Source organism: Pan troglodytes, chromosome 8 (genome assembly GCF_028858775.2).
Source record: "Pan troglodytes isolate AG18354 chromosome 8, NHGRI_mPanTro3-v2.0_pri, whole genome shotgun sequence".
Lineage (NCBI taxonomy): Eukaryota > Metazoa > Chordata > Mammalia > Primates > Hominidae > Pan > Pan troglodytes.
The window spans coordinates 134,630,881-134,775,059 of record NC_072406.2 but is presented as its reverse complement, the minus strand read 5'-3'; the positions used below and the strand labels follow the sequence as shown (position 1 = coordinate 134,775,059).

At 47.8% G+C, this 144,179-nt stretch overlaps 2 protein-coding genes across 3 annotated transcripts; both read right to left on the bottom strand.

Annotated features, from left to right (window-relative positions):
• Positions 1-6,323: 6,323 nt before the first annotated feature.
• Positions 6,324-12,477, bottom strand: SPADH (spermadhesin family member). The gene is given in 5 exon segments (XM_054660604.1): positions 6,324-6,525; positions 8,477-8,597; positions 8,600-8,611; positions 9,696-9,725; positions 12,432-12,477. Coding segments are annotated over 5 exon segments (411 nt in total).
• A 29,089-nt stretch (positions 12,478-41,566) lies between these two features.
• Positions 41,567-112,641, bottom strand: DMBT1 (deleted in malignant brain tumors 1). Of its 2 annotated transcripts, none has more exons than XM_024346655.3 (47): positions 112,480-112,641; positions 107,223-107,252; positions 103,010-103,057; positions 102,286-102,333; positions 100,862-100,909; positions 99,458-99,505; positions 96,498-96,821; positions 95,381-95,410; positions 94,462-94,503; positions 93,320-93,643; positions 92,326-92,355; positions 91,394-91,426; positions 90,296-90,619; positions 88,844-88,891; positions 87,897-87,935; positions 86,820-87,143; positions 83,950-84,273; positions 82,523-82,552; positions 81,700-81,738; positions 80,620-80,943; positions 79,615-79,644; positions 78,681-78,713; positions 77,583-77,906; positions 76,138-76,185; positions 75,189-75,227; positions 74,103-74,426; positions 73,106-73,135; positions 72,176-72,208; positions 71,080-71,403; positions 70,071-70,100; positions 68,122-68,154; positions 67,042-67,365; positions 66,045-66,074; positions 65,090-65,128; positions 63,997-64,320; positions 60,061-60,087; positions 59,400-59,432; positions 55,367-55,520; positions 54,870-55,072; positions 54,079-54,399; positions 53,485-53,505; positions 52,470-52,499; positions 52,019-52,166; positions 49,218-49,426; positions 48,105-48,289; positions 44,979-45,367; positions 41,567-42,306 (listed from the first exon to the last, which is right to left on the bottom strand). In XM_024346655.3, the coding sequence occupies exons 1-47, from the start codon at positions 112,538-112,540 to the stop codon at positions 42,030-42,032; spliced, it is 6,480 nt and encodes a 2,159-aa protein (XP_024202423.3). In that variant the 5' UTR covers positions 112,541-112,641; the 3' UTR covers positions 41,567-42,029. The 2 variants fall into 2 exon arrangements, with proteins under 2 accessions (XP_024202423.3, XP_024202422.3); XM_024346654.3 differs by having other exon boundaries at positions 41,568-42,306; positions 52,019-52,169.
• Between the last annotated feature and the right edge of the window lie 31,538 nt (positions 112,642-144,179).

The following is a 144,179-nucleotide window of genomic DNA, read 5'->3' as shown; positions in this document are numbered from 1 at the left end:
CAGTAGAAAATGGTTCCAGGAGCCTTCAAAGATGTCAAGTTAACCCAACAGCAATTGGAGAAGGGCACCAGCCTATAAGTGAGGAGTGAAAAGGTTAGATCCCACCTCAAACATCCAAGATAGCATTTGAAGTCAACTTTCCACTCAAAGCAAAGAGCATTTAACTGATTCTCATCCATAAATATTATTGAAAGTTTCATTTTATACATAGCAGGAACTTAAGCATCATTTGTAGGCCAACTACTATCACGAGCAAGACAGAACTACTGGTTTTATGGCGAGTTGACTATACATATGGTCATGCACATTTGAACTATGATTGAAGAGGTTTCTATTCCTTAATCTCTACATTTCACAGAAAAACCTTAGCTGGGTATATTCATAGAGATACCAACGTCTGTTCAAAATGTTATGTGACAGCTGAAAACAACATAGGTAACTGGAGTGTGATGATCACACAAACAAGGTGGGCTTTTTGTTTTACTCCATGCAGAGGTTTTTAAGGGACCCAGTTCCATATGTAGTCTAATGTGTTTTTGACCAGTGGGAGATAGTAGAACTTTAACACCATCATCATAGCATACTGCATCACCACATTGGCAGAATGGTGATCAGAAAGCCGGCACCTTCTCAATTGTGTGTCCCTACAGGTCTTTTCCCAGTACAGGGGAGAGAAATAGCAAATAGGCTGTTCTCCTGCCTCAAGAGAGAACTCAGACAAACAAGAATCCATCTTATTTTAAAGACAGGTCAGAAGAGGCTGCATGATCATGCTCAGTGATGCCCAGGTCCCCAAAGTGTGATAGGAAGATTGTCAAATAATAAACCAAATCCCAACGTAGCTTTAAATAGATTGATACGGTTTGGCTGTGTCTCCACCCAAATCTCATCTTGAATTGTAGCTCCCATAACTCCCATGTGTTGTAGGAGGGACCCAGTGGGAGGTAATTGAATCATGAGGGTGGGTCTTTCCCATGCTGTTCTCATGATAGCAAATGAGTCTCATGAGATCTGATGGCTTATAAATGGGAGTTTCCCTGCACAAGCTCTCTTTTTGCCTGCCACCATCCATGTACAATGTGACTTGCTCCTCCTTGCCTTCTGCCATGATTGTGGCTGCTCCCCAGCCATGTGGAACTGTGAGTCCATTAAACTTCTTTTTTTTGTAAATTACCCAGTCTCATGTATGTCTTTATGAGCAGTGTAGAAATGGACTAATACAAAGACTTTATTCAAAATGCTTATAGCAGTACTGAGAATGCTCCAACCAGAGGATTGGCAAGGATCTCAGAGGTCAGAGAGAAAGGAATTTGGTTTCTAGGGAGGATGACAGAAACTGGAAGGACTGAGGGTGGGAGATGGGATGAGCAGGTAGTGTGACAGGTGACCAGGAATGTGTGTCTCGTGGTCAGCTCATTTCCAGAAGGGTCTTTGGGAGGCTTATTCTGCTTTGCAGTGCTTGTTTATCTTGAGGGATGAATCAAAGGTGGGGAAGCTGTGGTGGGAGACCAGCTTAACTAAAGTTTGGTTAGGTCAATTTGGCAAGAATTTCATTTCAATTGATAAGGAAGGTAAATAGTTCAGCTAATCATTGAAGAGAAAATGAGTGAGAATTTGGGGTGTCCAGGTTGCCTAAGGAAAATGTGGGATTATATGAGTCTTATCTAAGTCATACAGGTGAGGGTGGTCTTTCTAGTAAGCCATTCTCCAGAACAAAAATGGTGGAGAACTTTCCTTAACCTTGTTGTTTTCCATTATCACAGATAAGGAGGATTAGTCTCAGATAAGTTTAAATTGTCACGATAATTGTACCTATCACAGTGGGTGATCTAGGATCAATTGTGTTCTTATTTGTAAAGCACTTAGCCCATAATTGAGCCCATAATTTCTGCCTTTTAAGCACTAGGTGGATAAACACTTTGGAAGTCCCCTATATCCTGAGAAAAACTCTCCTCCCTCCAACCAGCACCCTCCATGCTGCAGTTCTTCGCTCTTCCTTCAATGCTCTCATCTCTGACACTGAGGATGGAGCCATTCCTCAGCTCTCCAGACTTCAGGGGTTTACAGGAGTCTCCTCTCCTGGGAACAGGCTCTGGAGGAGGTGGCCACTTTCTCTGCCCAGGAAGCTGCCCAGAAGGGAGGGCAGAGGAAGGTCCCTAGGACTTGGAGTTGCAGAGGGAGAGGGGAGGAGGAACAGGGAGGAAATAGTGGTGAGCACCTGGTAGAGAGGGTGATCTAGGGATTGTGAAGTGCTTAAGCAGATAGTCAGTTACTTATTCCACTTTTCTTTGGCCAAGAACATGTCTCAGAACATGATTTTTAGGGGTGAGCTGTTTGGATTCCAACCTGAAAATGCATAGCCTCCTTGTGAGAAGAATGAAAGCATGAAATTAGATTGCCCACATTTACCTCATATCCTTCTTGGCTAATTGATTTTCCATAAAAGGACACAAAACAAAAAACAAAATGCCAAGCTGGGAGTTAGCTGTAGGTCAAGGCAGGAGAATCAATAATGACCACACTGTGAAGAGGGACTTGAGTGCAAAGAGATGGAGCTGAGCAGGGAGAGGAGGTGGCATTGCTGTCCCCATCCCTGGGAGCAACGCTGGGTCCCTCAGGGTGAAGGGAGGAAAGAAGGACTGGCTCTCAGCATTTACAGACCAGCTCACTCACTGCTTTCTTCTTGTTTCTTTGATTCCACTCAAAGTACAATATCCCCACTCTGGAGCCACAGACAGAAAAGTCAGCCCTGACCAAGGCAACCTTCACGTCCTAGTTTTTGACAACGTTTTTTGTTTAGCACTGAAGTTCTCCTGTCCCTGAAACCTCTTATTCAGGGCAAACCAGAAAAGTCAGCCAATCTAACGCTCACCTGAATATTTCTTGTTTTAAATTCTGTAATGAGACCAATAATCAACCTAATGTTGAAGTAAACCTATTGAATACGATTTTTTTTTGGAGTTAGGAGAAATAAGCCATCTTAATTTATGAAATTTTCACCATTTCAGGGACCTGTCATGGACTTGAATGCAGGAGCCCTGAGTGCAGTCACAGGGCCTCCCTCTGGGACATGACTCTGTGGCTCGCACTCATGATGGACGTGTTGGTAGGAGCCCAGCCTCTGCATCAGATGGCCCTCATCACAGTCGTAGCTGGCATGACAGTGTGTGCCTCTGGAGAAGTTATTTTCAACTAACTTTCTCAAATCCTAGGCCAGACACAGTGGCTCACACCTGTAATCCCAGCACTTTGGGGGGCTGAGGTGGGTGGATCACCTGAGGTCAGGAGTTCAAGACCAGCCTGGCCAACATGGTGAAACCCTGTCTGTACTAAAAATACAAAAATTAGCCAGGCAAGGTGGAGCGCACCTGTAATCCCAGCTACTAGGAAGGCTGAGGCAGGAGAATTGCTTGAACCCGGGAGGCGGGGTTTTTGGTGACCCAAGATCGCAACACTGCACTCCAGCCCGGGTGACAGAGTGAGACTCCATCTCAGAAACAAACAAACAAACCTACAGAAAACAAAACAAAACAAAACCTTCTCAAATCCTAAGTAAACTAGGGATAGTAATACTACCCCAAAAGACTTCATGTCATGATGAAATTAGACAACGTGTATGACATTATTAAGGTAGTACCTACAGAATGTTGTGTTGAATAAACATTTAATGGTTTTCACTATTATTATTCCTTTGTCATCTGTTTCTATCTCCAGTTCACACATGAGAAAACCATGGTTGACAGAGGTAAAAGGTCTGATGTTTCTATCTCCAGTTCACACATGAGAAAACCATGGTTGACAGAGGTAAAAGGTCTGATGTTTCTATCTCCAGTTCACACATGAGAAAACCATGGTTGACAGAGGTAAAAGGTCTGATGTTTCTGTCTCCAGTTCACACATGAGAAAACCATGGTTGACAGAGGTAAAAGGTCTGATGTTTCTATCTCCAGTTCACACATGAGAAAACCATGGTTGACAGAGGTAAAAGGTCTGATGTTTCTATCTCCAGTTCACACATGAGAAAACCATGGTTGACAGAGGTAAAAGGTCTGATGTTTCTATCTATCTCCAGTTCACACATGAGGAAACCATGGTTGACAGAGGTAAAAGGTCTGATGTTTCTATCTCCAGTTCACACATGAGAAAACCATGGTTGACAGAGGTAAAAGGTCTGATGTTTCTATCTCCAGTTCACACATGAGGAAACCATGGTTGACAGAGGTAAAAGGTCTGATGTTTCTATCTCCAGTTCACACATGAGAAAACTATGTTTGACAGAGGTAAAAGGTCTGATGTTTCTATCTCCAGTTCACACATGAGAAAACCATGGTTGACAGAGGTAAAAGGTCTGATGTTTCTATCTCCAGTTCACACATGAGGAAACCATGGTTGACAGAGGTAAAAGGTCTGATGTTTCTATCTCCAGTTCACACATGAGGAAACCATGGTTGACAGAGGTAAAAGGTCTGATGTTTCTATCTCCAGTTCACACATGAGAAAACCATGGTTGACAGAGGTAAAAGGTCTGATGTTTCTATCTATCTCCAGTTCACACATGAGGAAACCATGGTTGACAGAGGTAAAAAGTCTGATGTTTCTATCTCCAGTTCACACATGAGAAAAACATGGTTGACAGAAGTAAAAAGTCTGACCTGGAGCCGCATGTCAGTCAGCGACAGAATGGACACAGGTAGCTTGTTATTTTTCTTTGACTCTGCTTTCTGTCCAGGGTTTCCCTGGACCTTTTCCAGTCAAAGACATCAGCGCGCTAAGCAGAAGTCATGTTCAGCTGGTCACATTGTATTATTCTACTCCAAGATGCTCTTGGAACATTAAAGACCTGACCTGCTCACACAAAGTCCCAGGCTACCGTGTGCTGTGCACCAGAGCTAGAGGACAAGTCCTACCTGCTGTGTCTCCATATCTGTACATTTAGAAAAACCAGAAAAGCCAACCAAAACTAGGATTTGTTTTTTTTTTTCTTCAAACATGTGAGTTTCAGGTGATCCTTCAAGCTCCAAGACAAACATTCTGGAACAACTTAGATGACAGACAGAGATGCTTGCTTCATGTGAGGTTTACAGGATCCAGATGCTCCTTCCAGCTTCAAGGGTGGAGGGAAACTCCGCAAGGTCAGCTCTGGAAGGTCCCTGACCCTGTGTTCTCCTCTCCCCTGGTCACATTCAGGGAGGACTGTGGGCCTCCTGGGGACTGACCAAGTATCCCGGGGAAAACAAAACAAAACAAAACAAAAAAAACTGGACTCATCCAGAACCAAGACCAGGAGCCAAGCCTTCTTCTGTCCCCAGATAGACCTCACCCATGGTGAAGGAAGAAGTAGCCACTTCAGCAATGTGCCTGAAATGCACTCAAATATGCCCAACACAGGCCCTACTGGGAGCTCTGCCCTTTCTGAAACACTCAGAAAGATGGAGGGAGCACCTTTCTCTGTGTTCTCTTTGTTCCTAAATTCACCCCATTCGGGTGACTCCACCTCTGCTCACGGCACCTGCTCAGCACGTCCTATTCCGGCCTTTCCAGACCTCCCCATGCTGGAGGCCAGACCTGAGCTCCACCTCACTGGGAAGCCTGGTGTGAACAGCATAGCTGGGTGAACCCCAGACCTCACAGTGTCTGCAGCTGTCACCCACTGCCTGATGGGGGTGTCAGGGGCCATTGCTTCTTGTGCTGCTGTTTGACTCTATGCAAGCTGGTTTCAGTCCTCAACTGAATCCCTAAGTCTCTTAGGGATGGGGAGCGTGTGCTGCGTATTTCAGTGTGTCCAGAGACTCATAGGGCACCAAGTATAATCTCAGTCCAGGAGGCACAAGTTTCTTATTTATATATATTTTATGTATATATAATATATATTTCTTGTTTATATATTTTTTCTAGGATTATATATTCATATAGAATATGTATACTATACATTCCTTATAGTATATAGTTCATATACTACTCACTTTGCAGAAATACACTAGAAAATGCTACAGGGCATATAATAAGATCAATAGAGAGAAAGATGGCTTCTCAGAGATACACACTTCTATATCAAGAAGACAGGAAAGATAAAGAAAGTTTTCACATATGATCTTCTAACACTAAAGATGTGGGTGTACAGAAATGCTGAGACAGAACCCGTACCTTTTTCTGGAAAGGTCACAGGGTCACACTCCCTCTCCCTCACCCAATGCTGGTCCAGGAGAACTATGACTCAATCTTATTTCTGCAGTCCCAGGTATAGCCTCTGTCCAACATATGCAGAACCAGGCTCAGGCAGAGCAGGGGAGCATCAGCAGGTGCCTCTTCCCCCGACCTTCCTATTAATATGTTGACCAAGCATCAACAAAGTAATATATTTCAAAGAAGGTGGGTGGATGACTGGGTTCTCTGGAGTACTTGATGGTGATGATGTTGGAAGAAGAGTAATAGAATGTACTGAAGCCTTTACAAATCCTGCCCAAGGACTCAGACCCTGGAGGTCCATCCAGCACTTCCACGTATTCTTTGCCACATGAGAATCCTCTGGGTCAGAAGAAAAGGCAACCATCAGCATTTGGATTTGTCCTCCAGCCAGGCTGCCACCTCCCTCCACCAATGAATCCACACTAGATCCCAACAGCTTTGCTCATGAGAAGTGCAAGGACAGATGAGAACGAAAGAAGGAAAGTTCGTCAGTTCTTCAATAACGCAAGCAGGGGCCCGAGCACCCCCTCCATCTTCCCAGAAACCTTCACCTCCACCAGGGCAGCAGGTGGCTTCCCAGTCTCATGGTTTCCATGTCTTCCAGGGAGCCCAGCCCATGGCCCTAGGATTCCAACCCAGGAATTTTAGTCAAAACATCAGCTGTGTTTCAAGTTCCCCAAACAGGGAATGCAGCCAGCAGAGTGGTGTGTTTCCTTAAACCACAACCTCTGTGTCAGGACAAAAATCACCAGAAATGAGTGTGTGGACACCACTCCCTGGTTCCTGCCTTCCTTTCCCCTGGCAGATGGGACAGGAAGAGGTGAAGCATGACCCTCCACTAGCATAAGCTTGGCCTTGCTTACTCACTGCAGAGGAGAGAGGGGTCTCTATCTCCATCCTGTGAGAGACAAGCTGCACATGGAAGTTCTCAGTCCTAGGAGACCTCCCTACTTCCCTCTCCTCCCTGTGCTTTTCCAGTACTAATCTCCACCCCTCATCCTCAGGCCCCAGCAGGTCTCAGTTCACAAGGAGGGGCTGGAGCCTCTCTGGGGTATAATAAGACAACAAGGGGACACCCCACCAGGACACACACGGGGCTGACTTTATACTAGTTTTGCTCTTGGCCCAGCCTGTGTCCCTCCTTGGTGCCAAGGACAATCAGATTCAAAATCAACTTTGAAAAGGACAAAGGGACAATATGGGAAAATGTCCACAGCCGCCCATCCCGCTGGCCTTGGGGAAATTATGACACAGGAAGTGCACGACTCTTTCATTCCAGGTCCCTCCTCAAGCTCCTTCTCTCCTTGTTTCCCCATCTGGGTCTTCATGGCCACACATCCTTTTTGAATCCCTGGGCCTCAGGTTGGGTAGACAGTTTAAGCCCCGTATTTGGGGCAGGTGTCTCGAAGTGTCCTTGATCCCATAGAACTCCTGCATAATGTAGTGGGATTCTGAGCCCATAGGCTGTCTGGAGGGGACAGGACCTCTGGGTCACACAGTTCCACCATCTGTCTCATCCACCATTGTGGGCTGTGTTTGGCTTGGTCTGGAATTGATGGAAATGTGGTTTCCATGCTGAAATCTGTGAACACTGCCCTGGGATATCAATGCAGTAACTTAGGCTGCATTGGAAATGCCTTCTGTGGCTTTATCACTTCATTCATTCATTTAAGAAAAATACCTGCAATCCAAAGACAGACTCCTAGTAGACACAAACGAAGTCATAGGCAAGAGTAATATTACACTATAAATTCAGTGTAGAGCTTTCCAGGGGTATTATGTAAACCCCTGTGAGAAAAAGATCTCTCCTCCTCTGCAGAGAGTCAGGAAAGTGGTTTTATTGTTATGGAGGTTGTTGTCCTTGAGCTAACTCATGAAATACAACATGAAAACCCTTTGCAGAGGGCAGATGAGTCTGGCAGGGATTGAAGGATGCATTCCAGGCAGAGGGCAGGTGTGAGCAAAGGCAAGGAGCTGCTGGACTCTGGTGTGTCCAGGAAACTCAGCGTAATGGCACAGCCCACAGCAGGGTCCAGAGAGGAGAAGTGATCAGAAGTGAGCAGAGAAGAGAAACCAGTTGTGAGGAATGAGAAAGGCATGACAAGAAGATCAACTTTATTTGGAGAAAACGAGCCAGTGAAAAGCTTTCAACAGGAAGTGAAAATGTAGTCAAATTATGTGTCAAATGGCTGTCATGGATAGGGTGGAAGGTGAACCATATGAGGTCAAGATGGGATCTTTCCTAGAAATACCAACAACATCAAAGAAAACTCACAACCCCAGTACTCACTTGAGGTCTGGAATGGCCACTGTGACTATCTCCCCGGGGTTCAACTCGATGATGCAGACGCATTCAGTTTTCGGCCTAGCGTAGTTGAAGATCCTGCCATATTCATCCGTGTAGTGGCCCCACAGTCACTGGGTGCTACAAGAGGAGAAACGGGGCCCAGGCACTGCAGGGATGCTCTAGGTCTGGGATTGGCTTGTGTCATTCCAGGGGCCCCTGTTATTACTGATTCTCCCAACTTCCCATCCTTGGGAAGAAAATTCAACCTTAATGGCCAGTCTGATGGCTCCACAAACAAGGTGGGATTTTTGGTTTCAGACTTTATTAGGTGACCCACACTTATTTTAAATTACAATTTGTTTATGACCAGTGGGAAATAGAGGAACTTAACTCCCCTTACTAAAACTTTCTCACCAATCGTATTGCCCGATTAGTGAACAGAAAATCAGCACAAACACTATCTTTCCATTTCCCTACAGATCTTTTCTTAGGGCAGGCTGGACAAATAACAAATAGGCAGTGCTCCTGCCCCAATAGTAGCCCAATCCCTGAACAAATGAGAATCCATCTCCTTGAGGTTCAGTGATGCCTCAGGCTCTGAAAGTGTGACTGAGGATGAAAAGAGCACTTTCCTTGAGTGGTCAAATGTGTTCCAGTTTCTAAAGCACTTAGCTTGTGCCCAGCAACTGGTTAAGCACTAGGTGAATCCACCAATCAATCAACAAGCCACCCTGCATCGCAAGAAACTGCTCCTCCCTCTAGCCTGCATCCTCACGGAGAAGCTCATAGGAAGAGGGAAGAACTGCACCCTGGAGGAAGCAGGTTAGAGGGAGGAGCAGTTTTCTGACACCGAGGATGGAGCAGCTCCTCAGATCTCCAGACTCCAGGTGTTTAGAAGAGGCTCCCAACCTCCAGGAACACAGGCTCTGTGGAGTGGTGGCTCCTTTCCCTGCCCAGCAGGCTGGTCAGACAGGAGGGCAGAGGAGACTTCGGGGGGGCTTGGAGGTGTTGGAGAAGTTGGGAGGAAGCTCATGGAGGGGAGCACTGAGAGGGTGGGAGGGGGAATTAGCGATTATGAAGGCTGAATCCAATTACCAAGTCCTTTTGGACAAGAATTATCCCTGGTACGTGCCCTTCTCATTGATCCATTTGGATTTCAACCCCAAAACAGTGTCTCTGTGTGAGGCAAGGGAAAGAGGGTAACAGTCTTGTCTGCATTTACCTGTGGCAAATTGAGCTTTAACAGTTGTGGTTGAAAGACAAAACAAAACAAAAAAAACCACGAAAATCTGAACTTACCAATGGGTGAAAGCAGAAGAAAGGAAAATGACTACACTGTGAAGAGGAGCTTGAGTGCAAAGGGACAGAGCTGAGCACAAAGGGACAGAGCTAAGCAGAAGAAGAGATGGCGTCACTGTCCCCATTTATGGGAACAGCCCTGGGTTACCCAGAGAGAAGGATGGAAGGAAGCATCGGCTCTCAGCACTCACAAATTCACAAACCAGCTCACTCACAGCATTCTTGTTTTTCCCATTCCACTCAATTAAAGTTTGTCTCACTCTGGAGCCATGGTCAGAAATGACTGCTCTGATAGAGTAGTCAGCTTGTCTTGAATTATCCGAGACATTCCTGATTTTTTAGCTAAAGGTCTCATGTCCCACTTTCCTGGGAAAAAATAAAAGTCAGCTACCTTAACTCTGATATAAACACTTCTCCTCGTAAATTCTATAACAAAACCAGTGATTAATTTGAATTTGAAATAAATCTGTTGACTAAAATTTTTAAGTGAGTAGAAGTGAGCCATGTTTATTTATGGAAATTTCACTGTTCAGGGACTGGAGTTAAATAACGGGATCCAAGCCAGCCCTACATGCAATCTCATACGTCCCACGGTGCACGTGACACTGGGATCATTGTCAGGCTATGATCTAGCGGGCAGGCACACGGGTTCAGAATCAGATGTCCCTGGTTAACTGTCCCAGCAGCCTAGAGCTGAACGGCTTTGGACAAAGTTTTTAACTCTCCGTAAGCCTCAGTCACTCATCTATACAATAGGCATCTTGATTTTAACTACCTTACAGGATGAAGCTGGGTGCACGAGCCCATGGCCCAATGCCCAGCACAGGGTAGCCTGGCATACACCTGATCTGTCACTCTAACGCTTTCAAGACAGTTGCTTCGTTTTCCAAATTAGATGATGTTTCTTTACTAAGTAAATTAGCAATCCTTATAATGCTACACAACCTATTCTGACAAGAAAGTCAACCAGGACATCTTAGCTGTCCTTCCTGAGTCTGAGACTATATTGGTCCTTTGTGGGTGCAAAGAAGAGTCTCCCCACAGCTGGGGCCTCTATCAAGTTGGCTCTGGAAGAAATAAATCACGATTCCCCAGAAAGCAGACCTCAAGTGCAAATCCTGAACATGCCTGTCATATTGAGTGATATTTCTGTACTGTAACCACATCTACCTTAAATTCCTTTCATCTAGATTCTTAGGCAAAGGCCTTGAGGCATGGGGAAGAAGCTGCTACTTAACAATCACTAACTACACAAGCTTTCAGGCTGTGAGGCTAGTGATCACTCCAGGGAGCTTTAGTAATGAACTTTTCTAAATTTGCTTGAATGGAACCTTTTGCTTCACTAACTCCTCACAACAGCCCTGTCGAGGCACCCCGATTCTACAGCTGAGGTGAAGAGAGGTTGGGTGACTTGGCCAAGGCTATGCAGCACTCATTAGTTTCTGCATTTAAGCTTGGCACCTCTGCCTCTTTTTCATCAAGTTGTCTTTGTGTCTCTTGATTTCACCAAGGATGAGGAAACCAAATGTCAAGCATATTAAGTTTTTCCACCAAGCTCTTAGGGTTCCTATGACCAGTTGCCCTAAGGCCTCACTGTAGCCCTAATTTAGACAGAAGCTGTAAGCTGTTATCTGAGTTGGAAATGTAGATGGGCATCTGAAGCTTTAGCCAGAGGCAGCCACGTGGAGCTGGGGCCTACAGTGAGGCTGAAATCCTGGCAGGGGAGGAGAGCACCCGGTGATGGGGCAGCCCCTGACGTGAGTGTGCAGTCAGCAAAGTGGAGCAGCGCAGGAGAAATGGGCAAGGTTGGAAAGGACCCGGCAAGGGCAAGAGAGGAGAAAGAAGTGACGAGAGTAGGAAACAAGGAGCTCAGGAAGGAAAGGGGAGAGAGAGGAGGATACAAAGAAAGAAGGTGGGGAGAATGAGGGAAACAGGAAGCCAGGGCAAGAGAGACATAGAGACGAAGACATCTCCCTGAGGAAATCTATACCCTCTTCCTTTCCTGCCTGCATTCAAAATCAGTTGGCCAGTCCTCACGCAGTTGACACAATTCCCAGGGTCCAGCCCTCTAGAGGGCAAGTGACTCCCCCTCTTCCAGGCATTCCCAGCCAGCGGTGGGAGCTGCTGGTTATTGCTCCTCCCGAAGTTGCTGCAGCAGCCATGTGACAACCCGCTGGGCAGATGCAGAGCTCCCTCCTGCTGTGGGCTCCCCCAAGGGCCACAGTTACCCCCTCAGAAGTCCCCAGACACATTCCATGCAGGGCACCCTCACCAAGACACTGCCTGCTGTCAGACCACCTGGAAAGCCTCGAAAGCAAGACCATGTCTGATTTTCTCAGCCACTTCTGGGTGAGCCCTGCAGAATCTCAGCATACATTGCTTAAGGCAGGAAGGAGGGTCACAGAACACATCAAGACCGGGAACTCAGGAACCCAGAAATGTTTAAAAATCACGATGGCATCAGCACAATGACATAGATATTTTCCTATTTGTCTCTTCCTCCACCAGCACTAAGTGAAACATTTTGTATGGAAGAGAGTATCTTTCAGCTAATCAGCCATGGGCTTCTTCCTTGGCAATAAGCAAATTTAAAAATCTCTGCAGTTGAAAAGGAAAACAGTGCGAGGCCCAGGAGAAAGGGCCTGGGGCCATGCGTTACCTATACTGCACAGCAGCAGCCAAGCGAAGGCTCTGGACAGCCTCATCCTCAGCAGGGCCTGGCACCAAACTCAGGAGTGAGCTCAGCTCTGGTGGCTTGGGGTTATATAGAAACACCCATGAAATTTGATCTTCTCCCTCCCATCTGGAGCCAAGATTGGCCAAGCTGTAGGATCTGAGGGTGCTGCAGGATGACCTGGGTGGTCTAGAGAGGGAGGGGTGAGGTGTGGCTAGATGCTAATCAACACTGATCTTTCTCAGCCAGGTTCCAGGTTTCACCTAGACAGAGATATAATGGCCAGGTGCTCCTTCTCCTTTCCGCCCAGGCAGACTCAAGGGAAGTATCACAAGCTGGCCTCAATCCGTGATCTCCTACTGGGGCAGCCCTCTTTCTTCGGGTTAACTTGTAGCATCTGCAGCTGTATTATGTTGCAGAAGCCTCACGACACCCCAGAGGTGAGGCAGGCCAGGAGTCCTTGGAAAGCTGAAGATCCGAGACCCAGAGAGAACCAGGAGACTTTCCCAAAGTCACATGGCATCAGGGGCAGAACCAGGGTGAGGTCCCAAACTCCTGACTGCCCATCTCTCCCACAGCCCTCTCTGTGTCACAGGAGAGCAAAGGCATGAAATCAGGCCCTTGAGCAGATCAAGGTGTGAGTGGGTCACAGTGGGGCCACTGCAGGGATAGGCCCACCCATGTGAGAATGTCCAGGTAGATGGCATGAGTATCTGTGTCTGCCTGTATTACACATGTGTCATGCCAGGATCCACATGGCTCAGTCCCAGGGCAGGGTCATGGTTAAAAGAGGCTTTGGTGGAGAACAGGCTGGAAATTTCTTAGAAGGTTACACAGAGAGTTCCTTTATGATCTAGCAATTCCACCAGCTGTATGCTAAAGAGAATTAACAGCATATGTCTAGACATAAATTTGTACATGAATGTTCATAGTAGCATTGCTTATACTAGCCAAAGAGGGGAAACTATCTAATATCAACTGAGAAACAGATGAAGAAAACTTGGTATAGCCATAATGGGAATTTATTCAGCCATATGAAGGAATGCAAGCCAATTTGCCAACCAAAGACTGGGACCAATTTATACAACAACCAGGACTTCATGAGGACCCATTTTCCTAAACTCTAACCAACTCCTGATTTTGTCACATCTTTTAATATGTCTTGTAATCAAATATGATGGAAATAATACCTAATGTTATAAAAGGCATTTCCCCAAAGTCCAGTGGGGCTGGCACCTTTTCAATGCCTCCACTCCCACTGCAGCTCTTTCAGAAATGCCTGTTCATATCTTCAGGACAATCTTGTATTGCATCACTCGTCTTCTTATGGATCAAAGAAGCCACCCTCGGCCTTTATTTCCCACAACTTTGTTTGCACAGGCCGTGATGGGTTCACAGTGTGAAGGGGCTTTCCAACTCAAGTAGAACAGACCGACACTGCTGGGCTGGGAGCCCAATCGACACTGCTGGGCTGGGAGCCCAGTTGTTTCTCCCTACTCAGAAGTCACTGAAAAAGGCTGTTTTAGTGTTAAGCCCCCATGTATTACTAAAGTAAACTGCAATACTTCCTCACAATTCTCCTTCCTCCTCTTACTCCAGACACCCTGTCCCATTAGCCCTCATTCACCCTACCCGTGGCCCTGGGCTGGGAAGAGGTCAAAGCTCCCCACAATTGGATGTGAATGCCCAGATGGAGCAAATGCTGGAGCCCATGGAGAGGATGCATCCTTCCTCTTATACCCCAGCCCAAGGATCCTGCCATGGGCTCCAATGTGTCAGGATGGCTACATGTCTTCCAGCATCGTCCCCACATGGCTGTGGCTGCCTGAAGGAACAAAGACCTAGTATCTTTTCTGGAGGACCCTGGAAACCAAAGTCTTAGGTGCCCCAAGTCACGATGTCAGCTTGGAGGAAAGATTTGGGTTAGCACCAGCTTACGAGGATTTGTGTCCCTCAGATCTTTACCCTCCCAGGTCGTCCCTTGCTCCTATGTAGCCCTAAGTGGATTTGTTTATTTCTCTTTGTATGTTCTTCTCTCATAGCCTGCTGCACTCAGACCTGTCCTCTGCTTCTCCAGGAGAGGTTAGTAATTCTCTGCACCTTGTTCAAAGACCCCTGTGACTGACGCCATCCACAGTGTCAGAACTGTCCAACTGGTCTCCTCTGTTCCAGGTCTGCCATTATCTGCCTCCCTACCACCCTTACTTTTACTTTACCAGGAAGAATTTTAGGGTCTGATGGGCATTTTTTGTGTTGTCTCCCTAGCATGATTTCCCAGTTGGAAACAAAAAACCCCAACTTTTTCCAGGTATCTATTCTCACCCAGCATACCCAATGTGTCCTAGGAGCAACTGGCTCCAAGCCTAGCTCCAAACGCTGGCCTGAGTAGAGTAGGAAGGTGGCATGGATGGTGACAGAAGGCTCACCCTCTGCATCAGTGATGGATGCAGACTTGAGTATGTGACCCAGATTGGTCCAATGGCATCAAAGGAAGGTGTGACTCAGAGGGAGGCAGACATGGCTGCTCCCCCTTGCTACCAGGATGAGGATGAAGCCAACTGGCAGAGCTGCAGAGCAAGGCAATGGTGGGAAGGCCACGCCAGAGCTGCTGCTGATGTCAGCCCCAAAGCCTCTGCATTGTCCAGACACAGGCGTCAATCCCTGTCCTCATTGTTTAAGTCAATTTGAGATGAGGTTTTTGTGCATGTAGCTGAAAATATCCTAAGCTCTACAAGGCCCCTTGAATACCAGAAATTAAAGTGCTTGCTCTTTAGAGAGTCTTAGAAGAATGAGAACCATCCATCACCTGCTAAAATCCCCCAGGCTGAGCAGACCTGCCACGGCACCTCATTTGGGAGATTCCAAACAGCTTGGGCAGGTGGCGCCACAGAAACCTCCAAGGTCCCTTTGACAAAATGCTGACTATGTCAACTTCTCAGAGGCCCTGAGGCACATGTGCATGTGGGTCCTTCTATTTACTGCCTCACCAAAGTCTCCAGAAGCCAGCCACAGCCATCAGAAAATACAGCCATCTAAATTACAAGAATAAGCAGAGGGAAATATGCAAAACATTATGCTTGGGAAACACTCATCCTGAAGATTTACATAAAATGGTAGTTATTGAGTAAAGTAACCGTAATCTATTGACTGGGCTTCCGAAAATCCAATCATGGAAAGCCAGGCTATGGCTAAACTTCAAGCCCTTACGCTGGTAACTACAACAAAAATTCCATCTTCATTTGGCAGTATCTTTTCCTATGCTTATTTGTTATCTATCTTCTGTGAAAACTCCAAACTCCAATTTCCTATGCCAAAAGGAAAAAGGAAACTAAGCTGAAAGCTGAGGCATGCAAGAAGCTGCCTTTCCTTTTGTTCCTAAGCAGAGAGCTACAGATAAAAGGTTAAATATCTCCACAGGTAGTTACTCTATGTTCACCTTATCTTATGTAAATGCCTATTTACTGAGTGTGAGACAAACTCATGATTGACTATCCCCTACCTGCTCCTTTTCTTAAGACTTAGAAACATTTTTAAAGTAATTGAATTAAGATTATTGATTGGGAAGGGAAAAAATTAACACAATGAAATGTAGGAACAGAAATGCAAGAGAAGTTGCTTAATCCTATGCCTTCCAGCCAGAATTATTGATTGGGAAGGAAAAAAATTAACACAATGAAATGTAGGAACAGAGATGCAAGAGAAGTTGCTTAATCCTACGCCTTCCAGCCCAAGCGGCACAGCGTAGACATGTGGATGACCATACCCTCCCTCTTTCCCTTCCAGCCATCTTTTCCCCTTTAAGTATTGAAGCCCACAAAATCATCTTGGGACCACAAGCTTTTTCTGTTTGTGTGTGTGCATGTGTGTGTTTTTTTTTCAATTTCTAGTCATGTCCTTAACCTTGGCAAAATAAACTTTTAAATCAATTGAGACCTGTCTCAGATACCTTTTGGTTTACAAATTGGTGACCAACTGAAGAGACTCTGAGTGGAGGTGCCCCTGACCTTTGATGAATCTCCTGTGGGTGCTTGGTACTGGCTTGGGCTATCTTTATTGCTCAAACCAATGGGACAATTTGCTGAGGCCTGGGAGCTTCCCCACTCCAGAGAATCCCTGATCTCCCCCAAACTTGGGTGAGATCTCAGGTGTATTTCACCATACAACTGCTTTTCTGGAGTTTTACTCACTTCTAACAAGGAAGGCAAGTTTTCCTGCTTTCCATGACATTGGAAACAGGAGAGCAAGTCCTTCCTGGAATCTCTGCTTACTTGCAACAGGGAAGGTGAGTTTGAGTTTCTTTCCTGCTTCTAAGATGGTAGAGAGCAATCTTCGGCCTGGGCCCCATTCCTAGGTACGTAGCTGAATTGGGATATTGTGTTGAAAAGTCTCCTTAATGACTAAAAGTTAAGACTGATAACCAGCTGGTCTTAATTTCTCCTTACCATTAGAGCGTTCAGTGGGGCAGGTGGTGACACAGAAACCTTCAAGGTCCCTTTGACTAAATGCTGACTATGTCAACTTCTCAGAGGCCCTGAGGAACATGTACATATTGGCTCCTTCAGTTTACTACCTCACCAAAATCTCCAAATAGCCATCCTCAGCCATCCAAAAAATACAACTATATGAATAATAAGAATAAGCATATTGTTTGGCTTTTCGCTGTTTTTTTTTTTTTTCAGTCTTTCTCCCATTGGATTTGACCAACTGTACTGGACTTGGTCAAATCCGGATAAGAATTCCAAATTATGGAGGCCTCTGAATTGGCTAAAATCCCCCACAGCTGCAAAAAGAAAAACAAAAAGGTGCTTGGCTTCTCAGTTCACTTCCTTTCTTAAAAATTGTTGTTTCACTTACTTCCACCCTGTTGCCATCTTCAGTACCAAGTGAAAAAAATATCTAGAAAGGCTTCTAATAATTTGAGTCCCTTAAAGAGCTCAGGATAAAGGCACCGCTCACTCCTTTTAGGGGTGTTCTTTCTTTGTGGAGTTTCAACAGTCGTGGGCAGATTGTTCTCAAGTCTAAAGCTCTTCTGTCTTGTATTGCATTGCCTGGTTTCTTTGGCTTTGGGGGGTACCAGAGATTACCTTGGACTGTGAGAGGATCTGACTTTAGTGTGTGTAATGGCAGAAGATAGCTACAATTTTAGGGGTGGCTGAGGACAGTTGGCAGGAAATGGTCATTACTACAGGGAGATACTCCTTTCTTCACACATTTGGATAAGAACATTGTGGTTTAGTCCTTAAAAAATGCATGCATTCTTGGCCCCATTCCCCAAAGAGCTTTACCCTAAAGCCGGTGATCTAATCAAGCTAAGTTAAAAGACCACCTATCATTAGCTGGGCGTGGTGGCGGACCCCTGTACTCCCAGCTACTCAGGAGGCTGAGACAGGAGAATGGCATGAACCCAGGAGGCGGAGGTTGCAGTGAGCCGAGATTGCGCCACTGCACTCTAGCCTGGGCAACAGAAGGACTCTGTCTCAAAAACAAACAAACAAACAAATAAAAACACCTATCAAATTAAGTCACTTTAATAAAAACATTTTGTAAAGAAAATTTACATCATTAAAGGAAATCTCCGTTTTGTAAGAGCATCTCTGTCTCTGCATCTGTACCACTAGGAACCTTAACTAGGGGGAAGACAGTGGCTTAAAGTTTACATAACAGACCTTGACTTTGTTTAGGTCTAAGTCTGTGCCTTTGAGATGTACATTTTCTACCCTGTTTCACCAAAGTCATGTCTTTGGAGTTGTACATTTAGAGTTGCTTAGTTAACAATTATTTTGGACATGGAACAGATCATCAGGAGACTAATAATCTGAAGTAGGGGACAGAAAAATTTTGAAAACACACAAATGAAAAATCTAAAGTGTTTAAGATGTGCCTCTGTCCGTGTTCATCTATAGAACTGTATGTGTCATGTGGAAGTGATATTTCACGACCAAGTTATATGAAACAGCGCTAATTGTCTTAAAGAAAAGTCTAAAGAACTCTAATTAATTGTCTTAAAGAAAAGGCTAAGTGTTTATCGGACTAACAGAAACTAGTTCAGAGGCTTTTCAGTTCACATGACTTTGGTCATCTTTGGTAAGTTTAATTTGGTAAATTTAATTTTCTCTATTGATTTGAAATCTTAAAGTCATGTTATGTTAAATTAAGTAATCCTAGAATTTTCACTGGGAATTACAGTTACTAGGAGTTAGATAAGTAGGAGAATAAGATGTGTGTTTGGTGAAACAAAAACATAAGGATATGGTTTTTGCTTAAGAAAATGTATTTTTTCTAGTTTAGAGGACCATTCTACTGGTATTAAGATAAAAACAACTGCTTATATCCAACCATTTTTTAATAAGCTGGTGAGTTTGTGTTGATATCTCTCGGCTAGAGTTCCAAAGTAAAAGCTATAGGATCTTCGTATGAGTGTGCATGTGTGCTCAGATGTATTTATGTGTGCATACATCTGTTTTGTTATGTGTTGTGGCCAGAAGGTACTAAATTGGCTTAAAAATAAAGGAGTACTCATAAATTCAGGAAATATGCCCAAACGTGTGAGAAGGCCCCATGCACTGGAGCCCTTTCAGCACTTTCTTGAAGAAAACTACAAAACAAAATAGAGGACCAGTGACTTAGAAGCCCACCTGAGCAGATAACACCAACCCCTCACCCATGGCCACAGTTACGGGAGAGCAAGTTGTCGTTAGGGCAGCTCCACAGGAGCAGCCCTGTTCTGAGCAAAGCGTGTCCTCCAGGAAGAAGGCCTGCAGCCCTGGCCAGACCAGGCACTTTTCAAGGCCAACGCTTCAGCCTGATCCACCACCCCTCGTCTTCACTTAGTCCCCAGTGTATCTCCTGCTCCCAGGCGGGAGCCCAGAGGCTCTGTAGGATAAGAAGATAAGAGGGGCACATCCCAGAACAGCAGAAATACGGGGACCTTCTGTATGAGTTTTCCTACTGGCTGAACCTTGAGCCTCTTGGTGACAGGGACAGTCAGAACCAAAAAACCTTTGAAAAAGGAAAGGGTCCTTAGGAAAATGTTCCAAACATCTCACTCTTCTGACCCCTGGAGAAATAGCGACACAAGAAATGCCTGGCTCATTCAGCCCTGTCCTCCTCTCAAGCTCCTTCTCTCTGTTCCCTGAATCATGACCTTCGTGAACATACCATTATTTGCTGCCTTATGAAAACAAAGTTTTGTAGAGGGTTGTAGCACTGCTCGTGTCAGAGCCATTTCCCAGGTGTCCTTCATCCTAGAAAGCCCCGAGAAACTTAGTGGGGGTCCTGACACCACTCCACCTCTGGAGCGGGAGGAGCCCTTAGTCACTCAGATTTCATCACGTGTCTCATCCATTACTGCGGCCTGCCCTTGGCTTTGTCTGGAGTTGATGGAAATGTGACTCCCACGTTAAAATCCATGATGATGGCCCTGGGATAGCAGGGCAGTAACTTACTGCTACGTTGCTAATGCCTTCCGTGATCTTATCACACTAGTCACAAATTCATTCATTTAGGAAATATGGCTTGAACCCAAAGTTAGAGTTTCCATAGTGGCAGACAAAAATAAAAATGCAAATAACATTTTATGCTAAAATCCACTATAGATTTTCATGGGGTGACTGATGAGGCAAAAGGAGAGAGAGACGCAGTCACCTGAGGAGTTAAAAAAGAAGTGGCATGGAAGAGGTGTTCTAGGATCCAATATGTTCCTATTTTAAAAGGTTTGTTCTGTACCTGGCAAGTCCTCTGTCCTTGGTAAAAAATAAATTAATAAGCTGCCTGCATCACAAGGAAACTGCTCCTGCCCCCAGCCCGCATCCTCCATGCTGCGGTTCTTCCCTTTTCCTTCACAGCTCTCACTTTTGACTCTGAAGTTGGAGCAGCCCGTCCGCTCTCCAGACTCTGGGTGATTAGAGGAGGCTCTGTTCCCCCTGGGACACAGGCTCTGTGGAGAGGCAGCTCCTTTCCCTGCCCAGTGAGGCTTCCCAGATGGGAGGGCAGAGGGGCCCCCCATGCTGGAGAGGAGTTGACAGAGCTGGGGGGATGTTCTAGGAAGGAGACCCCTAAGAGGTCCAGCCTCATGTCTGAGCCTCTCTAATGCTCCACCCAGCCGTCCTGCCCCAACCCACCCCAGTACACACATCTCTGCACCAGCAATGCCCACAGGGCCCATGAGGAAGTGCCTCTCTCTCCTTGTCCTTCAGTTCGCCCCACTCAGATGACTCCACTCCTGGTCATGGAACCTGCCCAGCACGTCCTTTGCAGTCTTCCCAGACCTCCCCATGCCGGAGACCAGGCCTGAGCTCCACCTCACTGGGAAGCCTGGTGTGATCAGCGCAGGTGGGGCTGACCTCAGACCTCACAGTGTCTGCAGCTTCCACCCATTGCCTGGTGGACGTGTCGGGGGCCATTGCTTCTTGTGCTGCCACTTGACTCTCTGTGAGCTGGTTTCAGTCCTCAACTGAATACAAGCCTCTGGGGATACAGACTGGGCATTATTCTACTCGTGTGTCAACATGAGTTGCTCCAGGCTATAATCGTATGTCCCAGTGCATTTTTTGTACTACCTGTACTCAATACTTGGCCACTGGAAGGCGGTCTCACCCTTTTTTCTGGCAGTCACAGAAACATCTGTATATGCAGCATGTCACTCAGCTGGCTTCCACAGAGAAGGGGAGAATCAGCAGGTTTTCCCCTTCCCCACCTACCTTCTGAGTCACTATGGTAATATGCATCCCACAAAGAATGTGGATGGTTGGCTGAAAGTTCTGTTATATGTGATGGTCATAATATTGGAGGAGGATTGGTAGGTCAGGGACGTACCTTTACACATTTTGCTCAGGGATCTGGACCCCAGAGATCCATCCAAGACTTCTACCTGTTCACTCCCATAGGCGAAGCTGTGGGGCAGAGAACTGACAGGTGTCAGCATTTGGAATCACCCTAACTCCAGCAGGCAGCTTCCTCCCCAGTGAGTGGCACCAGCTCTCATTAGCTTCACTTCTTACAAGTGCAAGGCCCGGGGCGAGCAAGGAATGGAAAGTGTAACAGCTCTTCTGCACACAGATTAGTCTCTTTCCATAACCCCTGAATAAAATAAATGTTTTCTTCACCAGGACTGCAGGCGTCTTCCGAGTCCCCTTGGAAGCCCTGCCTGTGGATGGGAATACCACTCAGGAATTTTAATTCCAGCCACCAGCTGTGTTTCAGGCCCCACAAGCTACAAAATCTGCATCTCAGGGACATGTGTTTTCAGCCACAGCCTCTGTGTCGGGATGAGATGCTCCAGACATGAGTGTGTGGATGCCACTCTGTGATTCCTGCCCTTGGCAAATAGAGGGGCAACAAGGGTCCCCAGCCCAAGCTTGGCTTCCCTGACTCAAGGCAGGGAGGGGCCTCCATTTCTTACCTACAGTGAGATATTGTGGACATGGAATATCGCCCTCCTGAGGGGTCTCCCCATTCCTCTCACCCCCTTCAGTCTTCAAACCTGACCTCTCATCCTCAATTAGCCCCCAGCAAGCTTTATGTACATGGGAGAGTGTTTACAGCTTATTTGAAGTATGAGAAGACAGTTAAGACATATCTCATTAGGACACACACAGGGTTGACTTTATACTAGTTTTGCTTTTGGTCCAGCCTGAGTGCTTCCTTGATGCCAAGGACAGTGAGATCTAAAACCAATCTTTGAAAAGGGCAAAAGGACAATACAGGAAAATGTTCAGAGCTGCCAATCCTTCTGAGCCCGGAAAAATGGTGGCACAGGGAATTCCCAACTCCAACCTCCTTCTCTCCTTGTTTCTCCATCTTGGTCTCCTGTGCTGCAAGTCCTTTTTCAGAATCACTGGAGCCCGTGTTGGGCAAATGGTCTAAGTTCTGTATCTGAGGCAGCCATCCAAAAGATGTCCTTCATCACACAGAGCACCTGCATAACCTTGAGGTCCCAGCCCAAAAGCCAGTATGGAGGGAAAGGGGGACCTTAGTCACATATATTCCATCATCTTTCTCATCCACATCCTGGGTTGTGTTTGGCTTTGTCTGGAATTGATGGAAATGTGGCTGCCATGCTCAGTCAAAACAGACTGTCTTGGGTATAAATGCTACAGGGTTTTCTGCCTTCCGGGATCTTATCACTGCTTTCATTCATTCAATCATTCATTCATGTATTCATTCATTAACAATTTTGCCTTGAACCCCAAAAGAGAGCTTTCATTGCAGTGGCGTCAAAGAATGAAACAAGTGTCGGTGTACATTGAAAAGACAACTCAGTCTTTTCTGAAGGTATCTAGTAGTGTGCAAAAGAAAGAGCTCTGCCCGTCTGGGAAGGAGTCACGCAGACACTATGGAAGAGCTGAGCCTCCAGCTGAATCATGAAATCCTCGTAGAGGACCCTAAGGATAGGGCAGATGAGTCTGACAGGGGTAGAAGGAGACGTTCTCATCAGAGCCCAGTGTGAGCAATGGCATGGAGCTGCTTCACAGGCGGTGCCAGGAACCCCAGCATGGAGGGGGCCGAGGGCAGGAGTGGGTGGAGGGGAGGAGAGGTCCAGGAGCCACATTGGGAAGTATTTTGCAATGCAGGCTAAGGAGAGAGCACCTGACCTGGAAGACAGGGAGGCACTAAATGCATTTGCAGCAGGAGTGGAAGCCTCCAATTCTATTTAGAGGCCTCTGGGTTGGGTGGGGGTAAACTGGCAAGATGCCATGTGGATTTCATCCCAGCAAACTATACCATCAACAAAGGAAATCACATCCTGAGCACTCACTTGAGGAGAGGAAATAACAGATAGATTTTCTTTTAGTTTCACCTGGATGGCCCAGACAGATTCTGTTTTGTTCCTGAGTTGAAAACCTTCCCAGAGAATGCATGAGGACACCCCCCACACTGAGGACACCCCCCACACTGAGGACACCCCCCACACCAAGGACACCCCCCACACCGAGGACACCCCGCACACCAAGGACGCCCCCACACCGAGGACACCCCCACACTGAGGACACCCCTACACTGAGGACACCCCTACACTAAGGACACTCCTACACTGAGCGGGTCCTACAACCAGAGAATCAGGAACCACCGTGGCTCCAGGGCATCTCCTGAGCTGAGGGACTTTGCTATTTCTGGGGCAAATGGTTGTTGATACTCACAACTTTCAGGTGTTCTCAGAAAAACTGGTGATCAGGCCAGGTGCGGTGGCTCACGCTTGCAATCCCAGAACTTTGAGAGGCCGAGGCGGGCGGATCACTTGAGATCAGAAGTTTGAGACCAGTGTAGCCAACGTGGCGAAACCCCGTCTCTACTAAAAAGTACAAAAATTAGCTGGGTGTGGTTGTGCACGTCTGTAATCCCAGCTACTCAGGAGGCTGAGGCACAAGAATCACTTGAATCCAGGAGGTGGAGGTTGTAGTGAGCCAAGATAGCGCCACTGCCCTCCAGCCTGGGTGACAGAGCCAGACTTGGTCTCAAAAAAACAAACAACAACAACAAACAAAACAAAACAAAAACAAAAAAGAAAATTGGTGACCAGATAGCCATTCCCCCAAAACTAATGTGGCTTCTGTTTCATACACTCAGAGATTTTGAGTTCTCACACCCATTTGTAGTATAATTTCTTTTAGATCACTGGGAAATAGAAGAAATTTAGCACCCCTCACCAAATCTTCTTTATCATCTACCCCACTGCCACAGTGGAAAACAGAAAGTCAGCACGAACACCTCCTTTCTACCACTCTGATTGTCCTTTCCTAAGGAGGCCAGAAAAAATAGCAAATAGGCAATGTTCCTGCCCCCAGAGAGGCCTAACCCCGCCCCATACATGAGAATCCATGTCACTGTAAGACCTGAGGGTGAGGTTCCAGAACACTGTTCAGTGAGGATGAAAGTAGCACCTCGCATAAGGGGGCAAATGTGTTCGGGTGTGTAAAGTGCCCAGCAGGTACCCAGCAACTGGCTAAGCACTAAGTAAATGAATCCATCCATCAACAGGCTGCCTGCAGCAGGAGGAAACCTCTCCTCCCTCCGACCCACCCTCTCCACGCTGCAGTTCTTCCCTGTTCCTTCAAGGCTTTCATCTCTGACTCCGAGGATGGAGCAGCCCCTCAGCTCTCCAGGACTCCAGGTGTTTAGAAGAGGCTCCCATTCTCCTGGGACACAGCTCTGTGGAGAGGTGGCTCCTTTCTCTGCACAGTGAGGCTACAGAGAAGGCAGGAAAAGAGAGGGGCTCCATGGGGCTGGAAGGAGTTGAGGGACACACAGAGGAAGACCATGTGTGGAGAGAGAAGTTTCAGGATTGAGCTGAAGTTGTATCAGCGCTGAAGCTGATATTCAGATACATGTACCACATTCTTTTGGCCCAGAAAAAGGCTCAGGTCCTACACTTCCTGTCGAGACAGATGGTGTCCAACTCAGAAATACATAGTCCTTGTGTGAGGAGAGGGAAAGGGTGAATATATATTGCTCATGTTTACTTCTTGTCATTGTTGGTAAATGGATTATTCCTGAATAATCATGAAAACAGAAAAGCAAAATGAAAAGCCGAAGTTACCAATGGGTCAAGGGAGAAGAATGGAAAATGACCACACTATGAAGAGGAGCTTGCGTGCAAAGGGACAGAGCTGGGCAGGGAGAGGAGGGGACATCGCTGTCCCCATCCCTGGAGCAGCCCTGCGTCCCAAGGAAAGAAGGAATGGCTCTCAGCACTCACGGCCCAGCTCACTCACTGCTGCTTTCTCCTTGCTCGGTTCGACTCAAAGTCCACATTCTGACACCACAGTCTGAAAAACTGCTCTGATCAAGGGGACTGTCTTGTCCTAGTTTTGATGATTTTTGTTGCTTTAGCGTGGAAGATCACTTGTCCATGAAACCTTTCATCCTGGGCAAAACTGGAGAGTTTTTCACACTAAACCTTTTCTAAACATTTCTTATTGTAAATTTCATAATAAAATCAATAATCAACTTGAATAACATTGTTAAGTGAAGGGAAATGACACGTTTATTTATGGAAGGCTCACCATTTCAGGGACGTGTCACGGACTTGGATGCAGGAGCTCTGGGTGCAGTCGCAGGGCCTCCCTCAGGAGACGTGGCTCTGTGGTTCACACTCGTGACAGACATGGCGGCAGGAGCCCAGCCTCTGCATCAGAACGGCCCTCATCACAGTCCTAGCTAGCATGACAGCATGTGCCTCTAGGGAAGCTGTTTGCAACTTATTTACTTTCTCAAACCCTAAAAATTTTGGGAAAATTATTACTATTCAAAAAGTTCCAATCATGGTGAAATTAGACAACCTGTATGAAATTATTGATGTAGTTCCTACAGAATGTTGAGTGTTGAATAAGTGTTTGATGGTCTTCACCATTATTATTTCTTTGTTACCTGTTTCTATCTCCAATTCATAAATGAGAAAATCGTGGTTGACAGAGGTGAAAGGTCTGACCTGGAGCCGCATGTCAGTCAGCAGGAGAATGGACATAGGCGCCTTGTTATTTTTATTTCTTTGGCTCCTTTTTGGCCAGGGTTTCCCTAGACCCTTTCCATCCAAAGACATCAGCGTGCTAAGCAGAAGCTAGGACTCAGCTGGTCCCATCGTATTATTCTACTCCAGGGTTCTCTGGGACCATCAAAGACCTGGATCTGCTCTCACTAAATCCCAGGGGACCGTGTGCTGCATGCCAGAGCTAGAGGACAAGGCCTTGCTGCAGCACCTCTGTATCTGTTAATTTAGAAAAACCAGAAAGGGCAAATAAAAGTAGGATTTGTTTTTCCTCTCCAAACGTGTCAGTGAGTTTCAGGCAATCCTTCAAGCTCCAGGACAAACATTCAGAACAACTTAGATGACACGACAGAGATGCTCGCTTCATGTGAGGTTTACAGGATCCAAACGCTCCTTCCAGCTTCATGAGTGGAGGGAAACTCTGCAAGGTCAGTTCTGGAAGATCCCTGACCCTGTGTCTTCCTCTCCCCAAATCACATTCATGGAGGACTGTGGGCCTCCCCAAGGCCCACCAAGTGTCTTGGAAAAAGCCCAGACCTATCTAGAACCAAGACCAGGAGCCAAGCCCTCTTCTGTCCCCAGACAGACCTCACGCATGGTGAAGCAAGAAGCGGCCACTTCAGCAATGTGCCTGAAATGCACTTGAACAAGCTCAAATGTGCCTAACCCAGGCCCCAGGGTGAGCTTTGCCCTTCCTGAAACACTCGGACTAAGGAGGGAGCACCTTTCTCTGTGTTCTCTTTGTCCCCAAATTCACCCCACTCGGGTGACTCCACCTCTGCTCACGGCACCTGCTCAGCACATCCTACTCTGGTCTCATCAGACCTCCCCATGCTGGAGGCCAGGCCTGAGCTCCACCTCACTGGGAAGCCTGGTTTGATCAGCACAACTGGGTGAACCCCAGACCTCACAGGGTCTGCAGCTGCCACGGCTGCCTGGTGGGGGTGTCGGGGGCCATTGCTTCTTATGCTGCTATTTGACTCTGTGTGAGCTGGTTTCAGTCCTCAATTGAATACAAGCCTTTTAGGGATGGGGAATGTGTGCTGTGTGTTTCAGTACAGACAGTAATTCGTAGGGCACCAACTGTCATCACATTCCATGAGTAATGAGTTTCTTTATTTTATATATTTTTTCCAGGATTATATATCTTATATAGACATTGGGTATTATACATCCTTGATATTATAAAGTTCATATGCTACTCATTTCGCATAAATACATTGGGAAATGCCATAGGGCTTATAATAAGATCAACAAAGAGGAAGAAGATAGAGTCTAACAGACACATGCTCCAATATCAAAAGGATGGGAACGATAGAATAGTTTTCACATCTGACCTACTGACCCCAAAGAAGTAGGTGTACAGAAATGCTGGAACAGAATCCATGTATGTTTCTGGAAGAGTTACTGGGTCATACTCCTTCTCCCTCACCCAAGGCTGATGCAGGAAAACTGTGGCTCAATCTTATTTCTGCAGTCACAGGTGCAGCCTCTGCCCAACATGTGCAGAGCCAGGCTTGCATGGACCAGGGGAGCATTGGCAGATGCTCACACCACCTGGAACGCCTCCAAAGCAAGACCATGTCTCATTCTCTCAGCCACTTCTGGCTGGCCCCCCATAGAATCTCAGCATAAGTTGCTTAAGGCAAGGAAGAGGCCCATAGATCCAAGAGCTGAGAAATGTTAAAAATCATGCTGGCATCAGCCTAGTGACCAGAACAATCCCTGTCTGTCCCTTCCTCCTCCAGTACTAAGGGGAAAGTGACACATTTTGTATGGAGGAGAGTATCTCACAGCCAATCAGCCATGAGCTTCTTCCTATGCAAAAAGCAAACTACAACACCCTCAGAGTGGAACAGGAAAGCAAAGAGAAGCCCAGGACAGAGGGCTCAGGGGCCACACATTACCTGTACTGCACAGCAGTGCCCAAGCGAAGGCTCTGGACAGCTTCATCCGGAGCAGAGCCTGGCACCAGCCTCAGGAGTGAGCACAGCTCTGGTGGCTTGGAGCTATATAGAGCCGCTCCTGAAATCTGATCTCCTCCCTCTCACCTGGAGCCAAGGCTGTCCAAGCTGCAGGATCTGAGTGTGCTGCAGGATCACCTGCAGCACTGGGTGGTCTAGAGAGGGAGGCGTGAGCTGTGGCTAGCTGCTAATGAACACTGTTCCTTCTCAGTCTGGTTCAGAGTCCTCTGTCACCTAGAATGAGATATAATGATCAGGTTCTCCTCTTTTCCTCTCTAGGTGGTCTCAGAGGAAGAATCACAAGTTGACCACAGACCATCATGACCTCCTGATTGGGCAGCCCACCTGCCTTAGGTTTAGCTCATAGCACTTTCACCTGTGTTACATTGACAAAGCCTCATAACACCCGAGAGGTGAGGCAGGCCAGGAGTCCTTGGACAAGCAAGGAACCAAGACCCACAAAGAGCAGGAGACTTACCCAAAGTCACAGGGCATCAGGGGTGGAACTATGGCGAGGTCCCAACCTCCTGACTGCTTGTGGGTCCCACGGCCCTCTCTGTGTCTGTGGAGGACAAAGGCACAGAATCAGGCCCTTGAGCTGCTCGAGGTGTGAGTGGGTCATGGTGGGGCCACTGCAGGGGCAGGTCCACCTGTGTGCGAATGTCCAGGTGGATGGCATGAGTACCTGCGTCTGTATTTATTATACATGGGTCACGCTAGGACCTACACGGCTCAGTCCCAGGGCAGAGTTGTGATTAAAATAATACAGCACAAGCCTCTGTGGAAACAGGTTGGCAGTTTTCCTTAAGTTACACAGAGAGTTCCCTTATGGCCCATAAATTCCATCAGATATATACTTCAGAGAAATGAAAACATAAGCCCACACAAAAATTGGTACATGAATTTCCATAGCAGCATTGCTCATAATAGCCAGCATGTGGAAGCAACCCAAGTGTCCATCAGCTGATGAGTAAGTAAAACGTGGTATGGACTTACGATGGACTCTTCCTCTACCATGAATAGGAATGTGAGCTGCAGTGCCTACCAAGGACTGTTGCCAATTTATACAACAACCAAGACAACAGGAGTATCCACTTTTCTGAACTATTTACCAAATCTTTTAATGTGTCTTGCTGATCAAATATGCTAGAAACAATACCTAACTTTATTAAATGTGTGTTTTCCCGAATTCCAGTGGGACTGGCATCTTTTCAGTGTCTCTGCTCCAGCTGAGGCCCTTTTGGAAATGCCAGTCCATGCCTTCAGAACAGTTTTCTCTTGCATTGTTCTTCTTCTTCTTATGAATCATAGAGGCCACACTTGTCCTTTCCTTCCCATAATTATTTGCACAGGCCCTGATGGGTTCACAGTGTGAAGGAGCTTTCCAACTCAAGTAGAACAGGCCGACACTTCTGGGCTAGGAGCCATCTAGCCACTCATAGCATCCCAACTGAGGAAGGGAGGCAGAAGCAAAGCTGGTAAGTTTCCTCTCTGCTCAGAATTCAGTGCTAAGGCCGTTTTAGTGTTAAGCTCCCAGGTATTACCAAAGTAAACTGCAATGCTTCCTCACAATTCTCCTTCCTCCTCTTACTCCAGATACCCTGTCCCATTACCCCTCATTCATCTTTCTTCTGGCCCTGGGCTGGGGGAAGACAAAGCTCCTCACCATTGGATGTGAATACCCACATGGAACAAGTGTGGGAGCCCATGGGGAGGATACGTCCTTCCTCTTGTAGTCTATGCTGAGGATGCTACCATGGGCTCCAATGTGTCAGGGCAGCTGTGCTCCCCCGCAGCAGCATCCCAGCATGGCTGCGGCTGCCTGGGAAGAAGAAGCAGTTAATCTCTTACTATCTAACTTGTTTTCTGGGGGACCCCAGATATCAATGTCTTAGGTACCCCAAGCAGTGTCCTCTTGGAGGAAAGATCTGGGTTCACACCAGCTTTTGAGGAGTTATGTCCCTTGGATCTTTGTTCCTTCAGGTAATTCCTAGTTTCCAAATGGTCCTAGGCAGACCGGCATTTCTCCCCTTTGTATGTTCCTTCCTCATGGCCTTCTGCACTGCAGTTTTTCTCTCTGCTTCTCCAGGAGAGTTTAGTAATTCTCCACATCTTGTTCAAAGACCCCCTCTGACTGTCTGTCCCCCACAGATTCAGAACTGTCGCACTGGTCTCACCACTGCCCCAGCGTCTGTCATCATTCACCTCCCTAGCACCCTTGCTTTTATTTTACCAGGAAGAGTTTAAGGATCTGGTGGGCATTTCATACGTTTCTTCTCCAGCATAGTTTCCCTCCTTTTTTATAGAACCCCAATTTTGTCCACGTATCTATTCTCACCCCATGCACCCAATGTGCCCAGGGGGCAACTGACCTCATACTCAGGTCTGAGAACTGGCCTGAGTTGCCACTTCCCACCTGCCCATTATTCACTTAGGAGCCATCTGGGTTACCAGATTGAGTGTGTTGGATAGCAATGCTTGCATCCAAATAACCTTTATTTTATTTAAAATTGGCCTTAAGGTGCAGGACATGGAATCATGGCAATCCGGATATGCCATAGGGAAGTCATGAAGTGGTTTCTTTAAGTGAAAATGTGAATCTTCTCGGCTTAATAAGGAAAACAGATGTGTATGTGAAGTTGCTAAGATCTACAGTACAATAAGATGTTTTGAGAGACAAAGGCAGACCACATTTACGTAACTTTTATTATAGCATATTTTTATAATTGTTCTATTTTATTATCATTGTTGTTAATTTCTTACCTTCTAATTTATGAAATAAAGTTTGTCATAGGTATGTATGAATAGGAAAAAACACTATCTGCAATTTCAGATATTCATTAGGGTCTTGAAATGTATACTTTGTGGATAAGGGGGAACTACTGTATTTGTCCTTGTTGTTTAAGCCAACTTGAGTGGGTTTCTTTTATATGAAGCTGAAAATATCCTAACCCCTACCATGTCCCATGAATACCAGAAAATAAAACACTTGCCCCTTAAGAAAATCTTTCAACAATAAGAACAACACTCCATCACCTGTTAGTCACGCCCCTTCCAAAACTAACCAGACATGCTCTGCCTGTTCACTTTTAGAGATACCAAACTCCTTGGACAGGTGGTTACAAAGAAATCTTCCAGGTCCCTCTGACAAATGTTAACTTCACCTTCTTAGAGGGATACGTGCATATCTGTGACTTTGGTTCAGTGCTTCACCCCAATCTCCAAAAGCCTGTCAAAGCTGTTCTAGAATACAACCAAATAAATATCAAAAATAATCAAATAGAAATATGAAAAATACTATGCTTGGAAAACACCTATCCTGACAGCTTACACAAAATGATTCTTAATGACTTTCCTAATCTTAAAATATATTGACAGGGCTTGCAAAAATTAAACCGTGGAAAACCAGGACATAGCTAGAACCAGTGGACTATATATTGCTAACTACCACTACAATTCCATATTCACAATGCAACAGATAAGCCCAGTACCCTTGTGAGCAATTATTGCTCATCTTTGGTACAGACTCAGAATGCTTTAAATTAAACAGACCCAGAAATTTCAAAAGACTTCATTTTCAATGAAAATATCCAAATTCCTATATAGATTAATTGATGCTTTCGTTTAACCTCTCTCTCTCTTTTTTAATTCTGTGGTAATAGCCATCAGAGAGATGAAGCACTTAAGACTTAAAGTCTACAAAAATACCAAATGCATCACTGAATTTCACTCCATTCCAAATTGGCCTATCACTTGTCATTCGGTAACTGCTCTTATTAAAGAGTTGTATAGCTTTTAGCTTTCAAGTCAGCCATTATCTTGAAATCCTTTTCATTCACTGCTTTTGACCATCCAATTCATCTCACATATCAGAGGTTGTTTCAGCCATTTTTGACACGGAGAGCATAAAATATTCTTTCCTGCTTATAGGGGAGTTTTTTCTATTTAAGCATGAAATGCTTTCAAAGAGAAATACCATGGCTTTTAAGGAGTTAAAAAGCATTCCTGTCACGGTAGTATTTATTGCTTGTAAGGTGGGGGTTAAATGTTAGCCAGTTATATTTACATCCTAATGAGTAACTGGTTCATAGCTACCAAACGATAAACATTATGACCTTAGTAACTATGTCTCCAATAGAAAAAAGAAAGAAAAAAGAAAGAAAGAAAGAAAGAAAGGAAAAGAAAAAGAAAAGAAAAGAAAGAAAAGAAAGGAAGAAAGGAAGGAAAGAAGGAAGGATCAACATCAACCTACTTTCACCTTGCTCCTTATATCGAAGGTGATTGTGTACACCCACAAATGTAGGCCTAAGAAACTTTTATTACAATTATCCAGGCTTATACAGTTCAAGGCTATATGCCAACTGATGAATTTATTTGGTTAAAGAAAAAATGTCCAAGGCAGAGGGAAGGGTGATGTGAGCAAGAGGGCAGAATAGGAATCCCCAGCTCTCACTTCTCCACAAAACAACAATTTGGCAACCATCCACAGACACATATACCTTTATGGAAGCTTCAGGACCCAGGTAGGAGGTTGTGACACACCATTGAAACATAAGAGCATAGAAATCTGCTTCTAGAAGGTATGCCTGTGTCCCAGGAACAGGTCAACTACCATAAACTCAGCCCCAGACTGAAAACCAGCCTGCATAGTCAACTCTAGCCCTGCTTTCTGTAGTGTTAAAGGCAGTCTCTTTTCTCTGGGGACCCCACAGAAACTATACTCACCCACACCCAGGATAACAGGACTGCCAACCATGGACCCAACTGAAGACATGAAAGAAGCCCCATGACCAAGGGCCATCCCAGCTTGACTGCAGTCCCAGAGGCAGCATATCTGTCTTGAGACCCAGTAGATCTTTTCCTACCAAATCCAGTCTTTAAAGATCAGAAGAGGCGACTGCTCCTTCAGATGCACAGACACCATTGCAAGATTACAAGAACCACGAAGAATCAGGCAAACATGATTCCATCAAAGGAAACTAATAAGGCTCCAGTAACCAGCTCTAAAGAAGTGGAAATCCATTAACTACTTGACAAATAATTCAAATAATTGTCTTGAAGTTCACTGAAAAGAACAGATTTAGTACTACATGAAATCTATGAAACAACAATGAAAAAAAATTATAAGTTCATTTAAAAAATAGAAACCATAAAAAAGAAACAAGCAGAAATCCTACAGCTGAAGAATACAATGACTGAGCTGAAAAAACTCAAGAGATCTTCAATAGTAAGCTTGATTAGCAGAAGAAAGAATCAGTGAACTCAAACAGGTTATTTGAAATCATCTGGTTAGATAAACAAAAAGAAGAAAGATGAAAAAGAGGGGGAAAAGACTGTGGGATTTATGTGATACCATCAAGTAAACCAATGTACATATTCTGAGAATTCCAGATGCAGAAAAGAGACAGAAAAGGGAGAAAAACATATTTAAGAAAATCATAATTGAAAATTTCTGATATCTAGGCAGAGAAATGGACATCCAGATTCATGAAGATCAAAGGTTCCCAATAGATTGAATCCTAAAAGGTTTACACTGAGACACAATATAATTAAATTTTCAGTAGTCGAAGAGAGAATTTTGAGAGCAACAAGAAAAGCAACTTATCATATACAAAGGAGCTCCCCTTAAGTCTATGAGTTAACTTCTCAGTGGAAACTTTGCAGGCCAGGAGAGACTGGGATAATGATATATCCAAAATACTAAAAGACAAAAAGTCAGTCAACCAATAATACTTTAGACAGGAAAACTGTCCTTTGTAAACGAAGGAAATATAAAGACTTTCCCAGACTAACCATAACCAAGGGAGTTCATCAGTTCATCACCACTAGACCTTCCCTACGAGAAATGCTAAAAGGAATTATTCAAATTGAATTGAAAAGAGACTAAAAAAGCGAAAGTCTAAATTTCATTGCTAAAGGTTTTCCAATCTTCTGTGTTTGATGATTGTTATAGCTTCTGGACCTCCTCTTCCCTATAGTCTTGTCCAGAGGCTCTAGAGTGACCAGCCATTCTGGCTTGTCTGGGATTGAAGGGTTCCAGAATTTGAGATTTTCAGTGCCAAAACTGGAAAAGTCCCAGGAAAATAGTACTGAATTGGTTCCCCTACCAAAGTTCTGGGTGTAATTTAAAGGAAAATCCAGTGATCAGAGGAAGGGAGAAGAGACAGAGATTTTATTAACCAAAGTCCCAGGAAAATAGTACTGAATTGTTTCCCCTACCAAAATTCTGCATGTAATTTAAAGGAAAATCTGGTGATCAGAGAAAGGAAGAAGAGACAGCAATTTTATTAGCTAGGCAGCCATCCTGACACAATGGGAGCCAACCACATCCTGACCAAACTTAACCAGTGAGGCTTCCACTAAGATTTAAGAGTTCCAGTAGCTTCCTGATACCCCCTCCCCAACTCTTCTGCTCTCCTCACAGCACACAGAAGGCATCCCTCTGGGAGAAGGTGACAAGCTGGGACAGTCACTGTGGGTCTCTATCCTGAGAAGTTACTGATCCTGAGTCCCCTGTGAGTTTCTTCATAATCTTCCACCCCCACCCACCCCTCCAATACAAAAGTCTGAGCTTGGCACTATGCCTAGGCACCCCAGGCCAACACTCAACCCTCCAGTATTTACATACTTGGGAGAAGACAGGTATCAAGAAGCAGACTCCCCATCTTTGCCACCTGTAGTCCCATATGTAGAAATCTGCAGTGGTGCATGGGGTGGAGGTGGATTGGTTGAGGAGAGATTCTAACTCATCAGAACACAGGAAAGCCTGGGTGGCGGTGCACCCATTCCAAGCCTCCTTGACCATAGAGAGCTCCCCAGCAGGCTGTGAATGAGGATGGAGCAGATTTTGAAAGCGTTCACTCCTCTATGTTCCCTGCTAGCTCTGTACAAATCTTAGATCTCAATCAGATGAGTCATAACCCAGCATGGTGGCCTCACTCTGCCTTGGCTTCTGCTTTGTCCTGAGCAGTTGTCCCAGGCCAAGCCCTTGGAGTCATCAGTGCCCCCACATGACTCCATCACTTAATCTTGGAGCTTAAGCCTCTTGGAAGATGCTGTTGCAGAAACAAATCTTTGTCTCTGATTCAGCAGGGATGCTGTTCCTCATTTCGAAGCTTGGACAAACCATATGGGCTCCCAGGCACTTATAGGTATAGAGTTCCAGGGAAAACAGAACTGTCACCTGAAGGTTGGCTCAGGCCAGATATCCAAAGATGGAGCTGAGGGATATCAGACGTCCTCATGGCTAAGAGGAGCAGGAGAGAGAATTTGGTGCTGGACTCAGGCAGAGGGAGATGAGGCAGGACTCTGACGTGTGCCATCCCATAGCCTCCACCACCTGGCTTCCCGTCTTTGGCCTGCCCCTAACCTGCACCTGGACAACTTTCCCTTCCCCAGGGGCCAAGAGTAGGCCAGGTGCCACAATCACTGCTTTCATCAGAGCCTGTGGGAGCTTCCCAAGGCATCTCCCTGCCGAGGTAGCTTTGGATTCCACACTTGCTAAAATACAGATGCTTTCCAAAAAAATGTAATGCCAATGAAGGAAACTTGAACATGGTGGCAGGCCGATGAAGCCTTTTTCCAAGCTCTCCTAGTGTATTTGCCCCTTTCTGGGTGAGCTGTAGGCTGTGGGGCGTTGTGAAATCTTTAACAACAGGCTCTGGGAAGGTGGAAGCTTCCTTTGTAGCGTGATTTCCATGGTGTGAATCCTCCCCCCATGGCCATTTTATGCCAGCAATAAGACGCCACTGCATGTGGAGCTGCGAGAGCTGGGCAGTCACTCTGCGGGGGACAGTATTTCCAGCAGACAGACACAATGTGATGTAAATATCCTTGGGCACAGGTAATAGTAAAATGGAGTCAAATAACCAGAAAGTGCTGAGTTTTGGTATTTAATATTTTTATTTTTAATATAATATTTATTTAATTGTAAGACTCTACAATTTAATTTTTAATAATGGCCACATAACATCCAGCTTGTATGATTTCTGAAAATGCAGCATTTCACAGACACAGGTTTCCCAAAAGGACCTTCTCCCTCCAGTCAGTGCACACCTGAGTGGCCTTGCCAAGCACTCGGGACACTAAGTACTCCAGCCAACATAGGCATTGGGGAGAGATGCTGAGGTCAAAGTTTCATCCCCTACAGGAAACGACCATTGGCTGGGGCTGTCCCTGATTCCCACACACCAGAAGCCATTCAGGTGCCATCAAACCTGCAGAGGATAGAGCCCCTGCCCAGGGCAGAACCCCTTACTAGCCACTGCAGGGATTTGGATGCCAGGAACAGGGCTGGAGGGGACAAGATCTCAAGGGGCTGCTGGATGCCACCTTCAGCCTGTGGTAGGGACCAGGCAGAAAGGGGAGCTACCATCCACTCTGTTGTCAGACAGTAGATCGGATTCTGTCCCCTTAAAGTAATAGAAAGGAGCCAGGACAGACTTTCACAAGAGTCCTTTATTAGAGCTGAAAACTGTGGAACCCCTTCCTGTAATGGACAACCACTGGCACTCATAGTAAACACAGTAACAAGTTCTTCAGGAATAAAATAGCTCCAAGGTTGTTCTGCAGCACCCTCTGGCACTGGCAGGTGGGATAACAGGAGGGTGGTGAGATGCTGTGGTTCGAAGGGGCTGGAGGGCAGCCTCTGTCCCTACAAGGTCACAGGAGACAGCTCAAAACAGGTGCCATGTGGCCCGGCCTTGTGTTCTCTTGGCCCCTGGTTGTCAGTCACTCTGCTGAAGGTGGAGCCTGGAGCAGGCTCACCGGGCTATGAGCAGGTACTGGAGGTGCGGAGAACTTGGAGGAGCCACCACAGGTCAAGTGAGTAGTCCCGTGGGGCCAGCTGGGGTGTGGGTGTGGTGTAGACATCACAACCCTCCTTTAAGCCCTCCTTTTGCACCTGGTACCACATCTTACACCGGAGCTGCAGACAGGAGTGTGTCTGATGCAGTTCTCTGTGCAAACTCAATGTGAGGCCAGGCCTCCTGGGCTCCTGGGCTCCTGGTGCCTTGGGAATGATGGAACAGGGAGGAGGGAACCTAGGACCAGAAGTCAGTGACCCTGACTCAGACCCCAGCTCTGCCACTCGCTACCTGAATCCTATGCAGTTCTGTGCTGACTTGCCTCTCTCAGCCTCAGTTTCCATCCCTGCCAGGTGAGAATAATATCTGGCCACACAGAGGATTAGAGGATTATGTCCAAGGTGCCAGGCTGGCAGAAGATGCTTAATCAGTGTTTCCTCCATGGCATGTTCTTATGGATGGCAGAGGCTGGGGCAAATATGAATCAGCAGAAATGAGGCACTTTAGGTCAGTGGGATTGTGATATGGTCTTTTGGGACTTGGAAAGTAGATCTTTCAGGAACACTCAGGGCAAGCCTGCTGAGAACCCGGCACCAGGGTCCCCCTCATCCTCACAGCAGGGACCCATAGTCTCCACTGCTCCTTCTTAAGCACAGGGCACAACCTGGACTCTCTCAGAGGGATTTAAGGAGTCCTAAACCAGCAGCTCTCAATCTTGGAACAACCTGAGTCTGGTGGGTCACCAATGTCCAGGCCTACCCTCTGATTAGATTCTGATCTAACTGGCTTGGGTGCAGCCTGGCAGCAGCAGGTTCAAAAGCCCCTGGGCCATTCTCACGTGCAGTAGAGTTGAGCACCCTTGCCTCAAACCACAGTCTCAGTTGCTGGGAATCACAGCCACTTGGTGTCAGCCCAATCCTCCCTGAGTGTGGAGATGTGGTGTGGATGGGGAGGATGGGTCCCTGCTCCCAAGCAAGCCCACTTCTCTGTGTCCCCTGTGACTGGACCTTCAGTCACACTCTGACAGCTTTAGTCCAGAGCCCCTGTCACCAGTGGCCCTGTCTTCTGCTCTACCTTTCACCTGGACCTCACTGCCTCTTGCTACCAAACTCATCTGTCCCTGCTAGCCACTCTCCTGGCTGGGCCCTGCTGATAAAGGGGCCATTACCTCCTTCCTTGAGAGGCTGCCAAGTGGCTAACACTGTGGTGGTTATCTGTGAAGAAGCACTGGCTACTGGGGCTATTTTTAAGGAGAGGGGACACTTCAGGAGGTGGAAATGTTTCCTGTGGAAATAAATTTCCCCTTATAATGGTGGCCCCTGCATGACCCCTCTTTGTATCCACAGGTTCAAGTACAGAGCCTGGCTTGGGGCTGGCACTCATGGGGACCACTCAGGGCAAGCCTGCTGAGCCCCCAGCCCCAGGGTCCCCCTCATCCTCACAGCAGGGACCCACAGCCTCCACTGCTCCTTCTCAAGCACAGGGTACAACTTAGACATTCATGAATGAGTGAATGAATGAATGAATGAATGAATGGAGTTGGGATTCCATGTTGGGTTCCCAGCCTCTGAACTTTTTTGAATTCTCAGATGTCTGACTTGCCACTTTGTTACTCTGATTGATGTGTACCTCAAACCCGCACACCACTCCAGCTTCCTGCTGCTTCTGCATCTGCTCAGATCCAGTCCTGGGCTGGTGCCTGCATTCCACTGCATTGACATTGCTTTTCAGGGCAGACTCATGGTCACAGGGGAACCCTTAAGGCTTTCCTTAACTGCCCCAGCCTGGGAGGTTAAGGGTGAGTGTTGGGGGTGATGGCAAGGAGAATGGAAACCAACAAGAGACAGTCCCTGGGGCCCCCTAGCTCCTCTGACTCCTGGTAGGGCTCAGGACGCACTCTGCATCCCACGGAGGCTCACGGCCTCTCACCACAGCTGCCGGTGGTGGGCAGCTCTTGGGCAGCCCTAGTCAGAGCTGGCAGCTATGGCCAAGTCTCTGCTGGAATTCTCTGTCCCCTTGTCCTGGGGTTTCCCCTGTAGCCATTGCCCTGCTGGGGTCTCATGCAGCTCAACTCACACATCCAGAGTTAGGCTGTCTTAGCTGTCCCCTCTTGGGACAGGGGTCCTGAGATTGGCTTCATGGGGCAAACACTGGCATTGCCAGGGCAGTACAAAAAAGCTCCCATTCCTGCCAAGCCTGACCTAGGAGCCCTGAGCCTGATTTCTCTCTGATTTTCTAGGCAAATTTACTGCTTCCTTGGAACCCAGCTCATCCCTTTGTTTCTTCTGAGCTCCTTGGGTCACCTGTCAATCTCCTTCTCTCTGGAGACCTCATGCAAACAGGACTCCCTTCCTAAGGGCCCTAAGGAGTTTGCTTCTTTCCCTGAACCACCCCAGCCCATAGTTCTGGAGATGAAGTGTCAAAAACCAAAAGAGGCAGATCCCTAGAGAAATGGAGGCAATCATCTTTAATTTTCAATCACAGCCACTGAAACTTACAATGCATTTAGCATTCTTGTCTTTCTCCAGGCTGCATCCTGCATATCCTGCTTTGGGAAGAACCAACACTCCAAGGACACTGGGAAGACACACGAGCTGCCCCTTCTCATTCTGTATGACAACCACCCCACCTGTCTGCTTAATTTGAAAGGATCTAGTTCTTAGGGGAAACAAAGGCAACAGTGGCCAAACTGACACTTACTCTGAAAAAGGTTCTTTATTCAGCTGGCTCTACCCTAAGGAAAGGCTGAGATTTATGCTACAGGCCTAAGAAGCGAGCTTATAAAAGGTCAGAAAAGAGGCCGGGTGCAGTGGCTCACACCTGTAATCCCGGCACTTTGGGAGGCCTAGGCAGGCAGATCACTTGAAGTCAGGAGTTTGAGACCAGCCTGGCCAACATGATGAAACCCCGTCTCTACTAAAAATACAAAACTTAGCTGGGCATGGTCTAGCCTGTCTGTAATCCTAGCTACTAGGGAGGCTGAGGCAGAAGAATCGCTTGAACCCGGGAGACAGAGGTTGCAGTGAGTTGAGATTGTGCCACTGCACTCAAGCCTGGGCGACAAAGCAAGACTCTGTCTCAAAAAAAAAAAAAAAAAAAGGCTCAGAAATTCCACCTAGAGAAAGCTCTGCTGTTACTAATGTTTGACTTAGACTTGCAGGTGAGGCTTTAGACGTTAGCACCTGTTTACCTTTGACATTTTGACCCAGCACTGAGCTTTTGGATCTGGGGAAAACCTCGCTCCACCTTTCTTCACCCCACCTCTACCCACCCCATCTTTCTTCACCCCACCTCCACCCACCCCACCATACACCTGTGCCAAGCTAAATGGAGTTCAGGTGCTGCTGGGCGCCAAGCTCTGCACCCTTGTTTCTTCCATCCTCTCTCGGGTGCCTGGGCTGGCAGAGCCAATATCTAAACACCTTCTCTGGGCTTCATATCTTGGAGCTCAGAGGCCGGCCACTGGTGCTGTGTGCCTTCCTCCCCAGGGTGAAGGCTGCCACAGCCAGGACCACAGCCAGGAAGACCCCAGCAGAGATGGCAGTGCTGTGATACCTCCCCTGGGAGCTGGCTGTCTCCTCCACATCAGCCACCAACACGTCTGGGAAGGAGAGGAGACCACAATAACAGACAGGGCACCAGGACAGAGCCTGGCAGAGGAGGAGAGGAAGACAAGTAAAGGCCGTGGCCCCCTGGGCATAGTAAAGGCAATCAGAACTGTTTGGTGGGAAAGGATAAAAAACTTGGAGAAGGAAGTGCTGAATGGGAAACTGAGGCCAGACCCCAATGGGCAGCTGACTGTCAGACTAGAGAGATTTCACGTTTATCAGCCAAGGAGAGTCAGGGAAGTTTTTCTTAGCAGGAACTGGGAACTGGGCTTTGGGAGAACAAATCTGGCCTGAGGCTCCAGATGAATGGGAGGGGAGAGAGTTGGGCATTTTAGACCAGCTGGGAAATGATTACAAGAGTCCCAGGTAAGAGGCCCCCAGGACGTGAGCTACTACGGCAGCTGCAGGGAACAGGAGGGAGAGGAGGGAAGTGAGCCTGTGCCCGCAGGCACCTTCGCCCTGCCCTGATGTCCTTTGCTCCTCACTCTGACCCCATTGCATGCACCATTCATGAGACTTATTCTGAATTGCATCTTTTCCTCCAAGACTTTATCTGCCTCCTGGTGCATAACAGTCCTTCATTAAACATGCATTGAATGAATGAACAAGTGAGGAAAGAGTCTGGAATCAGGTGGACATAAAGACGGCCTGAATAGGAATCAAGAGGAAAGAGCTGTCAAAGATGCCCCATGGGCAGCGCCCTGACCAAGGAGAGGGCTTGTGACAACTACTGCTGCCCCACCCACCCCCAACACCATGGCCACATCTGTTGACCTAGCCCCAGACTGGGCCAGAAATCCTGGGCATCACTCTGCAAACATTCATTCCCTCGTCCATGCCCACAACACAGAAGCACAGCCGCACAGCAACACAGCAGCACAGCCGCACAGCAACACAGCAACACAGCAGCACAGCCGCACAGCAACACAGCCGCACAGCCGCACAGCAACACAGCAGCACAGCCGTACAGCAGCACAGCCGCACAGCAACACAGCAGCACAGCCGAACAGCAACACAGCAGCACAGCCGCACAGCCGCACAGCATCACAGCAGCACAGCCGCACCGCACAGCAGCACAGCAGCGCAGCATCACAGCCGCACAGCAACAGAGCAGCACAGCAGCACAGCAGCAGATGCACTCCCTGTTCTGGAGAAGAAAAGTGACATAGCTTGTGCCCAGTAGAGCCTGCCAGCGATCAGGACAAATCCATGCAGTTGGTGTCCCCATGGCCCTGTCTAGACCCTGATGTCAACACGTCTGCTGTTACAGTTATTATCGTTGTGAGGAATACTGTCATCATTGGTGTTGTTAACATGGGTGACAACAACAGGAGTAACAAAAACTACCATTTACCAAGCACTCAATGACTTGCACCAGGAACAGGCTGAGGCAGTTTCACCAAAATTCCTTTATGTAAACCTCTCAACAGTGCTAAGAAGTAAGTATTGACATTTTCATTTTGCAGATGAGAAGCATGGATTCTGGGACGTCAGGTCTATGGGCCATCCAGGTCAGAACTCTCTTGACCTCGCCCTGCAACGGGTCCTCCAAGGACCATGAGCCTTGGGGGAGGCGGGAACCTGGTCTGATTCAACTCCGTATGACCAGGTGCAGCACAATGTAGGGTTCAATTTGAGTTGGAATATGACACCAAGAGGAACATCCCAAGTCCCCGAGTCAGGGGTCTGTGCCCCGGTGGACAGTGGGGTCTGAGAGCGACCACCTACCGAGGCTCCTCTTCTCGGCGTGGGGGGTTCTGCAGCTGGATGGGACCCAGGACGACGTCCACCTTTTCCAGGTAGGAGCCCACATCCCTCTTGGACCTCAACACACAGCCTCGGTAGCAGCGGGAAGAGGGGTCATACGCTCTGCACACCACCATTTTACAACGCAGGTACACGGAGGGGAAGCGGTTCAGGAAGTGGAAGGCCCTGAACCGGAAGCGGGCAATGCGAAGAGACGGCGAGGAGTAGGGTCCGTAGGTGTCATCCCTCACGCATCTGGAAGAGAACAGTAGCCCCTTAGCTCTCACCAAGGCCCGATTCTTCCTTCATGGCTCAGTTGTGCCAGGTGAGGAACTCCACAGCCTGTCCTCACTGCCCCTGCCTCCTGCACACCTCACCTTCCTTCTGTCAGAACGTGTGGATCAGACACTCACTGAGGGGCCTGCAGACAAATCCTGGCAGCTCCGGTACCTCACTGCCATCCTTAGGCAGCAAAGCCTGCGAGGGCTTTCCCGATAGACAAGCAGGTCCCATACTGCACAGTGGGTTGAGGCCTAATCCCACAATGACCACATGCTCCATGCACCCAGGTAAACCAGATGAGTCAGGGAAGTAGCTGGAGTTTGGAGCCCAGGAGCGGGACCCAGAGACAGGGCAGAAAAGTAAATGACCTTGCCTTCTCTCTCCTGGTGTCAGGGCCAGGCAAGGTCTCATTCGGCTGCACTCTGAGTACAGTGCCCTGGCCCTCCCTCTCCCAGGGCCTCTCTCTCCTGAGCCTCCTCAGCCTGCCCTGAGCCCCATGCAGCTGTACGTTCCACACTGGCCTGCGAACACTCCAGGAGCCCCTATACCGATATAAACCCCCTCCTCATTCCCTGGGGCACCTCCTCTCAGCAGGGGTCAGAGGGAAAATAACCTAAGGATATGCTTACAGGAATTTTCCTAAGATGGAAGAAGCAGCTCACACTAACCCAGTTATTATAGATTGGTGGGATTTTGAAGGGCATGGCAAAGAGAAAAGCCAGGAAAACTGGCCCACTGGCCTAGGATGGGCATTTCTTATGGGTGGTGGATGTGGTCTCCAGGGCAGTCTGGCTCAGCCTGGGAACCTGGCCAGGATCTGCTCCCCTCCTTCTGTCTTCTAGAGCCTCCTTCCTTCCTCCATAGGCAACCCAGATTCTCTCAAATACCAAGTTTTGTTTTTTGTTTTTGTTTTTGTTTTCACAGTAGCTCCCTTAGTGGCAAAGGAGGAAGCAAAAATAGCCAGAGGCTTGTTCAGAGGTGGGACACTTGGGAAAAAGGTCAGGGTCACTTAGAAGCCCCCGGGCAGTCATTGCATTTGCCGTAAAACCCTGCCATTCAGGGCTCCATGCAGACCAGAATGCCACAGTGAAGCCACAGCCATGACTCCACCTCAGAATCACTCAAGATTTTTTAAATGTAACATGCCCAAGCCCCACCAGGCCAAACAGAGAATGTATGGGTAGGGCCTGGGCAGGGTGTGTTTGGAGCCCCAGGTCATTCTAATGGACTTCCAGGTGGATGATCTTGTTGATGGCCAGGTGTAGCCAATAAGTCCCTGTGCTCCAGGTATAGCCAGGGTACATCTACCCCTGCACACACATCCCCGTCTTCCCAGCAAATTGCATTGTCATATAGAAATGGCAGGATTTGACCAGAAAGAATCCTTTGGCAAGGAAGAACTAAGGTCACCCACTCATTTTCATTAATGTCAATCAATTCACACAAATTCAAAAGTCACCTTATGACTATTTGTACAAAGGGAATCTGGTTAAGCTTTCTCCCCTCCTCTCAGCCACCAAGGGGGCTGCTGTGAATTGAGCAAGCTGCATAGACTGTAAACAAGGTGAGCCTCAACACCTGCCTACTGAACTGACATATGTTCACACTGTGCCTGGAAAGAGGTGCTATGTTTAGCATATCAAGAGGGTGTCGAATTGAATCTGCCCACCTCTAATTCCTAGTAGAACTCTTTATCCTATTGGTATAAATTCTCTTGGAAGGCAATGGCTACTGAAGTGTCCAGGTCTATATTGTAAGCCAAGAAGTGTGGTACACACCCATCAACAGAGACTTCAGAGGGGGCTGGAGTTGCACATCATGGTGTCGTCATGAGTGCAGAAGAGTCAAACCCCACTTCACCCACATGCGGTCATCCAGGGAAGCTGGGCTATGGTAGAGCAGCCCAGCCTGCACACCCTCTGGCCCCAGCCTGACATCTCTGGCCTGACCTCTGCACCTCCTGAGCTTGACTGGAACCCGTGGACTCCCAGAGCTTCTATTCCCAGGCTGAAGGAGGGCAGCAGGGCTCCTGCCATCTTCAGTGCACATTCCTGGTGGACCACCTGCCGCACACTCTCTGTGCTCAGTGCCACATCCACTCTCTCTCATCCCATCCTCCCAACAGCCTTATGATGTGCGTGTCATTATCCCCACTTGACAGGCGAGCAACTGGTCCATACAGGTGCTTTCACTGGCCCAGAATCATGCAACTGGCACGTGGCAGAGCTGGCATTTCAACCTTGGTCTGCTCCAAATCAATGCTTTTCCCACTATACGCAGGTCTTTTTAACCGTATGGCTGGAGTTCAGTCACCTAGAGTCTGATCACAGTTTACAGCTAACCTGCTGAGTGAACACTGCTGAGCTGTTCTATTCTCCAGACACCCATCTCCCCAGATGTTAACTGGAGATGATACATGGTCATCCTACCTGATGAGAAATCAGGGATGTGATACAGAACACAGAGTAAAAGCACCTCAAAGGTAAAAGCTACAGGACATCACTACATGTAGAAAGGGATCCAGTTAAGCTGGAAGTACTGGGAACTGCAGTTCATCAAAATTTGCATTCTTCAAGCCTTTGGGGCTACTCATGTTTGAGTTATCAAGTAAAGGTTTAAGGCCATCGCATAAAGACACTCCTTACCCACTCCGGATTAGATCATAAGTCAAAGACGTGAAGTCATTGGAGTATGGTGATGCCACGCAGGTGTCCACAAACAAGGTCAGTACAGCATCAGAATGGAGGATTTCAGCCTGAACATACAAGTCCTGGTTCAGGTCCACGTAGTAAGGGCGGCTGGTCACAGGATACAAGAAAGATGAGGAAGTATAAAAGGAAATGTTCACGTCAAAATTGCCATACTGGACTTCCTCGACCTGGATGGTGTCATTAGCAATGTACATGGTGTCGACCCAGGTGTTCTGAAGCATTCTGCAGCTGACGTGAATACGGAGGTCTGTCCTCCTCTTGATGATGCCACCTGAGACAGCTGCTGTGAGGAAGTTGGAATAGTCGATGGTGTCATTGTCTGCCTAGGAGAGGCAGGCAAGAGAGCAGAGTCAGGCACATGTCACCTGCTAAGGGAATTCCATAGCTGATTTGGGTGTGAATGAGAGGGACATGACTCAACAAGACTTCCACCCCTCCCAGAACCACTCAGAGATGGCCATGGCACGTGCCTATCCTTTGGCTATGAGCCAGCACAGGGTGCCAGAGCTTACACTCTGGGTCCAGGTCTGGGGAAGACCCACAGGAAGGGGTTCTACCTTGTCCACCTGCTCTTAGCGTACATTTTCTGACTTTAAACTGTCTTAAAAATTTTTTTTTGCTTTATATTTCAGTGCCAACAGTTGTCACAATAAACCGTATGACTTAAACCATACGACCGCAATAAACCCTTTTGTCAGGCCTCTGAGCCCAAGCCTGCACATATACATCCAGATGGCCTGAAGTAACTGAAGAATCACAAAACAAGTAAAAATGGCTGGTTCCTGCCTTAACTGATGACGTTACCTTGTGAAATTCCTTCTCCTGGCTCAGAAGCTCCCCCACTGAGCACCTTGTGACCCCCGCCCCTGCCCGCCAGAGAACAACTCCCTTTGACTGTAATTTTCCACTACCTACCCAAATCCTATAAAACGGCCCCACCCCTATCTCTCTTCGCTGACTCTCTTTTTGGACTCAGCCCACCTGCACCCAGGTAATTAAAAAGCTTTGTTGCTCACACAAAGCTTGTTTGGTGGTCTTTTCACACGGACGCACATGACAGTATGACCCTTCTTACTCTTTCAAAGATGGTCTCAAGTGCTTTCCATTGAACCCTGTACATTAACATGATCATTTGCATGGATGTCACATTTGCCTGTGGTGCCTACGATGGAGGTAAATTCTGAATCCACTCCAAATAATGAACATGGAGTGCAGATTTATTTCTTGGTCAGAAGAAGCAGTTCTAATTTTAGATAAAAATTCACTATCGCAGGCCAGCCTGGTGGAGCTGTGGGAAGCTCCAGCCATGGATGGCACAGCCCTACTTCTGTGTCTTAGACCCGCAGCTCATGGCCATATGGTTCTGGGCAAGTGGCTTACCTTCTGCAAGCCTCCGTTGCCTCATAATTAAGTGGGAATAAAGTTGTCCTGAGAATTTTAAAAGTTATATAGCACACTTAGTTCAGTGTCTGATATCTGTATGAGCTGTTAATAATACTATATCAACTCTTAGGCTCAGGACCAGGGGCACTGGGGGTTGCAAAGATGAACAAAACATTGGCCCTGCCCCTGAGGCACTCAGTGTGATAGGCAATATGGTTATTTAAAGAAATAGAGGAGGCCAGGAGCAGTGGTTCATGCCCGTAATCCCAGCGTTTGGGAGGCCAAGGCAGGAGGATCACTTGAGCTCAGGAGTTCGAGATCAGCCTGGGACACATAGCAAGATCCCACCTCTACAAAAAAAATTTTTTTAATTAGCTGGGTGTGGTGGTGCATGCCTATAGTCCCAGCTACTCTGGAGGCTGAGGCTGGAAGATCGCTTAAGCCCAGGAGTTCAAGTCTGCTGTGAGCTATGATGCACCCCTGCCTGGGCATCCAGCCTGGGCAACAGAATGAGAACCTGTCATTAAAAAATTAAAATAAAATAAAAATAAATAAATGAGTGGAGGAATAAGAATGTGGCGTGTGCTGTGCATGATCAGCCAAGTTAGAAGAAACAGGGCTGACAGAGTTGTCTGGCCGCTCCAAACGGGTGTGAATGGGTGTGAACGAGTGTGAATGGGTGTGAACGGGTGTGAATGGGTGTGAAGGGCCCTCAGCGGGGCCGCTCAGGCAGTCTCCAGGCTGCGCACTTGGCATAGGAACAATGGTCACCTTCAGTGGACTGACTTCCACTGACCAAACTCACAGCAAGCCAGAACCCAACACAATTAAGGCCAGGCCTTCAATGGGGGAGTATGACAAGGACCAATCACAGCATCTGCCACTTGTAGGGTGACTAACTGTCCTCATTTGCCTGGGAGTGAGGGGTTTCCTGGAACGTGGGACTTTCTATGCTAAAATCTGCAAAGTCCCAGGCAAACCACAGAAATCTGTGGTAGGGGCTGTTGAAAACTTCAGTATAATCATAGTTGCAGCCACCTTCAAGCCTGTAGAGAAGGGACACACCATATTGGCTTCACTTTCACCCAAAATTGGATGCAGGGGGCCATCTTAGATGGTGATAGCTCAACAAATGGTAGCTGCAGAGGCCAGCTGACTGTGGAGCTAATGAAGCTGAAGCTTTTGGGCCCCCTCTTCCCCGCCTACTGCAATGTGCAGGCCTCCTCCAAGGCCTAGCAATGTGTTTGCACAGCCATACGTTTTTGCAAAGTTTATAAAAGTTCATAGATATTGCATTCTTTGACTTAATGAGGCCCCTGCCCATCTCAACACCTGCCCCTCACCCCCAACCCTAACTGTATAAGCTTCAGGCCCTGCAAAATCTGGAGCTGCTCCAGGAGCTGCTGTTGTTATTGCTGATGGGAGTGGCGGTCTGCCAGAAGCCCTCTCTGCTGGACACAGCTGGAGATACTCTGCCTGCTCAGCTTCCTTCTTCCTATTTGGAAGTAGCTGCAGCCATATCATAGCACCAAAGGTTTTTTATCTTCCTTTATTCCAATTATGTCCTGATTATGCCAAAATCATAATTTCTTCATCCCCAGAATTCAAGAAGCACAGGACATACCGCTCTAAGAAAGCTTGTGCACTGGGAAATGGAATGGGAAGCCCCAGGCTTACCTGCTTGAAGGTGCCGCAGCCTGAGTAGGGAATTGTGAATATCACCAGGTTCGGCGTTATCTGGGGCCGACACTCGTAGTATCCATTCCAGGTGGAAATGACAAGGTCACTGGCAGAAAAGCCCAAGGATTGGAGATAGCTCCTGCTCACACTGGCTTGCATGTGATTTGGCAGACAGAGCAGGTCTGATAGACAAGGACAGATAAGGCACTCAGTCACTGCCCCAGACTCCACAAGTCCTACGGGGCCAGAGGCTGTTTCCACTTAAAAAGTGCACAGACCAGGGTGGCTGACAGGGAGGGTCAGCACTTAGGATGTGGGCATAGACCTCACTGCAATCCCCCAAGGACCCAAGGGTCAAGTCAGCCCCATCCTTATGAAAGCCCAAGGAGAGCATGTGGACTCAGGATTTCTCTGATGGAGAATTGGAGGCAGGATTTTTAAATAAGTGGTATGTTTGGCCAAGTTACCATTTATCTATAAAGTAAAGTAACTGTATGATCAAATTGTGGGAATGTCATGAAACAAGGTCGTTTAGCCATGAAGCAAGTCAGTCTTTAATTCTGACTGCATAAGAGACCCTGGATGTCACCTTGCCTGGCCCTTGGCCAATCTACATATCAGTCCATACAGCAACTCAAATCATGGCCATACAGGCTCTGCTGGAAGTGTCTGAGTGACCTTATCTCAGCCACTTCCAGCCACCCAGCTCAGTCCGTCTTCAGATAGAAACCAAATGTGTTAGGTCTCAGGCCATGGCCACAGTGTCCCACACTCTGAGAAGGTCACAAGGTTTCAAGCCAAGAGGTCACCTCTGCCTTTGGCACTGACTCATCACTCTCCGCTAAGAGCATCATCTGGGACCCTCTACTTAGTCTCTGCTGACCACAGTAAGACCAATCATCACCCATCAGCCAGTTCTAGCCCTGACTTTATTTCTGGGCAGCCAGAGTCCCGAGTCCCACTGCTCCTGGTCCCTTTCAGCTGAAAATCAAGCCCTGGTGACCTGAAAGGGTTCCTTCATTTCTTGTTTCACAGCGACAGGACAGTTGAGCCACAGATGCTCTCAGGATGTCCCCAGTCCCAACAGAGCATTTCCACAAGGGGACTTACTGGTGCTGTCATTGGAGGGACTGGAGTAGTACTCAGCCCGGAACCCTCTCCTTGTGATGCTGTGGTCACTGATGAAGCGAATGGACATGAAGTTGGAGGAAGAAGTGAAGGAGCCTCTGGCCCCATCACAAACTCGAGCAATGAGAGGGGAACTGCGGTAGGGGCCATCGAAAACTTCAATATAATCATAGTTGCAGCCACCTTCAAGCCTGCAGAGAGAGGACACACCATTTGGCTTCATTTCCTCCCAGAATTTGACGCAGGGGGTCAGATCTCAGGGTGGGGTCACACCTCTGTGCCAGAAACTCTGACAAAGTTCATCGATGAAAGCCATAGGTCTCCTTGGCTGGGCGCAGTAGCTCACACTTATAATCCCAGCACTTTGGGAGACCAAGGCAGGTGGATCATCTGAGGTCATAAGTTCGAGACCAGCCTGGCCAACGTGGTGAAACCCTGTCTCTACTAAAAATACAAAAATTAGCCGGGCGTGGTGGCACAAGCCTGTAGGGTGAGCGAGGCTACTCAGGAGGCTGAGGCAGGAAAATCACTTGAACCAAGGAGGCAGAGGTTGCAGTGAGCCGAGATCGTGCCACTGCACTCCAGTTTGGGTGACAGAGTGAGGCCCGGTCTCAAAAAATAAAAAGAAAAAGAAAAATTGAAAAAAAAGAAAGTCATAGGTCTCCTTAAATCAAGAGTCTCATCTTCCCTCAACCTCCATGCCTGGGTCTTAGTCCTGCCCTTTGCGATCACACATATGAAATCTACAGCCCCTCACCTGTCAGCCCTTTACATCAGGAAAGGAAGGGCTCGCATCCTGATTTAGACCATTTTTCTTCCATCGAAAAGTCCCTAGTGCCCCCACAGAATAAAATCAATATGCGTGAATTCATAGTGAGAGAAATAAATAATTGAATAAATATATATTGGGCAAGTCAAATAATCTCTCTAAACCTTTTCCTATTTACAAAGGCAAAGTAATCTGATCCATGCACGCTGAAGAGGGCTATGGTGAAGCTCAAATAAAACAACATACAGAAAAGGGCTTTGTAAAATGTCACAAATGGTGATGGTCATTGCTATCAAGATGCTGGTTAAAGAACCAGTCATGGTCAACCTTTTCCCATAGGACTGCATCAGCTTTAAGTGCAATCTTTGTATTGTAATGACAAAGAGAATAAAATGATGTATCTTTTGCAAAATCCCAAATGAATCGCTAAAGCAGAGACTCCAAAGCCCACTGCAAACAGAAATCAACAGGGAAAACTATTTTGTTCAACAGTGGCTGTTAGAGAAGAAATTAGTGTAGCCCCTTGTTCAGGACACTAGAAAACACTGGTGCCTCTTCACAGTCAGCTGGGCCACCCGCCTCCTTGGATAAATCATATATTAATGTACTTTTGACATCAGGCATGGTGGCTCACACCTGTAATCCCAGCACTTTGGGAGGCCGAGGTGGGAGGATAACCTGAGGCCAGGAGTTGAAGACCAGCCTGGCCAATATGGTGAAACCCCGTCTCTAATAAAAATACAAAAATTAGCCAGGCATTGTGGCATGTGCCTGTAAGCCCAGCTACTTGAAAGGCTGAGGCAGGAGAATCGCTTGAACCCGGGAGGCAGAGGTTGCAGTGAGCCGAGACCGTGCCACTACACTCCAGCCTGGGTGACAGAGCGAGACTCCATGTCCGGAAAAAAAAAGAAAGAAAGAAAGAGAGAGAAAGAGAGAGAGAGAGAGAGAAGAGAGAGAAAGAAAGAAAGAAAGAAAGAAAGAAAGAAAGAAAGAAAGAAAGAAAGAAAGAAAGAAAAGTGCTTTTAGTAATGTCCTCTCTGCTTAAAACGATGATTTCTACTTATGATTGGATGCAGAGCAGATACCCTACCCTCTGGAGCAGCAATTCCTCCATCTCTGCCCGACCCCTGGGGAATTCACATGAAGAAAGGAATGGGTGGAGAAAAAGGGTTCCACAAAACAGATACAATTGTTCTTTTTGTTTTGTTTTGTTTTCCTGAGACAGGGTCTCATTTTGTTCCACAAGCTGGAGTGCACTGGCGCTATCATAGTTCCCCACAACCTTCAACTCCCAGGGCTCTGGCAATTCTCCCACCTCAGCCTCCTGAGTAGCTGGGACTACAGGTGCAGGCCACCACACCCAGCTAATTTTTGTACTTTTTTGTAGAGATGGGGAGTCTCCCTATATTGCTCAGGCTGGTCTTGAACTCCTGCATTCAGGTGATCCTCCTGCCTCGGCCTCCCAAAGTGTTGGGATTACAACCCTGAGGCAGCATACCTGGCCAGTGTGGTTGTTAATAGGATTATTAGTGCTATTATTGCCCCTAAGTCTATCATTACTACTTAACAACCATCTTTTCCACTGGACAACATTTTGTAAATATTTTCACATCTCTCTCCCTCTCTCTCCTCTCTGTTTCTCGTGACCTTCCCAGTAACCAGTGAGGTGAGGAAAGCAGGTATTTTATTCCCCTCTTTTGACTGAGGCTCAGGAAAGTTGAGTGACTTCCTGTGGTCACACAGCAAATTGGTGGCAGACCTAGGACTTGAAACCAGAGCTTTTGTCCACTCCAAGGCTCTCGTGCCCCCTCCCCAACTCTCCACGGGATGCCTCTGGGCTAGGTCAAAAATGTCTCTCAGCAAACTTCTCTCCTGACGTTCTAAGCACCATTTATTCCCTCTTGAAAGGTCTGTGGGGCCCCAAGGCATTCTTCTGGGTGCACACTTAAGCACCATTTATTCCCTCTTGAAAGGTCTGTGGGGCCCCAAGGCATTCTTCTGGGCGCACACTTACTGGACATCTCTGAAGATCACAGTCACACGGTAGTTGTTTTGCACCTCAATGTCCCACACACACTTGGCATTGTTTGGATAGTTTCCCGGATAGAATGGGCTGGAAAAGCCCCCTGATGGTTGGGATAGGAAGCCTCCGCAGGAATAATCTGCTGTCAGGACAAAAAGTGGGAATGTCGGTGACCCCCAGAGCACACTGCACAGTCTACCTGCGGACTACTTTAAATTTAAATCACTTTAAAATTTTAAAAAATAATTCCCAAGACAGAAACCAAGTAAGAGCAAGAGGTGGCCTAGATCTGGACCGTCCACTGATGGCTGGCAGGGCACTCTTGCAGGGAGACCACTTTGGGGGAAGCCATCTCCTCCCCAGCCCCATTGTCACTGAGGAAATGGGAAGGGGAATTTCCAGGCCACTCTGCCACAGACTTGTCAGGGAGCTCAGAACTTACTGTTTGGACGGGTGATGTTGAGAAAAGGAGCTGTTGACAAAAAGAAAAGATCAGGATCAGTTTTCTGGCATCCCTGACACAGCTGTCAACTGCTCATGAGCTGTGCAGATGCTGTGCCAAGCCCGAGTCCACAGGGAGGAGCTGGACACAGGCCTTGCCCTTGGGGAGCTCACTTGCCCTTGGGGAGGTCTGGAGGAGAGCGAATCCCAGCACACTGGGAAAAGGATGAGATTGACCAAAGCCTGGGGAAGGAGAGGAGCCTGGGAGTCTGGCCCCTGCCCCAGATGGAGTGGGGGAAAAAGGGCAGTAATTAGGGGGCAGGCAAAGAGGTAGAAACGGGGTGTCCCAGGCAGAGGAACAGCAGGTGCAACTGCACCTGGGTGGAATAGATTTGGGGACCTCCGTGTAGATGGAGCAGGCAGAGGATGGGGAGAGGGCACCAAGCATAGGGAGCAGATCATGGGGAGCCCTGGCAGTCATGCTGTGCTGAGGAGGGGAGTCACCACCAGAAGACCCTGAGGAATCACTTGAAGGGGCTGCACAGTGGAGAATGGATGGGAGGGGACAGGCCTGAAGCTGCTGCTATGGGAGGCCAGGAGGGGATGACAAAGCAAGCAGGGGGCGGGGCGGTGGGGGGTGTTGGAGAGGTGCCAGGGCCATGCTGGGAACACTCAGAGCAGCTCAGGGGCAGGCAGGGAGGAGCTCTGCGATGCAGTGGGCCCCATTTGGCCAACACTGGTCAGGGTCTGGTGTCTGTGAGGACAGTCAAATCTGACAGGTGGCGGGCCTCGCCTCGGGACTGACTGGAGATCCTAATCTTAGGTGGGTCAGGCCACTGAAGCACAGAGAGGGGCACACTATCCTGGTGGCCGGCAGGGGAGGGGACAGGGGCTGTAGAGGATGGTACCTCAGATGAACTCCTTGGAGAGTGAGCAACATGCCCTGCACAGTCTAGGCAGCAGTAATGGAGAGACCTGGAGACCAGGGAAGTGGAATGGGAATCGGGGGTACTTACCAGGTGTTGATAGCTGGTTTCCTGAAAAAGGAATAGAAAAAAAGCATAGGTCACAGACATGTGGCTTGGAGGAGGGGCCGGAATGAGGCAGAGATACACTTACATGGCCCATAACCTGACCCCCTTCGGCGAGGGTCCCCAGGTCCACCCAGCAATTGCTATTGAGAAGCCTTCCCAGCTTCCCCAGATGCTCCCTAAGTCCCGTCATACTTGTGGTCATCAGGATTACAGCTGAGGTCATAACACCCATCACTCTCTCCTTGACCATGATTGTTCTAAAACCATACCAATTGTCACCAGTAGCAAGTACTATCATAGACACCCCGACTCAACAGTCAAGGAAACTGAAGCATAAAGAAGTAAAATCATTGCTGGAGGTCCTTTAGTCAGATGAGTGTTCAGCATAATGGCCCTGGGTCCAGAAACTGGCCAAAGATAAAGCAGCCCCCTGCATGCTCTTCTGGAGTGCGCAGGCCACGAGGACACAATGACCAGCTCCTGCCTGGGCCACAGACACCATCAGCCACTGGCCTTAAGCTCTCGCTTTATAGCAAGTTACAGGTGAAATGGGCCTTCCATGGCATTGGGCCATACCTGAGCAGATGACACCAGCATCTTCACGGTGATTACAGTTGTGGGAGAACCAGCCTCGGTTCCGGCACTGCCAGAGAGTGGATTCCGTCCCTGAGCACTCTACATCGTCCAGGGTGATGGGGCCAGAGCCAGAGCCAAAATACGCATTTCCAAGGGCTGAAACTGCACGTCCACATCCTAGCTGTCTGCAGACCACCTCAGCTTCCTGAATGGTCCAGGAGTCATCACAAACTGTCCCCCAGGTGCCACCATGGTAAATTTCTACACGCCCGGCACATAGACCATAGGATGAATTTAAATTGACCAACCTCAAGGTGGCATCTGAAAGACACATTAACTGAGAGATCATGGCCATGTCCCACAACAAATGTCCCACAACAAACCTCAAAGGCCAAGCATCCCACAGGCCTTTTCCCACCTCCAAAGTCGCCAAATAGAAATGTGGAAAAGCTGGGGTGGAGGTACTGGACCGCTCCATGCAGAGCTGAAAGGGGCTCTAGACATCGCCAAGCTCAGATCCCCTCACCTCCAGACGGAGAGGGGTGGCTCTGAAGGAGAGTCACCAGGTCCCCCGGAGAGTTGGTGGCAGACCCAAGGCCAGGTGTGACCCCCAGTCTGCACCCTTTGCTGCCTTCCCAAGGGCCTGCCCACACAGTCAGTGCCAAGAGAAAGAGAATGGGCCGTGCATCGCTGAGGCCCTTCTTGGATTTCCTTGGGGAACCATGGTGCCCCCAAAGAGGCAGCTGGGTAAATCCACCAAGCCTCATAGGCATGGTCTAGTGTGCACTTACCGCTTGGGAAGGAGTTATACCAAGCCAAAAAGCCAGTGTTTTGGAAACTGATGTCACTTCGAAAGTGAATGGTCATTCGGTTGTAAGAAGATGTAAATATTTGCCTGGTATCATTACAGATTTTCCCCAGCAGGAGACTGCTATTCAATGATCCATCAAAGATTTCAACATAATCAAAACTGCAGTTATGGTGTGCCTCCAACCTGTATGGAGAAAATGTATTCAAGTCAACATTGAAATTCCTATTGCCCCTCCATTTTATAAATAGTTTGCACTTTACGAGGGATGCCATTGAATACAGATTTTTCTTCTAGCTCTTCCTCAATTAAGTCAAAGGACATCAGTGTTCCCTGATGCTTTATGGTAGGAATCAAAGCCACCAAAAGCTTGTCCACGGCACATGAGAGTGAAAAGCATCCCAGCCCAGGACACAGTCTAAACCAGTGGGTGTACTGCAGAGGAACTCACCCCTCACCAGATGACCAGGCATTACTTACTTCAGATTACTGAAGCCCAGGTTTATGCGATAACCAGAATTCACTTCTATTTCCCAAACACACTTAGCATTGTTGGGGTAGTATGCAGGGTAGGATGGGCTGGACAATGTCCCACTGGCATAGAATAAGAAGCCACCACAATTTGAAGAGGGTCCTAGAGAGGAGAGAGGGGACATCTCCATTGTACCAGGTCTTCAGGTATTTTGTGACAAGCAATCATCTGTGTAAGTATCATCCAGTTTCATCTTCTGCACTTTATAACATGACTTAACTTTCCCTGTAAACAAGTCCCCTCTCTTGGGCCTGGTTCTAGGTGGCCCAATATTAGAAGCTTTGATTCAAGTCCCTGCTTTCCCTGTTAGGCCTGGACAGCAACCCTCTGGGAGGAGGTGACCCAAGCTTCAGAGGGAGCATGTGTCACCTCTAGCAAAAATGCCAAGAAAGCAACAAAGTGACAGCTATCATTGTTCAGTCAGCTACAGACATGGACATGGGATAGTCCTGGCTGAACACAGTGCTGACCCGTGGAGAGCACTCCATAACACAGTGTGTTCCCTAGCATCTTCCATGAGCACAGGACTCTGCCAATTCACAAGTAGCACAACGTTGGGTTAGGAGCAGGGTTTCTGCAACAAGAAGCCTGGGTTTGCATCTTGGCTCTGCCTCTATCAGCTCCGTGATCTGGAGCCAGTTACTTAACCTCTCTGCCTCAGTTTCCTCATCAGAAAAATGAGAGTGGTAATGGCATCTGCCTCATCTGTCTGATGAGGGTATTAAAAAAGATATGTATATATGAACATTTATACATAAACATAAGATAGGTTTCTATGTCTATATAAACTCTTAGAGAGTGCCAGGCACATAAGCACCCAGCAATATTAGCTATTGTTATTTATCAGAAAAGGATAAATACTAAGTGGTCAAACATTTTGTTGGTTGGTTTATAGTAATAAAAACTTTTTAAAAACATGTGCACACTCAGTGATAGAAATTAAAACGTCTTCTTTTTTTTTCTTTTTCATAACTCTTTGTTTACTTTTTCCAAGGGGATAAGTCCATGGTTTTTAGCATACTGAGAGCTCTGAAATCACCACAGTCAATTTTAGATTATTTTCATCACCCCAAAAAGAAACCCTGTACTCATTAGGAATCACTCCCCATTTCTTCTCAACACCCTCCATTCCTGGCACCCACTGATCTACTTTTCTGTCTCTATAGATTTGCCTATTGTGGACATTTCATATAAAACAAATTGTACAATATGGTAGGTTTTTTTGACTGACTTCTCAATGTGTTTTCAAAGTTCATCATGTTGTAGCATAAATCAATATTAAATTCTTTTTTTGTTTTGTTTTGTTTTTTTTGAGATGGAGTTTCGCTCTTGTCACCCAGGCTGGAGTGCAGTGGCACAATCTCAGCTTACTGCAACCTCCGCTTCCCGGGTTCAAGCGATTCTCCTGCCCCAGCTTCCCAAGTAGCTGGGATTACAGCCGCCCACCACTACACCCAGCTAATTTTTGTATTTTTAGTCGAGACAGGGTTTCACCATGTTGGCCAGGCTGGTCTCGAAGTCCTGACCTCAGCCGATCCGCCCATCTTGGCCTCCCAAAATGCTGGGATTACAGGTGTGAGCCACCGCACCCGGCCACTATTAAATTCATTTTTATTGCCAAATAATACTCCACTGCATGGACATATCATATTTGTTTCTCGATTCACCATGATGGACATTTGCATTGCATTCACATTTGGCTACTATGAATAAAGCTGTCCTGAATATTCACATACAAGTTTCTGTATGGACATATGTTTTCATTTCTCCTGGGTATATGCCTAGGAATACAATTGGTGGGTCATATGGTGACTCCAGGTCTAACCTTCGAGGAGCCACCAAACTGCTTCTCAAAGTGGCTGTACCATTTTACATTCCCTGCAGCCGTGCATAAGGTTTCCAATTTCTCCACATCCTCATCAACACTTGCTATTATCTGGCTTTTTGACTACAGCTCACCTACTGGGTGTTTCATTTGCATGTCCCTGATGGCTAATGACATTAAGCATCTTTCCAATGCCTTCTCTGCTATCTGTGAATCTTCTGTAGAGAAATATCTTTCAGGTCTTTTGCTCATTGTTCAGTTGGGTTATTTGACTTTTTAATCATTGACTACAAGAGTCACTTATATATCCTAGGTACAAGTCCCTTATGAGATAGAAATACATTCTCCCATTTGATGGGAAGACAGTGTTTCTTGAAGATCATGTGGCCTGCCCTCCCTTTCTATTTCTACACTGGGAAATAATTAAGGATAAAGTCAAACTTTCAGAGACAAGGATACGAGTTACATATTTCTAATCATTAAATATAAATGGTTATAAAATATGCTATTGTATATAGTCACTTAACATTATAAAATATAATTGGAAACAATGTTTTTGCCCCACAATTAGTAACCGTTTAACTAAATGATGATATATCTATACAGTGGAAAATCATATAGTCATTAAACCTTCTTCTATACAAATAATTTCAATGCTATAAAAATGCTAATTTTAAGGTCATGAAAAAAGTATTATATACACTTAAATGAAAATGATGGGTTATACAATGGGATATAAAGCATGCCATACTGTGTGTGTGTGTGTTTGTGGGTGTGTATACAGTGTATGGAATGTATGCCAAAATGCCAACAGTAATTATGTATTTATTCATTAATTTATTCACTCATTCATTCACTCATTTATTCCTTCAATAAACAGTTCTTGAAAGGCAGACACAATGCTAGATAATAAGGATACATTATGAAAAAGGCAGACATGGCCCCTGCCTTCAGGAAATGCAGTTTGGCAGAAAAGATAAACATGATCTTTTGCAAATATATTTCCAATTAGCTAATTCTCAAGATTAAAATCTTTCTGCAGCCTCCCTACCTTTAGGTTAAAGATGGGAGTCTTAACCCACCCACAAGGCCCTGAATGATCTGGCCTCACCCGACAGATTTCCTGCAGTCCCTCCTTGCCCCCACCCCACCCTCCTTCAAAGAGCCAAGCTCCTTCCCACCCTAGGGCCTTCAAAGCATTCCTTCTGGTTAGAAGACACTTCAGCAAATGAACCTGCTCCTGTATTAACTCCCAGCTTAAATGTCACTTCCATAAGGAACTTCCCCTAACTCCCCAATCAAGGAAGATCTCTACTAATACTTCCTCTTTGCACACTGAACTTTTCCTTGGAAACAGTTGTCACAACTGTAATTTTCTAGTTGGTTGTGTATAAAATAATATTGTGAGCTCTGAGGAAGAAGATCAGTTTGTCTCTTACATCATTCCATAATTTTACAATCATTCTTGATGGTAGTTTGACCATACACACAGCAAGATCTTAAAATACCTAACACAGTAAAAGTTAATATGCATGAAGTACATTCTATGTACCAGGCACTACAATGACATTGACTTTGGTCCAGTAAACCCATTTATATCCTAAAGGAAAAATTAGTGAGGTATGCAAAAAAATTATCTATAAAAATATTCTTCATCACAAAATCATTTACAGTAATGAAGAAATACAAACAAATATCTAGCATCTGACAATTTGTCAAATAATTCATGGCGTATCTGTATAAAAGAATACAATACAGGGACTTAAAATGATTGTGAGAAAAGATTTAATAACACAGAAAAGTAGCCCTATTATTTTTTAAAAGCAATGAAAATCTATTGAAACATAGCCATACGGTGAAATAAAAATGACATGGAACAGCATAATTTGTAGTAAAATTATCCATTTACTATTTGTCTCCCTTCTTCCTCCTAAAGCTTTGGAGATACCCCCCAAAATAAAAGCCTTTAAGTCTATTATTTTAAGAATACTTATCTCATTGATTCAAATGAAGAGGTGAAGGGTGTAGTGGGACAGGCCAGGGCTATGTGCAGATTGAGGAAGGCTGGGGTGGGGCAGAGCATTCGCTCATGGATAGCCAAGCTCGGGGATAAGAAATGCATGACCTATGGTTCAGGTAGAAAATGTGATACCTACTTGCAGTGGTTGTAGTTGTTGGATGCCACCAATCTAGAAAAAAAATGAAGCTGTTTAGGATTTTAGCAGATAATTTTTCCATTCCATAGTCATTTGTTTGACTGACAAAGTTAAATCCTTTTCCTTAGTACAGGACTTCTCAGAGCCTTGACCATTCCAGTTTATACTGTTCATGGCCAGTAAGGTCTAGAGTATGTAGCACCTCCCAACATATTTGGCCCAGGATATTTTCACTGTGGCACAAAAACACTTTGCGGATGGCTCCCTCAAAGTGAAAGAATTCTTTATTTGACAAATACGTGCAGAAGTATTACTCGGCTATGTTTCTAAAATGAAGGTCCTAATTTCCCATGGGTTAATTTAGACAGTTATTTTCATCTGAAATAATGGGAGGACCAAAGCCTCCTTCCACAGCAGCATCTCTGCCAGCACTTAGCACTATCAGCAGGCAATAGCAGGAGGCCACAGGGGCCCTCCACGGTGAAACAGACATGAGAGTGATGGCAGTGGGAACTCAGCTCGTCACCCTAACAAAGATCAGAGTCCTCAGAGAGAAATTACCCCCCCAAGGGGAGCCTACTCTACTCCTCCTACTTCTGGAAACAAGAGAGGGTGGAATTCCCAAGAGAAATATTGCTGGGCTGGGGTGGAGCAGACTCACCTGTCGTAGTAGAATTTATTTGGGTGACTGCAAGGAAAAGAAGAAAACATGAGTCAGTCCCAGTGCCCAGGATGATGAGCGAGAGAAATGCTGAGTGCCTGTCCCCATCTTGTCACTTAGAAATATTCCCCAAGAGTCATCCAGGAGAGTGGATAGTAAATATAAACCTTAATGGTTAGTCTCAAAAAAAGATGTTGGAAGAATTCGTTCTTACAGCCTGAAAGTAGATTGAACCCTTGTTTGCTATAGGAACCTACATAAGAAAGAAGCTAGTGCCTACCCATAAAATTCAAAGACACCAAAAACATTTGCTGAGGTTATTGCCCTGTTGAGGTATCAGAGAAACTGGCCATCTTGAAGAGAAGCTCAGGCTGGGAGGAGGCCAGTGCAAAGAGAAGTCTTGTCATGGAGAAAACCACACACTAAAATAGAGGCCCAAGGTCTTGGAGGCCCATCTGAACAGATGACACAGCGTCTTCACTGTGCTGACAGCTGTGGGAGAGCCAGCCATTGTGGGGGCAGCTCCACAGTTAGGACTCATTCCCCGAGCAGCACACATCATCCAGGACAACGGGTCCCGAGCCCTGATCAAATCAGGCATTTCCTGGGGCTGCCATGGCCCAGCCACAGCCCAGCTGCCTGCAGACCACATTGGCGTCATTGGTGTCCCAGCTGTCATCACACACGGTGCCCCAGGAGACTTGGTACAGGACCTCCACCTGGCCCTGACACTGGTCACCTCCATTCACCAGCCTCAGGGCCAAACCAGAATTGGATTCTAGAAAAGACAGGAAAATTAACTCTCTCTTGTATCTCCTAAAGGAAGAGGATCTGAGGTCAAGTGAAGTTCAGAATTCTTCCAGAAGGCCAAGGTTTCTGGGTCCCCAGTTAATGTTCTCCAGCAGCACAGACATTGATGGAAGCCTGTTCTTCATCATTTTAAGTTGATGTTCTTCATCAACTTAAGGGTTGTTTTCTAGAACCCTTGGGTGTGGACTGAGCTGTGCATGTTCTCTGATGGAGTTACCCCAGTGCCCAGCAATTCAAGTGCTGAGCCAGGCCTTCAGATTCAGAGGTTAAAGTGCAGGAGCCAAAGCATGGATCTGCAGGGACCACTGGGCTCAAGCACCTCTGCAGCAGGATGCAACCGAGACCAGCTACCAGCTGCCTGGCAAGGTGCAGCCCTAGGACCTGGTTCTTGGGAGAGTCCACCTCTCCACCTCTGGCTGACTCACTCTGCTCACAGGGACCACCCCATCAGGCCCGAGGCTTGTTCCTGAGTCACTTTCAAACCCACAGCTTGCCTTCAATCTGAAACAAAACCTGGACCTACTGAATACCATGAGCTACAGGGACAGTGGGCAGAAGCAACTATGAGGACACTTAGTTGTGCATACCTAGCAGTGCCTATGCCTGAGAATGGAGAAAAAATGGCAGAGTTAGGCCTCCATGAAGGAATGTCACATGCTAGACACAACACTGGGCCAGGCATCCTGATCCCTCTGTGTACCTGAACCCTGTCCTGTGAGCCTGGGAGCTGGGCTAAGATACTGACATTAGTCTAGTTCCTCTGGCCTTCAGCTTAGTATCTATAAAATGAAGCCCCTGTTCTCCCAAGAATATATACAAAGGGCCCACCAACACATGAAAAGATGCTCAACATCATTAGTCATCAGGGAAATGCAAATCAAAACACCATGTAATACCACCTTACACCCACTAGGATGGCCATGATGAAAAAGACATCATAACAAGTGTTGGTGAGGATATGGAGGAATCAGAATTCTCAGGCATTGCTGGGGGGAATGCAAACTTGGTGCAGCGGCTGTGGCAACTGTTCAGTGTTTCCACAATAAATTAAACATAATTACCCTATTACCGAGCAATCCCACTCCTAGGTATATATCTCCCAAAATTGGAAACACAAGTACAAACAAAAAACCGTACACTAATGCTCATAGCAGACTTATTCACAACAGCCAAAAGATGGAAGCAACCCATATGTCCATAAGCTGATAAATGGATAGACAAAGATGGCGTAGCCATACAATGGAATATTAGTTGGCAGTTAAAAGTAGTGGACTTCTGACACGTGCTAAAATATGAATGAACCTTGAAAACATTATGTCAAGTGAATGAAGCCAGACAGAAAAGGCTATGATTCCATTCATAGAAAATGACCACAATTCTTAGTAAAATCTGTATACAGCGACAGAAAGCAGATTAGTGGTTGCCAGGGGCTGAGGGAAAGAGAAATGGATTATGAATGGTTAAGGGGTAAGAGCTTTCAGTTGGGGATAATGAAAAAGTCCTGGAACTAGACAGAGATGATGGTAATGAACATGGGCAACAGCCAGGGAGAGGGAAGGTTCCATCTCGGGATAGAGGGGTAACGTCAACCAGCAAAGACCAGAAGTATCAAAGGAAAGGAAGGGTCCAACTGAGGGACTGCTATCTCTGTCACAAACATCCTGCCTGTTTTTTATTCTAATAGAAACAGTCATTCCTATTTTAAAAAGTAGCATCCTACAAGATTCAAGTAGAGCCTAGTGCCCCCATCCTTCCCGTCGCCCCAAAGGAACACAAAGATGGGTATAGAACTCTGGCTGAGCCGTCAGAGCTAATAGAGATGGTTTGGAAGAAAGCGCCTGTTTACAAGCAGGTCAATCAAAGTCCTCCCAGGCCTTGTCAGCCAGAGGTACTGGGACAGACTGACTCCTTCTCCTGGCAGGATATAGACTTGGGGCTGCCCACTGCTGTCTCTCAGCCATATGCAAAAAGCAAGTTGATAGTGAAGCCCACACAGATGAAAGAGTAGATGTAAGCAAAGCATGGGGAAAAAAGACTTGGAACTTCTGGAACCAGCTGTACCTGAAGCTCCAGATCCACCACTAAACATTCTGGATACCTGAGCCAATGAATTCCTTTTTAGCTTAAGAGTATTTGAGTTGAGTTCCTGCCATGTGCAAACAAAAGCATCCCTAATAATAGAACCTCTTAAAAGATCAATTGACAACTGGTAGATACCACATTGATTGAGGTAGGGAGCGGCCAGAGGCTTCAAGCAAGACCCAGGAGTTTCACCCAGACCTGCTGAATGCCAGTGCTTTGGCTAGACTCAAAGATGATCCTTATAAGGGATCCAAGCAGATTCTGTCCACAATTTCCAGCTCTAAGGCGATTAACTCTGTGTCTGGATGTGATGTCCAATTGAACCAAAACCAACCCTTTCCCTTGCAGGTTTTAGCAATTCACCAAGTCAGCAAGTCTCAGGATACCACTCCAGCAAAAATCCCCTGTGTGATCTTCCATCCCAAACCACAGGTAATAACAAGGCTTTGCCTGGCAGATCTCATGGGAGCTGCCCTCCCAACACCATGCTTGCTAGACACACAATGCACTGCAGTTCTTTGGAAGGAGCTGAAACTGACCAAGACCCAGGTCACACATGCACAGATACCCGTTTGCACTCCTAGCCCATATGCCTCCAATCCAAATGCTCCTTACTGGGGCCTCAAGTGAGAATTCCCTACCCCAACATATGTCCTTTCCTTACCATGAGCTTCCTCCTAAGGAGACGATCCCTCCTCTGCCCTACTGTCTGTGCTGTGTCCACCATACCCTCACCCAGTGCTACTCGGTAAGGGAGAAATGGAGCCCTGGGGAGCCAGAACTTTTTTCTTCTGCCTCTTCCTTGCACTGCCTCAGGAAGGGGATAAAGTCTGGGTTGTTGTTTGACTTTGGTCCCCTGTCCTAAGTGACCACAGGAACACTAGGCAGTGAATTCATATGGATTCTTAGCAGAGAGCTAACAAGTCTTCAAAAACACAGGAAACATAGGAGAAGCTTTGAGTGAGGAGATCAGAATGTAATTAGGAGTTTCTTCTGGAGCAAACTCCACCCCAAGAGAGGGAGCCCAAGGTCTTGAAGGCCCACCTGAGCAGATGACACCAGCGTCTTCGTGATGGCCACAGTTGTGGGTGAGCCAGCCATTGTGGGGGCAGCTCCACAGGTAGGACTCATTCCCTGAGCAGCGCACATCATCCAGGACAATGGGTCCTGAGCCCTGGCCAAACCGGGCATTTCCTGGGGCCGACATGGCCCAGCCACAGCCCAGCTGCCTGCAGACCACATTGGCATCATTGGTGTCCCAGCTGTCATCACACACGGTTCCCCAGGAGCCTCGATACAGGACCTCCACTCGGCCTCGACACCTGTCACCTCCATTCACCAGCCTCAGAGCCAAACTGGATTCAGATCCTACAGGGGAACACAAGAACCCTTCATCCATACTGATTATGAGGTCAAGGATTTAAGGAATGTTCCACACTCAGGGCACTTCCTAATGGCCAAAGTCACGTGTGCAGGTAATCACCTTTGAATACGAATACAGACAGAGGTTCAGCTTCATCATAGTGGAAGAAGCAGTGATGTCCTACTCCACCCAAGTCTATGGAAGCTCAAGTATTGGGGAAGCACCTGTGACCCCACTGGAGGTGACAGGAATGGACGCCTCACTCCTCATTCTGAGCTCCATTCTCACACAGGATGAAGCTGCACAGCTCCAGATAGGAGGCCAAGACCTGCCTCATGTTCAGGAGTTTGGTGGCACCCACATGATCCTCTCTGGCTTCTAGCAAAGTGCCAGGAATGGTAGGACATTGGCCAGACAGCTATGGGGACAGGCACTTTCCCCACTATTCGCAGGTCTGCAGCCTGTGGCCTGAGGGCCAGGAACAAGGTCCTAGTAGGATTAGGGAGCCCTCCAGGGCTTGTCCTGAGCACCTGGCTGAGGATCTTTCCTGACTACATAAAACAGAATCCCAGGAGAGACAGGTCACCAGCACCCTCCAGCCTCCAACATCAGACCCAGGACTAGGTTCCCAGGGAGTCTACCTTCCTCCCCAGGCAACTCGCGGAAACATGAAAAACAGAGGTGCCAGCTTGAGCCTCATTCTTTCATTTTCAAAAGAAACATTTGTCCAGAGGTAGAGAGTGAGCCCTAGGGAAGGGTGAGAGGATGATTTACCTCTTGGCGGTGCCGGTAAGTTGGTGGTCAGCCAAGTATCTGTAAATTGCAACAAAGAGAAAGGACAAAATTAGACTTGAGGGAGAAAAGCTACAAAAAGAAAATCTCTGGACCAGGCAAGCATCATGAAAACTATTCAATTTCTGGTTCCTGCCACTTGCTCCAAGTGCTACCCAAGTCTTCAGCTCAGTGAGCACAGCCAGGAACAAAGGCCTTGCTGGAGACCAGTTTGATCCCTCCTACCTCTGAAGTGTGAGATGTCCTCTTCTCGGCTACGAAGGGTTAGCCTGCCCCATCCAGTGACACATGGACTGATGGGCACATGTGACACCATTGCTGAGACTCTGACAGTTCGAGCTAAAATGTTAGGGGAACCAAGGAGCCGCCCAAAGGGGTATCAAGTTTCCTGGTAAGTGGAGGCACCAGAAATATTTATTATCCCTCTCCCTGCCCGAGCATGGCCTCTGCCTTTTCTGGATGCAGATATGGCCTTGCAAAATCTGGGGTGTTTGAAGGAGTGAGGGACAGAGGTATCAGGCCTGCACTGACATTGCTTGCCCATGGCAGAAGTCATGTTTAAGGCTTGAACTGACATTGCCTTCCCAGGTGACTTTGGCAGTCACTCTCAATTCTCAGAAAGGTTGTATCAGCTCTGAATATAAAGGAGCTAAAGCTCATTAAACATGAGGCCACTTCCCGAACCTGTAAGGCTTGTCCATTGTACAGTATGAAACTGCTTCATGAAACCTGAAATAAATTGAACAGAAGACAGAAGCCTCCTGAACCCTATGTCTGTTGAAGCACTATGCTGGGGTCTCAGTTACAGAGTGGTGGGAGGAAAAATAATATGCCCCACAGTATCCGCACAGAAAAGCAGGAGAGCTCTGTGGAGTGGGGAAGAGGTAACTGGGCAGAAAGAGAAGGGACATCCCGATGAAGGATGCTGGGGACTCACCTGGCCTGGGCGTTGACTGGGACTGAGCAGCTGTGAGAAAGAGAAGAGAAGGTCAGATCAGATGCACTATACAGAAAATGGCAAAACTGGAACAAAGATAGAAGGAACTGGGCAAGCCTGACACTCAGTCCATCCTAGTCCCTATCACAGACGGAGGGGCATTGCCATGTAAATTCCCACAGAGATGCACCATATAAGGGGTGCAGGCAGATCCTGGCCACTATTGTCAGCTCCGAGGTGAGTAACTTTGTGTCTGCCCAGGGTGACCAGGTTGACCCAAAACCAACACTCTCCCTTGGATGTTTTGGCAGTTCCTGAGTCAGCAAGGCTGAGGAGGCCACTCCAGCCCAAATGCCTTGTGTGATCTTACAGCCCCGACCACAGGCAATAACAAGGCCATGCCTGGCCAGCCTCATGGGGGCTGCCCTCTCCACACCAGACCTGGGGCACAGGCAGTGCTCTGCAGCATTCTGAGAGGACCTGAGGTCAAGGACTCCAAGCAGGCCTGACACAAACAGACATGCATTTGCACTCCTAACCCTTGAGCCTCTATTTCCAGACCTCCTCACTGGGTCTCAGCTGAGAACCCACTTCCAGACAAGCATCTTTAGTTCAGAGTTCCTTGTAGTGAGAGGATCCCTCCCTGCCCCTGCTATCTGTGCTGTGTCCACGATACCCTCACCCAGTGCTACTCAGCAGGGGAGAAATGGAGCCCTGGGGAGCCAGCACTTTTCTCTTCTGCCTCTTCCTTGCACTGCCTCAGGACGGGGATAAAGTCTGGGTTGTTGTTTCAGTTTGGAGCCCTGGCCTAAGTGGCCACAGCTGCACCGGGTACTGTAGCAAAATTCATAAAGATTCTTAGCAGAGAGCTAACAAGACTTCAGAAATATAGAAAACATAGAAAAATCTTTGAGTGAGGAGATCAGAATGTAATTAGGATTTTCTTCCTGAGCAAACTTCAACTTAAGAGAGGGAGCCCAAGGTCTTGAAAGCCCACCTGAGCAGATGACACCAGCGTCTTCATGATGGCCACAGTTGTGGGAGAGCCAGCCATTGTGGGGGCAGCTCCACAGGTAGGACTCGTGTCCTGAGCAGCGCACATCATCCAGGACAATGGGTCCTGAGCCCTGGCCAAACCGGGCATTTCCTGGGGCTGACGTGGCCCAGCCACAGCCCAGCTGCCTGCAGACCACGTTGGCATCATTGGTGTCCCAGTAGTCATCACACACGGTGCCCCAGGAGCCTCGGTATAGGACCTCCACTCGGCCTCGACACCTGTCACCTCCATTCACCAGTCTCAGGGCCAAAGTGGATTCAGATCCTACAGGGGAACACAAGAACCCTTCATCCATCCCCACCAGGAGGTCAACAATCTAAGGCAAGTTCCACACTCACGGTACTTCCTAATGGCCAGAGTCACCTGGGCAAGCAGTCACGATTGCATACAACTGCTACCAGAGGTTCAGCTTTATCATAGGGGAAGGAGAGGTGATACACTATACTGCCCGGGTTTATGGAGGCTCAGATTTTGGGGAAGCACCTGTGACCCCACTGGAAGTGACAGGAATGAATGCCCCACTCCCTACTCTGGGCACACACAGGATGGAGCTCCACAGGTCCAGAGAGCAGGCCCATGCTGGCCCCATGTTTAAGAGTTTGGTGGCATCCACATGGTCCTCTCTGGTTTCTGGCAAATTTCCAGGGATGGCAAGGACTTGGCCAGACAGCTGCAGGGACAGAAATTTTCACCCACCCTTGCAGGTCTGCAGTGCATGGTCAGAGGGCCAGGAAAGAGGTCCCAGCAGGATTAGGGAGCCTTCCAGTGCTCGTCCTGAGCACCTGGATGAGGATCGTTCCTGAACAATTGGAACAGGGTCCCATGAGAGACAGTCACCAGCACCCTCCATCCTCAAACATCAAACCCAGGGCTGACTCCCTAGAAACTCCACCTTCATCCCACCCAACCCACAGGGACATGAAAAGAGAGGGGCCCACCTTGAGCCTCATCCTATCAGTTTCAAACACAAAATATGTCCAGAGATAGTGAGCCCTAGGGAGGGGTGAGAGGATTATTTACCTGCTGTTGATGCACGTGAGGTTGGCCAAGTGTCTGTAAATAGCAACAAAGAAAAAAGACAGAAATAGACTTGAAGGGAAAAGGCCTAGAACAAAAGGTTCTCTGGGAGGGGGAATCAACCTGGCAATAATTCCACTTCCTGTTCCTGCCACTCACTTCCCATGTGTCTTCCCAGGTCTCCTCTGCTATGAACTCATCCACGGACAAAGGTCCTGCTGGAGACCAGACTGAGCCCTCCATTTCTCTAATCCTGGGGTATCTTTCTGTTAGAGGATGCCCCCACCATGCCATCCCACATCTGCTGATGCATGGACTGACTAGGACATCAGATGTCATTGCTGAGGCTCAGACACTGGCAGATAAAATGTTAGGGGAACCAGGGGCTGCACAGGGGACAACCAGGAATCAAGTTTCTGGCTAAGCAGAGACACTACAAACCTTTATTATCCCTTTCCCTGCCCAAGCACAAACCCTGCCTCTTCTGGATACAAATGTGGCCCATCATAATCTCAGAATTTTTCCAGCAGTGATGGATGGGGGTATCGAGCCTGCTCTGACAATGCCTTGAACAGGTCAGAGGGTGACACCCTCAATTTTCGAAACTATATGTGAGTCCTGAATATAAAAGGACCAAAACTTATTAAACATGGGGCCACTTCCTGAACCTGTAAAGGCTGTCCACTGGGACAGTATGAAACTGTTTCATGAAAGCTGAGAGGGGTTGAAAAGAAGACAGAGGCCTCCTGAATCCTATGTGAGTTTTCAAAGCACTGTGCTGTGTTGCGGGAAGTCAGGGACCCCAAACAGAGGGACCGGCTGAGGCCATGGCACAAGAACATAAATTTGAAGATTTCATGGACATTTATTAGTTCCCCAAATTAATATTTTTATAATTTCTTACGCCTGTCTTTACTGCAATCTCTAAACATAAATTGTGAAGATTTCATGGACACTTATCACTTCCCCAATCAATACCCTTGTGATTTCCTATGCCTGTCTTTACTTTAATCTCTTAATCCCATCTTCTTCATAAACTGAGGATGAATGTCACCTCAGGACCCTGTGATGATTGCGTTAACTGCAGAAATTGTTTAAACAATATGAAATCTGGGCACTGTGAAAAAAGAACAGGATAACAGCGATGTTCAGGGAACAAGGGAGATAACCTTAAAGGCTGGCTGCCTGTGGGCCAGGCAGAACAGAGCCATATTTCTCTTCCTTCAAAAGCAAATAGGAGAAATATCGCTGAATTCTTTTTCTCAGCAAGGAACATCCCTGAGAAAGAGAATGTGTTCCTAAGGGGAGGCCTCTGAAACGGCCGCTTTGGGAACGTCTGTCTTTTACACTTACAGATAAGGGATCAAATAAGCCCCGGTCCCCCGTAGCGCTTCCAGGCTTATTAGGATGAGGAAATTGCCTCCTAATAAATTTTGGTCAGACCAGTTGTCTGCTCTCAAACCCTGTCTCCTGATAAAATGTTATCAATGACAATGCATGCCCGAAACTTCATTAGCAATTTTAATTTCACCCCAGTCCTGTGATCTTGCCCTGCCTCCATTTACCTTGTGATATTTTATTACCTTGTGAAGCATGTGATCTCTGTGACCCACACCCTATTTGTGCACTCCCTCCCCTTTTGAAAATCACCAATAAAAACTTGCTGGTTTTGCTACTCAGGAGGGATCACGGAACCTGCTGACATGTGATGTCTCCCCCCAACACCCAGCTTTAAAATTTTGCTCTTTTGTATGCCTTCCCTTTATTTCTCAGACCAGCCGACACTTAGGGAAAATAGAAAAGGACCCATGTGAAATACAGCCGGTGGTGGCAGTAGAAATAATATGCCCCACAGTATCCACACAGAGAAACAGGAGAGCTCTGTGGAGTGGGGAAGGGGTGATCGGGCAAAAAGAGAAGGGACATTTTGAGGAAGGACACTGGGAACTTACCTGGGCTGGGTGTCGGCCGGGACTGGGAAACTGTGAGAAAGAGAAGAGAAGGTCAGATCAGGAATGTTACACAGAAGTCGACAAAACTGGAATGAGGAGGGAAAGAAATGGGTGAGTCTGACACTCAGTCCATCCTCGTTCCTATCACACAGGGAGGGACATTGCCATGCACATCCCCACAGAGATGCACCGTGTAAGGGGTTGAGGCAGATCCTGTCCACTATTGCCAGCTCTGAGGAGATCAAATTTTGTCTGCGCAGGGTAACCCGGTTGGCCTAAACCAACGCACTCCCTTGCACATCTTAGGTGTTCCTGAGTCAGCAAGGCTGAGGAAGCCACTCCAGCCAAAATCCCTTGTGTGATCTTCAAGCCCCGACCACAGGCAATAACGAGGCCAAGCCTGGCCAGTCTCATGGGGGCTGCCCTCCCCACACCAGACCCAGGGCAAGGCAGTGCTCTGCAGCGTTCTGAGAGGACCTGAGGTCAAGGACTCCAACCTCACACAACCCAGGCCTGATAGAACCAGACACCCATTTTGCACTCCTAACCCTTGAGCCTCTATTTCCAGACCTCCTCACTGGGTCTCAGCTGAGAACCCACTTCCAGACAAGCATCTTTGGTTCAGAGTTCCTCACAGTGAGAGGATCCCTCCTCTGCCCCGCTGTCTGTCCTATGTCCATGATACCCTCAACCACTGCTACTCAGCAGGGAAGAAATGGAGCCCTGGGGAGCCAGCAGTTTTCTCTTCTGCCTCTTCCTTGCACTGCCTCAGGAAGGGGATAAAGTCTGGGTTGTTGTTTGACTTTGGTCCCCTGTCCTAAGTGACCACATGAACACCAACCGCTGTAGCAAAATTCATACAGATTCTTAGCAGAGAGCTAATAAGACTGCATAAATACAGGAAACATAGAAGAATCTGTGAGTTCAGAGGAGATCAGAATGTAATTAGGATTTTCTTCCTGAGCAAACTCCAACCTACGAGAGGGAGCCGAAGGTCTTGGAGGCCCACCTGAGCAGATGACACCAGCGTCTTCATGATGGCCACAGTTGTGGGAGAGCCAGCCATTGTGGGGGCAGCTCCACAGATAGGACTCATGTCCTGAGCAGTGCACATCATCCAGGACAATGGGTCCTGAGCCCTGGCCAAACCGGGCATTTCCTGGGGCTGACGTGGCCCAGCCACAGCCCAGCTGCCTGCACACCACATTGGCATCATTGGTGTCCCAGTAGTCATCACACACGGTGCCCCAGGAGCCTCGGTATAGGACCTCCACTCGGCCCTGACACCTGTCACCTCCATTCACCAGTCTCAGGGCCAAACTGGATTCAGATCCTACAGGGGAACACAAGAATCCTTCATCCATCTCAAATATGAGGTCAAGGATAAGGCATGGACTACAATAAGGGCAGTGGGTAAAGTAGTCAAGTTTCAATACGAATGCAGAAGTCACCAGGGCATGCAGTCACGATGGAAGATAGCTGCACCCAGAGGTTAAGCTTTGTCATAGTGGAAAAAGTGATGCCCTATTCTACTCAAGTCTATAAAAGCTCAAGCTATGGGTAAGCATGTATGACCCCAGAGGAGGGGACAGGAATGGCCACCCCATTCCCCACTCTGGGTACACAAAGGATGGAGATACACAGCTACAAATGACAAGCCCAGACCCCCTCCGAATTCAGGAGCTCATTGGCACCTGCATGGTCCTCTCTGCCTTCTGGCAATTTGCCAGTGATGGCAAGACATTGGCCACACAAGTGCAGGGACTGGCACTTTCCCCGCTCTTCAGAGATCTGGATCCCATGGCCTGAGGGCCAGGAACGAGGTCCCAGTAGGATTAAGGTGCCCTCGAGTGCTCATCCTGAGCACCTGGATGAGGATCTTTCCTGACCACTTGGAACAGGATTCCATGGGAGACAGTCACCAGCACCCTCCATCCTCAAACATCAGACCCAGCACTGGCTCCTCAGAGATTCCACCTTCCTCCCACGCAACTCACAGGAAAGTGAAAAAAGAGAGGCCCACCTTGAGCCTCATCCTATCAGTTTCAAACACAAAATATGTCCAGAGACAGTGAGCCCTAGGGAGGGGTGAGAGGATTATTTACCTGCTGTTGATGCACGTGAGGTTGGCCAAGTTTCTGTAAATTGCAACAAAGGAAAAGACAGAATTAGACCTGAAGGGAGAAGGTGCAGAACAAAAGGTTCTCTGGGAGGGGGAATCAACCTGGCAACAATTCCACTTCTTGTTCCTGCCACTCACTTCCCATGTGTCTTCCCAGGTCTCCTCTGCTATGAACTCATCCACGGACAAAGGTCCTGCTGGAGACCAGACTGAGCCCTCCATTTCTGTAATCCTGGGGTATCTTTCTATCTGTTAGAGGATGCCCCCCCCATGCCATCCCACATCTGCTGATGCATGGACTGACTAGGACATCAGACGCCATTGCTGAGGCTCAAACACTGGCAGCTAAAATGTTAGGGGAACCAGGGGCTGCCCAGGGGACAATCAGGAATCAGGTTTCTGGCTAAGCAGTGACACCACAAACCTTTATCATCCCTCTCCCTGCCCAAGCACAAACTCTGCCTCTTCTGGATACAAATCTCGGAATCATAATCTCGGAATGTTTCCAGCAGTGATGGATGGGGGTATCGAGCCTGCCCTGACGATGCCTTCAACGGGTCAGAGGGTGACACCCTCAATTTTCAGAAACTATATGTGAGTCCGGAATATAAAAGGACCAAAGCTCATTAAACATGGGGCCACTTCCTGAACCTGTAAGGGTTGTCCACTGGGACAGTATGAAACTGTTTCATGAAAGCTGAGAGGGGTTGAAAAGAAGACAGAGGCCTCCTGAATCCTCTGTGTGTTTGAAAAAGCGCTGTGCTGGGGTCTCAGTTACACAACTGGTGTTGGGGGTAGAAATAATATGCCCCACAGTTTCCACACAGAGAAACAGGAGAGCTCTGTGGACTGTGGAAGGGGTGATTGGGCAGAAAGAGAAGGGACATTTTGAGGAAGGACACTGGGGACCTACCTGGACTAGGTGTCAGCCGGGACTGGGAAGCTGTGAGAAAGAGAAGAGAAGGTCAGATCAGGAACGTTACACAGAAGTCGGCAAAGTGGAACGAGGAGGGAAAGAAATGGGCGAGTCTGACACTCAGTCCATCCTAGTTCCTATCACACAGGGAGGGGCATTGCCATGCACATCCCCACAGAGATGCACCGTGTAAGGGGTCGAGGCAGATCCTGTCCACTATTGCCAGCTCTGAGGTGATCAACTTTGTGTCTGCCCACGGTAACCCGGTTGGCCTAAACCAACCCTCTCCCTTGCACGTCTTAGGCATTCTTGAGTCAGCAAGGCTGAGGAAGCCACTCCAGCCAAAATCCCTTGTACCATCCTCAAGCTCTGATCACAGGCAATGACAAGGCCATGGCTGGCCGGCCTCATGGGGGCTGCCCTCCCCACACCAGACCTGGGGCACAGGCAATGCTCAGCAGCGATCTGAGAGGACCTGAGGTCAAGGACTCCAACCTCACACAACCCAGGCCTGATAGAACCAGACATCCATTTGCACTCCTAACCCTTGAGCCTCTATTTCCAGACCTCCTCACTGGGTCTCAGCTGAGAACCCAGTTTCAGACAAGCATCTTTAGTTCAGAGTTCCTCGCAGTGAGAGGATCCCTACCCCGCCTTGCTCTCTGTCCTGCATCCATAATACCCCCACGCCGTGCTACTCAGCAGGGGAGAAATGGAGCCCTGGGGAGCCAGCACTTTTCTCTTCTGCCTCTTCCTTGCCTTACCTCAGGAAGGGGAAAAACTCTGGGTTGTTTGAGTTTGGTCCCCTGTCCTAAGTGACCACAGGAACACTAGGCAGTGAGTACATATGGATTCTTAGCAGAGAGCTAACAAGTCTTCAGAAATATAGAAAACATAGAAGAAGCTTTGAGTGAGGAGATCAGAATGTAATTAGGAGTTTCTTTAGGAGCAAACTCCACCCCAAGAGAGTGAGCCCAAGTTCTTGAAGGCCCACCTGAGCAGATGACACCAGCATCTTCACTATGGCCACAGTTGTGGGAGAGCCAGCCATTGTGGGGGCAGCTCCACAGGTAAGACTCGTGTCCTGAGCAGCGCACATCATCCAGGACAATGGGTCCTGAGCCCCGGCCAAACCGGGCATTTCCTGGGGCTGACATGGCCCAGCCACAGCCCAGCTGCCTGCAGACCACATTGGCATCATTGGTGTCCCAGTAGTCATCGCACACGGTGCCCCAGGAGCCTCGGTATAGGACCTCCACTCGGCCCTGACACCTGTCACCTCCGTTCACCAGCCTCAGGGCCAAACTGGATTCAGATCCTACAGGGGAACACAAGAATCCCTCATCCATCCCTATCATGAGGTCAAGAATCTAAGGAATGTTCCACACTCAAGGCACGTCCTAATGGCTAAAGTCACCTGGGCAGGCAGTCACCTTTGAATATGAATAAAATCAGAGATTCAGCTTCATCAAAGTCAAAGAAGCAGTGACACCCTATTCTGCCTGGGTTTATGAAGGCTCAAGTTTGGGGAAGCACCTGTGACCCTACTGAAGTTAACAGGAATGGAAACCCCATTCCCTAACCTGGGCACACACAGGACAGAGCTGCAAAGCTACAGTAGGCAGGCCAGACTCTCCCCATGTTCAGGAGCTTGGTGGCAATCCTATGGTCTTGTCTGACTTCTGAAAATTTCACAGGTATGACAAGGCCTTGGCCAGACAGGTGTGGGGACAGTCACTTCCACCGACTCTTCACACCTCTGCAGCCCATGGGCTGAGGGAAAGGAATGAGGTCTTAGTAGGATTAGGAAACGCTCCAGGGCTTTTCCTCAGCACCTGGATGAGGATGTTTCCTGACCATTTGGAACGAGATTCCACGGGAAACAAGTCACCAGCACCCTCCAGCCTCCAACATCAGACCCAGAGCTGGGTCCCCAGAGACTCTACCTTCCTCCCATGCAACCCACAGGGACATGAAAAACAGAGGGGCCCACCTTGACCCTCATCCTATCATTTTCAGAAAAAAACATTTGTCCAGAGGTAGAGAGTGAGCCCTAGGGAGGGGCGAGAGGATTATTTACCTACTGTCGATGCAGGTAAGGTGATGGTCGGCAACGTGTCTGTAATTAAAACAGAGACAAAGGCTAGAATTAAACTTCATGGTGAAAATCTCCAAAAGGAAAGGTCTCCGGAGAAGGCAAACATCATGAAAACTACCCCACTTCTGGTTCCTGCCACTTGCTCCCCATGTGTCTGCCCAAGTCTGCAGCTCAGCAAGCTCAGCAAGGGTCATAGGCCTTGCTGGAGACCAGTTCGATCCCTCCTGCCTCTGAAGTGTGGGATGTCATCTTCTCAGTCACAAAGGGTTAGCCTGTTCCATGCACTGACACATGCACTGACGGGTACATCTAACACCATTGCTGACACTCTACTAGCTCGAGTTAAAACGTTAGGGAAACCAAGGAGCTGACCAAAGGGGTATCAAGTTTCCCAGTAACTGGAGGCACCAGAAATATTTATTATCCCTCTCCCTGCCCGAGCATGGCCTATGCCTCTTCTGGATGTACATGTAGCCCTGCAGAATCTGGGGTGTTGGAAGGAGTGAGGAAGGGAGGTGTCAGGCCTGCACTGACATTGCTTGCCTGTGGCGGCAGCCATGTTTAAGGCTTTAGCTGACATTGGCTTCCCAGGAGACTTTGGCAATCAATCTCAATTCTCAGGAAGGTCATATCAGCTCTGAATAGAAAAGGGCCAAAGCTAATTAAATATGAGGTCACTTCCTAAACCTCTAAGGGTTGGCCATTGGGACAGTATGAAACTGCTTCATGAAAGCTGAGATAAATGGAACAGAAGACAGAAGCCTCCTGAACCCTATGTCTGGTTCAGAAGCGCAATTCCAGGGTCTCAGTTACAGAGCAGGGGGAAATTGTATGCCATGCAGTATTCACTCAGAGAAGAACGAGGGCTCTGTGGAGTGCAGAAAGGGATAATTGTGCAGAAAGAGAAGGGACATCCCAAGGAAGGACTCACCTGGCCTGGGCGTCTCACCTGGCCTGGGCGTCGACCAGGAGTGGGCAGCTGTGAGAAAGAGGAGGTCAGATCAGATGCACTATACAGAAGCTGGCAAAATCAGAACAAAGGTGGAAGGAACTAAACAGATCATGCCTTCAGTCCACCCTAGGTCCCCATCACAGAGGGAGGGCATTGCCATGCACATCCCCACAGAGATGCTCCTTGGAGGGTGTCTGGGCAGATCCTGTCCACTATTGCCAACTCCAAAGTGATTAACCTTGTGTCTGCCCATAGTAATCAGGTTGACACAAAACCTACCCTCTCCCTTGCATGTCTTAGCAGTCCCTGAGTCAGCAAATGTGAGGAGGCCACTCCAGCCAAAGTCCTGCCTGTGATGTTCCAGTCCAGCCCACAGGCGTTCATAACAATGCTTTGCCTAGCAGACCTCATGGGGGCTGCACACTCCACACCAGACTGGTGAACAGGCAAGAAACTGCAGTGCTCTGGAGGGAGTTGTGGTCAAGGACTCACAGCCCCCAAATCTCAGGCCAGAGAGGGACAGACACACATCTGCACTCCTAGCCTTGTGTCTCTATTAAGACACCACCTTATTGGGCCTCAGCAGAAGACCGCGCTTCCTAGCAGGAGCCTGTGGTTCTGGGCTCCTCACAGGGAGACAGTCCCTCCCCCATCCTCTATATGTGCTTCATCCATGTAACCCTTATGCAAAATCTTTCAGTAGGGGAAAGATGGAACCCTGGAGAGCCAGGGTGCTATACTTTGGAGGCTTGTCCCGTCCAAGTGTTATGTTGCAATTGAATCCCCAAGTTTAGAGGTGAGGCCTGATGCACCAGGTCTGGGTCATGGAGACCAACCCTGCATGAATAACTTAGTGCCCTCCCTGGTCAGGGGTGAGTTCTTCTCTTAGTTCCTAGCAAGAGCTGGTGGTTGAAGAGTCTGAGCCCTCCCTCTTGCTCTCTCTTCCTTCCTCCCTCACCTTGTGACCTCTGCCCAGGCCACCTCCCCATCCCTTTCTGCTAGGAGTACAAGCAGCCCGAGGCCCTCATCAGAAGCTGAGCAGACGCCTGCACCATGCTCCTATGCAGCCTGCAAAGCCAAGACCCTAATCAGCCTCTTTCCTCATGAACAAACCCACCCCAGCTATTCCTTTCCAGCCACACTAAAAGACAAAGACCTGGCACTTTCCTCTTCTCCCTCTGCTTGCGCTGCCTCGGTAGGTGAACAAAGGCGTAACCCTTATTTCACTTTGGCCCGTTGTCCTACCTGACCTCCTCAAAACCTGGCAATGAAGACTCATGCAGTTTCCTAGGAGAGAGCTAAGGAGATATCAGATACATGGGAAGTTTGAAAAGCTCTGAGTGAGGAGATCAGAACATAATAAGACCTCACTTCCTAAGCAAAATCTACCCCAAGAGGGGGAGCCCAAGGTCTTGGAGGCCCACCTGAGCAGATGACACCAGCGTCTTCACTGTGCTGACAGTTATGGGAGAGCCAGCCATTGTGGGGGCAGCTCCACAGGTAGGACTCATAGCCTGAGCAGCGCACGTCATCCAGAACAATGGGTCCTGAGCCCTGACCAAACCGGGCATTTCCTGGGGCTGACGTGGCCCAGCCACAGCCCAGCTGCCTGCACACCACATTGGCGTCACTGGTATCCCAGCTGTCATCACACACGGTGCCCCAGGAGCCTCGGTATAGGACCTCCACTCGGCCCTGACACCTGTCACCTCCATTCACCAGCCTCAGGGCCAAACTGGATTCAGATCCTACAGGGGAACACAAGAATCCTTCATCCATCTCCATTCTGAGGTGAAGGAAAAGGCATGAACAACACTCAGGGCAGTGGGCAAAGTAGTCAAGTTTGAATACAAATGCCAAAGTCACCAGGGCACACAGTCACAATGGAAGATAGCTGCACCCAGAGGTTAAGCTTTGTCATAGTGGAAAAAGTGATGCCCTATTCTACTCAAGTCTATAAAAGCTCAAGCTATGGGTAAGCATGTGTGACCCCAGAGGAGAGGACAGGAATGGACACCCCACTCCCCACTCTGGGTGAACACAGGATGCAGATACACAGCTACAAATGGCAGGCCTAGACCCCCTCCATATTCAGGAGCTTATTGGCACCTGCATGGGCCTCTCTGCCTTCTGGAAAATTGCCAGTGATGGCAAGGCCTTGGCTACACAGGTGCAGGGACCGGCACTTTCAACCGCTCTTCAGAGGTCTGGATCCCATGGCCTGAGGGCCAGGAACAAGGTCCCAGCAGCATTAAGGAGCCCTCCAGTGCTCGTCCTGAGCACCTGGATGAGGATCTTTCCTGACCACTTGGAACAGGATTCCATGGGAGACAGGTCACCAGCACCCTCCATCCTCAAACATCAGACCCAGCACTGGCTCCTCAGAGATTCCACCTTCCTCCCACGCAAGCCACAGGGACATGAAAACAGAGAAGCCCACGTTGAGCCTCATCCTATCAGTTTCAAACACAAAATATGTCCAGAGATAGTGAGTCCTAGGGAGGGGTGAGAGGATTATTCACCTGCTGTTGATGCACGTGAGGTCGGCCAAGTATCTGTAAATTGCAACAAAAGGAATAGACAGAATTAGACTTGAAGGGAAAAGGCGCAGAACAAAAAGTTCTCTGGGAGGAGGAATCAACGTGACAACAATTCCACTTCTTGTTCCTGCCATTTGCCTCCCATGTGTCTGCCCAGGTCTCCTCTGCTGTGAACTCATCCACGGACAAAGGTCCTGCTGGAGACCAGACTGAGACCTCCATTTCTCTAATCCTGGGGTATCTTTCTATCTGTTAGAGGATGCCCCCCCACCATGCCATCCCACATCTGCTGATGCATGGACTGACTAGGACATCAGACGCCATTGCTGAGGCTCAGACACTGGCAGCTAAAATGTTAGGGGAACCAGGGGCTGCCCAGGGGACAATTAGGAATCAGGTTTCTGGCTAAGCAGTGACACCACAAACCTTTATCATCCCTCTCCCTGCCCAAGCACAAACTCTGCCTCTTCTGGATACAAATCTCGGAATCATAATCTCGGAATGTTTCCAGCAGTGATGGATGGGGGTATCGAGCCTGCCCTGACGATGCCTTCAACGGGTCAGAGGGTGACACCCTCAATTATCAGAAACTATATGTGAGTCCGGAATATAAAAGGACCAAAGCTCATTAAACATGGGGCCACTTCCTGAACCTGTAAGGGTTGTCCACTGGGACAGTATGAAACTGTTTCATGAAAGCTGAGAGGGGTTGAAAAGAAGACAGAGGCCTCCTGAATCCTCTGTGTGTGTTTAAAAAGCGCTGTGCTGGGGTCTCAGTTACACAGACGGTGTTGGGGGTAGAAATAATATGCCCCACAGTTTCCACACAGAGAAACAGGAGAGCTCTGTGGAGTGGGGAAGGGGTGATTGGGCAGAAAGAGAAGGGACATTTTGAGGAAGGACACTGGAGACTTACATGGACTGGGTGTCGGCCGGGACTGGGAAACTGTGAGAAAGAGAAGAGAAGGTCAGATCAGGAACGTTACACAGAAGTCGGCAAAACTGGAACGAGGAGGGAAAGAAATGAGCGAGTCTGACACTCAGTCCATCCTAGTTCTTATTACACAGGGAGGGGCAATGCCATGCACATCCCCACAGAGATGCACCGTGTAAGGGGTCGAGGCAGATCCTGTCCACTATTGCCAGCTCTGAGGTGATCAAATTGTGTCTGCCCAGGGTAACCCGGTTAACCTAAACCAACCCACTCCCTTGCACATCTTAGGTGTTCCTGAGTCAGCAAGGCTGAGGAAGCCACTCCAGCCAAAATCCCTTGTGTGATCTTCAAGCCCCAACCACAGGCAATAACAAGGCCATGCCTGGCCGGTCTCATGGGGGCTGCCCTCCCCACACCAGACCTGGGGCACAGGCAATGCTCAGCAGCGTTCTGAGAGGACCTGAGATCAAGGACTCCAGTCCCACGCAACCCAGGCCTGACATGAATAGAAACCCATTTGCACTCCTAACCCTTGAGCCTCTATTTCCAGACCTCCTTACTGGGTCTCAGCTGAGAACTCACTTTCAGACAAGCATCTTTAGTTCAGAGTTCCTCTCAGTGAGAGGATCCCTCCTCTACCTTGCTGTCTGTCCTATGTCCATGATACCCTCACCCAGTGCTACTCAGCTGAGGAGAAATGGAGCCCTGGGGAGCCAGCACTTTTCTCTTCTGCCTCTTCCTTGCACTGCCTCAGGACGGGGATAAAGTCTGGGTTGTTGTTTCAGTTTGGGGCCTGTCCTAAGTGACCACAGGAACACCAAGCCCTGTAGTAAAATTCATACAGATCCTTAGCAGAGAGCTAACAAGACTACATAAATATAGGAAACATAGAAGAATCTTTGAGTGAGGAGATCAGAATGTAATTAGGATTTTCTTCCTGAGCAAACTCCAGTCTAGGAGAGGGAGCCCAAGGTCTTGGAGGCCCACCTGAGCAGATGACACCAGCGTCTTCATGATGGCCACAGTTGTGGGAGAGCCAGCCATTGTGGGGGCAGCTCCACAGGTAGGACTCGTGTCCTGAGCAGCGCACGTCATCCAGAACAATGGGTCCTGAGCCCTGGCCAAACCGGGCATTTCCTGGGGCTGACGTGGCCCAGCCACAGCCCAGCTGCCTGCAGACCACATTCGCGTCACTGGTGTCCCAGCTGTCATCACACACGGTGCCCCAGGAGCCTCGGTATAGGATCTCCACTCGGCCCTGACACCTGTCACTTCCATTCACCAGCCTCAGGGTCAAACTGGATTCAGATCCTACAGGGAAACACAAGAACCCTTTATCCATCCCTACCATGAGGTAAGGATCTAAGGCAAGTTCCACACTCAGGGTACTTCCTAATGGCCAAGGTCGCCTGGACAAGCAGTCACGATTGAATACGACTGCAACCAGAGGTTCAGCTTCATCATACTGGAAGGAGAGGTGATACCCTATTCTGCCCGGTTTATGGAGGCTCAGATTTTGGGAAAGCGCCTGTGACCCCAGTGGAGGTGACAGGAATGGACACCCCACTCCCTACTCTGAGCACACACAGGATGGAGCTCCACAGCTCCAGAGGGCAGGCCTATGCTATCCCCATGTCGAAGAGTTTGGTGGCACCCATGTAGTCCTCTCTGGCTTCTGGCAAATTGCCAGGGATGGCAACGCATTAACCAGACAGCTGCAGGGACAGAAATTTTCACCCTCCCTTGCAGGTCTGCAATGCATGGCCAGAAGGCCAGGAATGAGGTCCCAGGAGTAGGGAGCCCTCCAGGGTTTGTCCTGAGCACCTGAATGAGGATCTTTCCTGATACTTGGAACAGGGTCCCACAGGAGACAGGTCACCAACACCCTCCACCCTCTAACACCCGACCCGGGACTGGTTCCCCATAGACTCCAACTTCCTCCCACTCAGCGCACAGGGACGTGAAAAAGACAGGGGCCCACCTTGACCCTCATCCTATCATTTTCAGAGAAAACATTTGTCCAGAGGTAGAGAGTGAGCCCTAGGGAGGGGTGAGAGGATTATTTACCTACTGTCGATGGAGGTAACGTGATGGTCGACAACGTGTCTGTAAATTGCAACAAAGACAAAGGCTAGAATTAAAGTTGAGGGAGAAAAGCTCCAAAAGGAAAGGTCTCTGGACAAGTCAAGCATCATGAACATTCCTCCATTTCTAGTTCCTGCCACTTGCTCCCCATGTGTCTGCCCAAGTCTGTAGCTCAGGGCGCACAGCCAGGGACATAGGCCTCACTGGAGACCAGTCCGATCCCTCCTGCCTCTGAAGTGTGGAATACCCTCTTCTCAGCTACAAAGGGTTTACTTGCCCCATCCACTGACACATGGACTGATGCGCACATCTGACACCAATGCTGAGCCTCTCACACTTGAAACTAAAATATTAGAAGGATCAGGGAGCTGCCTAAAGGAGTATAAAGTCTCCTGGCAAGTGGAGGCAACAGAAATATCTAATATCGCTCTCCCTGCCTGAGCATGGCCTCTGCCTGTCTGGAGGTAGATGGGGCCCTGCCGCATCTGGGGTGTTTGAAGGAGTGAGGAATGGAGGTGTCAGGCCTGCACTGACATTGCCTGCCCATGGACAGGCATGTTTAAGGCTTTAGCTGAAATTCCCTTCCCAGGAGACTTTGGCAATCACTGTCAATTCTTAGAAAGATCACACCTTCTTAACCATGTCTGGTTAAGAAGCTCCATGCTAGGGTCTCAGTTACAGAGCAGGGAAAATAGTATGACCCACAGTATCCACACAGGTAAGAAGGAGGACTCTGTGGAATGGGAAAAAGGATAATTGTGCAGAAAGAAAAGGGACATCCCAAGGAAGGACACTGGGGACTCACCTGGCCTGGGCGTCGACCGGGACTGGGCAGCTGTGAGAAAGAGGAGGTCAGATCAGATGCACTATACAGAAGCTGGCAAAACCAGAACAAAGGTAGAAGGAACTAAACAGGTCACGCCTTCAGTCCACCCTAGGTCCCCATCACAGAGGGAGGGGCATTGCCATGCACGTCCCCACAAAGATGCTCCTTGAAAGGCATCTGGGCAGATCTTGTCCACTACTGCCAGCTCCAAAGTGATGAAGTTTGTGTCTACCCATAGTAATTAGGTTGACACAAAACCAACCCTCTCCCTTGCACATCTTAGCAGTCCCTGAGTCAGCAAGTATGAAGAAGCCACTCCAGCAAAAATCCAGCCTGTGATCTTCTAGCCCAGCCCACAGGCATTCATAACAAGGCTTTGCTCAGCAGCCCTAATGGGCACTGCCCGCCCCACACCTGACTGGTGTACAGGCAAGATGCTGCAGTGCTCTGGAGGGAATTGCAGTCAAGCACTCACACCCCCAAAACCCAGGCCAGACATGGACAGACACAGATCTGCACTCCCAGCCTTGTGTTTCCAGTCTGATGCCTCCTTACTGGGCCTCAGCGGAAGACCCTCCCTTCCCAGCATAAGCCTTTGGTTCTGGACTCCTCCCAGTGAGATCGTCTGTCCCCCAACACCTATATGTGCTGCATCCACCTCACCCTCACCTAAATCTTTCAGTAGGGGAAAGATGGAACCCTGGAAAGCGAGTGTGCTATAGATTGGATGTTTGTCCCATCCAAGACTCATGTTGGGATTGGATCCCCAAGTATAGAGGTGAGGCCTGATGTGCCATGTCTGGGTCATGGAAGCCAACCATTCATGAACAACTTAGTGCCCTCCCTGATCAGGGGTGAGTTCTTCTCTTAGTTTCTAGCAAGAACTGGTGGTTGAAAAGAGCCTGGGCCTTCCTTCTTGCCCTCGCTTGCTTCCTCCCTTGCCACATGACCTCTGCTCAGGCCACCTCCCCATCTCCTTCTGCCAGGAGCACAAGCAGCCTGAGGCTGTCAGCAGAAGCCAAGCAGATACCATGCTCCTATGCAGCCTGCAAAGCCAAGACCCAAATCTGCCTCTTTCTTCATGAATAACCTGAACCCAGCCATTCCTTTCCAGCCACACTAAAATGCAAAGACCCAGCCCTTTCCTCTTCTCCCTCTGCTTGTGCTGCCTTGGTAGGGGAACAAAGGCATGACCCTTATTTCACTTTGGCCCATTGTCCTCTCTGACCTCCTCAAAACCTGGCACTGTGGTGAAGACTCATGCAGTTTCCTAGAAGAGAGCTAAGGAGATATCAGAAACACAGGAAAGGTTGAAAAAGCTCTGAGTGAGGAGATTAGAACATAAGACCTCGCTTCCTGGGCAAAATCTACCCCAAGAGAGGAAACCCAAATTGCTGGCGGCCCACCTGAGCAGATGACACCAGCGTCTTCATGATGGCCACAGTTGTGGGAGAGCCAGCCATTGTTGGGGCAGCTCCACAGGTAGGACTCGTGTCCTGAGCAGCGCACATCATCCAGGACAATGGGTCCTGAGCCCTGGCCAAACCGGGCATTTCCTGGGGCTGACGTGGCCCAGCCACAGCCCAGCTGCCTGCAGACCACATTGGCATCATTGGTGTCCCAGCTGTCATCACACACGGTGCCCCAAGAGCCTCGGTATAGGACCTCCACTCGGCCCTGACACCTGTCACCTCCATTCACCAGCCTCAGGGCCAAACTGGATTCAGGTCCTACAGGAGAACACAAGAACCCTTCATCAAGGATCTAAGGCACATTCCACACTCAGGGCACTTCCTAATGGCCAAAGTCACCTGGGCAGGCAGTCACGATTAACGATGACTGCAACCAGAGGTTCAGCTTCATCACAGTAGAAGGAGAGGTGATACACTATTCTCCTCGGGTTTATGAAGGCTCAAGTTTTGGGGAAGCACCTGTGACCCCAGTGGAGGTGACAGGAATAGACACCAGACTCCCTACTCTGGGCACACACAGGATGGAGCTCCACAGCTCCAGAGGGCAGGACCATGCTGTCCCCATGTTCAAGAGTTAGGTGGCACCCCCGTGGTCCTCCCTGGCTTCTGGCAAATTGCCAAGGATGGCAAGGCTTTGGCCAGACAGCTGCAGGGACAGAAACTGTCACCCACCCTTGCAGGTCTGCAGTGCATGGCTGGAGGGCCAGGAACGAGGTCGAGTAGGAGTAGGGAGCCCTCCAGGGCTTGTCCTCAGCACCTGGATGAGGATCTTTTTTTTTTTTTTTCTTTATTATTTCCTGATACTTGGAAGAGGATCCCAAGGGAGACAGGTCACCAGCCCCCTCTACCCTCCAACACCAGAAGCAGGACTGGCTCCCCAGAGACTCCAACTTCCTCCCACTCAATGCACAGGGATATGAAAAAGACAGGGACCCACCCTGACCCTCATCCTCTCATTTTCAGAAAAAAACATTTGTCCAGAAGTAGAGAGTGAGCCCTAGTGGGGGTGAGAAGATTCTGTACCTACTGTTGATGCAGGTAAGGTGGTGGTCAGCAACGTGTCTTTAATTGCAACAAAGACAAAGGCTAGAATTAAACTTGAGGGTGAAAAGCTCCAAAAGGAAACGTCTCCAGATAGGGCAAGCATCATGAAAACTACTGGATTTCTGGTTTTTGCCACTTGCTCCCCATGTGTCTGCCCAAGTCTTCAGCCCAGTAAGCTCAGGAAGGGACATAGGCCTCGCTGGAGACCAGTCCAATCCCTCCTACCTCTGAAGTGTGGGATATCCTCTTCTCAGCTACAAAGGGTTTGCCTGCCCCATCCACTGACACATGGACTAATGGACACATCTGACACCATTGCTGAGCCTCTGATTGTTACAGCTAAAATGTTAGAAGGATCAGGGAGCTGCCCAAAGGAGTATAAAGTCTCCTGGCAAGTGGAGGTACCAGAAATATCTAATATCTCTCTCCCTGCCTGAGCACGGCCTCTGCCTTTCTGCATGTAGATGGGGCCCTGCTGCATCTGGGGGTGTTTGAAGGACTTTGTGTCTGCCCATAGTAATCAGGTTGACACAAAACCAACCCTCTCCCTTGCACATCTTAGCAGTCCCTGAGTCAGCAAGTATGAAGAGGCCACTCCTGCAAAAAAAAAAATATCCAGCCTGTGATCTTCTAGCCCAGCCCACAGGCATTCATAACAAGGCTTTGCTCAGTAAGCCTCATGGGCACTGCCTGCCCCACACCTGACTGGTGCACAGGCAAGACACTGCAGTGCTCTGGAGGGAATTGCAGTCAAGCACTCACACCCCCAAAACCCAGGTCAGATATGGACAGTCACGAATCTCCACTCCCAGCCTTGTGTTTCCGGTCTGATGCCTCCTTATTAGTCCTCAGCAGAAAACCCTCCCTTCCCAGCATGAGCCCTTGGTTCTGGAATCCTCCCAGTCAGACCGTCCCTCCCTCAATGCCTATATTTGCTGCATCCACCTCACCCTCACCTAAACCTTTTAGTAGGGGAAAGGTGGAACCCTGGAGAGGCAGCATGCTATAGTTTGGATGTTTGTCCCATCTAAGACTCATGTTGGGATTGGATCCCCAAGTATAGAGGTGAGGCTTCATGTGCCATGTCTGGATCATGGAGGCCAACCCTTCATGAATAACTTAGTGTCCTCCCTGGTCAGAGGTAAGTTCTTCTCTTAGTTCCTAGAAAGAGCTGGTGGTTGAAAACTGTCTGGGCCCTCCCTCTTGCTCTTTCTTGCTTCCTCCCTCACCATGTGACCTCTGTCCAGGCCACCTCCCTATCTCCTTCTGCCATCTTGCTTCGTCCCTCGCCATGTGACCTCTGCCCAGGCCAGCTCCCCATCCCCTCTGCCAGGAGTACAAGCAGCCTGAGGTCCTCAGCAGAAGCCGAGCAGATGCCTGCACCATGCTCCTATGCAGCCTGCAAAGACCCAAGACCCAAATCAACCTCTATCTTCATGAACAACCTGGCCCCAGCTATTCCTTTCCAGCCACACTAAAAGGCAAAGACCCGGCGCTTTCGTCTTCTCCCTCTGCTTGCGCTGCCTCGGTAGGGGAACAAAGGTGTGACCCTTATTTCACTTTGGCCCATTGTCCTCTCTGACCTCCTCAAAACCTGGCAATGTGGTGAAGACTCATGCGGTTTCCTAGGAGAGAGCTAAAGAGGTATCAGAAATATAGGAAAAGTTGAAAAAGCTCTAAGTGAGGAGATTAGAACATAATAAAACCTTCCTGAGCAAAATCTACCCCAAGAGAGGAAACCAAAAGTCTTGGACACCCACCTGAGCAGATGACACCAGCGTCTTCACCATGGCCACAGTTATGGGAGAGCCAGCCATTGTGGGGGCAGCTCCACAGGTAGGACTCATTCCCTGAGCAGCGCACGTCATCCAGGACAATGGGTCCTGAGCCCTGACCAAACCGGGCATTTCCTGGGGCCGACATGGCCCAGCCACAGCCCAGCTGCCTGCAGACCACATTGGCATCATTGGTGTCCCAGTAGTCATCGCACACGGTGCCCCAGGAGCCTCGGTATAGGACCTCCACTCGGCCCTGACACCTGTCACCTCCATTCACCAGCCTCAGGGCCAAACTGGATTCAGATCCTACAGGGGAAAACAAGAACCCTTCATCCATCCCTCTCATGAGGTCCAGAATATAAGGAATGTTCCACACTCAAGGCACGTCCTAATGGCTAAAGTCACCTGGGCAGGCAGTCACCTTTGAATATGAATAAAACCAGAGATTCAGCTTCATCAAAGTCAAAGAAGCAGTTCTGCCTGGGTTTATGAAGGCTCAAGTTTGGGGAAGCACCTGTGACCCTACTGGAGTTAACAGGAATGGAAACCCCATTCCCTAACCTGGGCACACACAGGATGGAGCTACACAGCTACAGTAGGCAGGCCAGACTCTCCCCATGTTCAGGAGCTTGGTGGCAATACTATGGTCCTGTCTGGCTTCTGAAAATTTCACAAGTATGACAAGGCCTTGGCCAGACAGGTGCGGGGACAGTCACTTTCACTGACTCTTCACACCTCTGCAGCCCATGGGCTGAGGGAAAGGAATGAGGTCTTAGTAGGATTAGGGAAGCTTCCAGGGCTTTTCCTCGGCACCTGGATGAGGATGTTTCCTGACCATTTGGAACAGGATTCCACGGGAGACAAGTCACCAGCACCCTCCAGCCTCTAACATCAGACCCAGAGCTGGGTCCCCAGAGACTCTACCTTCCTCCCATGCAACCCACAGGGACATGAAAAACAGAGGGGCCCACCTTGACCCTCATCCTATCATTTTCAGAAAAAAAACATTTGTCCAGAGGTAGAGAGTGAGCCCTAGGGAGGGGCGAGAGGATTATTTACCTACTGTCGATGCAGGTAAGGTGATGGTCGGCAACGTGTCTGTAATTAAAACAGAGACAAAGGCAAGAATTAAAGTTCATGGTGAAAATCTCCAAAAGGAAAAGTCTCCAGAGCAGGCAAACATCATGAAAACTACCCCACTTCTGGTTCCTGCCACTTGCTCCCCATGTGTCTGCCCAAGTCTGCAGCTCAGCAAGCTCAGCAAGGGTCATAGGCCTTGCTGGAGACCAGTTCGATCCCTCCTGCCTCTGAAGTGTGGGATGTCATCTTCTCAGTCACAAAGGGTTAGCCTGTTCCATGCACTGACACATGCACTGACGGGTACATCTAACACCATTGCTGACACTCTACTAGCTCCAGCTAAAACATTAGGGAAACCAAGTAGCTGACCAAAGGGGTATCAAGTTTCCCAGTAAGTGGAGGCACCAGAAATATTATTATCCCTCTCCCTGCCTGAGCATGGCCTATGCCTCTTCTGGATGCAGATGTAGCCCTGCAGAATCTGGGTGTTGGAAGGAGTGAGGAAGGGAGGTGTCAGGCCTGCACTGACATTGCTTGCCCGTGGCGGCAGCCATGTTTAAGGCTTTAGCTGACATTGGCTTCCCAGGAGACTTTGGCAATCAATCTCAATTCTCAGGAAGGTCATATCAGCTCTGAATAGAAAAGGGCCAAAGCTATTTAAATATGAGGCCACTTCCTAAACCTCTAAGGGTTGGCCATTGGGACAGTATGAAACTGCTTCATGAAAGCTGAGATAAATGGAACAGAAGACAGAAGCCTCCTGAACCCTATGTCTGGTTCAGAAGCGCCATTCCAGGGTCTCAGTTACAGAGCAGGGGAAAATTGTAGGCCATGCATTATCCACTCTGAGGAGAACGAGGGCTCTGTGGAGTGCAGAAAGGGATAATTGTGCAGAAAGAGAAGGGACATCCCAAGGAAGGACTCACCTGGCCTGGGCGTCTCACCTGGCCTGGGCGTCGACCAGGAGTGGGCAGCTGTGAGAAAGAGGAGGTCAGATCAGATGCACTATACAGAAGCTGGCAAAATCGGAACAAAGGTGGAAGGAACTAAAGAGGTCACGCCTTCAGTCCACCCTAGGTCCCCATCACAGAGGGAGGGCATTGCCATGGACGTCCCCACAGAGATGCTCCTTGGAGGGTGTCTGGTCTGGGCAGATCCTGTCCACTATTGCCAACTCCAAGGTGATTAACCTCGTGTCCGCCCATAGTGATCAGGTTGACACAAAACCTACCCTCTCCCTTGCTTGTCTTAGCAGTCCCTGAGTCAGCAAATGTGAGGAGGCTACTCCAGCCAAAGTCCTGCCTGTGACGTTCCAGTCCAGCCCACAGGCGTTCATAACAATGCTTTGCCTAGCAGACCTCATGGGGACTGCACACCCCACACCAGACTGGTGCACAGGCAAGACACTGCAGTGCTCTGGAGGGAGTTGTGGTCAAGGACTCACAGCCCCCAAATCCCAGGCCAGAGAGGGACAGACACACATCTGCACTCCTAGCCTTGTGTCTCTATTAAGACATCACCTTATTGGGCCTCAGCAGAAGACCACGCTTCCTAGCAGGAGCCTGTGGTTCTGGGCTCCTCCCAGGGAGACAGTCCTTCCCCCATCCTCTATATGTGCTTCATCCATGTAACCCTTATGCAGAATCTTTCAGTAGGGGAAAGATGGAACCCCGGAGAGCCAGGGTGCTATACTTTGGAGGCTTGTCACATCCAAGTGTTATATTGCAACTGAATCCCCAAGTTTAGAGGTGAGGCCTGATGCACCAGGTCTGGGTCATGGAGACCAACCCTGCATGAATAACTTAGTGCCCTCCCTGGTCAGGGGTGAGTTCTTCTCTTAGTTCCTAGCAAGAGCTGGTGGTTGAAGAGTCTGAGCCCTCCCTCTTGCTCTCTCTTCCTTCCTCCCTCACCTTGAGACCTCTGCCCAGGCCACCTCCCCATCCCTTTCTGCTAGGAGTACAAGCAGCCCGAGGCCCTCATCAGAAGCTGAGCAGACGCCTGCACCATGCTCCTATGCAGCCTGCGAAGCCAAGACCCTAATCAGCCTCTTTCCTCATGAACAAACCAGCCCCAGCTATTCCTTTCCAGCCACACTAAAAGGCAAAGACCTGGCACTTTCCTCTTCTCCCTCTGCTTGGGCTGCCTCGGTAGGTGAACAAAGGCATGACCCTTATTTCACTTTGGCCCGTTGTCCTACCTGACCTCCTCAAAACCTGGCAATGAAGACTCATGCAGTTTCCTAGCAGAGAGCTAAGGAGATATCAGATATATAGGAAAGGTTGAAAAGGCTCTGAGTGAGGAGATCAGAACATAATGAGACCTCGCTTCCTGAGCAAAATCTACCCCAAGAGAGGGAGCCCAAGGTCTTGGAGGCCCACCTGAGCAGATGACACCAGCGTCTTCACTGTGCTGACAGTTATGGGAGAGCCAGCCATTGTGGGGGCAGCTCCACAGGTAGGACTCATAGCCTGAGCAGCGCACGTCATCCAGGACAATGGGTCCTGAGCCCTGGCCAAACCGGGCATTTCCTGGGGCTGACGTGGCCCAGCCACAGCCCAGCTGCCTGCACACCACATTGGCGTCACTGGTATCCCAGCTGTCATCACACACGGTGCCCCAGGAGCCTCGGTATAGGACCTCCACTCGGCCCTGACACCTGTCACCTCCATTCACCAGCCTCAGGGCCAAACTGGATTCAGATCCTACAGGGAAACACAAGAATCCTTCATCCATCTCCATTCTGAGGTGAAGGAAAAGGCATGAACAACACTCAGGGCAACGGGAAAAGTAGTCAAGTTTGAATACAAATGCCAAAGTCACCAGGGCACACAGTCACAATGGCAGATGGCTGCACCCAGAGGTTAAGCTTTGTCATAGTGGAAAAAGTGATGCCCTATTCTACTCAAGTCTATAAAAGCTCAAGCTATGGGTAAGCATGTATGACCCCAGAGGAGGGGACAGGAATGGACAACCCACTCCCCACTCTGGGTGAACACAGGATGGAGATACACAGCTACAAATGACAGGCCTAGACCCCCTCCATATTCAGGAGCTTATTGGCACCTGCATGGGCCTCTCTGCCTTCTGGCAAATTGCCAGTGATGGCAAGGCCTTGGCCACAGAAGTGCAGGGACCGGCACTTTCAACCGCTCTTCAGGGGTCTGGATCCCATGGCATGAGGGCCAGGAATGAGGTCCCAGCAGCATTAAGGAGCCCTCCAGTGCTCGTCCTGAGCACCTGGATGAGGATCTTTCCTGACCACTTGGAACAGGATTCCATGGGAGACAGGTCACCAGCACCCTCCATCCTCAAACATCAGACCCAGCACTGGCTCCTCAGAGATTCCACCTTCCTCCCACGCAACCCACAGAGACATGAAAACAGAGAAGCCCATGTTGAGCCTCATCCTATCAGTTTCAAACACAAAATATGTCCAGAGATAGTGAGTCCTAGGGAGGGGTGAGAGGATTATTCACCTGCTGTTGATGCACGTGAGGTCGGCCAAGTATCTGTAAATTGCAACAAAAGGAATAGACAGAATTAGACTTGAAGGGAAAAGGTGCAGAACAAAAAGTTCTCTGGGAGGAGGAATCAACGTGACAACAATTCCACTTCTTGTTCCTGCCATTTGCCTCCCATGTGTCTGCCCAGGTCTCCTCTGCTGTGAACTCATCCAGCGACAAAGGTCCTGCTGGAGACCAGACTGAGCCCTCCATTTCTCTAATCCTGGGGTATCTTTCTATCTGTTAGAGGATGCCCCCCCCCCATGCCATCCCACATCTGCTGATGCATGGACTGACTAGGACATCAGACGCCATTGCTGAGGCTCAGACACCGGCAGCCAAAATGTTAGGGGAACCAGGGGCTGTCCAGGGGACAATCAGGAATCAGGTTTCTGGCTAAGCAGTGACACCACAAACCTTTATCATCCCTCTCCCTGCCCAAGCACAAACTCTGCCTCTTCTGGATACAAATCTCGGAATCATAATCTCGGAATGTTTCCAGCAGTGATGGATGGGGGTATCGAGCCTGCCCTGACGATGCCTTCAACGGGTCAGAGGGTGACACCCTCAATTTTCAGAAACTGTATGTGAGTCCGGAATATAAAAGGACCAAAGCTCATTAAACATGGGGCCACTTCCTGAACCTGTAAGGGTTGTCCACTGGGACAGTATGAAACTGTTTCATGAAAGCTGAGAGGGGTTGAAAAGAAGACAGAGGCCTCCTGAATCCTGTGTGTGTTTCAAAAGCGCTGTGCTGGGGTCTCAGTTACACAGCCGGTGTTGGGGGTAGAAATAATATGCTCCACAGTATCCACACAGAGAAACAGGAGAGCTCTGTGGAGTAGGGAAGGGGTGATTGGGCAGAAAGAGAAGGGACACTTTGAGGAAGGACACTGGGGACCTACCTGGGCTGGGTGTTGGCCAGGACTGGGAAGCTGTGAGAAAGAGAAGAGAAGGTCAGATCAGGAACATTACACAGAAGTCGGCAAAACTGGAACGAGGAGGGAAAGAAATGAGCGAGTCTGACACTCAGTCCATCCTAGTTCCTATCACACAGGGAGGGGCAATGCCATGCACATCCCCACAGAGATGCACCGTGTATGGGGTCGAGGCAGATCCTGTCCACTATTGCCAGCTCTGAGGTGATCAAATTGTGTCTGCCCAGAGTAACCTGGTTGACCTAAACCAACCCACTCCCTTGCATGTCTTAGGCATTCTTGAGTCAGCAAGGCTGAGGAAGCCACTCCAGCCAAAATCCCTTGTGCGATCTTCAAGCCCCAATCACAGGCAATGACAAGGCCATGTCTGGCTGGCCTCATGGGGGCTGCCCTCCCCTCACCAGACCTAGAACACAGGCAATGCTCAGCAGCGTTCTGAGAAGAGCTGAGGTCAAGAACTCCAACCCCACGCAACCCAGGCCTGATAGAACCAGACACCCATTTGCACTCCTAACCCTTGAGCCTCTATTTCCAGACCTCCTCACTGGGTCTCAGCTGAGAACCCACTTTTAGACAAGCATCTTTAGTTCAGAGTTCCTCGCAGTGAGGGGATCCCTCCCCTGCCTTGCTGTCTGTCCTGCATCCATGATACCCTCACGCCGTGCTACTCAGCAGGGGAGAAATGGAGCCCTGGGGAGCCAGCACTTTTCTCTTCTGCCTCTTCCTTGCCTTGCCTCAGGAAGGGGAAAAACTCTGGGTTGTTTGAGTTTGGTCCCCTGTCCTAAGTGACCACAGGAACACTAGGCAGTGAGTACATATGGATTCTTAGCAGAGAGCTGACAAGTCTTCAGAAACATAGAAAACATAGAAGCTTTGAGTGAGGAGATCAGAATGTAATTAGGAGTTTCTTTTGGAGCAAACTCCACCCCAAGAGAGTGAGCCCAAGTTCTTGAAGGCCCACCTGAGCAGATGACACCAGCGTCTTCACTATGGCCACAGTTGTGGGTGAGCCAGCCATTGTGGGGGCAGTTCCACAGGTAGGACTCGTGTCCTGAGCAGCGCACATCATCCAGGACAATGGGTCCTGAGCCCTGGCCAAACTGGGCATTTCCTGGGGCTGACATGGCCCAGCCACAGCCCAGCTGCCTGCAGACCACATTGGCATCATTGGTGTCCCAGTAGTCATCACACACAGTGCCCCAGGAGCCCCGGTATAGGACCTCCACTCGGCCTCGACACCTGTCGCCTCCATTCACCAGCCTCAGGGCCAAACTGGATTCAGATCCTACAGGTGAACACAAGAACCCTTCATCCATCCCTATCATGAGGTCAAGAATCTAAGGTAAGTTCCACACTCAGGGTACTTCCTAATGAACTAAGTCACCTAGGCAGGCAGTCACCTTTGCATATGACCACAGACTAGGCTTCATCACAGTGAAAGTAGCACTGATGACCTACTCTGCCCAGGTCTATGGATGCTCAACTTTTGGGGAAGCACCTGTGACCCCAGTGGATGTGATGGGAATGGATGCCCCACTCCCCAGTTGGGTACACAGAGGATGGAGCTGCTCAGCTCCAGATGGCAGGCCCAGACCCCTCCCTTATTCAGGAGCATGGTGCTATCTGGGATCTGACTGGCAGAGTACCAGAGATGGGAGGGATGAGGTCCCCATAGGATTAGGGACACCCCCAGGGCTTGTTCTGAGCCCATAGATAAGGATCTTTTCTGACCACTTGGAACAGGATCCCACAGGAGACAGGTCACCAGCACCCTCCACCCTCCAATATCACATCTAATTCTGGGTTTTCAGAGACTCCAGCTTCCTCCCTACCCAACCCACAGAAACATGAAAAAGCAAGGGGCCTGCCTTGAGCCTCATCCTATCATGAGACTAATGATTCCTAATGATCTTCTGGGAGGTCCTGCTCTTGTTCCCAGTGCCGAGCTGACTCTTGAGCCAACTGTTTATCACCTGCTGCCACCCTCCCACGCTTAGCCCACTTCCCCACCTCTCTTTATGGCAATCATAAGTGAACTATGAAATCCAAAGTGTATCCAGAGGTAGAAAGTGAGCCCCGGGGAGTGTTGAGAGGATTCTTTACCTTCTGTGGGTACAGGTGGTGATATCCTGACAGGCCAACTTTCTGTAAACAGCAACAAAGAGAAAGGATACAATTGGACTTGAAGGGAAAAAGGTAAAAAAGAAGCGGTTCTCTGGACCAGGCAAGCACTGTGAAAACAATTCCACTCGAAGTTCTGGCCACTTGCTCCCCACGTGTCTGCCCAGGTCTCCTGCCCAGGGAACTCATTCAGGGACAAAGGACACCATGCAGGCCCTTCCATCTCTCTCTGAGACAGGGATGACCTATTCTCAGTTAGGAAACCTTCACCACCCCCATCCCCCACCATCCACTGACGCGTGGACTGACCGGCTCATCTGACACCACTGCCAAGACTTGACACTTGCAGCTAAAATGTTCTGGATACTAGGGGACCGCCCTGGGAGAAATCAGGTTTCCTGGTAAGTGAAGGCACCAGAAACATTTCTTAGCCTCTCTCTCCCCTCAGCATGGCCTCTGCCTCTTCTGAATGCAGACGTGGCCCTGCAGAATCTGGGGGTCTTTCAAGTAGTGAGAGATGGGGGTATCAAGCCTGTACTGACCTTGCCTTCAACAGAACATTAGAGGGTCTCACCCTCGATTCTCAGAAAGGTTGTGTCAGCCCTGAATATAAAGAGGCCAAAGCTCATTAAACAGCAGGCTTCTTTCTGAACTTCTAAGAGTTGTTCATTGGGACAGCATGGAACTGTGTGATGAAAGCTGAGATGGACTGAAGAGAAGGCAGAAGCTGAATCCCATGTGTGGTTAAGAAGCCCCATGCTAGGGTCTCAGTTACAGAGTTGGGGGTGAAATAATATGCCCCAGAGTATCTGCAGAGAAGCAGGAGGGCTCTGTGGAGTAGGGAAGGGGTAACTGAGCAGAAAGAGAAGGGGTATCCCAAGGAAGGATTCTGGGGACTCACCTGGCCTGAGTGTTGACTGAGGCTGGGCAGCTGTGAGAAAAAAATAGCAACATTAGACACCAAACACTCAGTGACTCCAAGTAGAGTTAAGGCTGAAGTGACTTGGGGTATCTACACCCTGAGCTGATGCCCATCACACGCCCACCAAGTGGGCCCTGCCAGTGCCCACCGTGAAGCCCTCGGTCCCTCAGGGACCCCACAGCCCCTGGCATTGCCTTCTCTGTGCCTGTGGCTCACTCTCCAGGGATATGAAGGTCACTTCGGTGCCTGGGACCGGCCACAACAACCTCGGTATCAACATCCAGGGAGCAGCAAACAGCCACCCTAAGCAATGAGTAGATGAAGACCCTAACTCTCCACGCTTGAGCTGCGATGAGTCTGAGGTTTGACGTGGATTCCTGGTGATACTCTAGGAGGTCCCCCTGCTCCCTATGCTGAGCTCACTCGTGAGCCCACCATTTGCGACTCACTGCCATCCTCCCACCCTTACCCCACTTCCCTGCCTCTCTTCACAGCAATCATAAGTGAACTATTTACAATTGCATCCTTCTCTCTGGGTCAGCGGCTGACAGCACTCAAGGTAATACAGTGTTCAAGGGGAGGGGAGCTTCACCAACCAGATCCCCAAAACGTGCTGTCCCTGAGAAGGAGCCTCGGGGAAAATGGGGGTATGAGTTATGCGGATGTTCCTGGAGCAGAATAAAAAGCTCATCATTTCTGATGTCAGCATGCTGGACCCTGTGTCTGAACACTGGTGCCTCAGTCACCTCCAAACCAATGTTGCGGCACTGCTCGCAGCTTGGGGATTTGTGCTGACCGTGGCATTGTACCCACAGGCCAGCTGCCCCAACTAAACTCCAGAGCCACCAGATAACCAGGAAAGACTTGGGCGGGGGCCCTGGAGTGAGAAACCTGTTACTATATTCTCTGAATACAGTCTGTCCCCAGAATGGGCCCAAGTGATTTTCTTTTTTTAATAGAGATGGGGTTTGCCATCTTGCCTAGAGCTGGTCTTGAACGCCTGAGCTCAAGCAATCTGCCTACCTCATCCTCCCAAAATGTGGGGATTAAAGGCATGAGCCACCACACCCAACCCTCCAGAGATCTGGATGCCTACCTGAGCAGATAACACCAGCATCTTCACCATGGCCACAGTTATGGGAGAGCCAGCCATTGTGGGGGCAGCTCCACAGGTAGGATTCGTGCCCTGAGCAGCGCACATCATCCAGGACAATGGGTCCTGAGCCCTGGCCAAACCGGGCATTTCCTGGAGCTGACATGGCCCAGCCACAACCCAGCTGCCTACAGACCACGTTGGCATCATTGGTGTCCCAGCTGTCATCACACACGGTGCCCCAGGAGCCTCGGTATAGGATCTCCACTCGGCCCTGACACCTGCCATCTCCATTCACCAGCCTCAGGGCCAAACCAGAATCAGATCCTAGAGGAAGGCACAGAATTTCTCTTGCACATTCCTACTGAGGCACAAGGTCTCAGGGCCTGCAGGGCATTCAGGGTCTTCCCCATAGGCAGATATCTTTGAGAGAATCTCTAATTGGGCTGGGCTCTAACAGGCCTTAAGGTTAGAGTTCTTCATGGGGAAGAGGACAGTGACTGCTTGGCCCAAACCCAAGCCTTAGAGCTTCAGCTGGAGCAGAATAAAAGGCTCCTCCTGATCTGCATCCTGGAGGGGACCTAGAGATACACATGACCCTTCTCTGAGCAGACCATGGGCTCTGCCTGATTCCCTCAGACAGGGGACACACAACACCCCACACTGAAGAGCAGCACGATAACATCAAGATGTCCCGGGAGGAGCTCTGATGTGTATCTGCAGTTCTAAGGTTGATTTGGAGCACATTTGTCACGTGATATTCCTGGCCTTATAGGCTTCCTCAGGGACAGGATTGTTAGGGTCAGCACAGAGCTGTGGAGATGGGGGAGCTGGGCTGTCACTCTGGACTGGAGACTGATCCCACTGGTCTCTGCTTCCAAAGCACACAGGCTCTTGGAGACACCATATTCTGACTGATTTCTCCCTACCTCCAGGAACATGGGCAATGAAGGAAGCTTCACTCTAGCTGACCTCTGGGATCCAGAAGGTCACTGTGTACTCACAACATTCCCTCCCATCCCATTCCCTAAAATTTTTCCTGAGTAACAGTAAAGCCCATGGATATATTTGGCATCATGACCTACAGAAAGGGATTCAAAGTTACTCATTACCTGTCACTACAGTAGACTCAGTATTTGTAGTGGCAGTCTCTGCTTTTGCCAATTGTAGAAGATGAAAAACAAACCCCACCCCACCCCCCCAAAAAAAAACAGAAAATATAAAGTTAGGTCTCCTCTGAAGACACTCATGGGCTGAAAGTAAACTAGGATCTGCTGAGGAGCCATCACTCCTGATCTGGATATTGTCTTGCTGTGTAAATTTGGGAAAGTCAAGAAACCTGTCTAGCATTGAGTTCTTTGATTCTAAAGGGCTGCTTGGGGAGGAAATATTTCTGTACCAACATACTCACTCTGATTCCGATGTGCCTACATGTAACCTATACAGAACTCCAGAAGAGGGATGCAAAAATAACTTTTCCCATTCTTAGGCCTCTAATTGATTTCTCTTCTCTCATTGCATTGGCTACTACCTCCAGTACAACATTGAACAGCAGTGGAGATGGAGGGCACACTTGCCTTGTTTTTCACATTAGCGGAAATGCTTCTAATATTCCCCTTTAAGTAAGATACTGGCTTGGAATCTCTGTTTTTGAATTGCTCCAGAGCCCTGGAATTTGTCCAGGGCACCTACAGGAGCTGACTGAGTGCTGGGGCTTGGAGAGGAAGTGATCTGAGAGTTACCCTTAACCCACTGCAGCCACAGCACTCAGCTTCTGTCTGAGCTCTCCACTGGGCTGCTACATGAGGTCTCCAGATCTAGAAGAAATGTGACTCCCAGCTGACACTAGAGTTCCTGATAAGAGCAACTCCAGGTAAGTCCTATCTGCAGTCCTGTGTGACAGGCAGATCAGCCAAATACCTCTGCCCCCTCACTCCCATCCCTGGCTGGACCAGTTATACCAAAGGGCTTGTCACACCAAGGTGTGGTCCTTAACATGTAACAGGGACCTCAGGGGAAACCACTCAAGAGGAAGGAACAGATTCTCCTCTTATAGCTGCTGCAAATAAGAAAATGTGGGAATCTTGGGAAGGGACATGGCTAAGTCAGAATAAAGCCAGTCTCACCCTCACTTCTAGTGTCTTCTGTGTCCTTCATCATAGGAAAGAGGAAGAGGTTAAGTCAGACCTCACCCCATGGGCCAGAGGGAGAAGGGAGAAGAAAGAAGATGACCTGAGGAACAGGAGGGCCCGATGCATGTACCATCAGCATTCCCAACTGCATGCCAACCCTGGGCAGCGCAGAGGCCTTGGTGAGAATGTTGTCCTTGAGCTTCTCCTAGGGCCAAGATTTCCCATGGGAAATGGGAAGTGACTTCCCTTCCCAAAGCCCAGGCTGCCAGAATCCCAGGATGTATTGACTATGTCTCCCAGATTTCTCACTGGAGATACCCAAGGGGGAAGTACATGAGCTCTGATGCCCATGAGCTAAAGGATTGTGATTTCTCTCTGTTAAGAAGAAACAAGGGTGGCATAATATAGGCTTAAAGAAAGGGCAAGGGCAAGGATGCTGTCCTAGCAATTTGGCTACATTAGCAGGTAGGCACCTGACCCTCAAGGCCCTGTAGCCAGAGATCCAGAACCCTAGGCTGGCCACGGATGAGCACAGCTGGGTGAGGAACACAGGAGTGAGCAACAAGCAAAGATAACAGAATCTCTAGAGACAGAACAAAAGGCTCCACTGAGAACTCCTTGGAGATGCATCTTCAAGTTGATTCCTCCTCAGTCTCAGACATGATCGATGCAAGATATACGTGTTCAGACCTGAGGCCTTTTGTGGAAGGGCCCCTCGTGGGAGCTAAGCACCCTACTTTCTATGCCCTCTGCACCTCATCTGAATCAGAGATTAACCTAGGGGTGCAGGGGGGTAATGAGCCTACAGGGATCCCCCATAGTAGACGTTACCTTCTGCTACAGTTGACTCCAGGGTTGACTCTGAGGGAATCAGAGAACCTGCAGGGTGGAGAAAGGAAGAGCTCATTGAGTGTAGCCCTCACTTGGGGAGGGTTGGTCCAGGGCTTGCTCAGCTCTGAAGCAAGGGCTGGAAGCACAGGTCCTAAGGGCACCATCCATTGCTAAAAGCCAACCACGTGCCAATCGCTTTGTCACTGTACTAGCCCCAGACTGGGCTAGGATGCCACATGAGCATCCTTTACTCTTATTATCCTACCCCCATCTCCTCTGCTGCCACAGCCTCTATTCAAAAAGTCACCCAGTCCATTCACAACCCCATGCTAGTCACAAGGTTGAATGTCAAAAGACATCTGGCGGTTTCTATGGCTCAAACACACCCTCAAATGACAAATATTCACCATCACTGAAATATTTCTGAGAAGGTGGTTCAACCAGAAAAAAAGGTGGTTTCGAAAGAAAACCAACCTTTCCAGAATGCAAAACTAAACCACTCACAAAGTGGCTGCATGGAGGACGATGCCCCCTTGGGGAGCCCAGTCCCACTTGGTGGTTGGATTACCAAGGACACACCCCAGGCATGGTGGCATGGGCTCAGTCCAGCCCACACTCCAAATGACAGAGTTGCTCTTGAAGTAGACAGTTTAACCAGAAACTCGTCTTTGGGGATCACGCCATGGGACAGTGTCCTTGTAGGTTTCTTTGTGAATTAAAAAAACCTCTTGGTGTCTGCACACATCCTGGCACTACGTGAACAAAGGAAATCAGCACTGGGACTTGCTGGGTTAGGTCCAGGAGAAGTTCTCTTTTCCATTGAGCATGTTAAGTATCTTTTATTTGTCACTTAATTTCCAGTAAAGAGAATGCCTGGGTTCCCTCCTCAATTTGATGTTGATATACATTTATGTCTTAAGTCCCAAGAGTTCTCCCACCCTCCTCAAATTTTAAAAAGGGAGAAACCGCCACTTAGGAAGATATATATTTGGTATCCCAGGCCAGGTCGTGATGCTGCTGAAGTGATTGCATCAGCAGGCTCTGAGGGGCTGAGACTGAAGCCTACCTCCACCACATCCAACTTCAGAAGGATATGTAGATGATCCCTTGGCCTTCATTGCCTATGAAAAGGGGTGGTACCACTCACACTCCAACATCAATTAAGACGTCACTTACAGCAAAGCAAGTAAACTACAGAGCACACACACGTGTACAAACGTGCTCGTGTGTGGTGATATGGACTCAGAGTTGCACATACACAGCACAAGGTGATATCCACACTACCTGAGCACCTGACGCCAGCACACTACTTTCTATGCCCTCTGCACCTCATCTGGATCAGAGATGAATCTAGGAGTACAGAGGGGTAATGAGCCCATAGAGCTCCCCCATAGTAGATGTTACCTTCTGCTACAGTTGACTCCAGGGTTGACTCCAAGGAAATCGGAGAACCTGCAGGGTGGAGAAAGGAAGAGCTCATTGATGGTAGCCCTTGCTTGAAGAGGGTTGGTCCATGGCTTCCTCAGGTCTGAAGCAAGGGCTGGAAACACAGGTCCTAAGGGCAACCTCCATTGCTAAAAGCCAACCATGTGCCAATCACTCTGTCACTGTACTGGTCCCACGCTGGGCCAAGGTGCCGCACAAGCATCCTTTGTTCTCCTTACCCTCCCCCAACCTCTTCTGCTGCCACAGCCTCTATTCAACAAGTCACACAGTCTATTCACAGCCCCATCCTAGTCACAAGAATGGACGTCAAATGACATCTGGCTGTTTCTATAGCTCAAACACACCCTCAAATGACAAATATTCACCATCACTGAAATATTCCTGAGAAGATGGTACAACAAGAAAGGTGGTTTCCAAAGAAAACCAACCATTTCAGAATGCAAAACTAAACCACTCAAAAAGGTGGCTGCATGGAGGACGATGCCCCCTTGGGGAGCCCAGTTCCACTTGGTGATTGGATTATCAAGGGCACAACCCAGGCATGGTAGCCTGGGTTCAGTCCAGCCCAAACACTGAATGCCAGAGTTGCTCTAGAAGTAGACAGTTTCACCAGAAACTCCTCTTTGGGGAGCACACCATGGGACGGTGTCCTTGCAGGTTTCTTCATGAATTAAAGAAATCTCTTGGTGTCCGCACACATCCTGGCACTATGTGAACAAAGGAAATCAGCACTGGGAGTTGCTGGGTTGGGTCCAGGAGAAGTTCTCTTTTCCATTGAGGATGTTAAGTATCTTATTTGTCATTTAATTCCCAGTAAAGAGAATGCCTTGGTTCGCTCCTCAATTTGATGTTGGGATACCTTTATGTCTTAAGAACCAGCAGTTCCCCCATCCTCCAAAGCCTTTAAAAAAGGAGAAACTGCCACTTAGGAAGATAAATATTTGGCACCCCAGGACAGGGGTTGTCGTGATGCTGCTCATCAGAACCAGTCCACAAGGTGATTCCATCAGCAGATTCTGAGGGGCTGAGACTGAAGCCTGCCTCCACCACGTCCAGCTTCAGAAGGACAGGAAGATAACCGCTTGACCTTCATTGTCTATGAAAAGGGGCCGTACTACTTACCCTCCAAACATCAATTCAGCCATCACTTACAGCAAAGCAAGTAAAATGCAGAGCACACACACGTGTACAAACACGTGCTCATGTGTGGTGATATTGACTCTGAGTTGCACATACACAGAGCAAGGTGATATCCACACTACCTGAGAACATGACACCAGCACCCTACCTTCTATGCCCTCTGCACCTCGTCTGAATCAGAGATGAACCTAGGGGTGCAGTGGGGTAATGAGCCCACAGGGATCCCCCATAGTAGACGTTACCTTCTGCTACAGTTGACTCCAGGGTCAACTCCGAGGGAAATGGAGAACCTGCAGGGTGGAGAAAGGAAGAGCTCATTGATGGTAGCCCTTGTTTGGGGAGGGTTGGTCCATGGCTTCGTCAGCTCTGAAGCAAGGGCTGGAAACACAAATCCTAAGGGCAACCTCCATTGCTAAAAGCCAACCATGTGCCAATCACTGTGTCACCGTACTGGCCCCAGGCTGGGCTAAGATGCTGCACAAGCATCCTTTGCTCTACCTACCCTCCCCCAACCTCTTCTGCTGCCACAGCCTCTATTCAACAAGTCACCCAGTCTATTCACAGCCCCATCCTAGTCACAAGATTGAATGTCAAAAGACATCTGGCTGTTTCTATAGCTCAAACACACCCTCAAATGACAAATATTCACCATCACTGAAATATTCCCGAGAAGGTGGTTCAACAAGAAAGATGGTTTTGAAAGAAAACCAACCATTCCAGAATGCAAAACTAAACCATCACAAAGTGGCTGCATGGAGGACCATGCCCCCTTGGGGAGCCCAGTCTCACTTGGTAATTGGATTACCAAGGGCACACCCCAGGCATGGTAGCCTGGGTTCAGTCAGCCCAAACACTGAATGCCAGAGTTGCTAGAAGTATGGCTTCTGCATCTCTTCTGGATCAGAGATGAACCTAGCGGTGCAGTGGGGTAATGAGCCCACAGGGATCCCCCATAATAGACCTTACCTTCTGCTACAGTTGTATCCAAGGGCACCTCCGAGGGAATCAGTGAAGCTGCAGGGTGGAAAAGGAAGAGCTCATTGATGGTAGCCCTTGCTTGAGGAGGGCTGGTCCCTGGCTTCCTCAGCTCTCAAGCAAGAACTGGAAGCCATGGCCTAAGGGCACCCTCCATTGCTAAAAGCCAACTGTGTGCCAATCGCTCCATCACTGAAATGGCCCCAGGCTGGGCTAGGATGCCACACCAGCATCCTTTGCTCCTGTTACCCTCCCCCCACCTCTTCTGCTGCCATGACCTGTATTCAAAAAATCACCAAGTCCACTCATAGCCCCATCCTAGTCACAAGATCCAATGTCAATGACAACTGGCTGTATCTATAGCTAAAACACACCCTCAAATGACAAATATTCACCATCACTGAAATACTCCGGATAAGATGGTTCAACTAGAAAGAAAGGTGGTTTCGAAAGAATAACAACCTTTTCAGAATGCCGAAATAAATCACTCACAAAGTGGTTGCATGGAGGACCATGTCCCCTTGGGGAGTCCAGTCCCACTTGCTGGTTGGATTATCAAGGGTACATCCCATGCATGGTGGCATGGGCTCAGTCCAGTCCATACGGCAAATGCCAGAGTTGCTCTAGAAGTGAACATTCTAACCACAAACTCCTCTTTGGGGAACAAGCCATGGGACAGTGTCCTTGAAGGTTTCTTTGGGAACTAAAGGACCCCGTGGTGTCCACACACTTCCTGGCACTACGCGAACAAAGGAAATCAACACTGGGATTTGCTGGGTTGGGTCCAGGAGAAGTTCTCTTTTCCATTGAGGATATTAAGTAGCTTTTATTTGTCATTTAATTCCAAATAAAGAGAATGCTTTGGTTCACTCCTCAATTTGATGTTGGTATACATTTATGTTTAAAGAACCAGCAGTTCCTCCATCCTCGTCAGCTTTTAAAGGAGGAGAAACTGCCACTTAGGAAGATATATATTTGGTATCCCAGGCCGGGGGTGGTCGTGATGCTGCTCATCAAAACCAGTCCATGAGGTGATTGCATCAGCAGGCTCTGGGGGGCTGAGACTGAAGCCTGCCTCCACTATGTCCAGCTTTAGAAGGACTGGCCGATGATCCCTTGATCTTCATTGTCTATGAAAAGGGCCAGTACCACCTGCCCTCCAATATCAATTAAGACATGACTTACTGCAAAGCAGGTAAGCTGTAGAGCACACACATATGTACACACACATACTTATGTGTGGTAATATTGACTCAGAGTTGCAGATACACAGAGCAAGGTGATATCCACACTACCTGAGCACATGACACCAGCATCTTCCCTGTGGCCACATTCGTGGTTGTACCATCCGCTGTGGGGACAGCTTGACAGGTAGGACTCCCTTCCCAAGCAATGCAAGTCACCCAAGGGAATGTTTCCCAAGCCCTGACCAAAGTGGGCCCCGCCCAGGGCTGAGATGGAATAGCCACAGCCGAGCTGCCTACAGACAACATCTGCATCCTGGGCGTCCCAGCTGTCATCACACATAGTGCCCCATTAGCCTTGGTACAGGACCTCCACCCGGCCCTGACACCGGTCACCTCCATTCACCAGCCTCAGAGGCAGACCTGCAGTGACACAGCCAGAAGCTTTTATCTTGGTGCTCTCGGCCCCCTTGACTTGCATCCCTACCCTCCTCACTCCTCCTTCTTCCTCTCATCACCCTACCTATTTACAATCTTTCTCCCAGCAGGATCTTAAGTATCCCTGTTCTTCCATGTTCTCTCTTTGCCCTCTTCTCATTCTGTATTTTCCCCCTGGAGAACCTCATGTACTCTGAGAACTTTCCAGAAGACCCCCAAATCCACCTCTCTGGTTCTGACTCAGCCCTGACAGCCCAGCCCTGAGCTCTAGACCAGCATTTTCAGTGGCCTCCTGGCCATCCTACCCCCGACATCATCCCAAACTCAACACAGCCTCTTCCCTCCATTTGAATTAAGGATGTCATCATGCTCCATATTAACCATGCTGGGAATAAGGGCATCATATTCGACTCCTCCTTCTCCTCACATCCTACATCTAACATCACCAAGGTCATTCCTTCCGTGTCGTTCCCACTGCCATTTCACTGAGATAAGCCTTCATCCCCTTGAACCTGGCCTCCTCCCAGCTGAATCCTCAATGTCTGCTCTTCCTTTCTCTAGTCCATCCACATTCATTGATTAAATCAGCATCGATGGAGTGCTTACTCTGCACCCATTTCTATACTAAGAGGATTCATTGGTCTCCAGGTGGTTTTCAAGTTTTATCTTTAGAAAGTACAAATATATTCAATTCAATTCCTTGCTCAAAATGCTTCAGTACACTCTCCAGTCCCATCAGGATCAAGTCCAAGAGCAAGCCTCGACCTACTTTTCCAGCCTCCTCTCCTGGGAGGGGCTAATTGAGCCTGCTTCCCACCGTGGAGCTGGCCATGCTGGGAAGTCAATAAGCACCATGTTCCTGCCCGACGTGATGCCACTAGACCACCCACTGGGGTAAGCTGTATTGATGGTGTGAGGAAAACAGGCACAGGTCCTGAGGGGTGCGGCCCACCGTCCTGACAGTAGGAGCCAGATCCTGGGTGTGGCTTTTCAATGGTGAGTTTGAGATTATGAGAAACTTGTGGTCACAGAGTGAGAGGCTGGAATGGGATGCAAAGGGAGGGGGCAGGTTGCTTTTCCTCCCAGAGGGAGGAAAGGCCAGCTGGACCATCTTCAGGGTATCCCCAAAGTACATTCTGGACTTCCCATGCTCTGTCCTTCCCCAGTCTCAGGGACATAATCCGTGGAGATGCCTGTTCAGACCTGAGGCCTTATTCGGAAGGGCCCCTTTTACGAGCAAAACACCCTACCTTCTATGCCATCTGCAACTCTTCTGGATCAGAGATGACCTAGAGGTGCAGCGGGGCAATGCGCCCCCTCCTGGTCACCCTGTGAATGGTCCCTCCAGGAGAGTGCTCGGTCTCCCTGCCTCAGCCTCTCCCTTGCTCTGTGTTGGTCAGAAATCTGCCTTTCCCAGGCCATTTCTGGATCTCTCAAGTCATGTCCTGGAAGGGGAGGGACTGACCTCAACAAGGCCAAGGGCCCAGGAGCAGAGTCATCCTAAGTGAACACATGGAAGGCCCTGAAAAATTAAACTTGGGCACAAAGTTCTCTGCACATTCTCACTGGAGAGGCAGGGACATTTAGCCAAAGTCAAAGACCAGGGCAGGGGTAAGAGGAGGCACCCATCCTAGCCTCAAATCTCTGCCCTGCTACTCACCAGACACATAATCTTAGACATAGAAATATGGACAAATTAGCTAACTGTGGCCTGGTTTTCCCATCTGCAAAATGGGTATAATCGTATTACTTACCTCAAAGTGTTCTTGGGAAGATTTCATGATAATAGCACTCACTATGTGCATTAGTTGAGCACTTATTAGGTGCCAGGTGGTATTTTAAGTATTTTTTTTTAATATATCAATTCATTTCATACATGAAAATCATTTTATGCAGGGTATATAACAAGTGCTTGGTAGATGTTAGTTATCTTCAAGATACCTGTCATTACTAGTGAAAAGAAAAGGTAGGCCCGGCGCAGTGGCTCATGCCTGTAACCCCAGCACTTTGGGAGGCCGAGGTGGGTGGATCACGAGGTCAAGAGATCAAGACCATCCTGGCCAACATGGTGAAACCCCATCTCTACTAAAAATACAAAACTTAGCTGGGCGTGGTGGCGTGCACCTGTAGTCCCAGCTACTCTGGAGGCTGAGACAGGAGAATTGCTTGAACCCAGGAGGCGGAGGTTGCAGTGAGCTGAGATTGCACCACTGCACTCCAGTCTGGTGACAGAGCAAGACTCCATCTCAAAAAGAAAAAAGAAAAAGAAAAAAAAAGAAAAGGTACTGACCTTTATTTTCAACTATCTCTCCTCACACCAAACTGAAACTAACCTCATCTGATAAATGACTGAGAGTCAGAGAGCAAGAGGAAGGAGAATGACAGCTGGGACTGGCCGAGTGTGCACTTGAGACATGCCCCAGGTCTTGGCACCCACGTCTCCTGTCCCCCCGGCATTCCTGCGTTCGACAAGGCAGGCGTTTGCTCTGTGACCTCAGCTGTGCTCAGCCTCAACTAGCCAACAGCAGCAGAGGAGAACTGGCCAACCCCACCAGGGAAGAGGAGTGAAGAAAAGGTCTTACCGTAGTCTGTAGCCCTTGGGATCCACCCACCTGGAAAGAACACAAATTCTCTTAGAAACACTGTTTAGAAATGATTTCCTACAAGTCACAGAAATTGGCTTTCGCTTCACCGTACAATCACACCAGAGGGCGCTGTGGCTCAATCTTGGGTTTGTGTGTCCCCGACGTTCTTGCTAAATGAATTCTGCAATAGCGGATTAAAGCAAGTGGATTGGATATGAGGAGCTCAATCATTTTAGATGTAATGAAGCATATGTCTCTTTACTAGGCCCCTAACACTACAGCTTATGGTGACAGGATGTAATCTATGCTTGGAAAAAAGGGCTGGACAAGAGAAGACAGCTTAAGCTGGTTGTCCAGTCTGAAATTTGAGTACAGCTGGCATTGACAACAGCCACTCAGATGACCCCTAAAGAAGAAAATATGTTAATGTCAGATATTCTGTTCCTTCTGACTCATAACCTGAAAACATTTTATTCCATCTTGAAGCAAATGGAAATCTAGAGATCCCTGGATCTTTATATTCAGTGAGGCCAGACAAGGTCCATCGGACTCAACTGTAGCTTTTGAGTTTCTTTTTGAGCAGTTCTAACTATACTCGTGAGTGTTGATATTTCACAACTTTTATATATTTTAGAGGTCTTTCAAAGATCAGAGAGAGTATTTATTCATTTTTAAAAAAGGATAAAACTCATCCTATCTTGTAATCACCATATGGATCCATTAGATCCTTTTATAAATCCAAGATTCATTATTGGCTTCTGATTTTATTTTTCCTATGTCTTGAAGCATTTCACTATTTCATCATCCAAGAAAGTACTGCATCATTATTCATCAATTATTAAACAGTAAGAAAATGGTAGAATGGTGAAGTTGCCTAGAAGGAAGATGAACTAGTGAAATAAGTCATAATTCTTCCATGCCCAAAGTATTGTATTATCTTTCAAGAAGATTTTTTTTTAAGAATGGAGACACTTTCTTCATACTCTGTTTTTAGCTTTCATTGAATGCAGTTAAGAATTCAAATTTTTTCATTTTCTACTTGTGATGGCAAAGAGAAGAAAACTGACAAGAGAAGATGTTTTTGCAATAATTAGATGAACCAGAAGAGGAATATAGAGACAAGATATAGCACTCCAGATACTAATAATGGTAGAATTGATTGTACAACAGAAATCTCAGACTATGAGTCTTCAGATGATGATATCCTAGATGAATTTCTCAAATTCAAGAATCCAGGGTCAATGATACAATTCTAAGGACAAAAATAAAATACGGTACTCTTACACACTTCGATAGGGATTTCATCACATGATATTTTGCAACAAGAACTTCAACCATCTTATTTTGCTAAAAAAAAAAATACCTGTGATGGTATTCTTTTGTCTTTTATGATGTTTATATACCAAAATGTATGTGATATAAAAAGGTCTGCTATGTTTAAATTCTTATTAACAATTCCAGCATACTTTCATTATTCCTTTTCTTTTTACTTCCTGGTAAAAGGAGGATTAAGGCATTTGACAAAATTATCAGATTATTATTTTACTTTTAGAGATAGAGTCTTGCTCTATTGCCCAGGCTAGATTCAAATTCCTGGGTTCAAGCAAGCCTCCTGCCTCCAGCCCTAGAGTAGCTGGAACTACAGGCATGTGCCACCACGCCCGGCTCTTCAGATTCTTTGTAAATGTGGGTCCTGAGAGCAGTGACAGTCACAGTTCAGAGATTTGAATTTCTCTAATGGAACCAACAGGCCAGTGACAGGACTTGCCATATGTCAGAGAACATCTTCACCTGCCTCAACAGCCTGAATATGAGCTCCACCATGGGCTCCCCCAGCTGCCCTGCTTCATATTGATGGCTTAGGAAGGGGGCCACTGAAACCATGTGGCTATGCATCCCTGAAAATGAAGAAGAAGCTCGCAATAGAAACCACAACATTCTTTCAACAGAGATAGCAAACTAGGGAACTCTGTACCAGAACATCCCCACCTCTTTTCTGACATGCCATCCCTGCTCCCACACTCAAGAACGAGCTGATAGATGTGCCTAAGAGAGACTTCCATTCAAAACTCGGCCATTTAAACACAGTCTACCTGACACCATGCAATTCCCACTGCCAGGTCCCAGGTATCCTGCCTAATCCCATGGCAGTCGAACTCATCCAGCCAGAGCCTTCACAAGGCTCATCCACAGCATGGAACACAACATTGAAGTTGTTCCTTGTTCTGCTGTGTCCACACATTTTGAATAGACCCTTCTGCATATACTGAGACCAATCTGTAGTCTTCCAAGAATCAACCACATAGCTGTAGGTTACTCCAGCTGCCATTGTGGGAATGGTGGTAAATTGCCTGAAGGGAGAAGAATCACTTCTGGAAAATGATTTATTAATTTTTTTTTTTTTTGAGACAGAGTCTCACTCTGTCACCCAGGCTGGAGTGCAGTGGCACAATCTCGGCTCACGGCAACCTCTGCCTCCTGAGTTCAAGTGATTCTCATGCTAACAAACACTGGTACCTTCCTACTAAGTTTACTCCAGGCTTTATCTGGATTTCACCAGTTTTTCATTTTCTGTTGCAGGATCCAATCCAAGAGCTCACATTACTTTTAGGAAGCTGCTTTTGGATAAAACATGAGGAAAATGTCTAGAGTAGTAACACTAAATGGTTCTGAGGCTCTGTCCATGTGCCAGATACTGCATGGGTTGGAACATAACCTCCATTTATAAATGAGTAAACTGAGGGTCACAGAGGATCCACAGCAGGCAAGTGGCAGAGGAGGGGCATTGCTGGGGCTAGCAGTGGGTACCACAGCCTTTCCTGCCCAGCACAAACCTGGGCATACTGAGTTTTTCTCAAGAGTTTGCATGAAGACCAGAGCTGACAGGTGCCTGCCACCTCGGTACTTCCAGCGCAAAGCTCTGTGGTCAGGCTCCAAGCACTGAGTTAGATGCCACGGTTCAGTTCATCACCTCAGTTCCCTGCAAGGAGCAGCAAGGGCCAGTGGGCCAGAGCTGTCATCTGAATGCTAGTGAATTTGATCCAGATTCAAGCCCTAACCCAGCCACTCACCAGTGCTGTCTTTGGACAAGCCAATAACCTTTCTGAGCCTCAGTTTCCCCATCTGAAATGTGGAAATAATTGTTCCTAACTTCAGGAATGTTAGAAGATTTAAATAAGAGAACACGGGTCCACTTCAGAGAGCATGAATTCCCACCTCTGAATGGCAAACACAGGCATGCATGCACATGTGTGCATGTCTGTCCATATGCATGCACATAACATCATGGGCAAACTACAAATGTCCTCAATCCAAGAGCACTGCTGCCTGTTGTTTCTTTGTAGATAAAGACAAGGCAATTCACTCCCTGTCTACAGTGGCTGATGTGAATTCCATGTCATGGTTCAGAGACAATCTGGAGGGTGAACTCGGTACTGACAAGAGCTGGGGCTGAGGATGCAGCCTCCCAGTTTCAGATGCTTCTGATGGAGGCAGGATGAGGATGCCCAGTCTCCACTCCCCTGAGGTCCTGGGCCTAGTGGCCCCCAGACCCTCCACACGCTCATCACAGGGGGTGGGCCTGCTCCCTACCACCCGGGTGTGAGGGCTGGGTTGGGAGGTGCTGCTTTCGTGAAAGCAACGAACCAGATGAACCTTAATCTTCAAAGCTTCCCCCACTGAGCCTAGGGGGAGAGTGAGAGTTCCGGAAGTTACCTGAAAATTAGGTGATTTTTACCCTGTATCCTGAAATTCATAAATCTAGCAAAAGGTGACATAAAAGGAAAAAAAAGGCAGTAGGAAAGATAAAAGAGAAGAAGGAAGAAAGAAATGAATAAAGAGAGGGAGAGAAAGAAAAAGGGATGGAAGGAAGGTAGAAAGAAGATAGAAACAAAGGGAGAGAGAGAGAGAGAAATAGGGAGGAAAAGTGATAAGAGCTGCCCAATAGATGATGAGAAAGAGTGACAGAGAAAAAGAGAGGGGGAGGGAAGGTGATAATAGCTGCCTGACAGATGAAGAGAAACAGATAGAGAGAGAGAGGAGAGGTGATAATAGTTGCCCAATAGTTGAAGAGAAAGAGAGACAGAGACAGAGAGAAAGGTGATAATAGCTGCCCAATAAAGAGAAAGAGAGATGGAGAGAGAAACAGAGAAGGGGGAGGAGGGAGGGAGGAAAGGTAATAACTGCCTGATAGATGAGAAAGACAGGAAGATACAGTGAGGGGGGCGGGGAGAGAAAGGCAGAGACAGAAACAGAGGGAGGAGGAGGAAGAAAAGGTGATACCTGCCCAAAAGATGGGAAAAAGAGAAAGATACAGAGAGAGAGAGAAACACAGACGGACAGAAACAGAGGGAGAGAGAGGGGAGAGAAAAGATGGTAATAACTACACAATAGATAAGAGAGAAAGATAGAGAGAGAGAGAAACACAGACAGACAGAAACAGAGGGAGAGAGAGGGGAGAGAAAAGATGATAATAACTACACAATAGATAAGAGAGAAAGAGAGAGAGAGAGAGAGAGGCAGAGAGACAGGAAGAGAGAGACAGAATAGGCAAACTGAGAATCACTTGTTCCTCTAGTATCTCTGCAAAATGCCATTGAGATGCAGCAATCAGAGTGCGCTACCGACGGCTCTCTCACATTTATCATCTGACTCTCTAAGAACATACAGCTATGCTTGAGTGACTGGGCTTCAAGTGTTTGTTTAAAGCTGTGCATGACAGACAAACTTGGAATTCCAAGACAAACTTGGAGTCTTAATGATCTTGTCTGCGCTCAATTACTTGACCTGATTTTGCTCGGCAAATATTAGCCATCAAGCCAGACACACCTGTAGAAAGAAGCCACATAAAGGGCATTTACAGTGGGAATCTTTCTGCCTGTTTTCATAGCACACAAATTGTGTGTTTAACCAATTGCTGCAAAGTTTAAGGGCCTCTTAATAATACACATCCACCTTTCCTAAACTTCAGGGATTTTTCTAAGACAAATCAATCATTCCTTTAGTTGAATGACTTACTGAAAACATTGACTTAATGACTGGCTTTTTCTAACTACAACCATTTATATTTCTCAGCCAGAAACAAAACAAAAAAGAGCCATTCCTCCTGAATACCTGCAAACAATTACAATTATCAGCAAAGTGCTACCCACTCTTTGATATAAAACTTCCCTTGTAATGGAAAGTAGTAGATATAATTTGCCATGATTGGGTCTGCAGGAGAGAAATCAATGAATATAATAATTAAACGTAATACCTGTAGATAGAACTTGTCCCCATAAAAGACACATTTCAAGGATGACTGTGGAGATCCCCATTTTGCTGGGTTCTTCTCAATTGAATAGAAAATCCTGGACATTTATAGGTACCTAGCTAAAAGGAGGTGTGTCCTCTAGGGTGGTATATTTCTACTGCTGCTATAAATCAATATAAAGGAAGTGAGGGCTTTTGCTAACAGTCGATGGCTAATATGTGGAAAAAACTTAGGTGTGTTTGATTGATTGCCATATGAACAATCTGGCTGTTGCCCAACTGCAAACGCACTGACATAAGTGAACAATTTCCAACTTCCTTCTCGGTGAAGCTCGAGGACTCTCAAGTGTTTCCTGAATACGGGCTTGATTTTAATCTTGGGGAGTTCAAATTCATCTGTGGGAAGTCTGCCCCAAGGTTTGGGGCAGAACAGGATGTGGGCTGTTGAGCAAATACAGGACACAGTGCCAAGGGGGAAAGCATCTCTTTGGGATGGTTTTTCCTGGCAGGACATGCTCTCATCGGCCCCTGTGCAGTGCTAGTAACCTCACCTTGGAAGAACGAGGATGACATGAGTGTGGATGTGATCAGAGAGCAGAAGTCATGAGGGATGATTCCACAGAGACCATGGGTCCATAATGGCTTTGGCCACAGTCTTCTGGGTCTCACACTAATTCCACAACAGGAGCTGAGAAACACATGACCTCAAACTGAACCACCTCCAACCATTTCACATGGCTTTGATTTCTTGTCCTTGACATGCACATTGTATGACCCTTGGAGCTTGGCAAACCCACAAAACCTGCCCCCAACCTCCACCTATATTGCACACAATCCCCCTCCTTGGATTTGCTATGTAAATATCACTTCACTCTTTGGGACCCTCAGAAGTCATTACCAGACTCTGATAATCCCCCCCACACACTCTACCAAGAAGGTTGCCTGACACTTATTTTTTAACCAAGACACTTGATGGCCAGTAACTCTTGGTTAAAAGCAGACAGCTTTCCAGGACTTGCCTCTGTTTTCCTAGCCTGGGTGAGCTGTGCCCTGCTTCTCAGCTGAGAGGCTGAGGCCATGAAATGACACTTGGCTTCTTTGCCACGCACTGTTCATCAGTAGTCTATGCTGCATTCTAGAAGGGTACCATGAACCCATGTCCTGTGTCAGCCACCAGTCAGAATTTAGGGCTGGAAGTCTGCCTTTGGCTTCATCCAGATGAAAGTTACATTCAATCTTGGATGTCCTTTTTAATCCTACAACTCTTCCTGTTGTTTCCAGGTGCCTCTTCACCCCTTGAGTAGAACAGGAACACAGAATAGGCTCACTGTGTTTCATCCTCCTACTGCCAGATCAGCAACTGATAAGCACTGGGTGACGAGAGAACAGGTTTACTCACCTACCAGGGAATGCCCAAGACCGGGCACATGCTGGATTCCTCTTAGAAGGGGATTGTGATCCCTTGGTTCCTGGAGTGTTGGACTGAGAATGATAATGCAGCTGGGTCTGGGATCATCAGAGTGTCATGACAGATTAGAATTGTCTGCCGGGAGCACAGCAGGGAAAGATGATGGTAAGAATACTAAATACCTGTGAACAGGAAGGGGTAATAAGTGTCCTTCCAAGACAAAAGCAGACTGTCTGGTCTTAGAGACAGACCTGCCTGGTGACAATTTCAACAGGGGGTAGCAAGTATTAGTACAAGCTGCTATGAGAAGGTAAAGAAAAGCATCTAAATCAGATGAGGGAGGCCATCTCTCAGAGAGGGTGGCACCAAACAGTCTTGAAATACCAGCAGAGGTCAGCCCAGCAAATGAGAGCGAGAAGATGGGATGACGAACAGGAGCGACTCTCCCGGCTGTGCAGGAATGGGGGCAGGGAGCCTTCCCCTCCAGGAAAGCATGATGTCCCAGGTATCTCTCAGCTTGCCGGGGACACCCTTCTTGAGAATGTGTGGGATTTTCTGAACTGCGTAACCTCCCCGTTTTTGTTGTTTTGACTGCATCTTTTGCCCATGGTAGTTAGCAGAAAAGATCCTGAGACAATAAGGGTTTGTGAGCTTTTTGTTCAGGAGATACCAGGAAGAAGGAAGTGGTGAAGCCTAGCTGTCATTTCAAAGCCAGCCCAGGTAGGCATCCCAGGTGGGAAATGGGTGACGTCAGTGGAACAGGAAGGATGTGGCGGTCCTGGGCATGCGGGCAGAAGACAATGGGCTTGAGGGCCACCTGCCAACACTGTGTGGGACCTCAGCCTTCACCGTCAGGTGCCTCATCTTGTCCCAAGGCCATTTTGTGGCTCATAAGACACCATTTAGGGAGGTCTTTCCTTGGACGAAGAGAAGGGTTCAGGGGCACAACCTCCTCCAGCAGCAGCCCCTGCCAGAGGACCCTCATCTTCCCCTTCCTACTGGTTAGAAGCATCTGCTTAAACAGCAGGGGTTGGAAGACCACAACCACAAAGTTCCACTTTATTCACCCCAGAACTGCCATGAAGAACAACAGGAAGCAAGATAAGCCCATTAAAGCTCAGAGACTCGGCGCCCGGGCCCCATTTGTAAAGCACCTTCCCCAGGCAATTAAGCCAGCGGCACCCCCACAGCACACTCCAGGAGGTGGGACCAAGCCCCTAAATCCCAGCACCAGAGGACTGGTCGTTATGGGGAAGAGCCCCCTGGATCATATGTGGCCATTTATTAACTTATTTATTTTAAGATGGAGTCTTGTTCTGTCGCCCAGGCTGGAGTGCAGTGGTGCAATCTCGGCTCACTGCAACCTCCGCCTCCCGAGTTCAAGCGATTCTCCTGCCTCAGCCTCCCGAGTAGCTGGAACTACAGGCGTGCATCACCACACCCAGCTAACTTTTGTATTTTTAGTAGAGACAGGGTTTCACCATGTTGGCCAGGATGGTGTCGATCTCTTGACCTTGCGATCTGCCTGCCTTGGCCTCTCAAAGTTCTGAGATTACAGGCATGAGTCACCGCGCCCAGCCATGTATGGCTTTTTTTTTTTAAAGCTACAGAATCCTTTCCTAAATTGGAATTCATGGGGAAGCCCCAAAACATAAAACAGGCCAGTGGAATGCTCCTGACTGTGGTGAGGGAGTCCCCTTCCAGGCCCCTCCCCTAGGGCCACCTGCCGTCAGAGCTGAGGATTACCTGTGGGAAGCCAAGACCTCCCTTCATAAGACAGGGTACTGAGAGGCCCAGCAGGGCCCCTGGGGCTGCCAGGCACACATCCCTGCCACGAAGCTGAGCTGGGGTCCCAGGCAGACTTCCCAAAACAGCCCGTTGATCTCCTTCTTCTAAAGATTCTTTCTACCCACAGACCAGTGCCCTGGGAAGCCAGAGGAAGACGGAGATCCGGGAGGCAGCCCAGGGCCCCTCCCACCTCCCACCTCTGAGGGGTCTCTGATTTCTGAGCCAGGAGCCCTGTGACCTGACAGACAGACGAGGGGGACAGAAGGACGGGGAGCCTGGTGGGAAGGGTCGGGGCTGTAGCACCTTCCGGCTGCTGCTGTTTGCCTTCCAGTCCCTGAATCCCGTAATCTGTGTGACCAGGGCTCCCCTTCAGGTGTCAGTCTGACCCCAAACTCTAATTTTACCCTCATTGAGTAGCACACCATAATTGCCGGTCATTGTTACTGTTGTAACAATCTTTTCACATTGTATGTCTGATATTTATAATGTCGCTCATTTTTGTTGCTCAGAGAGCCGGTCTTCCCAATCGGGTTATAAGGGGACCCCTTCCTACCCTTCTTCACTCACTCCCCCCACCCCCCACTGCCCCACACCTCCCTGCTGGGCTTTGAGGATCAAGCTGAGACCCGTTGTCTCCTGCTGCCCCTCTGTGATCCCAGTGCCCCAGCAGAGCAGGTGCTCAGCAGGCAATGGCTTTGAAGGTGGGGATTGTGAGCGGCTCACCCATGCTGTCCAGGGGTCCCCAGAAAGAAGTCTTGTGGTTCAACGGGGGCTGGTGACGAGCCAGTTCTCCTCCACCACTCAGCCTCCAGCTGGAGACGATGAGGTCCAGAGAGGGGAAATGACACACAGAGCTGAGACCATGTCCAGGACAGCACTCACGGCAGCTGCTGCCCCCCATCTGAAGGACAGATGAGCTCCACGTTCATCAGGATGCCATCCAACCGCGGAATCTTCTAGCAACAAACACAGCCCTCTAGGGACCCCTGACACACAGAAATCCCATTGCATGCCTGCCATCTTGCTCAGAGGAAGGCTCAAAGCCCTCCCATGGTTTATAAGGCCCTGCACAAGATACCCCTGCCTCTCTCTCCCCCTTGCCCCCTGTAACCATCATCCAGCCCCAGGGCCTTTGCACTTGCTGCTCCCTGTGCCTGAAGACTTTTTCCCCAAATGGCTGGAGACTCACTCCTTCCCCTCCTCCAGAGATTTTCTCACATAGCACCTCCTCCATGCAGCCTTACCGACTGCCCCTCCCCAGCACTCCCTAACACTCCCATCCTCTCCCCACGGCACTCCTCACCATCTGGCCACCTTCTATTTCACTTCTTTATTCTTTTGCCTGTCTGCTCTGACTAAAATGCAAGCTATACAAGGTGGGATTTTTGTCTGTTTTATCCATTGCTGTATACTCAGAACCTAGAACAATGCTTCACAAATAGTAGTAGACGCTCAAGAAATATCTGCATTCAGGCCAGGCACGGTGGCTCATGCCTGTAATCCCAGCACTTTGGGAGGCCAAAGGTGGGTGGATCACTTGAGTTTGTGACCAGCCTGGCCAACATGGCGAACCCTGTCTCTACTAAAAATACTAAAAAATTCGCTGGGAATGTGGCACATGCCTGTAGTCCTAGCTACTCAGGAGGCTGAGGCAGAAGAATCACTTGAATCCAGGAGGCAAGGGTTGCAGTGAGCTGAGATCATGGCACTGCACTCCAGCCTAGACAACAGAGCAAGACTCCATCTCGAAAAAAATTGTATATATAGATATATATATATATGCAGATAGATAGATAGATAGATAGATAGATAGATAGATAGATAGATCGATAGATCGATAGATAGATAGGTCTGCAGATTGATTGACTGGATGAGCATGGGCAGATCTGGAAGAGGAGGACCAGGCCCCTTTGCACAGATGGTTCAAGTGAGTTCTGTGTTTGCCGAAGGATAATGCTGTTCATTCATCTGCTCATTCAGCAAATACACGCTGATGCCTCCAATGTGCCAGACGCTGCTCTAGGGAGTGCTCTAGGGGGTGGGGCTGCAGCCTGATGCCAGATAGACATGCTCCCTGTCCTCACAGGGAGGCAAAACAGACAACAGACAAGAAATCAATCAGCAGGGAGAAGGGTTTCAGATTGTGGTAAGAATTATGGAGGAAATGAACAAGGCAATGGCATAGAGAATAGCTGTGGTAGGGAGGACGACTTTGGATAGGGCATCGCATTTACCTACTAACTGCCCCTGGTATGAGAAATCTGAGGCTCAGAGAGGTTAAGTAACTGCTCAAAGTCACACACCCAGAAACTGGCAGAGCCAGAGCTTAAATCGATGTCTGACCCCAAAGCCTGGTATTTTTCCAAAAGACGCTGAATCTTTCCCCTTCCCACCAAAAGACTATGTTTCCATTCAAATGGTAGGTTTGAGTCCTCTACACCAAAGGACATCTTGCTATTCAGAACCATTCAAAGGAATGGGTAGAGAAGGAAAACTGGCTCTGAGGTCATCAGGGAGAGTGCAGATTTTTTGACATAAGCCCTACAAAAGGTGGTAAGTGGCCTATCCCCAAAAGAGTGAAGAGAGAATATTTTTAATGGCAACACTAGATCTACACTGACCTGGTTATAATCACGAAGGCAACTACCAGTTCAGGGGAGGCTTACAGCAAAGAGGGAAAATAAAAGGAGATTGAAGCTGTGACTCCCACTCCCGGATCCTCTGTGCTATCCTCATTCCTCCACCCCAGATCCCAAGAGCCATTCTGTTTCACCAACAATCACTGTCCTCCCGAAGTTATTTTGCAACTCTTTCCCATTAAGGCACTTGAGCTTGGTGAAGCACAGTGTGCTGCCTCTCCAAAGGGTTATTGGAACTGAGCAAAGAAACCCTGGTTTCAGGTCCAAGAACAAAGTCACCAAAGCACCAGCCGGGGGTAGCATTTCAGGCGGGATAGCATCACTAAGCCAGCCTTTCGGAGTTTGCTCAGCCCAGAGTGATCAGGTTCCAGGAAACCCAGGTACACTAATTGTACTCACCAAACACTAATTGGTAAACCAGGAGGCCAATTCATTTATTTCCAATAGGGTGTATACTTTGGCTCCAGAATTAGTCTGCTTGAGGGACAAAATTATATACCAATAGTTTGCTTGGGGAGCAAAGAATGAGGACAAGGAAATTGGATGGCATCCAAAAGAAACTCTTATCAAGATAATGGAACCTGTCATCGTCCTTCCTGCATAAAGAACTGTTCTGGGCACCTCTAAATGCTTATCAGCATGACTGCCCTCCCAAATCCCACACATGAAGCCCTGGTACATAAGAGATATGGGACTCTTAAAAAGATTCCATATCTGGTACATAAGAGATATGGGACTCTTTCAAGTGTACCCCAAATCAGACCTGTCCTTAAGCCTAGCAAACAACTGCACAGTTCCTGAACAATGGGGACAGTGGGGACAGTGGGGTGGGTTTTACTGAGTTGTGTGAAAACAAGTGTGTGAAAACAAGTTACAATTGGCTGGAATTGCCTGGAAGTCCAGTAGAATAAGGATGCCACAAAAAGCAGATGGATCGGGCCGGGTTCGGTGGCTCAGGCCTGTAATCCCAGCACTTTGAGAGGCCGAGGCGGGTGGATCACCTGAGGTCAGTAGTTCGAGACCAGTCTTGTCAACATGGTGAAACCTCGTCTCTACCAAAAATACAAAAATGAGTCTGGCATGGTGGTGGCCTGTAATCCCAGCTACCCAGGAGGCTGAGGCAGGAGAATCGCTTGAACCCAGGAGGTGGAGGTTGCAATGAACTGAGATCACACCATTGCACTCTAGCCTGGGTCACAGAGACTCCACCTCAAAAGAAAAGAAAAGAAAAAAAAGCAGATGGATCTAAGGGCATTCTAATTGTTGCATGGACCCCTGAGCCACTTCCATCTGAATGGACCAGACCATACGTTGAGTACCAGCATAGTTGCAGCCAATCAGTCCATGCATGAGAGCGCTGGTTCTCAAAGCACAGGCCCTAGACCGCTAGCATCAGCATCGCCTGACAACTTGCTAGAACTGCAAAATCTGAGGCTGCAGTGTGGGACCCAGCAATCTGTGTTATAACACGCCCTCCAGGGGATTCTGAGGCTTGCACAACACAGATAACATTTGCATGAAGCAAACTTGTAAGGAACACTGGTCTGTTTGCCAGGCCAGCTCCCCATCAAGGCACACGCAGGTGAATAAGTCATGGACCCTGCGCTCCAGGGATGAAGCAGAGCCAGCGGCCATGGGGAAGGAACATATTTCAGAGATGATGGGAACTACAGTGAGAAACATGAGCTGGGGGCTGAATGGATATCAGGGGAGTGGGGACAAAGGGGACCAAGGAGCCCAAATGACTCCCAGGTCTGATTGGATTCATTGCCAAGTGTGGATGCCACCATATGAGACAGGTAACCCAGCGGGAGGGGTGGGCTCTGGGGACAGTGAGTGCATTCCAGGCTCTGCTGCAGCCCTCTTCTCCCTCCCACCCCTGATGGGCTCCAGCTACTCCCACTGACCCTGGCCCTCTCCACCCAGTGCCTGCTTCCTGTCCATCCTCCAACTACTCACTGGTCATCTCCACCTAAATGAAAGCTTAACCTGCACACCGAGGGCATTTAGCCCTGGAGAGGGTAGGACAGGGCCCTGACCTAAGGTACACAGAAGGACTAACAAGAGCCCAGCAGCAGCTGGGGTTGGGCCACACATAAGAGGAGTCCACACCCACTCGACTGTGGGGTCTTTGGCAGCTGCACTCGGCCCCATGGGTTAGGGTGAAGAAAACAGCCCCAGGTGGTTCCAGGGGTGAGGGTCTGGAAGGCGGGCAAACAGAGGGTCATGGGTGTGATATCGGGGCTGGGGAATGGTTGTATGAGGTTCCAGGGAAATGGGATGCGGCTCTATCACCAGCCATGTGGCTGCCATCAGGGAAGGGAGCGCTGGGGCCCTGGGCCGAGTGGAGACTGGCACATCAGACCACAGTCCTGGAAGCTGCTATGGTCAGGGTGTGGCCATGGGGCTAAGGAGCCAAAGTGGAATAAAGACAAGGCCCCTGGGCACAGAAGCTGGAGAGATCCCTAAAAATCACAAGGCAAATCCGATATTGTCCTGTGAAATAAACCCTTCAGTGGCAACCCCAGTGTGTTCCACATGAAGACCAAGCTCCATGGCACAGCCTCTAGCTAGGGCCACAGGTCCCAGTCCGGCTGCTTTTTTTTTCTTTTTTCTTTTCTTTCTTTCTTCCTTTTTTTTTTTTTTTTTTTTTTGAGACGGAATTTTGCTCTTGTTACCCAGGCTGGAGTGCAATGGCGTGATCTTGGCTCACCGCAACTTCCACCTCCCAGATTCGAGCAGTTCTCCTGCCTCAGCCTCCCACGTAGTTGGGATTACAGGTATGCACCACCACTCCTGGCTAATTTTGTATTTTTAGTAGAGATGAGGTTTCTCCATGTTGGTCAGGCTGGCCTTGAACTCCCAACCTCAGGTGATCGGCCTCCCAAAGTGCTGGGGTTACAGGTGTGAACCACCACACCTGGCCCCAGTCCTGCTTCTTTTTTTTTTTTTTTTTTTTTTTTTTTTGGAGATGGAGTCTCGCTGTGTCACCCAGGCTGGAGTGCAGTGGCAAGATCTTGGCTCACTGCAAGCTCCGCCTCCCGGGTTCATGTCATTCTCCTGCCTCAGCCTCCTGAGCAACTGGGACTACAGGCGCCCCTCTTGCTTCAGGGGCAGTGATTGCTTCAGCCCCCTTCCCCTTAACCAAGCAAGTGGGTTGGGTTGGGATATTATGTGGTCACCTCCCCTAAAGTCATCCTCTGTGCACATCTGGGCCCTGCTTACAGTCCTCCTGCCCTCTGACCTACAGCCCAGCCAGCCTGCCTTCTCCTCGGGGCCCGGCATGCTCTATCCACCTCTCTTTCTCACCTTCAGCCAGAAGCATGGGCCTTTCAAGTCAGTGAAACCACACGGGGGCAGAAAAGGAAGGCAGCATGAGCAACAGGAGGCAGGGGACTCTGGTGACAAACGGTACTGTGCCTTCACAACTCACCGTGCCCCAGGATTGGAGGGAAGATACACAGGAGCCCGGTTCTGAGCAGGGGCCCAGTAGGGCCCTTGTAGGGCCTCTGGGCAGGGTATCAGCCCAAGCCACCCACGCTCCAGTCATGGAGACGTTGTCTCTGCCAGCCTATTATTCCTACACTGAGGATGGTGGTCATGGCTCGGGACTGCAAGCAAAGTGGGCCAAGTTGAGTGGCTCAGAGAACACCCATCACCCGGAAGGAAAGTCTTAAAAAAGGAGGGGGGCAAGGATCTGTTGCCCATGTTGGCTGAAGAGCCTACTGTAGTCCCAAAGTGAGCTCAGTGGCAGGTAAGGCCCTGGGGGCCCTGAAGCCCTGGCCGTGCCCTCTGTCCCAGAGAGCTGGTTCACATAGAGTTTAAGGCAGAGGCCCAAATCCACTGCTCACTTGTCAACAACTACCAAGTCAGCCGTGGTTGAGAGCTTGGCAGGTAGTATTAAAAACCACAACAAATACTCTAAGGAAATTGGAACAAAGAAGAGTTTTAAACACGTATAGGGCAATGACAAGCACACAACACTCAGCCAAACCAAAGGACAAAAGAGCCACTGGTGTCACCAAAGCTAAAGGGGGGCATGGCCGCAATGGGGTCCCTATGCCTGACCAGTGAGGAGGGAAACCGCGATGGATGGCCTCCATGAAGCTATCACTGGCACTCAGCTAGTTCCTTGAGTGGGAAATATTCCATTTATATTTCCTTCTTCCTCATCATAGCACCAGGCCCAGGAGCCAGTGCCTGTGTGTGTGTGTGCATGTGTGCTGTGTGTACAAGTGCTCGAGTGTGGGCAGGTGCGTGTGCGCATAGGTATGGGTGCATGGGTGTGCACATATGTGTGTGTGGGCATGGGTGTGTGTGTGCACATGTACAGGGGCACATGTTTGTATGTAGGGAGGTGCATGCATGCATGTGTGCACGTCTGGTTGCATGTGTGTGCATGCAGGGGGCACATGTTGTGTGGGAGCACCTGTGTGTGTGTGTGCACGTGTGTGAGCGTGCATATGTTTGTGCCCATGCATATGGCAGTAACTCACAGCAGATGCATAAACAACACCCATTGCAGTGGATGTACGTGAACAAACGTGCTTTTTCGTGGCATTCAAGGCCACCTTGCTGGTGGTTTTGATGGGACTGAGGGGTCAGCACCAGGGGAGCCAGGAGGTCCAGCACAGCAAAGAGCTGGTCCTGGTCCTGGCAGTTCCAGAAAGGGGGAGCGTCAGACCCATGAAAGGAGCTGCCACTCGTCCCCCAGGTGGAGTGGAGCAGCTGCACCCTCCATCACCTCTGCAGTAACGTCCTCCCCAAGACTGTGGCAACTTAGGCAGTTTGTTTGCCTTTCTCCAAAGCATTTGATGCAATTTTCACAACTGCACACAAAGCAACAGCAAAGAATGAAGTGGTTAGGAAGACCACATAAATGGAAAAATAATGGTAGACTAGGGAAACAAAGGCAGGGTACATTGAGAACATAAAATTGAGGAATACCACAAGGCCTTCCACTGGAGGGACTTGGCTACAAGAGATCAACTTGAATTGTGGCTCTAAGCTTCCTAGCAGCCAAATCAAACAAAGAAACAAGATCAGTGCTTATAGGACTTAACCATTTGCTGTTCGTAGGCATTACTTCTGTTCCCAGGGCCTGGAAAAATGTTTCCCATGTGGCCTCATGGAAGGCTTGCCTGGGAGAAGGGCTGTGGCTTTCAAATCATGTTTCCACATCACAGAGATGTTGGAAGTGATGAAACGGGGAGAAGGGATGAGCTCAGCTCCTGGGCCTTCTTCCTCCCCACAACCTCAGCTCCTGCAGAGCAGCTCTGCTTTTCTGGGTAACACTTACAATGCTGCCCAGAGCTGGCAGCTGCTCATTTCAATTCACAGCTGCCAGAAATATCACCTTTGACTTTGTTAAAATTTCTTTTGTCTGTTTTTTAGCACCCAAGACTCCCAGGGGCCTTTCCCTTTTCTAGGCCAGCAGAGTGATCCGTGAGACCCAGGAAGCCCACATCTGGGTCCCTGTCCCCTTCTCCTCTCCCTCCTCCTCACTCCCAGCATCCCCAGGCAATGTTCTCAAGCATTACCTGGGCTAACAAGGCCTCTGGGTGGGTAGATTTTCTCCTAAAATTGCTATTCTCTCAAGAATTCTCCCATAGGGCTTTTTTCTTCTCTCTCCTCAGACAGCAAAGAGAAGGGAAAAAAACTAAACACTCAACAGGGAGGGAAAGGCTGTGTCCCCAACATAAAATATTCCAAGTGTTCTTGATTATAGTACATCATGGATTATATCTAAAACATGTTAATGACCACAGTGAGAGAGGAAAGGAACAGCACATTAAAAGTACATCTCAATTGCGAGAAAATTCCCAATTTCACATTAAAAATTGCATAAAAGACATGCATATGAGAATTAGCAAAATGGATTTATTAGAAATGGCTGTCTTTTTATATTTTTTTCCCAGTACAAGAATTTAGAGGCCCCCTAATCAATGTCTCTTATTTTTTGAGGAGGAAATTGAGATCCGAATGGCACCTGCTGCCTCTTTACGGGTTTCCAATGGTTTATCACCTTGTAACTCCTTGATAAGGCACTGCCTTTCTAGTAGTAACTGTTAGAAAGCTAGTAGGTGAGTAGAGATAAGATACGAAGAGGGAAAGAGAGTCAGATTTTTCTACACTGGCTTCCTGGTTAGACTACGAACCTACTTTCTTCTCAACGCTTTGTGGCCCAAAGGTTAGGAGGCCCTTTCTGAGGATACAGGAGATAAGTTCCAGGACCTTCTGGAAAGTGTCTTAACTGAACCATAGAAACTTACAGAGAGTAGGAGCCCATTAAAAGTCCTTTTTGTGTTTCTATGTTGCTAAATGCAGTGGCAGACTGACAGGTTGCTCAAGACTGATTCCAAATTCGGGGCCATGAGCTGTGCTGGGCAGTATATAAGCATCATCGGGTGTGTTGGTTTAAAATATGCATGCCTGGGCCTCACACCCCACGGATTTTCATATGCTAAGGTTGATATAAGGCCTAGAGATTTTTTTCAAGCTTCCCAGATTATTTTAATTGTGGTGAAATAGACACAATTCCCAGGCGAAGGTGATGCATGGCCAGGTGTGTGAGAACTGAGGCCTACAGATGCTGAGCATGCCCGCCTGGCTACAAACCCAGGTGGAGATTCACATTGATGCAGTCTCATATTCATTTGGGAATAGAAGAAAGGAAGTTTGGGCTGCAAGGCAGTGATCTCAAAGAGCTCATAGAGGACTCTGTATTTAATTCAGTAGAAAATGGGGAGCTCTGGCAGGTTCTTGACGAATTTTATAAAGTGGTAAGAGACGAATTTTATAAAGACAGAAGATAGAATAAGAAATGGCAGTGTGTCTGTATTGAGATGCATCGAGATGCACACATTTCTTGAGCACAACTGCACCAAATAGCCTGTGCCAGGGGTCTGGAAAGCTACAATCCAGCCTGAGGAATTTATAATCCAGCTGGGGAGAAAAGTCACTGGTGCGTTGGAAAATAACCGATGAAAACCACTAAGCCACTTCAAGACCTGTGAATCAGAACTGGCACTAGAGATGTGCACTACAAACCTCAGAAGACACTTGATTTTAAGAAAACAAACTTAGGTGAAATCAAAGACCTCTGTAAGCTTGAATTTGGAGAACAGCTAAGAGTTAGATGGACGATAGTGAAAGATTTCTGAGACAGTACCTGGCAGTGCCTAGACATTCATAAGTTCAAATCTTCATTTATGTTATGGATTACTTTTTTAGAAATAGAAAACCACTGGTTGTTTTGAATTATTACTTGAAGAAATTGTTTTTTAAATTTAAAGGTGAAAATAAAGCCACTAACAGAGCCCAGGTTGTCTGTCATGCTGTATCAGGAGGGCAGCATGTGCCAGTGCCTGGCAGAAGCCAGGACTGCATGGATTTGAGGGATTGGATGACGCTCCCCAGAGCAGTGTAGGGCTTACTCTGGGCCCCATGGGATGCTGTTAAGATGATCCTTCACATTCCTGGGAAACATGTCCTCAGATCTTACAAGTGTCTGACCACAAACCACTTTAGAAAATTCCAGGCCAGGCACGGTGCCTCACACCTGTAATCCCAGCACTTTGGGAGGCCGAGGCAGATGAATTACTGGAGCCCAGGAGTTCGAGACAACATGACAAAACCTGGGCAACGTGACAAAACCTTGTCTCTACAAAAAAATTAGCTGGGCGTGGTGGAGCACACCTGTAGTCCCAGCTACTTGTAGGGGGGTAAAGCAAGAGATCGCTTGAGCCTAGGAGGTCGAGGCTGCAAAGAGCCAAGATCATGTCACTGTACTGCAGCCTGGGTAACAAAGTGAGAGCCTGTCTCAAAAAAAAGAAAGAAAGAAAGAAAGAAAGAAAGAAAGAAAGAAAGAAAGAAAGAAAGAAAGAAAGAAAAGAAGAAAGAAAATTCTAATGTCTTGACAAGAAAGCAGCATGAGTTTAAAATGAGGTATAATTTGATTCATACTTGGACTTAAAATGGTCTCTTCAACAAATTGCTGCAACAAGTGATCAAAATTTAATTCCCAAACCATTTTAAATTTTACAATGAAATAACAAAAGAAAGTCTAATTTTTTTAGAAGCAAGGGTCTTGCTATGTTGCCCAGGCTGGTCTTGAACCCCTGGACTCAAGCAATCCTCTCACCTCAGCCTCCTGAGCAAGAGTTACCATGCCTGGCTCCATTCTTTTTTTAAGGATAATATGTTTCATTTTTAAAGAGCAAAATATATCAAGGGAAGCTTTTACTTTACATTTTTTATAAAATAACCCTTCCAAACAAAGGTGTTTAAGAAGGATGATATGTTTGTATTTTTATCACATGCAGTGGAGATATTCAGATGGAAAAATCTCCACATTAATCTTCCTTGATTCAATCAAACCATGCCACAAACCTCCCATTCCCCAGTGTTGCTTAGGAGGCCCACATCCACCATCCTCAGGGGTCCTCCTGCCTCCTCGGATCATGCCAAGGTCCCAAATGTGGTCTCGTGTGCTTCAGCCCCGACCCCGTCTTTCCCTGTGGTTCTCTGGCACTGTATTGAATCCTGGTCCTCCCCAGTCTGCCCATCACTGCAGCCTTGTAGAAGCAGATCTTGTGTGACATGCTTCCTGCCCAGGCCAGTTGGCTCAAGCAGTGGTGGGTGACTCTACTGTCCAAGCATCTGGGTTTAGTGCCCATGCCTCTGCTGGCCCCCAGGTGGCCAGCCCCAAAACTCTGCTCTGTGATTTAAAGTAACCATAGCACTCTGTTACTGAAGAAGGACCCACGCAAGTTTTCTTCCTGGAGCAGGGAAAGATACTACTAAGGCAGGAGAATGGCGTGAACCCGGGAGGCAGAGGTTACAGTGAGCCGAGATCGCACCACTGCACTCCAGCCTGGGCGACAGTGCGAGACTCCGTCTCAAAAAAAAAAAAAAAAAATTAAGGTGCAAAGACAAAAAGTAAGTTTGCGTTTTGATTATACCATGGATTATGTGTATTCAATGTATCAACCATACTAGTGAATTTCTAAAGGATAAATATAACTTTCAAATAAGGCACAAAATAATAAAATGAACAACATACCATCATACATAGGCACCCACCTAATCCCAAAGGATTTATGGGTCACATGTCACCCCTAGAAATGTTCTTCATTACATTCTTCTTCACATAACAAAACCGTCCCAGAATATGTAGCATTCTGTGAATGAAACTCTATTTTTATGGGAACTTAGGGAGGTTGGCTGTGAGGACTCCCTTTGTACATTGAAAAATCATTTCCTAGCTATTTGGGGGTGGAGATTAGTCTGGCTTCCTAAGCATCAGCTTGCTCAAAGAAATCTTTAAAGTTCTCTTTCCATTTTAGCTGAGAAAATAGAAATAAAAGTGGCAGTTGGGTTGGCCTTCTAACAACAGAGGCTGGGTGTGGTGGCTTACGCCTGTAATCCCAGCACTTTGGGAGGCCTGAGGCATGAGTTCAAGGCCAGCCGGGCCACCATAATGAGACCCTGCCTCTAGAAAAACAAAAAACAAAAACTTAAAAATTAGCCAGGCGTGGTGGCGTGTGCCTGCAGTCTTAGCTATTCAAGAGGCTAAAGTGGGAAGATCGCTTAAGCCCAGGAGTTCCAGGTTACAATGAGATTGTACCACTGCACTCCAGCCTGGGCGACAGAGACCCTGTCTCTTAAACAAGAGAGCAGGAGTACCCAGCCTTAAACCCACAGGAAGAAGGAAGGCCCCATTCCTTCATGCATATTCAAGACCCCTTTTCTTCTCTGCCTAGAAACTGCCCCACCTGAAGTTGAAGGGTCCCTTAAATCCCAGGATCTGAGAGCTAGCAAGGATGTCAGCAAACATTCAAGCCCAGTCCTTCTTCCTCTCCTCATTCTAGAGATGAGAAGACAGAGCTCAGAGAAGCCAGACCATGGTGCCCAAATTCAAACTAATGGCTGCCACACTTCCTGCCCCCCATGGCATCATTCAGCCTCGGGAAAGGTCTCCCAGGGAAGGGGCTTCTGTGGGCCATGGCAGGGAGTTGCTTGTCATTCCAAGGCAGAAGCCCATTGTGGGGCCCCAGTTTCTCCTCCTTTGCATCAATACAGTTCAGCTGGGGGATGCATGGACAGGAAGGGGATGGGAAAGTGACAGGAGGCCACCATGGCCTCCATGGGAGAAGGGCCATCTCACTCAGCTTCCACACTGTGCAAGGGGCCATCTCCAGGTGACTGTTCCAGAAGAAGGACTGAGCCACCTGTCTGCCTATTAATGAGTATCCACAGCAGGACCCCCACCACACCCCGGAAACCCGGTGCAAGGGGCAGATTACGTCAGCTCTCTTTGTGGGGCAATGACTGTGACTGGGGTGGCTAAGGACTCGAGGGCAGCTTCCTGTTCATGCTACCAACGCAAGTCACCCAGCCCCCCTCAGTCACCCTCAGCTCTGTCACCTCACACAGTCAGTGCCCACAACTTATCACTCCTCTCCGCAAGGCCTTACTCTTTTCCCACGGTCTTCCTGGTCAGTCTCCTTCTCTTTCCTTCTGGCTTGGCCTGGCTTTCTTTCAGGGCCTTCTTGGTTACCCTCTCACCAGCCTACTCCACACCTGGCAGCCTGGTCTCAGAATTCAGACTGGGTATTGCTGACGAGCTGTGGGCATCTTGTCCCTGGCATGGCTACCAGGCCTGAGACTGCCTGCTACGCTAGCCCCTGCCTGTCTTCATGCTAACTACTTTCCTGTTGGCATGCATGCACCTGGCATGGGTATTCTCCCTCAGGACCTCTTTCACAGCCTTCCTATGCCGCTCCCACTGTTTCTCTTTGCCTCCGGGAGGCATCCCGAATGTTGCAGCCATCTGTCACCATGAGCTCTGAAATGACGCCTAAAGCTGCAGAGTGTGCATTCAGATGCTCTTCGTGAGGGCATCTGGCCGGGGCTTGCCAGCCACAACTGTCTTCATCACAGATCACATATCTGTAATATCTGAGGATCTCTTGACAAGAAGGGACTTGCTAAGAAGCCAACTTATCTACCTCTCAGTCTTCCAGTTAAAACACCTCTTGAACCACCCTCAGATGGTAAAATCTACATGTTTTCAAACATTTACAACATGAGCTTCCACAACTCTTAGTCACCCTTTTTTATGGGGAACAATGCACAAAAGTCACGAGATAAACGTTGTTAGCCACTGCCCAAAATGAAGAAAGGAAAATGCTCGTCTCTCTCTGTCCCGGCCCTGCTGGGGCAATATCCCCTCTGTCTTCCTCTGAGACCTGCAGAAACAGGATTGGGCTGGACTGGCCAATGGTCATGCTCCCTCACCTCTCACCTGGCTAAGCCGCAGCCTCTCCCCTAATTAAGCACATGTGCACGTGTGTGCATGCACAAACACACCCAGAGAACAAAAAGAGATTCAGATGGAAGCCAAATATGAAATGAAGCCTATCATTCAGGGTTTTTTTTTTCAAAATTCATTTTGAATTTCATATTTCAGCAGCAGCACGCTCAGGTTCACATATTCTAAGAATGTATCTCCTGCCACATAACATGCTTCATGTTGCCTTTCCTTGTTCTAAATGGGCCACATTCATGGACTTCAAAGAATAACTGTTTTAACATTTCCCCTTTCCTGATTTTATAAAGTTTTCTTCATTCCCACTCCAGCTCATCTTTCTATTCCTCAGTGTCTTCCTTTGTCTGTCTTTGGATGGTGGCATATCTATATGTATGAGCAACATTTTCATTCTTTGACCATGCTCACTTCCAGTGTTCCTTAAAAAGTCACGATTATGGGCCTTTGTGTTCACGTACACAGCCTCCGGAGAGTCTCTTGCACTTTCTCTTGGCCCCTCTCCCAAAGATCCTAGTGGCATTTAATCATTTGTCTTTTGGAGGGTTTTTGCTCTTTTCTTCATTCTCTTCCACTGTGGATTAGAGGAATTGTGCTGATAGTGCTGACATCCCATATGTCACAGCATCCATGACTAGAGAGGACGAGCCCTCTTTTTTTCTGTTCCTATTCAAAAAATTGGTGAAGGATTCTGATTGGGCTAATTTAGGTCATATGCTTACCCTTGAGCCAATCAGCTAAGTAAGGCCACCTGTGGCATCTTCAAGACCATGGCAATGCCCACTCAAATGGATAGAGCAGTTTCCAGAAAAAATTGAAAATCTCTTCTCAAGAGAACTGAAGACAAAGTACTCAAAACAATAGATACACAATAATTAGCCAGGCATGGTGGTGGGCACCTGTAATCCCAGCCACTCAGGAACCTGAGGCAGGAGAATCGCTTGAACCCTGGAGACAGAGGTTGCAGCGAGCCAAGATCAAGCCACTACACTCCAGCCTGGGTGACAAAGCGAGATTCTGTCACAAAAAAAAAAAAAGACACTCACAATAAAGTATTTGTAAGCCTGCATGTAGGTGTAGTGAGCTATGACAACATTGCTGCCTGAAGACATGTTTACACATAATAAACACATCACAAAGAAGTTATCAAAATGCCAGTAACTACTACACTCATTTGGGATAGATACTGAAAACTTTAAGTTTTTCTAGAAAAAAGTTAGAGTTAAGTATGAATTTAAAATGTAAAATTTAAGGGTAAGAATTAAAAATAAGAAATGCACAATTTACAGCTTCCACATCAGCAAAAGAAATAGAAAGGGGAACATTAATAAACTTCAAAGACAGGCTGGGAAAGAAATGCAAACAACAAGGATGGTAAATAGAAAATACAGAAGATGTTTGAAATAAAGTTTGAACGTATAAGAAATCACACTAAACAGAAATGGATTAAACTAACTTTTTAAAAGAGAATATCCATATGTATTTTTTTAATCAGGCTGCTTCTGTCCTATCTATAAAAGTTATGCCTAAAACAAAATGACATAGAAAGATTGGGAAAAGATGTACTATGCAAGTACTCAACAAAAGTTTGCATGGTGATATTAATTTATAGTAAAATATTATGTAATTTATAGTAAAAATTATTAACAGACATAAAGAGGATGGCTACATAAGAATAAAAGAAACATTGCACCAAAATTTGGTTGCATCTACCAAAATAATCTTGAAACATCCTGAGCAAAACCTCACATAATTGCAAGTGGAAATTAATAAAACCACAACCATCATGGGAGATTTTAGCTCAGACACTATACATCAAGCAAGCACAAAATTCGTGAAAATATAGAAAGGTTATATATGAAAGGGAGCTAGTCACCAAATCATGATTGAAATCCAACCTGTGATGCAATTTTAGGCAAGTTATAAAAAACAGAAGCGTTCACACTGTAAGCCCATTGTCAGCGCCCTTTCTCTTATCACTCTGAAAATCATTTACCCATGAACAGCATGACTGAAAAACTATTGCTGCCAGGAAATGATTAAATAATCTGGATTACAACACACATTTACAAAACTTGCCAAAGGGTGTCAGTTTTGTAAAAACAAGAGGAAGGCAGTCCTTGGCTTTTTATCATATTATTGATTTGAAAAAATGGCATCAGGCTTAAGGAACATCTCCCATAGTCTCTGCCCGAAGACTTGTCACCTACTGACTGGCGGACTGGTCACTCAGGAACTCTTTCTAGGGCAGGGCTTTCCGCCTAGAATTTTCGCAGGATCTTAAAGAATAAAAGACTCAAAACAACACTAAAGATTACAATAGAATTTTCATGCTGCCTATGAAAGCATCCACAGTTAGTGTGATATTCCCTTGACTGCTGTTTACCAGCATATCCCTGGTCAGGAATGTTTATTGCCCTGTCTGGACTCTTTTATATACTCATGTTCACATCTGGCTCAGGCTCAATTGTACACTAAGCCTCTTAACTCTTCCTCGGAAGAAAGGTCAAGAGAAAAGCTACTTCACTTCAAATGTCCTGCTTCATTCAATGAGCCTGTGATGAACACTATCAGAACAATATATATCATTTATTTTAACAAAAGGTATTTCATATGTTGATCCAAATCCATTGACCCTTTTGAGAAGAATTTATAACACATCAAGAGGCCATGGCCCAACACTTGAGAACCACAGTCCTAGGGTCTCGCCATCCTTACATCCTTTCTGATGCTTCATAACACAAAACATTTTGCTTTAGTTTAAACTAGCTCCTGGAAGACAAATGAAGAGTTAATCCGCATCATCCATTCACTAATAAATTATAGAATACCTACTCCATGTCAGGTCTTGGCCCAGGCATTGAAAGTCAACATGAATAAAGTAAGGTCCCTGAAGAGCTTACGATGCAGGTGGGGAGACCTAGGCAAGCAGGTAATAACAACACAGTGCAATCAGGTAACCAAAGAGACCATGAGGGCACCTAGGAGAGTCCCCTTGCTGGAGAAAGTGGCACAGAGTAAGAGCATCAAGTCCTGAAGGCGGTAGCTGGGCCAAGTCATGAAAGAAGAATAGGCAGAAAGGAAGCGGGGGGCAGGTAGTGACAATGGGGAGAGCATTAGGGCAGAAGGTTTAGCATGCGCAGCGCGGAAAGATAGCAGCAAGCACCAGACACTGGGAGGATTGTGAGTGCAGAAGAAAGTCTAGGAAGTGAGTGGTGAGAGATGAGGCTGCAGAAGCCAGCAGGAACCAGGCACAGCCTTGTGTGCACCCTGAACAAGGAGAGACGCACATGCCTGGCCCTACAAGGAGGCTTAGCTTCATCTCTACAGCAGTTCTTCGTGGATCTGGAGACTCAAAATAGCCTGCTTCTTTGTCTTATCTTCTTGGGGCTTTGAATCAATTCTTTAGCCTTTTGTCCTGTATTTCCAGCTGCCATGAGAAGAATCTTCCAGACGTCTTCAATGCCCTTGGCCTAAAGCACAGACTTCCAAGTTTGACATTCCAGGTGTTACGCCAACTCCAGGCAGCCCACCTGCCTCTCTGCAGACTTTCTTCTCCTACCCACCTGTGTCCTAGTAACAGAACTTACTCTTCTCCAGCTCTTTTCAATTGCTTGCAGCAGCCTAGCTCTACCTCTGTAGCCACATTCACTGTCCAGGACTCACCTCGAGCTGCCCCCTTTGGTGGAGCATGAGAAAATGTCTTCCCAATAATTTGGCATTTTCTATGCGCCACCTGGCATTGTCAAATTTCTTCTCATATGTTTACTTCTCATGTCCTGAGCTCCTGGAGGTGGCAAATGTGCTCTGAAAGACACATTCTACATTTCAAAAAGTCAGTTGGGTTAGTATGGATCAAAGCCTGAGTTGTGCTCTCTCGTTGTTAAATGGGAGCACCTTGGTTGTTAGACAGTGGTAGAGGCTAACCCCAAACTGAGATGTCTTGACCTAACAGACAAGTGCAGGACACCTGAAAAGGACCCACTTCCTCCCAGTGAGATTCCACCTATTTAATGCTGGTTCCTCCACTGTCAAGATCATCTCCAGGCCCGGTGACCCAGAGATCTTGGGTCACTGAATGGAAAACATGAAGACTATTTACCTCTGAAAGTGGCAATGTACATTTATGAGGTGACCTTCCTCTTTTTCTGTATAAATTTTGGTATTGTTCAAATCTATGGCACATACATAACATACATTCATAAGAAAAACAATTATTGAAGTTTTCGATTGCAAAATAATCAAGAAGCTCATAAAAATGATGCCATAGTTGGATGATGTAGGAGGTTGTTTGTTACTCCCAAACACCTCAGCACCTGGGGTACAGAGATGAGTAAAAAAAAAAAAAGAATATCAATCCTGCCATTTTAGAGATCAGTGTGCATGCGTGTGTGAGTGGCTGTGTGCACATGTGGGGCTTTTAAATGAATGGTCAACAGAGGGGTGTGAGGGAAGAGAGAAAGACTAAGAAAGAACATGTAAGAAGCAGAAACACCAGCACAGACCAGGATATGGAAGGATATGGAAGTCCTTCCTCTAGCCCTTGAGAGAAACACTCATTTCTTAAAGCAGGAAAAGACCCAAGAAGGATGAAGTCTCAAAGTTTTTGGAGGAAGTTCTTAGGTAAAGGAATGGATTCTCCTTGTTGTACCTCCAGAGAGGAGAACTGGAAGTAACACCAGGTGGATGTTGCAGAAAAGTAAAATACAACGCATCCTGGGAAGGTGCTTTCTCCCAGGTCAAGAGTTTCCAGGGGGCTGTGTGGAGCACGAGCTCCCAGTCCCGTGAAGTGTTGGAACCACGTGTGAAGGCCATCCAGCAGCATATAGGCTCCAGTGACCTCCAGGGCCATCCGAGGCAGTGTGGTACAGCAGAGAGCACTAGGGTTTCCCCTTTTCCCCTACTTCTCATATCTCCCATATACAATCCATAGACACGTCCTGTGCCAGAGCCAAAATATATCCCAACCCATCTTTGCTGCCAGCTTCCAGGGTCCCAGTCCAAGTTGTTCCCTTCCCCCCTGGAAAGATGTTGTCCTGGCCTCAACTCTTAGTACTCTGTGGTAGGCTCTCCCCACAGCAGCCAGAGTGGTGTTTCTTTATTTTGTGTGTGTGTGTGTGTGAACAAATACTTATTTGTTTATGTATTTTCATTGATAAATGAAAATTGTATATATTTGTCATGTACAACATGTTATTTTGAAGTATGTATACATTGTGGAATGGCTAAATTGAGCTAATTGACATATGCATAACCTCACAGACTTATTTTTTGGTAGTGAGAACACTTAAAATCTACTCTCAGCAATTTTCAAGAATACAATACATTGTTATTAACTATTATATAAACCATGTTTTACAATAGATCTCTTGAACTTATTCCTCCTAACTGAAATTTTGCATTTGACCAACATCTCCCCAACACTCCCCACTCCCAGCCCCTGGTAACCACCATTCTGCACTGCTTCTGTGAGTTCAGCTTTTTAAAAATTCCACATATAAGTGAAATCACACAGTATTTTTCTGTGCCTGGCTTATTTCACTTCATGAAATGTCCTCCAGATTCATCCATGTTGTTGAAAATGATCGGATTTCTAGTTCTGTGAAGAATGATGGTGGTATTTTGATGGGAATTGCATTGAATTTTTAGATTGTTTTGGCAGTATGGTCACTTTTACAATATTGATTCTACCCATCCATGAGCATGCGATGTGTTTCCATTTGTTTGTGGCATCTATGATTTCTTTCAGCCGAGTTTTGTAGTTTTCCTTGTAGAGGTCTTTCACCTCCTCAGTTAGATATATTCCTAAGTATTTATTTTATTTTTGCAGCTATCATAAAACAGATTGAGTTCTTCATTTGATTCTCAGCTTGGTCACTGTTGGTGTATAGCAGAGCTAATGATTTCTGTACACTAATTTTGTATCCTGAAACTTTGCTGAATTCACTTATCGGTTCTAGGAAGAGGTGGTATTTGGTTACATGAGTAAGTTCCTTAGTGGTGATTTGTGAGATTTTGGTGCACCCATCACCCAAGTAGTATACACTGAATCCAGTTTGTAGTCTTTTATCCCTCACCCTCCTCCCGTCAAGTGATTCTCCTGCTCCAGCCTCTTGAGTAGCTGGGACTACAGGTATCCGCCACCACACCTGGCTAATTTTTGTATTTTTAGTAGAGACAGGATTTCACCATGTTGGCCAGGCTGGTCTCAAACTCCTGACCTCAAGTGATCTGCCCACCTTGGATTCCCAAAGTGCTGGGAATACAGGTGTGACCCACTGTGCCCGACCTATATGTCTTTTTTAAATGCCGATACCATGTTGTTTGGATTACTATAGCTTTGTAGTATATTTTGAATTCAGGTAGTGTGATGCCTCCAGCTTTGTTCTTTTTGCTCAGGATTGCTTTGGCTATTTGAGGTCTTTTGTGGTTCCATACAAATTTCAGATTTTTTTTTATATTTATGTAAAAAAATCATTAAAATTTTGATAAGGATTGCATTGAATCTGTGGATTGCTTAGAGTAGCATGGACATTTTAACAATATTAATTCTTTCAATTCATGAACATGGGCTATCTTTTCTATTTGTGTCTTCTTCAATTTCTTTCATCAATATTTTATAGTTTTCAGTGTACAAGCCTTTTATCGCCTTGGTTAAACTTTTTCCTAGGTATGTTTCTATAGCTATTGTAAATGTGATTGTTTTCGTTTCTTTTTCAGATAGTTCATTGTTAATGTATAGCAGTGCTATTGGGTTCTGTATGTGGAAGTTGTGTTCTTGACCAAGAAATCCAAGAAATGAACAATAAGTAAATCATGGATCCATCAAATGCTATTAAAACACAGTTGAGCATAACCATGAAAGAACGATTTTTATTAGCATCAACTGTGTCAGCCTTGTTAGAATTTATAAGACCTTTGGGGAAGATATATTGGGTGGCTCAATGCTCTATATGAACCTATGCTTTTTTTCTCAATAAATTTTTCTACAGCAAATAGAGAAGTCAAAATCATTCCATGGATCCTGGGTCCTCCAAACACCTGTGGAATCACAATCTACTGGTTGACGACAGAGTCTCTCCTACAGAACAGCAGTTTGAGCATCACGGATTATCATTTAGTCCACAAATACTTGTTGTACCTACTCTGTGCCAGGTGCTGTGTAGCGAACAAAGAACACAGGGCTGCTGCCCTCCTGGGACTTCCAGACTGGTGGAGGAACAATTAAACAAGTAAACAAGCTGACAAAGAAGGACTGAGCCAATGTTTCTCTCTTTTAGCCTGTCTTAATTTAGTCACCCAAGTAACTTATTTAGACATTTAATGACCGCCAGGAAAGAACGATGCAAGCTGTTCAGGATTTGGTTCCTTTCCTGTGAGTTTCATTGGGCTAGCTTGCTTAAATGACTACAAAAGTACTTCTCATTGAGTTGACAGCCATAATGCAACTCTCATTAGTATAAGTATTTGTTTGTTAACTTTTTATTTCATGGGTACACGTGCAGGTTTGGTATATAGGTAAACTTGTGTCATGGGGGTTTGTTGTACAGATTATTTCATCACCCAGGTATTAAGCCTAGTACCCATTAGTTATTTTTCCTGACCCTCTCCCTCCTCCCAGCCTCCTTCCTCCAATACGCCCCAGTGTCTGTTGTTCCCCTCTACGTCTCCATGTGTTCTCATCATTTAGCCCCAACTTTTGAAAAAAACTCAACATCACTGATTATTAGAGAAATGCAAATCATAGCCACAATGAGACACCATCTCAGACGAGTCAGCATGACTATTATTAACAAGTCAAAAAATAACAGGCGCTAGCAAGGTTACAGAGAAAAAGGAATGCTTATACATTGTTAATGAGAGTGTAAATTAGTTCAACCATTGTGGAAAACAGTGTGGCGATTCCTCAAAGACCTAAAATCAGAACTACCATTCGACCCAGCAATTCCATTATTGGGTTTACAGCCAAAGGAATATAAATCATTCTATCATAGACAGACATGCATGTGTACATTCATTGAAGCACTATTCACAACAGCAAAGACAGGAGATGCTGAAACCAACTGCAACAAAAGCAAAAATTAACAGACGGGCTCTAATTAAGCTGAAGAGCTTCTGCACAGCAAAAGAAACCATCAACAGAGTAAACAGACAACCTACAGAAAGGGAGAAATTTTTACAAACTATGCATCTGACAAAGGTCTAACATCTAGCATCTATAAGGAACTTAAAACTACAAGAAAATAAACAACCCCATTCAAAAGTGGGCAAAGGACATGAACAGATACCTTTCAAAAGAAGAAATACATGTGCCCAACAAGCATATGAAAAAAATATATATGGGTATTCTAATCTGAGCATCCAGACTCCTCCAGGGAGATAGGAAGACAGCTGAGAGATGCTCCCCTCCACTGAGTACCTAGATTATGACCCTGGAAGAACTGTGGCTCAAGGAAGAAGACCAGAGTCAGCCCGCTGGACGCTCAACTTCCAGAGAGTAGAGGGCAAGTGAGAATTATAACAGTAACTGCCAGTGCAATTTTACATCCTACTGAACTGGAAGCATGGTGCATTGTAAGTGCTCTCCTAATTCCTATATTATTCATTTCCTGAGTCGGAGATTCCAAACTCTGGTGCCACAAACAAATGGACTTCAGGTATGCATGAACTCCTAAAATACAGGGAGTGTGTGTACCCTTCCTAGGTATAGAGTACATGGCTTTTATCCAATTACCAGAAGCCTGAGTTTTAGAGGTTATGTTCTCATCTAACCAGCCATTATGAGCAGAGGCCCAGGTGTAGGATGCAGATCAGTGAATCCACATTCTGCAGTCATGGTCATCCTCAGGAGAGCCGAGCATTGGACTGATTGGGGAAAAACAGACAATGATGATAGCAATAAGCTTTCTTAGGCTCCACACATTGTGCTGAGTGTCTTAGCTGCTGTATTTCATGCATCCTCCCCATGGCTTCTAAGACAAGTCCTAATATCATTACATCCACTTTCCATATGAAGAAACTGAGGCTTGGGAAGGTTAAGTAACTAGGCTATTAACAGAATGAATAACAGCTCAGATTCAATCCCTGATCTAAATGATTGCCGCGTCACTTGCTTAACCACTACCCTAGGCTTTCCCCATGGCCAGAAGCACTTGACATCTCTTATGGGAACCGAAAAGCACTATTATTACAAAGAGCCTCTAGCTACCCCCTTTGCTATCAAAATCAAGTCCAAAGACTGGTACCAGAAGTTCCCAACAGTGTCTCTGGCAAAATCTGATTTAAAAAAAAAAAAAAAAGCAAACGGAATCGAGACAAGTTCCCAAGATTACAGGTGCTAGCAGCTCTGACGCCTGGTATGTGTATACTTCAAAGAGCCATCGTGCATCTTAATTACAGGTAAATAGATAGGTATAATAGTCTCTGTTGACTCTTTTCAAGTCTAACTATTTAATTGTGGTCTACTCAAAAGTGAAAAACCCAAGTTCCCCATGCCCTGTCAAGATTACTTTGCCAAAGTTTATAATTCAACTCAATTCAACCCAAACCTACATGGTACCTACTACCTACAAGGCAATAGGCCCCAGGAAACTGTAGGAGGGAGGGTGAATCACAAAGATGAATGAAACATTTCATATATCCTTCCTTGCAAGAAATAAGGATGCAGGATGCATTTGGTATAATTGATACAGTCCTGATCATTAGGTGCAAATCATTGCTTTAAATGTTTCTGAGGGATTGGATTGAAGAATAAGAACAAGGACCAAGAACAACATTGGGCCTGGCATGTTATATGCAGTGTCTCAAAACCCTACAACAACTCTATGAAGGAGGTTTTATCGGCCCATTCTGCAGGTGATGTACAGTTGAGAAAACTGCCTGGTGGTACACAGCTAGTAAGTGAGAAGCCGAGCAAGAGCCTGAGCCCAATTCTCATGGCCTGGAGAGCCTTCATCCTCCCCATGGCCTCCTGCTGAAAAACCTTTGCTGTAAGGAGAATGCAGTGCCTAGTTTATCTCTTTTATCTACTTCATCTTCCAAGAAGCAAATTCAAAATAGTGATATAAGAAATACATTTTAGGCTGGGCACAGTGGCTCATGCCTATCATCCCAGCATTATGGGAGGCCAACTTGGGTGGATCACTTGAGCCCAGGAGTTCCAGATCAGCCTTGGCAACATGGCGAGACCCCATCTCTACAAAAATATACAAAAAATTAGCTGAGCGAAGGGGTCCTCGCCTGTGGTACCAGCTACTGGGAAAGCTGAGGGGGAAGGATCACCTGAGCCAGGGAGGTCAAGGCTGCAGTGAGCTGTGATTGTGGCACTGCACTCCAGACCAGGTGACAGAAAAAAAAAAAAAAGAAATACATTTAAATTCTAGATTGGAGCACTATGCAATGTGGACCCATGATCTCAGGAGGGTTAGGGTTTGCATGCCACACTTCCTTTTCCATGTCATTTTTAAGAAGTCTTCCATCCACCACTTGCATTCAACCTTTTCATGTGCAACTGACATCGTCAGCAGCAAGCACAGGTCCCATGTTCCAGAAGACCCCCTCCTCAGGAGCTGTGTGACACTAGCTTATCAAGCTGGCTTCCTCTGTATGAAAATGAGCATGAGAAATCGTACCTGCCTCCTGTCACCCCATGCAGGAATATTATCTAGCGAGCCCATCTTTACACTGCAGTTAATCATTGACAGTATTTCTCACAACTTAGACAATGCCAGTAATGTATAGCATAAAAATAATCTACAGAAAGGTTAGTTTCTATGACCCCATTGTGTTATAAAACATCCAAATTACTGGCATTTAGATTATCAAGCAATTGGTTTGTGGGGAAGTGCCTTATCCCAAGAGTTGCTTTATTATTATGGATAACTCTGATTACCAAAAGTTTTCTAGGCAAAGTCCACCATCTTCCATTTTTCAAACATCAGGCTCATTAGAGCCACACACTCTCAACTTACGGTATGCCAAGTATTGCATAAGATCTGATATGAAGTGTTGAACAGGTGAAATAATACATTTTAATTTACTGAAATTGATATATGCTGGAGATGCCATAAAATGTCTACCATTATTACACCTGATAATTGTTAACAGACGGCAATTATGCAATACTTTATTCGGACTTTTCCATAGTATATAGAAACTTACAAGGAAAATTAATCACAAGAATCAGGTGGTACAACATGGGTATACTAAGCCCCTCCAAACTTCATGTTAATTAAGTTTTTAGGATTGCTAAGATTATTAATATTTTGAAAACCTTTTGTCCAATAAAGGGAAAATTACCCTGTTCTCAAATCCGAGGTGACATCAGAATCTAGGGGTCTGGAATAGGCATAAGGATCCTAATATATGCTCAGGTCATTCTAATTCAGGTGATTTTGGGGAACTGCACATTAAAGGGATGTAACTGACCTATTTCAGTACAGGGCAATCTCTCTCCTGGCAAGAAGCCCATCAGAAATGCCCTGGGGCTCACCCACACCCTGGTGCAGGGAAGTGATTGAAATCGTTCCAGCCCTTGCTCTCCACTATCCTTTTCAGACCTAAGAGCTAACGTGTAATGATAAATGCCACCTTAACCTTGGAGAATGTGGCTAATTTGTTTGCTTAGCAGTTCAAAGGCCGGGATAAGAGGTTATAACTCACAGAGGTAGGCATGATTAGAGTTCACCAAGCCCCTCCTCATCCCAGAAACTCCCAGCCCCTTGGCACCTACAGTATTCATCTTATACCTTCCTCCCCCCTCTTGCCAACCTCCCCTTTCCTTCATCTCTCCTGGGCTCTGGCTGCCTCCCCTTTTCCTTGTTGTTCATCATTTGGAGTTAAACTTTTAAAAATGTTTGTCATCATGGCCATTCATTTAAAAAAATCAAGAGTCCCCTACTTCTAGTTCATTTATAAAAAACTTACTACATTTATTTGTGTTTTGTTTTATATGACCATATGTTTTCTCTGTAGTCACTAGCTAATTCCTACTCATCTTTTTTGTGCAAGGTTTTGAGCTTGGACCTCTAGCCATGTAAAATCTGAGACACTTGTTTTCTGGAGGACAGAGGTATGCTTTACTCATGCCTGCATTGCCTCCCAACACAGGCAGTGTGCTCAGAAATACAGCAAGTGTCCAAAATATTTCTACTGAACTGAATTAAGTGCGTCTACGCAGCCAGAACTCACCTCCTGGCTGGGAGATGGATGCAGATGCAGAGAAAGGAGATCACAACACAGACTATGAGTTTCCTGCAGCTGCTATAACAAATGACCCCAAACTGAGTAGCGGAAAGCAACACAAATGTATCATCTTACAGTTCTGGAGGGTAGAAGTCCAAAATGTGTCTTACGGGCTGAAGTCAAGGTGTCACAGGACTGTGCTCCCCTAGAGGCTCTAGGGGAACACCCATCTCCTTGCCTTTTCCAGGTTCTAGAGGCCACCCACATTCCTAGGCTCGTGACTCCTTCCTCCATCTTCAAAGCCCATCATTCCAACCTCTGCTTTGGTCATCCCATCCCCTCTTCTTCCTTCTGATCCTCCTGACATCTTCTTATAAGGACCCATGTGATTTACACTGTGCCCACCAGAAAATCCAGAATGATCTCCCTGTCTCAAGATTCTTAATTCAATGATGCCTGCAAAGTTCTTTTGCCATATAAGGTCATATATTCACAGGTTCCAGGAATTAGGAGACAGACATCTGTGGGGAGGGGCAATATTCAGCCAAACTTGCAGGCAAGCACAAATCTAGGAATCCAGAAAACAGGGTTGAGGCAGGGAGAGCCCCCAGGCAGGATGGCAGAGGTTGGCTTTCTGGAGGGAAAGGTCTCCAGCTGAGCCATGAAGGACAGATCAAATTGGGGGATAAGAGCGTAAGTTTTGGAGTCAGGCAAAGCTGAAGCCTTGATTTCCTTATTTGTATATTAGTATAATGTCCATTTCATAGGGTTATTTTGAGGATTCAATCAGATAATGTATGTAAAGGGCCTGGCATGTGCTGAGCATGCCGTGTGACTAAAATCTAGGACACAAAACAGCAGACAGAGGATTTCGGAAACATCAGAGATGACAACCAGCTTAACTGCTCATTTCAGACTATTGCCCTCAAGGCTAAAAGGACACAGCAAAAGAGAAATTGTTGGGGGGAAAAATGTAGTGTCCTAAGAGTGACCATGAAAACAAACTTCATGCCATTCTCCTTCCCAGAAGTTGTGAGCGCCACATCCAGAGGTCCCAGTCTCCTGCCAACTGTACGTGGCTATTTCCGTTTAGAATCAAAGATGCTTGGGGTGTAGTCCAGCCAAAGGAAATGCTTATGACCACGATCAGGAAACCGTTTCCACAACAACCCAGTGCCAAGCAGCAGCCCGGCAAAGGTCATCTTGGGCCACGCCTGGGGAGCTGGCTATTGTCCTCACCTACCGCGAGAGAGCGCGCCTCCTCAGGTTTCCTCAGACATTGTTTTCTTTTAGAACATTGGGTTGGGTTCATGAGAAAAAGAAGCCTGACAGGGACTGTTGGTTATAATCCCAGTGGTGGCTGGCCGACTGGACCGTGACTCCTGGTGACCACCTCCTAAATGTGCAAAGCCAATGAGTTTGGGGTTTGACGCTGCTGAATGTTTATGTTACCCCCAAAGTTCATGTGTTGAAACCTAGTCCCCAAGGTGAAGGTTTGGAGGTGAAGCTTTGGGAAGGCGATTAGGTCATGAGGGCAGAGCCTCATAAAAAGGATTAACTGCCTAATGAAAAGGACCCCAAAGACAGCCCTCGCCCACAGGAGGACACAGCAACAAGACAACAATCTGTGAACCTGGAAGAGGACCCCCACCAGACACTACATCTGCCAGTGCCTTGCTTTTGGTCATACTGGGCTGCTGGGGGTGGGGCAGGAAGGGGAGTGGACCTCCTTCTTAGGTGACATGATTTTTCCAGCAATTAGATGAAACTGATGGAAGCAGGCCCAGATATCAGCATATTTCCTGAAGCCTTGAGTTGGACAGTTCTCCTGGTTGCATAAACTTCAAGATCAGTTACAAGCACAGGTGTTTCCCACTGAGAGCTGATTTCCTTGTCTCTGGACCAGATGAAGTGGTGGAATGGGATCCCTAATAAAGTCCAGATTGACCCTTTTGTACAGGGCAATGACTTGGCCCTACTTGAACTTCTGGTTCAGTTTCCCCTGTGGCTTCTATGTTGTATTTATGTCAGCACTGTGTCCTGCTGCCTTCCAAGTCAATAGAGATGGCTTAGGATAAAAACACATTACAAAAATGGACATTTAAAGGCACAAGAATAGAAGCTATGCCTGGGGGCAGGGAGTAGAAGGGGCACAAGGGGGCAGACCTGGCTCTGGAGGGGGTCAGAAGATCACTTCAGCAATAGAGTTGGTGTGACTCCATGTTTGCATGAACCAAGACTCTTGTGGTTGCAAGAAACAGAAACTTAACCGGAACCCCCAAGCAGAAAGGGTGTTTTTAATGCATATCTAGGGTGTCTCATGGTCCCCAAGGGCTAGGGTGCAGTCACCCCTTGGG

Bases quoted from the DNA above. Each gene is read 5' to 3' on its own strand.
- DMBT1 (XM_024346654.3), bottom strand. From the start codon at position 112,540: ATGGGGATCTCCACAGTCATCCTTGAAATGTGTCTTTTATGGGGACAA. The intron at 76,186-77,582 runs GTGGGCCTCCAA...TCTTTCTCACAG, and splicing joins CGCTGGTGTCATCTGCTCAG to CTGCCCACTCCTGGTCGACG. The intron at 74,427-75,188 runs GTAAATAATCCT...GTTCCCCTGTAG, and splicing joins CTTACCTGCATCGACAGTAG to GATCTGAATCCAGTTTGGCC.